This window comes from Abramis brama (genome assembly GCF_963993115.1).
Source record: "Abramis brama genome assembly, chromosome: 3".
Classification (NCBI taxonomy): domain Eukaryota; kingdom Metazoa; phylum Chordata; class Actinopteri; order Cypriniformes; family Leuciscidae; genus Abramis; species Abramis brama.
This window is the reverse complement of record NC_139965.1, coordinates 50,324,328-50,461,409: the sequence shown is the minus strand read 5'-3', so window position 1 is coordinate 50,461,409 and position 137,082 is coordinate 50,324,328. Positions and strand designations below refer to the sequence as shown.

Genomic DNA, 137,082 nt, shown 5'->3' with positions numbered 1-137,082 from the left:
TGGGAGAGCCTAGGGAGTCAGATAAAATGTTTCCAATGAAAACTGATTTACCTGCATAAGGTAATCACATTACAGGATGTCGAGGAAGACCAGGCTGGATGAAGATGAATGGGAAGTGTACAGTATATATGGTTAAAGGAATTAGGAGGCTTTATAATAATCTGTTCATTTGTTTATTCAATAAATTCCGAAAGTCTTATAATATGCATAACAAGAAGAGTATAAACTGTGTATCTGACCAATTAACTTTGAAGGAACACTATGTGTGTCTCATACTTTATATGTGGGCTCATATGAAAAAGAACCTGAAGTAATAGAATAGAGCAAAGTTTGTGGGAAAAGATTAACCAATCAATTCATCTTCATTTATAGAGCGCTTTTAACAATGTAGATTGTTTCAAAGCGGCTTTACAGTAACAAACGGATAATTTAAGGTAACAGAGATTGTTTTGGCTTTATAAAATGTTTTTTTCTTATGTAAGTGTATGCTCAAAGTGTACCCCTATACTATTATTATACACACAATTATTGTGCTTTATTCTTATATTGAAAGAAACCTGACACCTGAAGCCCTCATTCACTTTTATTGGAAAAGAGCATCCATGATATTATTCAACATTTCTCCTTTTGTGTTGCAGAGAGGAACAAAGTCATACTGCTTTGGAACAACACAATTATTACGACTGTGAGTTAAACTGAATGTGTTGCTTAACCTTTTTCCCAGTCCATGATGTTAAAAAGCAGAAAGTGAAAGTGAAACCAAGTGAGCATGTTGCCATGAACAAGAAAGCTTGTGGTGAAATGAAACTAATATGCAGAATGTGAAACTGAGTGAGAAATAAAAAAAAAGTGAACTGACATTAAAACTTAATTTAATTAAAATGTTATTTAGGAAATTTAATCTAAATAAATGTGAAATTTCTGTGAAGGAAGGTTATGATGAGTAGTTCTCAATCTGAGAATGTATCCTGTTATTAGAAAAACGACTCCAATTATGAGCCCTGGTCTTAGATGTAAAAGGAAATTTAGAAATAAATCCAAAGGGTCTAAGATATCTGAAGATAATTCACTTTGGTTGGCGCTGAGCCAGAGACGGACGCTCTCAGTGCTTGTCATATATTACAACTATTCAGTGTTTTCAACCACATAAGGTTTATTTCAGGTTTCAGACATTTAAATACGCGTAAGTACTAGCAAAACAATACATTTGTAGTTTGTAAAATACACAGTGATGTCAGAAGCAGCAATAATAATCCTTGTATTAAAATTTGACGTACCTGTAGTGTTTTATTCATATCAGATACACATTGTAAAGGTAACGTCTCGGGTTACGACTGTAACTCAGGAAACTCGACAGGGGACAGGGAACTCGCACTGTGTCCTGAGACACTTTGGGGAACACCTCAGCGTGACTGATTCTCAGGGAAAAAGGATTACAGTCATAACCCGAGACGTTCCCTTTCCAAAGGGAACTCGCACTGCGTCCTGAGACACTTTGGGGAACGAAATACCCACACTGCCATGCTAAGGGGATGCCTGTCGATAACTGGCTGTGACAAGCAGAAAAATATTTAACTCCATGGTTACTGAAATACCAGAGTTAAGGCGAGACACAACAGGTGAATAGGTACAATTTTTAACTAGCAGATATCACCATAAAACTTTCCCAGTTGATTACCTACATTAAGATGAGAAAAAATATATATTCCAAGTTTTCTGTAATTTAATGTTTAAATATGCAAATTATGCATTATCTAATTAAATATGCACTAATTTCCATAGGCCTATATTTTAAAAAAACTAAATCTGAGTATTGGATAAAGCCAGATTCAAAATTATTTTTTCATTGTGTTCACATAGTAGATGGGGAAAAAAATACAGAGGGATACAGATGCAGATCCTCAGCATGTCGCTTTCCCTGATGGTGGTGACGGTAATGACAGTGCTTTCCAGCCAAAGCTTATCCATAATGGCAAGCATGGCAGAGGCCCCCTCATTAAAAGTTGAAATGGCCATACTTGCTGCTGCCTCAACACTATTCTTACCCACAAACACTGTTTTTGGACAGCGGGCCCATATGACTGAGTTGAGGCACTCATTCGCATTTTGAGTGCCACCATGCTGCATGTGCTGCAGCAGGCTGTCACTTGACATGCGGTGGTATACAGGTATCAGCTTCTGGCCCACCTCCCAAGACAAAAAGGTTCCTGCATGGAGCCTGTGGCTCTCTGGAGTTTCTCCATTTTCCTCTGCTCTCCTATACCAACACCAGGACAGGTTGCACCTGGTGTGCAAGGGGACTTCGTCACAGGACATGCTATGGAGGAGACCAGCCCAGATCTCATTTTTCATTTTGTCGAGGGAACCCTGTTTTTTTTAGAATTGCCCCCCTGTAATCATTTTGTAATGTTTTAAATTTTTTGGCCGTTAATTTTCCCAGTTAATTTTCGTAGTGCTGTGCCCATACACTTATGGGCATGGTTGATACATTCTAATTTCACTACGTCATGCCCAGGGTATGGGTTGAGGGATACCACCTTCCTGAATGCAGCACTGTCCACATCTGACAGCATCTGAATATATCTCAGCTGGTGGTGCCTTGCTTGAGCCCCTAAAAATTTGTGCACAGTCATGTGTTTCTCTCCAGCTGTCAATTTCCTCATCTGTAATCTTTCCTTCATGCCTGGCAGCTTCTTTAAGGGCACACGCATGGCAATAGGAGGATAGAACCTCAAAGTTGATCACCAGTCCCAGTCCCAAAAATATCGATGCACACCCCAATCCCATAATGTGATGTGAAGCCTCTTTTCTGCCAAGTGCCATCAAAAGACACACTTATATTTATGACCGCATCTGCATCCTCTCTCAGCAACTCAGCCACATCTGCATCAATATCCGCATAGGCCTGCCTGACCTGCTCCCTGGTCCTGTGAAGTGACTCCAGACCCCTCTCAATTTCTGCCACTAAAATGAAATGTGTATTGTATACTGTTCAAGTGTTCATTTGTTTTGTTTTTATAGATACAGTACACACAAATCTGTACTGTAAAAGTAAAACTGACCACCGCAACACAACATAATGAATGAGATGGCACTTTATTCTATTCTTATAAATCTTACAAATAAGTATATCATCCATACAAAACAAATATTGTTACAGTAATGTTATAATATGTTACAAGGTGGTAACAGCCACACGTATTGGGCTATTTCTGACATTAGAAATTCTACAGACTGCTTCAACTTTTCTGATACAACCCTGTTTCCATAGCCTACCTGTCACTCTCTTGCCGTGCCTCTGATAAGTTTTAAGGTGAAGGCCAGGGAGTACCTTAAACACCTTGCTGATTTTTCTGAGAGCTGCATATCCCAATCCTAACTTGTGTGCCAAGAGGACCATTCGCACATTCACATCAAATGCAACATCGTTCCTGGACTCATCTCGAAGTCGTGTAGACGTGTACACGCTCCTGCGGTACTTGTCATCTTTAGACAGAAAGCACTCGAGCAATAAACTGCTACAGAACCCATGATTCTGTGGATCTATATTAATTTTTAGCCCTGACATACCACAATTCGGACAAGTTAAATCACCAGTCAGCTCATTCAATCGTGCAACATGAACAAGCAGCCACTGTTGTGTAGCCTGCGCTTCACCTTTATTTATAGATTGGCTTATATCTAAAGCCAACTTTTGTTGAATTTATGAGAAATCTACAGATGCAAACAGACAAAGTGTAGTAAGATAAATACCTAAATGTGTCTTTCTGACTTTTTTTTCACCACAAGTCTGAAAGAAGACATGTTATTGAAGACAAATATCCCAAAATCTCAAAATTGACCAGTGAAAAAAAAAGAAAAAGTTTTTGCCTGCTGTGTCTCGCCTTAAATTCCCCTACGAGTACACACCAGGCTGTTAGTAGCACTACACCCTATGGTAACTGCCTGAGCTTCCATGTCTCAATGAGGAAGTACCTTCCTGATTCACAAGGAGGACTTGACCCAGAGCCAAGCTCAAAAGCTTGGGAACCAAAACCTCTCTTTGAGGGTGGTTCCTTTAAGGAAGTATGGACCAGGCCCTAGGGACCCTTGCCTGCTACTATCAAGGGGGACCAAAGTCAACCCTTATACCAGGGAGGCTAAGGATAAGCCAACAACCTGCTCTCATTCTAAAGTGCTTACTGTAAAGGAGGCCCAAAGAAGCCAACGACTTAAAGAGTGCATTCAGACTCTTAAAAAACATGCACAAAGCTATCAGCTTGGCAGAGCTATCTAGCCCCAGCCGACGTACTCAACATGACGACCCTTACACCAAGAGGAGTACTGAAGTCTGCATCTGGAGTAGCCCGACTAGCAAAGAGGCTCTAGCTGAGATCCAGTCACTTAACGATATCTAGCTTGCTATATGTATAGAGGCTAAAGAAACCAATGAGTGCCTTCTACACTTTAGGCCCAGGGCGAAAAGTGCTCTGCATATTGACCCTCTCACACGAGGGGAGTACTACTTAACCCTCTGGGGTCTGGGGTGTTTTCTGGGCCCTGGAGGTGTTCTGACATGCTCTGACATTTGTGCTTATTTCTGTTACTTGTAACATTTTCATGGCTAAAGTCTGATTACACTGTATTCAGCACAAACTCTGCTACAATAATATGTGAGCAGATGTTTATTCGTGGTTTGTGAAAAAACAAAAACAAAATTAGTCACTGAAATAAGGCCATAAAACCCATACTGACTATTTGTTCACAAGACTTTTGAAAATTGTATCACATAGTCCAGAGTTTTTGCTTCAAAATGATGTGAAAATCATCCTGCCCACTCATTCACATAAAACAATATATTGATTTAAAATTTGTAAGACATGTTTTGTGTAAGAAAGCTGTAAGCTCATATTCATTAAACAACACAATACTAATGTTTTAACTTAGGAAGAGTTCAGGAATCAATATTTGGTGAAATAGCCCTGATTTTCAATCACAGCTTTCATGCGTCTTGGCATGCTCTCCACCAGTCTTTCACATTGATGTTGGGTGAGTTTATGCCACTCCTGGTGCAAAAATTCAAGCAGCTCTGCTTTGTTTGATGGCTTGTGGACCATCCATCTTGATGGACCATCCATCTTCCTCATGATCACATTTCAGAGGTTTTCAGTGGGGTTCAGGTCTGGAGATTGGGCTGGCCATGACAGGGTCTTGATCTGGTGGTCCTCCATCCACACCGCATTTTATACTTGGTGATTTTAATACATGTAGTCTTAAGAAACCCCTCGGGCACTTTCATCAATATGTAAGCTGTCCTACTAGACATGACAAAATTCTAGATCTGTGCTACGGTACAGTTAAAGAGGCCTATAAATCTTACGCAATGTCACCCCTGGGGTCTTAGCTGTGTCTTTCTGGCCCCGATCTATCAATCAGCCCTTAAGAGAGGCAAAGTTGAGCGTAAAGATGTCTCTGTATGGACAGATAGCACTATTAAAGAATTGAATGGCTGCTTTCATAGTACCAATTGGGATGTCTTTAAGGACTCATGCACTGATTTAGATGAACTAACTTTCACTGTGTCAACCTACATCAGATTTTGTGAGCAAATGATTATTCCCACAAAGACGATTACATTATACCCCAATAATAAAACCAGGGTGAGCAGATCACTTAAGCGCGTTCTTAATAAGAAAAAAATAGTTTTCCAACAGAATGACATGCATCAAAAAAAAGAGACTCAAAAGTTGGTGAAGAATGAAAAAAAATTGGCCAAGAAAAGTGAAAGATCAGCTGAAGAATGGCAATGCTTACTGTGCTTGGAGAGGGATTAAGGCTATGGTGGGAATGAGTGATGAGGAAAAAAAGGGGTAACTACATCTGAAAAACCTGACTCTGCCTTGGTGGAGGAGTTGAATCAGTTTTATTTAAGATTTGACTCCCATGAATTTAATCATAAACTGACTGAATTCAGAATTGAGTCTGAGGGAAGTCAGATTCTGATTGATGAGACAGATGTCTGGAAGACTCTTGAGCAGACAAGTGTAGCGGGGCGCCGCTCAAGGGGAGGCACTTCTCGACTACCTCTACATATGCACGACTACGCCACCCTGTTTAACAGGGAAATACTCATGAATTTAATAACCCACAAAAAGGACACACAGGACCGTTGTTATCGAGGAAGGGCCAGAGACGTGGATACAAAGATACAAAAATTTTATTGTAGTCAGCAACAATCTTAAGACAACATTAAAAGACTGGGTAGTCATGCAACACTCAATACTCAAGATGTCAAGGAGGAAGCCGAGGCTTAACAATGGCAGGTACACTACTTTAGTGAGCACAAGGCTCCTATAATCACTCTTACCACCCTGTGCACAGGTATCACACGCACACTCCAATACGGTCAAGCATGAACGCACAGCACTCTGTGACAAAACCTCCACCACAGCACGTGAGGGCCTACTAGCGGCCTGCCTTGAAGCCTCGGCTCCTAGAATAAGAGCAGAAATTACTGCACTGGTTTCAACATACAACAAGGACGCCAACTACAAAAGAAAACACACAAATAAGACATTTAAAATCAACAAACCAGAACATAACACAAATGATATTTAAGATTTTGTACCAACACAGAGTGTATACATGTAGTACAAAACTATTCTTCTAACAATACTTTCAAAAGCAGAACCGACATAAACAAACCAAAACATGCATAAATAAATACACAGAAAAATATATACAAACATCAAATCACACAAATTGAAAGACTAGTTGGAGAAACAACCCAGCGATCACAAGAAGGAGCGCTAGAGAGCAGGCGTCACACAAGACGCACAAGTCGAGCGCACGTGTTGATGAGAAATGTTATTGCCGGGAAGAATCCGGACGTACAAACAGCAGGAATCCGGGTGTATAAAGCAGCAGCGTCAAGCAGCGTTGCCCCACAGGTGTCACTGACCAGTCTATTCCTCCTAAAATATAAACATAAAACATATACTTGCAATCTAAAAAGGGAGCGCCACGCAATAGTGAAGGTTTTACGTACCTTCATTTCATAACAGTCGCCCGTCCACGTCACGCGCACACAAGACAACACCATGAGGAACGCCAAAGGAGAGTAACAACTGCCAACAGCCCACAGCCGCGATTTATCCTCGAAGCTAAAACGGAACAATTGTTTACATGACATCACGCATCTGTTTAACTAGTCAGCCAAACACATACCTCCAAGCGAGAACGGATGAGGAACCAGGAGGGGCAGTGCCCGGGCAGTGCCGCACCACGCAGACGACAGCCACAGGTAAACAGTGACTCGAAACCCTTTTTATATGGTCCCGCATCGTTATGATTGAACTCACGCCCGAACGCATTAGGTTAATTAGACGCAGCAGTACGTCCCACTACACAAGCATAAGGAAGAGCCAGGGGCCTGACCGCATCAGCGGCCGATTGCTTAAAAATTGTGCTCTGTTCTTGAGCAGTATTTTTACATTTATTTTCCAACTCTCGCTTATCACAAAGGAAAGTCCCAGGGATATGGAAAGAATCAGTAGTGGTTCCAGTGGCAAAAGTTATATCTCCAAAAGTGCTGAATGACTATCGTCCCATGGCTCTGACCTCTCTGGTGATGAAGGGTTTTGAGCAGTGTTGTGCAAGTTACTTCCAAACTGTAATACATTATACATTACTTGTTACTGTTATTTAAAAGTAATTCTTTACCTTACAATATTACTGTCTCAGAATTGTAATGCGTTACATTACTCCTGTATTACTTTTGAGTTACTTTCACCAAAATAACTACAGAAGTAGAACTTAACATTCTAAAATGACTAGGGCTGTAAAGATATGTGATATGAAACCGCGACACTCAGATCCACGAATCTGTGTCACGGTGCGCGGTGTGAGAAGGCAGAACTTCCCCTTCCAATTCCCAGAGTCCAAAGCTACCACATCTTTAAATTACTATTAGTATTATTTGAAATTAACATTATAAAATACGGACCTACACCACAAAACTAGTTGAGAATAAATTCTTTAAAATTGAGCAATTCCAGCGTGGACCTGACATTTGCTGTAAAAACATGAAATATAAATTCTCAGAAAATGCATTTAATACCAATATATTGAAACGACTGTTTATATATCCATAGGCTACTCCCTTAATAAAGGAGACCAGATATTAGAAAAATATCAATCTACACACATGCATTTTATATTTAATATGAGGGAAATAGACATGCGTGCATGCGTGACACAAAAAATCTTTAACTTTTAGGTAGCAAAATATTTTTTAGTAATTCTGTGAATTACGCTAAGCAAACCAAAATTAATACTACCCACCGGATGAAGAAGGGTTGGCTCTCCACAGAACATAATATATTCATTTTATTTTATTTTATTTATGAGGAAAAAACAATGGTCGTGTCAGTTCTCAGTTACGGACGTGAGCGCTCTGAAAGCGGCACTAAAAGACTGCTTTAAAACTTTCACAGAGACCTCAAACAGAAAGCACAAAGCCTTTCTTTAAATGAATTTCGTTTTGTATTAATTGTATCTTAATTTTTAATCAATGTTTCATCAACCAATTGCTTGGATTTAATAAATAAGATAAATAAATATAGTAGACGAGATAATCAGGGCACGGAGGCGCCCGCGCGTGAATTGAAGCGCGTCTCATAAATGAACCGAAACTCAGAGTCTACTTGCCTCACAGTCAGACATGTCTACTTTTAAACAGAACAATTCAAAATGAAAGAAAACATACTGCTCTCTGGTTAGAAAGAAAACACAGAACAAACAGAGTAATGCGCATACGTCCATCCCGCGATACAGTCTTCTTCTACCATATTATCATTATTAGCCGCTTTTCCACTGGCCAGCACGATCACAGAGACTGAAATCATGCCTCGCGGCACTCCTGCTAAACCTGTCCTAAACACGCTTTTACTGGACTATGTCACACACAATACAAAGGTACACCAGCAAGAGGGAGATGAATGAAATAAATCGCCATACAAATATAGCAGAAGCTGTCATTTAGTCGTTATTTACAAACTTGGACACCACACGCGGCTATTGACTGACCACGAACATGTAATAACTTAGGCATTTTTCATTCGGTTATGTCTCGCGGTCTGGCTGTTTTTCCCCCCGGTGTTTTTTTTTTTTTTTTTTTTTTACACTTAAATTTTGGGCTAAAAGTGTGTTGTAACGCAAGCATTACTGAACATGTACCGAGTAAAATATTACTGAAAATTGATTAGTAACAACAAAAAGTAATAAGTTACTGTAATACATTACTTTTGTAACGCGTTACTCCCAACACTGGTTTTGAGCGTATTGTAAAGAGGAGTTTACTTTGTATGACTCAGGGCATGATTGATCCACTACAATTTGCATATCTACCAAGTAAGGGGGCTGAGGATGCCACAGAAACTCTGCTGGACTTTGTTACTGGACATTTAGAGGGCAAGAAGACACACGCACGCTTGTGTTTTGTTGATTTTTCATCAGCGTTCAATTATATGCAGCCCCACATTCTTGCTCACAGACTATTGCAATTTCCTGATATTGACTTTGGTACAATATGCTGGCTGGTTGATTTCCTAACTATGAGGTCACAGAGAACCCGGGTAAATAACACTTTATCAAAGGGTTTTAAGGGCAAGATGGCTGCTGAAGGGTTGGGTGGTTTGTCAGGCTCCACTCCAATCCTTTCTAACTAATTTTTTCTGCTATTAATTGGCAGAATAGCCCTTGCCTTCAATCAAATAGTTACTGGTTCAAGAACAAAACAAAGAAACCAGTCAAATAACAATCATAGAGATGAAGGAAATGTTTGCGCATTTCTGCTTTGCTGTTGGCTTCTGCTGTTACCACTTGGACAACACCTAAGCGCAAACAAACAGATGTCCCAGGTTGACAACGACCAGTCAGTAAATATGAATGGAATACCGAGATTGAACTTTTTCGGACATGGATACCTTGCCATCTACTCGATCACCAAACAATCTGATCACTCCTGTCGCGGCACGCTGTAAGGTTTAAGGGTGACCCAAACACAAATGAATCTTCCAGGTGATTTGTTCAAACATAATTCCACACAGAACTCAACACTCCAGACCCCAAATCACCAATCCAGAACCATAAAATCCAGGCTCCAGCCAGTCTACGCTAAGAACTTTATGGCCATCTAAAGGAAGAACGTTGTCAATGTTAGATGGTTTGGAAAAGACTGATTGGTTCAGAGATGGCAAAGCTCAGGGCCCGACCAAGATAATGGCAGAGGTTGCTTGATCCCACGACAGATACAGTATACAAAACAGACCTCCTTCTTCTTAAGGAACTGTGAATGACCCAAGGTTGAAATCTCTTAAAACCACAGAGACTGAGACTTTACCTATAAAAATACATAAAATCATCCCAAAACAATTCTCGATGGACTTATATTCAAACATCGTGCAACTACATAATTGTATATTGTGTCTACAACCTATATGTGTGTCTAATATGCTTAGATCCCATATAAGTCATGTAATTGTTATAACTATTAGATGTTTGAATGAAAGTATGTCTTGTTTCCTATCAGTACGATCGTATGTTCTTAATTCAAAAGATGGCTTGATTGAAATCTGTGTAAAATGTTTCATATTCTTATAATAGTAATGATGTCTAAACTGTGGCCTCTGTACTCTCTGCTAGAGCTGGAGAGTAAGGAGATCACAGATAACGCATGATTTACGATGAGAAGTGAAGAAAATGCCACCTCTCAAATAAAGACAGTGTCTAATTGGTCAGAACTCATCCAGGAGGCTGGACAAACATTTGAGTTTAAAATCTTAGGACCCGAACAAAGCTTTGGGGGGAGAAGAGAAGAGTAGATTCAAAAACGATCATGGAGAAGCCATGACGGAGTAACAAGGCAGACGAGTAACCATGTAAACGAGCAGACGAAAGAACCCAAATCAAGATCAGAAGAACATGGGTTAAACAGCTTCATTCAAGCCATCTAACAACTCTTGTCTCAATTTTCTTTCTTTTCTTAGTTTTCTTTTCTTTTCCGTTGTGAGTCTCGGTTCTAAGTTAAGTTTTGCGGTAAAGTTTCGGTCCACGATTCGACTGCAAAGCCTGCTTCCAGCTTCAAAGACTTTCCATCCATCCGCCAGCACACAACGTGATTGGCCGCCCCATCTATCCAGGCACGAGGAGACGCCAGCCAATGAACCCGGGAAACCCCTTTTACACCAACAAAGGGAATCCCCAAAGGAACGCAAAGACAAGCAAGTAGCCTCCAGACTCTTAAACTGAACTGGTGCATTGATATAGATTTAATAACCCGTTGTTAATAACCCAAGTGTTACTTGTGTTATGTGCTTACGAATTTAATGTCTTAAACTGCTGATCTAAGTTACCTTGCTAATAAATAGTGTTTCACTATAGTTTGGATATTTATATCCGCTGCAGAGCTGATAGTTACGGCCGGTTCAAATGAACCCTGGACAAGTCATTTGCTCGGTCGTAATAAGTGATTCTTTTGAATTCCCTATAAATTAATTAATAATTCCTTTTGAGCTAAATTGACCTGTCAGTATCACTACATTACGTTACAACGCCGAGCAAACAAAACAACATTGCCATCTTCTCGAATCCCAAACAATTTGAGTTCACCTGTCGCGGCACGCCGAGAAAGCAGGACAACCAGAGAAGACCTAATTGGCATGGTTTCAGTGTTCTCTTGACTCTGATCTTACTGTCTGGGCAATTAACTTGTTGTTTTAGATTTAAAGAATTTTTATTTCCTTTCTTTTCTTGTGCTTATTACTTGTAATACTCACTATCACAGAGCTTTCATCCAGTTCCCAAACTCTCTCAATTCAGATAATTTTACACATATACATTTTTTTTTGTCATTCACTCATAACTACTTGTTCTGCTTCTGACAAAAATAATATAGGAAATGAGAACAGCTTTATTGGTAATTTGGTAATTATATTATATTATATTATATTATATTATATTATATTTAGCAGATTTTAGGGAAGGCATTAGCTACTTTCCTTTGAAAACAGTTGGCAACACTGGCTGAGAGGAGTTTCATCAAAGATGACCAAAAGTGATCGAGGATGGATCATTTCAACGAACTTGATGAATCCGTCATATCTTCTTCGGGGTGTAAAAGGAAAATAAAAGCTGAAACTTTTTCACGGAACCTTGCTAAAGCAGCACGTTACAGTGATGAGAGAAAAGCTCCCTGTATTATGTGTAATCACAACAACGAAGTTGCAGGACTCAGCACTCTATTATGTATCATAGCAATTACTTGGTTTTGTTTAACTCTGAAACATGAAATATGGAGTTATCTGCTTTTGCCAAAAAAACGATTGTTGGAGTTATCTGCTTTTGCTAAAAAAACAAACTTTTAATTTATAAAAAAAACATACAGATTATCAGATTATGAAATAAATGTTTTTCTCAAAAACACGTTGGCCACAATTATTGGCACCCCTAGAATTTTTTTATTTTTTATGAGTAAAATATCTGAAGTATATTCCCATTAAAATGTACCTTTTTTCATGACTAGGAACATGAAATTGTCTAGCTATGACTTCTTGTTTCACAGTAGTTTAAATATGAGGAAACACAAATGCCAAATTCCCTTAATTATCCATCACAATGAGTAAAACCAAAGAATATAGTTCTGATGTGCATCAAAAGATTGTTGAGCATCACAAAATAGAAAGTGGATGTAAGAAAATAGCTAAAGAATTGAAAATCCCCATTTTGACCATCAGGACAATAACTGAGAAGTTCCAATCAACTAAAGATGTTACGAATCTACCAGGAAGTAGCCTAGAAATCTAGACGCACCCTAGCGGCAGCAAAATGTATGGGCAGTCTAGCAACTCTCCATTGACTTTCGAGCTGCAAAAACCTAAATTGGGTCAGGCCAATCACGTTGTGTATAGAGTAGGCGGGGGCGGGCTTAACATAATGACGACAGAGTTGCGACGGTTACCTGCCACTTGAAAACAAAGAATGGCGGCTGCTGGAGAACAGTCTTTCGAATCGGCTTTGGCCGCGACTCTGGAGGACTTGGAGTTAGGTTTTTCTTTGAGAAAAGAGCATAGAACAGCACTTAAGTCATTCTTAAAAAAGGAAGATGTGTTCGTCGTTTTGCCGGCCAGATATGGCAAAAGTTGAATCTATAGCTCCGCTGTTGGGAAAACGCTCTGGTTGGTTGAAGCGCTGTCCTATTGCGTGCAGAGGGAATTTGAAAGACAGCCGTTTATCCCGCCCCTCGGATTGAGCCGTGTCTATGGTGAGTTGCCAGACCAAACATCTTTATGTAGGCTAACCAGGAAGAGGACGTGTGTCTATATTGTCTTAATGCACGATGAGGAGGAAAGATTGAGTGGCCAAAGACTCTCCAAGGATCACAGATGGAGAATTTCAGAGATCACTTGAGCCTTGGGGGTCAGAAAGTCTAAAAAAATGATCAAACAACCCCTACATCACCACATGTTGTTTGGGAGGGTTTCAAGAAAAATCCTCCTCGCTCCTCCAAAAATAAACTCAAGCATATTAAGTTGTCAGACATGACTGGAGCTTCAAAAGGTCCGCATTCTTAGGTCAGATGAAACAAAAAAGGGCTTTTCGGCAGCAAAGCCACCAGATGTGTTTGGTGCAAACAGGGATAAAAAGTGCATTTCTATGGTTGCAGGAGGTCCTGGACATCTTGTTCAGATACATGGTATTATTCTAGCAAATACCAACAGATAAAAAATCAAAACCTGACTGCCTCTGATAGAAATCTTATAATGGGCCGTGGTTGGATCTTCCATCAGGACAACGGTCTAAAACAAACATCAAAATCAACACAAAAAATAGGTAACTGAGCACAAAATGAAGCTTCTGCCATGACCGTCCCAGTCCCCTAAACTGAGCCCTATAGAAAATGAGTGGGGTGAACTGAACAGAAGAAGCACCAACATGAACTTGTGAATCTGAAGGATCTGGAGAGATTCTGTAAGGAGGAATGGTCTCTGATTTCTTGTCAGTTATTCTCCAAACTCATCAGGCATTATAGGAGAAAACTCAGATCTGTTATCTTGGCAAAAGGAGGTTGCAAAAAGTATTTAATAAAAGAGAGTCAATAATTATGGCCAGCGTGTTTTGGAGAAAAGCATTTATTTCATAATGTGATTTACCCCCCAGTTTCAATTATTTTACTTCAATGAAAGGTTAGATTTTTGCGAATTTATTGAATGAAAGATCAAAAGGATTAACAATGCAGATTTATTTTTTACAGCCATTTTTGATCATATTTACCAGGGGTGCCATTAATTCTGACCACAACTGTTTTGTTGAAGTTTTTGTATTATTATTACTACAGTCAAACCAGAATACATTAAAATAATATTAAAATAACATTATTTTTTAATAAACAATGTAACACAAATGAACAGGAATGCTTTATCACAGCTTAATCCACCTGGATCTGATTTAATTTCAACCCCTTATTTCAGTCTTCTGATTCAGTTTTGCTGCATGGTTATAGCCATTCCAGTTCATTTGTGTGTTTATAATTGTGTCTGTGTGAGTAGGTGTGTCTGTTTTGCACTCTTGTTTTAGAGTGTAACCCCTACCTTGCTGTCCATCTTTTTTTACTGCATTGTGGTTAAATTATTGATTTTATTTTACATACTTGTTCTGTTACAGTCACACCAGTTCATAGGGGTGGGTGTGCGTGTGTGTGTGTGTGTGTGTGTGTGCGTGCGCGCGTGTGTGTGTGTGGATAAGTGTGTACATGTATGTGTGTGTGAATGGGTGTGTCTGTTTTGCACTCTTGATGTTCTAGAGTTTCACCCCCTTCATTGCTGTGCACTGCTTTTTAAATTTCAAAATGTAAAATGTTTTGGTCAAAAGTGACCAAAGATCACAAGAGGGTTAAATGGTAATTCCATGTTACAATTTACTGCTCTTTACCTTCGCTATTTTACAGTCTTTCACCGTTAAAACTATAGATTTTTTTTACAGTATGAATGTAATCTGGACATACTAAATTCACCATGTTGTCATTATCATGTGACCTACCAGTATCAGTTGCGTCATTTCACTCTCCTGTGGCCTCATGGGATAGTAAAGTGTCCATATGCACACTTCAGAATCTTGCCGGAATAGGACATCCAGGTACTTTTTTCTACTCTTTTATGAGTACTGTGAATTTGGACATACTTCATTTGTGACATGCTGTTTTTCACCCACTATATAGGGAAGTATGCAATTTTGGATGCAGACTTTGTCTGCTGCTGTCCTCAACCTTAATGGATGTTATGTGTGCATTTGTTTTAGTTCTATTTGTGTCTGGATTCTGTTTTCTGCCTGGATTTACTTTTGTTGGGTTTGTTTAAATAAATGTGTCTGCTGCACTTGGATTTCATTACTAAACCAGCCACATTACAATCAGAAAATGTAAAAATGTTTGTTGCTGTAAATAATAAATAATCATTATGTAAATAACTTATAGTGAAGAAATATAGCCTATACATACATTTTGAACAACAAATTATTTAATTTATTCAATATATGATTTCTTCTTTATTGGCAAAAAAAAAAAAGAAAGAAAAAAATAATAATAAAAAAATAAAGGGATTTATCATCCTCTTTAAATGTATTTATATTTTTGATGAGCTTTTTTATTTTTTAAGATTGACACAAAAGTCAAATAATAAAATTATGCTTTTTGTTTACATTTTACATGATATAAAATGTTATAAATATTATATTCATATTATAAAATGATGCCTTTTACAAATGATTTTCAATATTGATGCACCAAGATTATTATTTTTTTTTTAATGTAGTTTTTATATAGACGAAACCAAGAATAAAGTTTATTTAATAATCAATAAAATGTATTAAATTTATTTAATAATCAATGATAATAAAACTGAGTTGTAATCTATATATAAAAAATAATTGCACAAGGCAGGGTTTTATATGAACTTTTTAATAATCTATTAATTTGTTGGGTAACACTTTATAATAACTGCATGCTATGAGTCATTAGTTAAGCATTAGTAAATAGTTAATTCATCAGTTATAAAGCATTAATATACATTAATAAGCAGTTTACAAATGCAGCTATATAAATGCTTTATTCGAGAAGTTAAGCGAGAAGTTATAGCAATGTTTGAAATTCAGCAGATCAACAGCCTTGAGCAAACCATCAGTTTTTAGTTCTAACATCCTTCTTTAAAAGGGGTAGGGATACTTAATGTATCAAATAATGAGACTAAGTTTGATACTTGCATGTCTCGCCCCTTTGAATAAAACTGTCCTGATGCAATTTGTTGAGGCTCCAGTTGATCTTTGCTGATGCTGTCTTGATGAGAAAGAACCAGTTGAAGTCAGAGGATCTTTGGTGAATGGAAAGACAAAGCTGCAGCCTGGCAAAAACTTAGGGGTCCTTAGAAGATTTCTAGCACAGCATCATCTTCACGTCAGAATTTCTCAGAATTCGAGGAAAAACCTGGGTGACCTTGTGATCAGTGATATTTTAACACAGAAATTTTAAATTTACCCATGGCTGTTTTTCAAATGTAACAGATTTTCAATAAAATATCCAAATCTCCCAGTCATTTACTTTTACTAAAATTGTGTTATTTACAATCCCCTGTTGTTAAAAATTATTTAGATAAAACCAGATCAAAAATGGGGCATTTACACCTATAAGTGCCAGCAGGTCAAGTTTACCGCCTTTATTTCAGCCCCACTTATGTTTTAACGCTCTGTCACTAGGCGACGCCTTTTACCCACTGAGATAGTGGTAATCCATTTTAGTCACAATGGATAATATTACACCACCCAGATATGTATTTTTTCCCTTCTAATTCTCGCTGTCATTGCAGGTTTAGCCTATATTCACCGTTAAGAAAAGTGATAAGTGTAGCCTGCTTAAAATAGGCTTGAACATAAAACAACAGGACAAAAACATAGTTGATGACTAAAAATAATCATTTCATGACTCTAGACATTTCTTTGTGAAGACAGTGGCATAATACAGTGACATAAATACGTTTTTTTAACCATATCAAAACAGTAGTCATGTGCATGCGTAGATTCAACGCATTCTCATCCTTGGGCGTCATAATACTGACGCTTTTGACATTTCGTCTACATCGAACGCACATGGCACCCTTTAGCGTCAATATGAGACGCACAGAGCTTTGTTAGGTTATGGGTAGGTTTAGGTCTGGTGTAGGGTTAGGGTTAGACCGCTAGGAGGCGCCTTCTGGCCCATTTCTATCTGCGTCTCATATTGACGCTAAAGGGTGCCATGTGCGTTCGATGTAGACGAAATGTCAAAAGCGTCAATATATGACGCCCTGGTATACAATGACCCCCTGACGGTTCTAGTATTAAAGTGTCATACCCTCTGGAGTTGAGCGAGTCAATAAGTTGTTCCTTTGGAGGGAAACTTTGCGATCCTTTGTCCTTCTAGCGGGGCATTTGCATATGTAATTTGATTGTCACTGAGTTAGCATTCAATTAACAAATAGGGAACAAAAATTGGAGGTCATAGATCCCAAACATGCTACACGTGATTTTATTTAACCATAGTTTGCAATTCTGAAACATTAATCTAAAAGAGTTTGAATTAATATCTAGTCCAAACCCTATAAAAGGAAAATCGTGAGGTGGGAAAATTGGATACATGTTTATACATTTCTCAAGTGGTTATATATAGAAAATTTAGTATTAAAAGGGTTTATTTGTCCTTTTCAATGATAATTAAGTGAGAGTCACAACTCTCTGTAAATTCCTTCTGGTCATAAACAGTCTTATCAGTCTTTATGTGTCCTGTAACCAGACACCTGGTTCTGCCTGTGTGTTCGCTTCAATTGGGATAGTTGTAGTTTTCGAGGGATGGTTCCCACATATAGAATTCTTAACACAGTTTGTTAGGAGAGTGGGTTTGCCGGATTGTACATTAAATATAATGAAAAATGTGTGTGTGTCTGATTGATCCAGACGCTACATCATCATGTGTGTTGAATGTGTCCTGGTGAAGGATATGGCATCATATTGTGGGGATATACAGTATATATGAACATAAATATATGTACTGTATACAATATATTCACATATACATACACTTACACTGGAGATTTTAATAGGTCTGTGATAAACAAATGCATAAAAGTAATGATTTCATTTCTATATGTGTGTATAATATGTGTTTAACATACATTTCTTTCATATGTACATATTGAAGGAAAACGTGGAATGTGCCTGGGGAATATAGAATGCGCATGGGGACATAATACTATATTCTAATTCAAATAATGTCTATGGTAGATGCAAGAAGAACACGTAGTGTATGTAAACCCAAACATAAAAATCTTAGAATATTTTGTCCAATTAATTAATTATTTAAATTATTATTGATTTTAACATGCATGTTTTACATAATTATGAAAAATACAAGATTAACATACAGTTTATAAAGGTTTTACAGAGTTATTTATAGTACAATAATATGTACTGTATAGGCTTGGAAACAATATATAGGCCTATATATATATTTTTTTTATTCAAATGTTATGCTCTTAATGTTAATGTGTTAGATTCAGTTGTTTATATTGGAACTCAGCAGTTACAAATAATGCAGTGTTTCAATATGAGGACTTCAAATGCAAAAGCCTCTAAGTTCGTCTAAAGTTTTTGTTTAATATTAACATTTTTATCAGGCTCCTATGTATAGGTTTCTACCCAAGTACCGGCATTTCTGAATGGGCTGAGGCTGGGATTTAGTGAGTTTGAAGTGAAAGTGTTTGATTAACGTATACTATGTGCGGAGGGCATTCACTCAATATTATTATCTCATTTTTGACAGAGGTGGATTTTAGAGGCTTTTGCATCGGAGGTCTTCATATTTGCTTTCTATGGTGAGAAACCTGTATTTTATACCCCCCGACACTAACCCTACCCCTAAACCTGGACCATCACAGACAATGTTCTGCATTTTTAGATTTTTTTAAAACACTAAATTTAGTATGATTTATAAGCTGTTCTCCTCATGGGCACCAAAAAAAAAGAAGTCCCCATTAGGTCAAAGTTTACTATCCTTGTGGACACACACACACACACACACACACACACACATTGGGTTTTCATGGGGACATTCCATAGACATAATGATTTTTATACTGCACAAACTACATATTATATCCCAACCCCCCATTACAGAAAACTTTCTGCACTTTTCCATTTTCAAAAACATAATTTAGTATGATTCAGCTGTTTTCCTCATGGGGACCAACACATGTCCCTACAAGGTCAAGGATTTCAGACATAACTTTGTTTAGTTTTTTTCTGAAGAATGAGTATATTGGTGCAGAGTAGTTAAACAACATGACAAGACAAAATGTGTCTCAAGTCATCCAGACTGCAAGACAGAACAGCTCAGTTTGCGATGGCATGAATATGGAGAGACTGATGAGTTCTTAATGTCACAAAAATGCGCGCATGACAGTGAAGTGATGCCTGAGATAGAGGTAATAATTTATTCATCATCCTCATCCTCATCCTCATCATCATCCTTGTCATCATCATCATTATCCTCATCCTCATCTTCATCATCATCATCATCGTCATTTTCATCATCAGGGTTGATTTTGCCAGTCATCACGTCTTCGATCCAGGTGTCGAGCTCATCAGCGGTAGGCATGTCCTCTTCATCATCCATCTCCAGCCACACACTGTCAGCCTGAGAACCAGACAGACAAGATGAATCTGAGACAGTTACTGAGAAAGAGACAGACAGACCTTTTCCTTTCAAATCATAGTGCTTTAATGTCAAGTACGTCCCTCTTTGTAATGAAGGGAAACAATACATAATTATTAATGATATCACAGTGTTTTGTCGATTAGTGATGTTTCTCTTGTAGCAAGGCAAAAAACGGCACCAAAATTAATAAAATGCCCTCAGAATTGATTAGGTGGGGAAATGCCACTAGTATGAGTACTTTTTTTTATAGTTAAATAAATAGTTAAGATAAGTAATAGATAAGTAAATAGTAATAGCTAAGATATAGTTAAGTAATTCCAAATGTGTTTTATACAACAGTTCAATAAAAAAAGTTAATATTAAGTGACATTTTAGACATAATATTGTCAGTATTGTCTGTTTTTGCTCTATTTCTCCAACTAATATACTTCCAAACAAAGCAAAAAAGTTTGAACATCCTTTATTTTTAAGAGTCAGGATGTTTCCGTACAGGTGATTATTATTAGTGGAGAGTAGGCATGTGCCGGTATCAAATTTTCATGCTGCGATTAATTGATTGAGCTTTTATCACGGTAAACGGTATTATCACGATATTGTAATTGCACAAGAGAAACGGATGGATTGGGGGGGTAAAAAAAACAACTTGCATCACAATAGGTGTAATTGTGATTGTCAAAACATTTGGTAACTAAACAGAATTGTATTAAGTTTAGTGACAACATGTTACAATGTTTACATGGTACAGTGACTGGTAGGCTACTGTTTGTATTATTGCTTAACACAATTTTCACGATTTCAATTCAATTCTTGGATTTGATTTCAATGTTGATTCAATATTGACTCAACCTATTGACTATTTATGATTTGGATAAATATTAGGTAGGCTACAGCAGATAGCCTACATGTACATGCTTTTAGAAGGGGATAAATCGTCGGCAGCGTTCCTACTTCCGCCATGCTTCTTCTCCATGTGAGGATTGTTTACATTAGACTAGAGTGCGCACTGCGCCGCATGCACACAGTGCTTCATCATGTGGGGATTGTTTACATCAGAGAGCGCACGTGTACATATACGCAGTGTTTGTTTAAGCGGTTGATGGAAAATAAGCTAATGCGCATTCTAAAAATCTAAATTCGGATCTATTATTTTTCATGGTATTTTGAAGTGCCTGCGATAACAATACCGTGCATATTCATTACCGCGATTTATCGCATTACCGAATACCGGCACATGTCTAGTGGAGAGGTTGGAAAGAGGTAGTTGCCTCTTCGGCGGCGTGGTCGAGGACTCTGCCCAACAGTTCTCGGCCGCCCAGAAGCAGACTGAGGCGATCAAACATGTTCTGACTCCGCGGCCAGCTGCTGCCACCCAGCCGCCGGCTCAGACGCCTCAGTCCGCTCGCCGCCGGGGGCGCCCTTCTGTGACTTCCGCCCCTCCCGCCTGGCCCCAGCAGCAGCCTTCACCCGGGCCATGCCGTGGAGGTAGTTGCAGGAAGGCGCCACAGCCCGAACCAGCCCCGGAGCCTGCCGAACACCAGGCGATGTGGCATCCCGTTTTGGCCAGCTCAGAGACGGTTTTGTGGTCCTTTACAGGAAATGTGTGTGTTATTGATCGTTCAAGTGTAAAAGAGAACTGCCCAGCTAAACTGATTCTGGCGTGCTGTCTGTGCGCTCGATACTGGCGCGAGTCTTTCTGTGTGTTGTGTGTGTGTGAGTGTGTGCGTCAGGACATTCACAGACAGCACGATACCTGCTCATTATAACTTTCAGTGAGGTATTTTTAGTGTGTGCAAGCGACGTTCCTGGATGCGCTGCACGCATTGACACAGGCAGGCTCTCTGTGTCCTGCTCAGTCCTGCTCCTCCGTGATGATGATGGCATGCGGTTAAAAAATCATAACAAACTCATTTGAAAGTGGGGGGGACACAAACAGGATTTTGAAAAGTGGGGGGGACATGTCCTCCCTGTCCCCATAGGATATTACGCCCGTGGTTGTATGTAAGTGACTTCTCTCATGTCAATGTTTTGAAATGAATCGCGTTGATTCATGTGTTAATGTCAAACATTAAAATTCATAACGATCTTTTAATAATTGTTTCACTTGCTGTAGTGGTGTATGTTCGGGAGTGAAGAAATCACGCGCCGACATGCCTATGTGTTGTTCGGGACGGGAGTGAAGACCTATCTCGCGCCTAAATACAGACAGACTGGCTAGCCTAGCTAGCTTCTGCAGCAGTTCAAACACACACATTTGAGCATGTTTCCATCTGACAACCTTGTCTATGAGATAATAAACAACTGCTTGCATTAATGCAACCATTCTTGGCTTTGATTCACCAAGATACGGACAATATTTGCTTGATACAGAGAGCTTCAGGAGCTGCGTGAACTTTTAGCTAGATAGCTAGCTAGACTATGACTTCATTATAGATGAGAGAAACACTATGAACAACCAAATTAAGACAGTTCTGAAAACCTGTTTAGATGACGAGCTGCTCACAACATTTACCACAACGCATGATGATATACATGGAAGTCAAAACCATAGGCAGAGATTAAAGTTGACTCAGCCACTTGCTCATTTTTCGCTGACACACCAGTGCCTGCACCCGTACCGGTACGTACGTTTTGACAGCTAGTGAAGTGATATCAAAGAACCATAGCAAAGAACATAGTCTGAAGTACCAGAGAAATGGTACAGCCCAATGGGGAGTGAGGGTTTGAAAATCGTATTTCATTAGATTATTTCCTGAATTGTTGGTATGTGATGGTAGTACTGCATTTAAATACATACAAATACAATACAAATGTTGGATAGGCTAACATTATATTTTATAAAAAAAATTCAGTACCCCCCAAACTATTATTTTCATCCCTTTTGGGAGGGTCCAAGTCTCATCTAGGGGGGTCGGACCCCCCGTAATTCGAACTCTGCTCCTGGGGCATATGACGTCCGCAGCGGCAGCCCCGCTCGGACTGCATCATATGAGACCGCTTCAGCACTGGCTTCGCGATCGAGTCCCGAGATGGGCATGGCAACCAGGCATGCTCCGAGTACAAGTTACTCGTGCCTGCCATCAGACCTTCACCCCGTGGTCGAACCTCTCCTTTCTACGGGCCAGACTACCCTTAGAACGAGTTTCCAGGCATGTTGTTGTCTCAACAGATGCTGGGGTGCCATGTGCAAGTGACATACTGCCACGGGCTCCTGGACAGGACCCCAGCGCCTTTGGCATGTCAGTTGCCTCGAGTTGCTGGCAGTACACTTGGCTCTGCACCGACTCTGGGCATTGCTCAAGGACCAACACGTACTAGTCCGTTCAGACAACACGGCCACAGTTGCGTACACCAACCGATAATGTGGTCTACGTTCCCGCCATATGTCGCAACTCACCCGACATCTCCTCCTATGGAGTCAGAAGCATCTGAGGTCGCTTCGAGCCATTCACCTCCCGGGAAACCTGAACCGCGCAGCCGACGAGCTCTCACGGTTTCAGCCACTTCCGGGGGAATGGAGACTCCATCCCCAGTCGGTTCAGCTGATTTGGGAACAGTTCGGCGACGCAAAGGTAGATCTTTTTGCCTCCTACGACTCTTCTCATTGCCGCCTGTTTCAAAACAGTGTTTTGAACTCAATACGATGTTTAACTGGAAGCCAATGGAGAGAGAACAATACTGGCGAAATAGGTTCTCTTTTCCTTGTTCCTGTCAACAATCTAGCAGCAGCATTTTGGACTAGTTGAAGACGTGACAGTAGGGACTGTGAGACACCCAAGTATAGTACATTACAGTAGTCTAATCTTGATGAAATAAAAGCATGTATCACAGACTCCATGTCTCTGGGTGATAAAAATGCCTTAATTTTCGCAATATTCTTTAACTGATAAAAGCAACTTCTGACCACACCATTGATCTGTTTGTCAAAAGTCAGAGCAGAGTCAAAAGTAACACCCAGATTTCGAACATGTGTATGGAGATTGCCAGATAAAGGTCCCAATTTACTGGCAACAACCTCTGTGAACGTAGATGAGCCAAAGATTAAGACTTCCGTCTTGGAATCATTTAACTGAAGGAAGTTGGCAGACATCCACTGTTTAACGTCTCTCAAACAATCAAATAAACACTGCAAACTAGAATCACTTGCTAAAAATAGTATACAGCGGAAGCATGTATAAGGAAAATAAAACAGGACCCAAGATCGAGCCCTGCGGAACCCCATATAAAACTGGTGCACGAGGTGATAAGTAATTGCCCATCTCTACTGAGAAGGTTTGACTTTACTTCCTGCTTTGCTACTGGTCGGACGCTTTTGCCTACTGCTCCGCACTTTGCTCTATCGCTTTCGTTATTATTACATTTTATCACCTAATTTTAACTTCAGTGAATCAGCACAGTGCTCAGAACGCTTGGATTACTATAAAAAAGCAGAATTAGTTTCATTCCTTCAGAATTCACTGAAGCTTACATTCCGAGGAAGAGAAAACTGAACTGCTTACATTCCGGCGGAAGAGAAAACATTCACAAGGATAAGAGAAAATGCGTCCTTTTGATTCTACTTGCTGTACTAACTGCCAAAAACTTTTACAAAGGATTACAGTTCTTGAAACAAAGCTAATGGTAGGATCAAACCAGACGGAACCCACAACAGAGTTTCATCATGGACAAATACAGCGCACAGCCGGTGAGTGTCATGAATTTAATGCTCCTCAACAGAACATACCTAGTGCAGAGAAACAAGCCGATCGACCTACAAACCGTTGGTACAAAGAGGGGGCAAAACCCAAAAATAGAGGCATTAGACTCTCTCAGGCAAAAATAGTTTCATCTACACCATACACAGCTACAAGGATTACAAACACTGGTCGTCTTCCACAACCTATTCATCTTAAGAACAGATTTGAAGTATTATTGAATGAGGAATGCTCAAATTTGTTAAATGTGGATGAACACAGACAGCCAGGAGCTCACTCTGATACTAACAGGCGCTCAAGGTCAAGCAGACAGCGGCACTCAGCTCAGAGCGCAGCCGAGGTCAAAACATTGATAGTTGGGGACTCTACGATCAGAGATATCAGCTCGAAAGATACAACTACATGCTGCCTTCCACAAGCAACAACCTCTGACGTAAACAGAGAAATTCAAAACATTTTGATGAAACATAAGACAGCAAATCGACTCATCATTCATGTGGGGAAGAATGATATCCATAAAGAGCAGTCAGAACAGCTTAAGAAGGATTTCAATGAACTTTTTGAAACACTCAAAAGACTGAAAGTACAAACGTTCATCAGTGGACCACTTCCAGCTAGAGGAAGTAACAGGTTCTCACGGTTGCTTGGGCTTAATTCATGGCTGCAAAAAACCTGTAATATAAAAGGAGTGAACTTCATAGACAACTTTAATCTTTTCTGGAATCAGAGGCCACTGTTTCAACAAAATGGCCATCTTCCAAACAAACTGGGTTCAAGAGTGCTAAAGGACAATATCCTTTTCTCCCTTCATCATCCTTCTGCCAATCCAATCAACCAGAATGGCACACACTCACCTGGACACAGTTTGAATGACCACAGGACTTCACTTCAGGACTTGAATGGACATGCGGCTGACACATCTCACAAAGACAATGATAACACCATGCAGCCAAAACATCTTCTGCTCACGGACACAACTTCAGCTGAGCCCTGCCCACTGAGCTCACCAGAGTCAGACTGTGACATATTAGAAATGTCACAAGATTCAGCTCCCAAGGACAGCATATTACAGCCTCGAATAACAACAGATTCAGCACCCAAGAATGACCAGGGAAGCCAGGACAGCATATTACAGCCTCCAAAAACAACAGATTCAGCACCCAAGAATGACCAGGGAAGCCAGGACAGTACATTACAGCCACCAGTAACAACAGATTCAGCACCCAAACACGACCAGGAAAGCCAAGACAGCATATTACAGCCTCCATTAACACCACAGCCACTCTCACCGCTATCACTATCTCCTACATCCCCATTGATGTGTTTCTCAGAGAAAATGGAAAAACTAGTGTATGCTGGAACCCAATTCGCTGGAAGCCCCCAGATATCAACCAGAAAAACATCACTACCACCAAAGTCTATGGGCGCAGCTCGCCCTCTCCCCCCTCCCCCTCTTCCTCCTCCTCGAGCATTAAGGCCCCTTCCACAACGCCAGGGCCCACAACTTCCACCGTCTGCTCGAGGTGTTACAAAATCAACCAATACCAGCTCCAAGTGATTTGTGCCGGGTCCCCGCTGTGATAACAGTAACTTTCTCAAATGTTTACAGAACAAGCGGGAACCCAGTGTTCCTGTATCATCTGTTCATTCACATGTTAGAAAGTCTAAGGCCTTTAAAAGCCGTACAGCAAACCCATCTAATCTGGTGCCTATCACACGACAAACTAAGATTGTGGACACAAAAAGCAAGACTGTTAAGTTAGCACTTTTAAACATCCGCTCACTTAAAAATAAATCACTTCTAGTCAATGACTTTATAAGCACATACAACCTGGACTTTATATTTCTAAATGAAACTTGGCTAGAAGACAGCTGCAGTGCAACAATCCTCAATGAAACATCTCCTCCGAACTTTACCTTTATGAGTGTCTCCAGAGCTGGAAGGAGAGGTGGGGGTGTAGCTGCTCTTTTTAAAGATGTCTATCAATGTAAGCAAATATCATTTGGTAATTACCCGTCTTTCGAACATCTGGGTATTGTGTTAAAAGGTGCTCCACGGATTTTACTTATCACTATTTACAGGCCTCCAAAATACTCTTCAGCCTTTGCTGAAGACTTTACAGAACTGTTATCAATAATTTCCTCAGAGTTTGACAGTTTCACTATTGCTGGAGATTTTAACATTCACATAGATAATGCAGAAAATAATATGACAAAAGAAATCAATACTGTTTTAAAAACTTTTGATCTGATTCAACATGTACATGGGCCCACACACAATCGTGGACACACTCTAGATTTACTTATCAGTAAGGGTCTAAACATTTCATTGAATGATATTAAGGATGTCGCACTCTCTGATCATTACTGTATTTTCTTTGATTTATTGATCTCTCCTGCCATTGAAGTTAGATCTGTGTCTGTCAAGAAGAGATGCCTAAATGAGAACACTAGTGTACTATTTATGAAGGCCATATCCCTAAGACCGAGCATATCTGCTGACTCAGTTGATTCTCTCCTTGATTCTTTTAACTCAAAGGTTAAAAATGTAATTGATGATATTGCTCCTGTGAAAGTCAGGAAGAATGGTAAACAAAAAGCACCTTGGAGAAACTCAACAGCAGTGCAAATTATGAAAAGACAATGCAGAAAATCAGAGCGCATGTGGCGAAAGACAAAACTTATAATCCACTATAACATCTATAGAGACACCATTCGTGCTTTCAATATGGAACTAGGCAAAGCTAGACAGACTTTCTTCTCCAATATCATAAACAGAAACCTAAATAATACTCGAAATCTCTTCGCTACTGTCGACAGACTAACAAATCCCCCAAGCGAGATTCCCAGTGAAATGCTCTCCGACAGCAAGTGTAGTGAGTTTGCTACCTTTTTCTCTGAGAAAATCAATAATATTAGAAAGGTGATCAGCACATCCTTGAGTTGCGCTGGGGTCAGTCAGATCAGACTTCAACCTGAGAAAGTAGTTACTATGTCTGATTTTGAAGAAATTGATGGCAAAATTCTGAAAGAAACCGTTCAGCACCTTAAAACATCAACCTGCGCCCTTGACACACTTCCCACATCTTTTTTTAAAAGTGTGTTAGACTGTTTAGAAGCAGATCTCATAGAAGTGGTAAATGCCTCACTTTTCTATGGAAGTTTTCCAAACTCCCTTAAAACTGCTGTTGTCAAACCCCTCCTGAAAAAGAGCAATCTGGATAAGACTATATTAAGCAACTATAGACCGATCTCAAATCTTCCTTTCACAGGCAAAATCATTGAAAAAGTTGTCTTCAACCAGCTGAACAAATTCTTAAACTCAAATGGATACTTTGATAATTTTCAATCTGGCTTCCGATCGCATCACAGCACAGAGACAGCGCTCATTAAGATAATAAACGATATTCGCTTAAATACAGATTCAGGCAAATTATCAGTGCTGGTTCTACTCGACCTCAGTGCTGCATTTGACACTGTCGATCACAAAATACTTCTGGACAGGCTGGAAAACTGGGTGGGGTTTTCTGGGACAGTTCTAAAATGGTTCAGGTCATACTTAGATGGGAGAGGTTATTATGTGAGTATAGGTGACCATAAGTCTGAGTGGACGCCCATGACATGCGGAGTCCCTCAAGGCTCAATTCTTGCGCCACTCCTGTTCAACCTGTACATGCTCCCAATGAGCCAAATAATGAGAAAGAACCAAATCTCTTACCACAGCTATGCAGACGACACACAGATCTACTTAGCCCTATCGCCTAATGATTACAGCCCCATTGACTCTCTGCTTCAATGCATTGATGAAGTCAACAGCTGGATGTGCCAAAACTTTCTACAGTTAAACAAAGACAAAACTGAAATCATTGTGTTTGGAAACAAAGATGAAGTTCTCAAGGTGAACGCATACCTTCACTCTAAAGGTCAAACAACTAAAAATCAGGTCAAGAATCTTGGTGTGTCTTTAGAGTCAGACCTTAGTTTCAATAGTCATGTCAAAGCAATAACTAAATCAGCATACTATCATCTGAAAAATATTGCAAGAATTAGATGCTTTGTTTCCAATCAAGACTTAGAAAAACTAGTGCATGCTTTCATCACCAGCAGGGTGGATTATTGTAATGGACTCCTCACTGGCCTTCCCAAAAAGACCATAAGACATTTGCAGCTCATACAGAACGCTGCAGCCAGGATTCTTAGCAGAACCAGAAAATATGATCATATCACACCAGTCCTCAGGTCATTACACTGGCTGCCAGTTACTTATAGGATTGATTTTAAAGTATTATTACTAGTATATAAATCATTCAATGGCCTAGGACCTCAATACATTGCAGATATGCTCACGGAATACAAACCCAACAGATTACTCAGATCATTAGGATCACATCAGCTAGAAGTTCCAAGAGTTCACTCTAAGCAAGGAGAGTCTGCTTTTAGCTATTATGCCAGCCGCAGCTGGAACCAGCTTCCAGAGGAGATCAGATGTGCTCCTACATTAGTCACATTCAAATCCAGACTCAAAACACATCTGTTTAACTTTGCATTTAATGAATGAGCACTGTGTCACTGTTTGTCCGACTGTTTATACTGTGTCTTATTTTAGTCTTTATTCTAAACTGTTTTAATTATTTTTAGTTCTTTCTCGTTTCTTTATTTTAAACTGTTCTTTATTCTAAACTGTTTTAATTATTTTTAGTTCTTTCTTGTTTCTTTATTTTAAACTGTTTTGTATATTCTTATTTCTTCTGATTATTTTTAATAGTATGTAAAGCACTTTGAATTACCATTGTGTATGAAATGTGCTATATAAATAAACTTGCCTTGCCTTGCCTTGCCTTGCCTTGCCTTTAAATGTGAAGCAAACCAATTCAAAACACAACCTTGGATACCAATTTGCTGTAAACGCTTTAAAAGAATGCCATGATCGAGAGTGTCGAATGCTAAGATCCAGCAGAATTAAATTAGAACAGCACATTTACCAGAGTCGACAATCAGAAATAAGTCATTTAGTACTTTAAGCAGTGCAGACTCTGTACTGTGCTGTGATCTGAAACCAGACTGATATTTATCCAAAATACCATTTTCCTGTAAGAAGGAAGAAAGCTGATTAAACACAACCTTCTCCAAAACTTTTGATAAAAATGGCAATTTAGAGATGGGGCGATAGTTATTCAAAACTGTTGGATCAAAGTTTGTTTTTTTGAGCTGCGGCTGAACAATGGCATGTTTAAAATGAGATGGAACTATCCCACTAACTAAGCTACTATTGATTATTGACAATAAGCTAGGAGTAATAGAATCAAGTATATCTGATAAAAGGCGAGGATAAACAACATCCAGTGAGCAAAAGGTGAACTTCATTTGTCGAAAAATTTGTTGCAGATGACTATGGGACACTAGAGAAAACTCAGATAAATTTGTTAAAATCTGTGACGATGTTTACTGAAGTAGGTCCAAAGAGGAGTCCACAAAACATGATCTTATAGCATCAATTTTGTCGCAAAAAAACTTTAGGAAGTTTTCACAGGCCATAGGAGAGGGATCAGGATATAAATTAGAAATCGGATTCAGCACATTATTTCTAGTATTAAATAGTATTTTTGGGCTGTGTGCATTTTTAGCGATGAGCTCTGAAAAATATTTTGCTTTTGCGAACTTAACAACTTTTTGATATTGGATCATACAATCTCTAACACATTCATAAGATATTTGTAATTTGTCCCTCTTCCACTTCCTTTCTGCTTTTCTCCATTTGTGTCTAATAGCGCTAGTATCATCATTAAACCAAGGGTGTGCACAGCTTCTAGTTCTCTTCACTTTAAACGGGGCAACGACATCCAGTATGTTTGAACATAACATATTGAACATATTCACTAGCTCATCTGGGTTTGCTCCAATACAGTTTGACTCAATTTCGTGAGTTTTTGGGGAACTAATATAAGCATCCAGGAATTTATCAGATGTAGATGAGTTAAACGTGCCCTAGAATGTGTTGAAATAATATTTTAATTTTGTCTCTGATATCTACATAGAGGGTATGGCTTACTTAAGGGCATTTAAAATGTCCAGATATGGTTTTACAGGTCCATTTTCAACCCTAGAAATTGGCCCTAGAATGAAATGGTCTGTTTTTACCTTATTTGGAAGGGTCATGAATAGTAATGAGGAGTTCTGCTCTGATTGGCTGTTTCACTGCGGGCTCATAACAGTAGCTCAGAGTGACAGCAAAAAGGTCCCTGATGTCCAGCATGACAATGGAGAGATTAGGCGTTCAACCGTACATCAGAGTCCTGCACGGGTCCGATTTTGTAAATCCGCACCCGCCCGTGCCCGCAGTGCTTCAAACCGCATCCGACCCGTTTTCCGACAGCAGCACTAATTAAAATCTGCACCCAACCCGCTTAAAATAGAACCGACACCCGACCCGCACCCGAAATAAAATAAGTTTAGCCAATCACATTATAGACACAATTACAAAAATGTTTATTGCCAGGTCATACAGAAGTTATTACACGACAATTAACACAAGGACAACTTCAGCCAAAGCTGTAAAAAGGCCGGTACATGAAGAACATGGCTAACGTTACCACAAAACTGAGTAGCCTTATAACATTTTACTAATCGAACAGACGCGGCTACAACACTATATCTGCCACGTAGCCTACATCTGACAATGTTGGGTTCAAACACGCCCTGAACACCCCTATGTGCACACCACACATACTTAACAGTGTTACATTTTAAAAATACTGTTCGATAGAACTGCTTGGTTTGTTACCACAGTTATCTGCGTGCTTCCTCGGCGATGAAGTTCCACTTTTGTGGCTATCCAACACGAAAATGCATGCAGCAAATAAGCCTTTCACAATATTTTCTTCAGATAACTCCAAATTTCTCACACACACATGCATCCATCTCGACGACTGCAAGCAGATTGCGCGCGGTTATGATGAATTTTTAAAAGTGAAAGTAACCTAGGTAACGTTAGATCCTGGGAGGGCGCAGTTCCGCCTGGTATTGAACATGGGCTGGCATATGCAAATTTTTGGAGGCATACATATTACTGATCCCCACAGTCGGTGTTATGTGGAGATTCACCTATTTTTCAGGGGTGTTTTTCAAAAACGAGATTTAAATAAGAAGGAGAAAACAATGGTGTTTGAGACTCACTGTATGTCATGTCCATGTACTGAACTCTTGTTATTTAACTATGCCAAGATAAATTCAATTTCAAATTCTAGGGCACCTTTAAAAGAACGAGCATACCGGGCTACTGGCACATAGAGTGGTTCAGGGCTAGGAACATCTATATTAAAAGAAATTATCTTATGATCAGACAGAAAAAATTATTTGATAACTACGTTGCTAACTGAAAAGCCATATGATAAGATCAAATCAAGTGTGTGCCCTTGTTTATGAGTAGAAGCAAGAACAGACTGTGTAAGATTAAAAGTTAATAGTTTGTAGAAATTATTTAACCATAGGTTTAGAAGGACAACAAACATGTATATTAAAATTGCCCAATATCAAAATCCTATCTGCATTTGGCACAACAGAGGATAAAAAAATCAGAAAATTCACTTATAAAATCCTTATTATACTTCGGAGGTCTGTAAACTAATATACATAAAATTGAATTACAGCCATCCTTCTTAGATAGCTGTGCTTCAAAACTGGAAAACAATTCTGTGGCAGATAGACGGCATTTGAATTTATCTCTATAAATAGTAGCTAAGCCCCCACCATGACCAACTGACCGTGTCGTGTTAAAAAATGTATAGTCTATAGGACAAACTTCAGTGAGTGGACCAAGTTCACCGGCATTTAGCCACGTCTCAGTCATAAACAAAAAGTCAAGCCCAAGAGATAGAATATGTTCATTAATTGTGAATGTCTTGTTTGAGATCGATCTTACATTTAATAGCGCCATCTTCACTTCAGTGTAGTCTGTTTCCAGATATGTGGGTAGATGGTAGCGTACTTTAAGATTGTGTTGATGCTGCAATGGCAAGGAATAATCCAGTGAACGAAGGTTGCAGAGATTTGCTCCTCTTCTGCAAGCCCGTAGTCTAGACAACCTCCTTGACGATGGCACTGATCGTGGTTGTTCCGGGTAGACGAAGTCGGGACAGTGTTTAAAAGAGTACAAAATCCAGCCATGGTCACAGCTGGAAACCAGACCTAAACCTGCCTCCTCACGCGTACCAACACACCGCCACGTGTTCCCCGTCTTCTATACCGTTTCTTCCTCTGATGGTAATCGCAGGCCGGTAATCAACATATTTTAGATGGCAGGAAGGTCGAAAAAGGAGGATCAGGAATCTTGTACCCCCCGTAATTCGGATCAGAGAAAATTTCAACAGTCCTCCGTATATTGAGGAGAAACGAGCGATCATAAACAAGCGCTGTGGTAATTTTTTGTGCAGACAAACACACAAACAAGACGAATAAACTCAACAAAGAGGACATAGACAACAAACGACGGCTTGCCAAACACCACACTGGCGCCATCTTGCCCTACAAGATGAATCCTGCACTACAAGATGAATCCTGCACGGATGCACGGGGCCTCTGCAAGTATGTGTTTCCCCCAGTGAGCCTTCTTTGCACAGACACTGTGCAAGATCAGGGAGGACGAGAAGCAGGTCATTTTGGTTGGGCCTCTCTGGCCCACCCGGACCTGGTTCTCCGAACTTGTACTCCTCGTGACAGCCCCTTCCTGGCCAGTTCTTCTGAGGAAGGACCTCCTTTCTCAGAGACGGGGCACCCTCTGGCACCCTCGTACCGATCTATGGAACCTACATATGTGGCTTCTGGACGGGATGAGGCAGGTTTGAGTACCCTACCACCTCAGGTGGTGGCTACTATCACTTCCGCTAGGGCCTTGTCAACTCGACACGCTTATGTGTTGAAGTGGAACCTCTTCGTCAGCTGGTGCTCTTCTCGCTGAGAAGACCCAAGAAAATGCCAGATCCGGTCTGTACTCTCCTTCCTACAAGAAGGGTTGGAACGAAGGCTGTCTCCTTCCACCCACAAGGTTTACGTGGCTGATATCTCAGCTCACCACGACCTCCTGGAGTCGAAAACAGTAGGTCAGCATGACCTGGTCATCAGGTTCCTGAGGGGAGCCAGGAGATTAACTCCTCCTTGCACTCCCCTTGTACCCTCTTGGGACCTCGCAGTGGTCTTATCTGCCCTGCAGAGAGCTCTCTTTGAGCCTTTGCAATCAGTTGAGCTTAAGTTCCTGTCTATGAAGACAGCGCTCCTGGTTGCATTGGCTTCCATCAAGAGGGTAGGGGACCTGCAGGCATTTTCGGTTGACGAAGCGTGCCTAGAATTCGGGCAGGCTAATTCTCACGTGATACTGAGACGAGGATACTTGCCCAAGGTTCCCACCACTCCCTTTCGAGATCAGGTGGTGAACCTGCAAGCGCTGCCCTTGGAGGAGGCAGACCCAGCCTTGGCACTGCTCTGTCCAGTACGCGCCCTCCCTGCTTACGTAGACAGAACGCAGTGTTTCAGGACCTTAGACCAGATATTTTTCTTTTATGGTGGGAAGCTGAAGGGTAAGGCTCTCTCCAATCAAAGGTTGTCTCACTGGATAGTGGACGCCATTGCTTTGGCATACCAGCAGCAAGGTCGACCATGTCCCCTTGGGGTTCGGGCACACTCCACTCGGAGTGTGGCCTCCTCTTTGGCTCTAGCACATGGCGCCTCGCTAACAGACATATGCAGAGCTGCAGGCTGGGCGACACCTAACATATTCGCAAGATTCTACAATCTCCGAGTGGAACTAGTGTCCTCTCGTGTACTCGCTTCAAATTGCCGGTAACTAGGATCTGCTCAGGTGTCTTCGCTTGCTTGCCATTCCACTCCTCGGACTGGATACGTGCAATATTCTCCTCAGGTGAGTTCCTCCAGCACTGTTGACATCAACACCAGAGTTATGTCTGCGGCAGCTTTCGCGTTGGCTAGGTGCCTCCATGTGCATGGTTCTCCCCCTTGGGCGACCCCCACATGTGTATTTCCACTGTAAGCCTCTCTGAGCATGTGTCTATCCCTTGGCAAGCCACCTTGCCACCCCTGGGGTTGAAAGATTCTACCCTGCAGGCTGGATACCCGAGTGTTCTCCATATGCAGCCCACTCGCAGGTCAAATGTGTATTCTGTAAGTCCTCCCTTCGGGCAGGCATTGTGTTGCATATTTCCACTGATGCTTCCTAGTGTACCTTGGTATTCCTGTGTTAAGTAGGAGTCCTTCGTCTGTGCTAGTCTCACGACAGGGAGCTCAGACTTACACAAGTGCACTGGAAGACAGCCGAGGTGGCGTGATTAGACTGGGAACCCCATTCGTCAGTCACTGATGTAACTCGGAGTGACTGAACGAAAGGGAGCGTCTCAGTTACGTATGTAACCCTCATTCCCTGAGGAGGGAACAGAGACATTACATCTCCCTGCCACTTCTGCTGTACCGGCGCTGGAACCACCTGAGTTCAGTCTCGGCTCCTCAGCAGGAAAACATAATGCGAGATTGCCAGCGTTCCTCTTTATACCCATATTTCCTTGTCATTGGCTCGTTTTGTAAGAACTCGAAGGTGATAGGCTTTCTAAGCGAAACCCCATTTGTCAGTCACTGACGTAATGTCTCCGTTCCCTCCTAAGTAAATGAGGGTTACATACGTAACCGAGACGTTCTTCTATGACACTGCTGCAAAAACCCTCTTTTAGAAACTTTATTTCCAAAAACGTATAATCTAAATTGCACTTGAATGATCACCGGCATTAGAGACATTAAAGAAAATTATGTTCTCACATCCTCAACGTCCACCACACCGATTTGAGGGGACGAGAGGTCAATGCCGAAGGTCTTCTCCCAGTACGGCACCATCTGCAGGGAAAGAGAGGAGTCAAATGTCAAACCTCAGTTCATAAGATACAGTACAGTACTGGTACAATAGTTCATTGTGAAATGTCATATTTGTAAATGAGAGTTCACTCTTACTAAACTTTAAAAGGTGGTGACAAAAAAAGATTCACCACCTTTTAAATTGTAATTGTGAGTACGCCATTTTTTCATAAGGGGGAATGGAGGTTTTTTTTATGTTGAAATTACACTGCTCCATAAAAATTCCACAAAGATGAATACAACTTATTTGACTGGCTCTAAAAAAGGTTTTTAGAGCGGATGTGTGCTACATACAGTAGCTTACTCATTAAACTCATTCAGTGGTCACTTTTATCCTATAGAGGGCAGCAGAGTCAAACAAAGATCGGCAGAGTCATTTATAAGAGTTCATTATATTAGCATGGAATTTTAACAGCTGAACATATTATGTGTTGTATATTTTATATACGTGGCATGTATTGTGTATGCCATTACATTTATTTTAGGAATTATGAAAGTATGTATCCACTAAATCAACAATAGCACAGATGACAAATGTAAAAAATATAGCTCTGTTCAGATCCTACAGGAAAAAAAGAAAGAAAAAAAAATCAGCATTTTATCCAAGGTATCTTATGGATGTACTGTAAAAGGTACATCATTCAAAAACATGTTCTTGGAGTTATCAAAGGTATATTTAATGTTTCTGGATACAGCATTATAGTGATTTGTTATACCAGTGGAAAGTCGTCAGGATCAATCCAGATGATGCTCAAATCTGGGTTCTCTGTGTTTTCTTGAGCCACTTCCTTCAGGATCTCCAGGAACTCATAACCGTCTAGGAAAAGTCAACATTCAATTATTTAGAGTCATGAAAAGTCAGTATATGAAATCCTTCAAAAGGCTTATTATACTCAAATCAGTGTTTACCAGGGTCAGACTCCTCAGCAAAAGCAACAATGTGCTGTCCGTTAATATCATCTTCCTAAGGCCAACAGAAAACAGTAACGTTCATGATAATGATAATTACAGGTGTTACAGAAAATAAATAAGACATCAACATTTTCTGAGCAATCACTGGATGCTGCCATAATGACTCTCCACTACCCTTTTCTAATTAAAAACCATTATAAAAAACAGAAACATTACAAACCAGAAACATTTAGATGTAAGTTTTCAAACTGGGGTGCATTTTGTGACAAAAAAAAAAAAAAAAGATTTTAGGACAGTCAAAGATAACATGTACACTTAAGATATTAAATTAAAAAAAATAGTGTAACATAATAACTGTTACATTCACATTAATCAAATAAAAAATATTGTTATTTAAAGGTCCCATGACATGCTACTTTTTGTAGGCTTTAATATAGGCCTTAGTGGTCCTTAGTACTGTATCTGAAATCTCTTTCCAAAAATTCAGCCTCTGTGCAGAATTATAGCCACTACAAGCCAGTCTCAGAATGAGCTTCCTTCAGACGGGCCGTTTCGGTGTCTGTAGCTTTAAATACTAATGAGGACGAGAAAGGCGGAGCAAGGTGGAGGGTGGGTGTGGCCTTGACCATCTTGCGCAACGGTACCATGCACGTTTGTTTATGTTGGATATAGCCTTTTGCAATGGCACGAAGACACACAGTCGTTCAAGCATTTCAGTTTGACCCAGAATCTGATCCAGATGGAGAAGCAACGGATGAAGAAGTTGCAACTCCAGCAGGACGTTTCCGAATGGTTAGTTTAAAATATTATGTCTGGATACGGTACTTTATTCGGATGGTTTACAGTTATTATCATGTAGCTAACGCGAACCTACTGTTGCCTTTACATGAGAGATCTGTAACGTCTGTAATTTATCTTATCAAGCTCTGCGATCTTGAAATGCGGATATAACCAACAGGAGAATATAACAAAGAAACAGTGTGTGTAACTTGATGCTGTCTACCTTTAAATTAGCGCAAGTAACTGCATAGCTGCATAGCTAATGTGACAGCCACATTCTACGTGTAAGAAGCTAGGTAACCATAAACAGTAAAGCAACACACTTATATATCATTTGTTGACTTACTTGTCCGAGGTGTGTAGCTGTGTGTACCCTTCGGTGTTCATTTGTACATCCAATTATTGAGCAATTATTATGCTTCGCTCTCTCAAAAGCCACAATATCTCTCGTGGACAAACTAAAATCGCGCGCGCGTGTTCCTACTTCCTAGCTCATTTTCTCATGGGCGAGAAATATTATCTGGGCGGGCAAAGCAGAAAAAGGGGAGGTAACGTTTCTCCTTATAACGTCATAAGGAGGAGATTCAAGATCAGCCCGGTTGAGCTTCCATTTTCTCAAAGGCAGAGAAAAATAGCAAAAGCTCGATTTACACCGATGAAAATTTCTAGAAACTTTGGGACCATATATAGGCTAGGGGAACTCATATTAATGTTAAAAAACCTCAGAAAGTGGAAATTTCATGTCATGGGACCTTTAATAATATCAGTTCAGTTTCAGTTCAGTTTTAGTTTATTTAGCCTTTAGGAAATTAGTTTTGCATTATAAAAAATATTATAAAATTAATAATATTACTGTTTTGGTCTTCTTCCTAAAGACTGATCAGAAACCATGAGCCTAACTGACATTATTTTACTCTATAGACATAACTCGTTTATAATGGTGAGAAAAAAATGCATATAGTTTTGTACACACACACAAAAATATTAATCTAGAAAAATGTAATTCTGCATAGTATCCCACTTATTTTTTTCTCTCACATTAAATGGGTTTTACTGCTGCATGATTGTTGTTAGGACCGTGAGGTCAAAACCTTTTACAATGTCACTCCCTAAATATGATGTCAGTAAGATCAAAACATAATTTATGAGAAAGACTCATATTGCACATAAATGGCAAATAAGATCAAATAAACTATTTTGAATTCCCATATAGACTCTGTTGAAGTTAGTTTTGGATAATGGATTGACTTTGTCTTACCCAGATCTCATACATGCTGTGGGCCTCCAATTTTCTCAGAGTTGGTCTAAAATAAATACAAAAATAAGTAACAACAAGTAAGAAAAAAATATTTTATTCAAGCATCCTTCTGAGAGGACTTTTGAGGAAAAGTGTGATTTTATTTTGTTTTTCTCAGAGTTCACCTGTCGTGTTCCTCAATGTAGCTAATGATGTCCTGCTCCATGTAGGGTTTGCCAGGGATGGTGACAGGTTTGCTCATGAAGGGCTCATAGAAATCCACTTCATTAATCTGCAGTTTTAATTTCTTAGCAATCTGGATACATTCAGAGATTACACACACCAGACACAATTAATGAATAAAGGGCTCATTAAAGTAACCCTATTATGCTTTTGGGGTGTTACCTTTGTTTGTGAATGTAAAAGGTTTCAAAGATCAAAGTGCAGATAAATGGAGATATTGTCTCCCAAAAGAAAGAACCAATTCTGAATTGCCTGAAATGAGTCGTCAGTAATTCCAATCATAAGCCCTGTCCCAAATGGCACACTTTATGCACTTTCTTGTGGACTTACAAAGTGCAGACTCATGTAAGACCTCATGTAAGACCTCATGTTTAGGGTGCCATTTGGGACAGCGCCTTACTTCCTGCTTGAACCTTTATAACAAATTTGCATAAAGCCAGCCAATGGTCTTTACTAGCTGCCTGTGAACAGCGTCTTTGACCGGCGACCTACTTTGATCGAGTTTGGTTCATGTTGTCGACATGTCGAGAAGATGCTTTCTGCGCTGCCAAAGCAAATCTACTTTGATGCACTTCCAAAGGATGAGAACTTGGGCTGGAATTGATAATATAAATTTCACTCTGTATTTGAGCTGCATGATTAGTAGTTAAAAGATCGCGATTTCGATTCAAACACCCACGCGCTAAACACTGATGTCTATGGTAACAATCTAAAAAGAGTAAATCACCTTTTGAAACTAACTTGATGCTTCACCGTGCAGCTCTACTCTGCATAAAAGTGCTGATGAAGATCCGGAGCTGAAATTCAGATATGGGCATTTGGTTTCTGACTCAAGCTGTAAGCGGTAGGAACTTTTAAAATAGCAAAACAGGGACACTTTAAAGGTTTCTAGTCTGCTTTCAAGGGTTTATAGTTTCAAATTTTATGTTTTCCTACTTAATCCTAATAATAATTTGAATGTGTGTTGTGTTGAAGCCGACAGTCTTGTGGGAAGCTCTGTGAAACAGCAGCATTTATTTAAAATTTAAATCTTTTGTAACATTATACATTTCTTTACTGTCACTTTTGATCAATTTAAATTAATTAATTCGATTTTTACTTGCTCTTTAAGCATACTTTAATTACTTGTCATTTAATAAATGGGGTGTGCAGATACAGGCATCAAAGTCACATGTCAGTTTCCCTTTGTAAATGAATGAATGAATGAATAAATTAAATGAATGAATGTGTGAAAGCACCTACTTTTGGCTCAAAGGTGGCAAAGAACTTGATGAAGGGATGAAATTCCTCAGCAGCGTCATCATACTCAATGAAGTCTGAGAAATAACAAATTTGGCATTAAGGAAATTGCTTGTTAAAAATGAATTTAGAAAAAAGTATAACCTAAGCTGGGATCATATCTTGAAATTATCTGGAACTTTTATCAGTGTTTGTACATGGCAAACACTCAATGGCATACTAACGTGAAGATTTCTCGCTCTTGAAGTAGCCCATGAGTTTAATGTCCTCCTCGATGTTATGAAAGCCTTTGAGCTCTCTGTCATTACTGATGATCTCCACTGGCTCCTCAATCACCTGATAGAAGAACTACTGAATTACCAGTGACATTTAGGTGTGTGATCTATAATCATGATGTATAAAGCACTCACATCATAGAGGAATTCAAGCAGCGTGTCGGCTGCCAACTCTCCATCGTACTCTATGATCTCGTCATCAGCGAAGATGTAGATGCTGTCCACCTCCAGCATGCCTGCAGAAAACAAGTGTCTGATAAATGTTTAAGAGGCGATAGATGGATTGGCTCATTCAACAGATAATAGATGGTCTGGATACTATATAAACATTTGTGCAAAATGATTTGCCCAAGATGGTCTTTATTTATCAAACAATGATAGCCCTAATTTTACTTTTAAAATCAGAAGACAATGTTTTAATGCTTTAATGTTTAGGATAAGAGTGTTGTTCTAGAAACAAAAATGAATATTGATCAAGGAACATGTTCTACTTGTGCAAATTGCATTAAAGAAACAGATCCTTCAACTAACGTGACCGGGATGGGATGTGTTCAGCTCAATTCCTAGTTTTGTCATGGCCACAACATATTAACTCATGCAGAACATGATAATATGTTGTGGCCACAAGATATTAATTTGTGGAAATGTCATATTAACTCGTGGGAACATGATAATATGTTGTGGCCATGAGATATTATTTTGTGGGAATGTCATATTAACTTGTGGGAACGTAATAATAAGTCGTGGCCATGGGATAATTTTGCCGAGGTAACGACATCCTTATGTCGTGGCCACGCGATGTAAAGTCATAAAGGGAACGATAGATTTTTCTCGTGGCCACGACTTCTTTATGCTGAGGGAACGACATATATTTATCATGGCCACGAGTTAAATGCATAACCTGTGTGATCAACAGCTCTGGGGTGCGTTTCCCGTACAACTATATAGCTCGCTGCTTAACTACCATAGTACGATGCATCGTTGGAGAAATCAACTACTAGCTAGTCACGACTGTTTCCCGAAACCGTATGTCGCAAAGTATCGTTCAACCACGTTGGTTTATGACGTCTCGCACATGGTGGACTAATAACTTGTTTTAATTAATCTGTTTGAGATCGAATTAACGCTAGATTTTGGCATATAAGTTACAGACATGGCATCTGAAGACCATTTCTAATTTTTCTCAGTTATTTTGCTTTATTACCAGACTCAATATTTGGCTCGTTCTTACATAGTAGAGCACGTTCGCACATGTGCAGTCTTCAAAAACGGTGCTTTAAATCTCTTGACAAACTAAAAGACGTAAATTACATTTGTATGTATTCTAAATAAATAACACGGGTTGTACTGAATGTCAGCTTGCTTATTTTGCTCAAGATAAGGATTTATTCAGTCTACATCTCATGTAAACTAGAAACTATGCTTCTAACCACAGCTCGAGAGCTGTCGTTCCAACCACACAAGTTTGCGATGCTGTTTGCGAATGTTCGTTGGAACGATGGTTTCGGGAAACACCAAATCGTTGAACTATGCTGATAACGACGGAACTTGCGACCATAGTTGGCTAACCATGCTTTCGGGAAACGCACCCCTGGATAGGCCTATAATCAATTATCAATAAATTATGAAAGTATATGTAAGAATAAAATAATATAGGCCTACAAGAAATCATTTTTATTTATCTGATCTCACAGCCTTTTAAATCCATTCACTGATCGTTTTTTTTATTTAAGTGAACTTCCTGTAAAATTTCTGTGCACCTATAAAAAAGTCATAAGCCTATAATCAAAGCTTTACTTGCATGACGTCGGGCATTTATAGTATTTACAAAACACTGGCTATAATGGTACTGTATAAAATTGGTTAGTTCCAGTTCTATTATGTTAGTTCCAGTGACACTACAATCATTAAAGAACTAGGCGGTGGATTGTGTAGTAAGCTACAAATATCTTGGAACAGTCATAGGTTCTAAATTGACTTATGAAAAGAATTGTGAGACTCTATGTAGAAAGAGACATCAGCATGTTTTGCCTCAGAAAGCTGTCCAGATTTCACATTGTTAAATCTATGATGACCCTTTTCTATCGGGCTTATATTGAACCAGTCTTGTCATTCTCCCTTGTGTCGTGGTTTGATAATTTGTCTTTGAAGAACAAAAATTATTAAGTGGGCTAGTAAGACAACCACAACTTAACCTAGCAGGTCTTTACTCCAACCAGCTACAGCTTAAGGCAAGTTTTATTATAAGAGATTGTTCCCACCCTTTACATGCTAAGTTTCAACTCCTCCGCTGGTTTGTGGCCCCAAGGTGGAGAACTAGACAATATAGGAATAATTTTGTACCTGCAGCTATAGAATTAATAAATAAAAATAGCAGGAGATGAGACTCTTTGCTATGCATGGCACTTTATGTATTTTAGTTTTTTATACTTTTGGATACTTTTGTATATTTTATATGTTTACATTTTGTATGGCTTGTTTTAAGTATGGATTACTGAATCTCCTGTCTGCACAAAAAATGTACCCTTTGGTAGTAATAAAGACACCTTGACCTTGACCTTGAGTTCTTGATTCTGATTGACGATTTATTCACGATAAAGCACGGTTATGACCACTTCACCCAATGGTGTAGCCCACAGTTTCCTAAATGTGGAGGGAATATTACTGTATTTAATAGTTTTCTGTTTCATTCATGATACTATATGTCCATCAGTCCAGAGTTATATGGACTATATAATAAGGTCCCATTATTTAACATTAGTTTTCTGTGATACAGAGCATTTATTTGCATTTGTTGTTCACTAACAGCGTATACTTCAACAGACTGATGGCTACTGGAAGCCAAGAATTGTATTACAGGCTGTAAATGGAAGATTATGTATTTCAGATGCATTCATAGGATGGGATCAGAGATTACCTAGCTTCTTAGCAACAGCTCTGTCTTTCTTTGAATCCACCAGGCCGAATCCAATGTCCTCATCCTCAAGATCATCAAGCACCTGGGCGGCAAGCTGCAGGAACAGCAAAGAGTTTATTGTAACATATACGAATCTACATCAGAAACATAGACTACACACAGAGCGTTCAGTCCTTTACTAATTGCAAAAACCTTTAAGAGTAGGCCATTCAGCACTACAGCCATAAAACACAACCACAACCTCTCTCACACTCAATATACTCAAAGCCTAAATGAGACACAAGGCCATCAATGCAAACGCCAAGAGTGCTGCCTTTGCACCTTCTAAATCTGTATGAAATAGGACCTAGAGAAAGACAAGAGGATCTGACCAATGCAGAGTCTGATCAGGCATGTCAAAGATTGGACACATAGACACAGGTGCAAATGTATGTATGTTGTTGCTCAGGTCAACCACATACATAAACATCAAGAGACAGACCAGTGCACACTATGATTCTCAACACAACATAAGCATGTGACCATTTTATAATTTCAGCTTGTATACACACATGCTTGAAATAAGTGCATAAGTAAACATAATAGTAACATCCATTAGTTACATTAAACTAATAAAAATATCATAAATAACTATTTACCTTGAGGCGGATAACTACAATCTCAGTCGCACTGAAATGTCATTCACTAAACACTGAACTAATACATTTGTACTGAACAGCTGATTATTATATCTAATTCCTCCTCCTGTCAGCTTGATCAAATACCTACATACTTACTCAAACACTTTTTGTACCTATCCATCACACATTTTAAGTCCAATGCAGATGGAAATGGGCGAGGTAGTTCAAAATAGCATCATGGTTTGCTAAATAAAGTAAAATAGATATCCAAAAGGGTGCAAACAAAATGAAACTGCATGCATGGCAAAAACAACCGGAAAATTAACTGAATGAACTAAGAAACTTAGTAATACACAAGGATAATGAACTCGAGGATAATGAATACGAGCAGGTGTGCTAATTAATAAAAAATCTTAAGTTACTTTCAGACTGTCAGTTCAAATACTATTTTTGTGCATATCCGATTGAAATCTGATCAGATTTAGCAAGTGTGAATGACAAAAAAATCTTGAAATGCAAAAATCTTGAAATGCAAAATCTTATTCAAACTGCATTTCTGGAAGTCTGTTTCAGTCTGACTGCTCTCATTGGATGTCTCGTAGTTTGTGTGACTTTCTCATGAGGGAGCCTGGTGGAGCCAGAAGAACAGTGGACACAGGTGAAGTCGAGGGGGCGAGCAGCCAAGGCGGACCCGACTGGTCGATGAGCCAAGGTGAAGCTGAGGGCTCCACCTTGAGATGAGGCAGAGCCAGGGAATCGCCACAACACTGAACAGATTCTGGGTGAGGAAACAGGCTTGGTGCTGGACTGAACCAGTGGCGACAAAGACAACTCTATGCTGGACAGGAATAGTGGCGACAAAGACAACTCTGTGTTGAATGGGACTAGTGGTGACGAAGATAACTCAGAGCAGGACGGTCCCACCACAGGCAGAAGAGGTTCGTGAGTGGGAATCGATCAGTCATTCCCACTGGCACAGATGTTAAGGCCGGTCCATGGAAACTCCCCATTGGGGCAACGTCAATAGAAGTGATATCCATATGTTTTGGGTTTGGTATTTTGCCATGCTGTAGTGGATGTAGTAATCGCATGATGCAGAAGAATCCAAACAAACATTACTTTATTTATCCACACAGGAACATAGAGGAGATCGCTGGAGCAAACTAACACAACCACATAACGATAAATGATACCAGACAATGAAATAAAGAAAACTGAGGGCTAAATACACAGGGGAGTAAACAAGGTAAAACAGAAAAGGTGCAGGGACTAATTAATTACTAGGGAGACTAATAATGATCAGGAACACAGGCAAATTGAGAACATGGAAAGATGGGCAGGGACTAGCGAGGACCCCTTGGAGTCTCAAGGGGTGCTTCTCGATACTCAGATTAATGCTTCCTCATTCCCTCGTTCTTCTTTCCTCCAGAAAAAAAAAAAACAGAAACCGATCGAACTCAGCCATCTTTGAAGGGCATCTCAATTCTCCATTTGCACCCCAATGAGGTGATGAACGAGGAGTGAGAAAGCTTCCTGAGGAGTCATGAGCGAGGATACACTTCCCTCGCATCCTAAGGGGGTAGAGCTAGGAAGCGAGGAAAGGAAACGAGCAAGCACAAATTAGAAATGAGAAGTACCCAAAATATCCTCTTCCATTTCTTCCAAAAATTCAGAGGCCAGCTGCAGCTCACTCTCAGCGACAAGAGTGTGGGTAGGGCTTTCCTCCATGCACTTGTACTCCACAAGCAGTCCAACAGCAATGTATCTGGCAATGTATCTCACACTCCATGTGAGCCATGGGAGACGGCTGGCTGGGCTCTGGGTCTGGAGTGGGGCTGGTGACATCCTCCTTGGGGCAGATGTTGAAAGCTGATTCATTGTTCACCAGCACCCACTCCACAAATGCAAATCTCTTTGGGGACTAAAACCAGGCAGGTGTTCCTTGGATTGCTCGCTAAGGCTAGTATAATAAAACACACAAAGCGAGTGAGCGAGTGATCAGGAGAGTGCGCGAGGCACATCAGATCTAAATAGTCCTTGGTGTGGTTCTCTAATTATTGCTCATTCTGCTCTAGGCTGAGTTGGACGGCGGGTAAGTCCATAGTAAGGGGAGGGGAAAAGGAAAAGAACGCAGCAAAAAATCCTTTCTGTTATAGGTCAAGTTTTCTGTCATGTTTTAAGTCCAGTGAAGATGAAGATATAGTTCAAAATAACAGCGTGGTTTATTAAATAAAGCAAAACAGATATCTAAAGGGGTGCAAACACAACTAAATAGTTAGAACAAGCTACAAAAACCTCACTCCAGACCTGGATTGACAGAACTCAAAACTCATTAATTTAGAATAAGTTTTTGTCACGTGTCAGTGTATGTTTGGACTGTCAGCTGTGTTTTGATTTGTTCCTGTTTTCCTTTGTTCTTTTCCCACAACTCCTTCGTTTCCATGGTTACCGTCATTATCAGTTCAGTTGTATCACCTGTTTTGTCATCATCGTCATCTGTATCACCTGTGTTCTGTTAATCAGTAATCTGTGTTTGTATTTAAGTTTCTGTTCTGTCAGTCTTTGTCTGATCTCTGTTACATTTAGTGTGTGTTGCTACCTGTTCTGCTGTCCTGTGTTTAATTACATTAAACCTTTTTGGAAAATATATCCTCGCCTTCGTCTGCCTTCCTGCAACCACCCGTGACAGAAGATCGGACCAGCCCATATGGACAACAGGGCTATATTTGTTGCCATTGCTCAAGAGAGCACAGAATTTTTCACCTTTGTGGTGAACTTTGTTCGTCGAGCCATCATTAGCCCCCTCGACGATGAAACCCTCAAGCTGCTCTTCTGGACTGGGGCCAATTTCCACCAGGCCATTGACCTCCGATGGACTGAACTGGAGGAAAGCCATCAGCAGGTGTTTGGTGAGAGTCGCGTCCCGATCCAGAGAACAACCACCATCACCAGCAGCCACCGAGATCACCCTTCCAGAGTCTCGTCCTGCCGCGACCGCCCTTCCAGAGTCTCGTCCCGCCGCGACCGCCCTTCCAGAGTCTCGTCCCGCCGCGACCGCCCTTCCAGAGTCTCGTCCCGCCGAGGCCGCCCTTCCAGAGTCTCGTCCCGTTGAGACCACCCTTATAGAGCTTCTTCACGTCATGCCTATCGAGCCCTCTGCAAAGATGGCCGCCGCGTCACAGCCTGAGCCCTCGGCAAAGATGGCCGCCACCTGAGTCCTCAGCCACGATGGCCACCGATGCCACACCGCCTGAGCCTTCAGCCACGATGGCCGCCGCCACTTCAGAGCCTGTTCCTGTCCCTAGACCTGTTCCTGCCCCAATAACTGTTCATGTTCCTAGACCTGTTCCTGCCCCAAGAACTGTTCCTGTTCCCAGACCTGAGTCTGTCCCCAAGCAAGTATCTGTTCCTGAGCCTGTATCTGTTCCCGAGCCTGTTCCCGAGCCTGAGATGGTTCCTGAGCCTGTTCTTGAACTCCCACCCAGCCTCCCTCTCTCACCTCCTCCCATCATAATCTCCTCATCCATGCCTCCACTGCTTCCTGTCAGCCCCTCAGCTCACCCTTATTCCACCATCAGGGATGTGGGGTTGCCGCGGGTCTGCCAGTCTCCAGCTCCATCATGGTCCGTAGATCCCCGATCTCCGCGACCAGGACTCCACCTCGGCCCATCGGTCCATTAGCTCTACCTTGGCTCTCACCTCCCTCACTGTGGTCCATCAGTCCACCTGCTCCGCCGGGCTCCCTCGTCCCTCCGGCTCCGCCTTGGTTGTTCGTCGGCCTGCCCTCACCTCTGGCTCCGTTGGGCTCCTCACTCCCTCCAGCTCCACCTTGGTCCTCTGTCCCTCCGGCTCCACCGCGCCCTTCTGGATCCCCGCCTTGGGTTCCTCAGCATCGCCTTGGTCTGTCGGCTCTCCGGCTTCATCCGGATATCCTCTTCCACCTGCTCCGCCTCTGTCAGTCGGCCCCCTGGAGTCGCCTGCCCTGCCTCCACCATGACTCCTCCCTCCGCCTGCTCCACCCTGGCCCGCCTGCACAGCCTGCTCCGCCCTGGCTGCCTGCACCGTCTGCTCCGCCCTGGTCCCTCCTGCCTTCTGTCTGCCCTTCGTCCTCCTCCTGAGCCCCCTCCCTCCGCAGTTGGTCTATATACGGCACGAGGACGTGCCTACTGGGAGTACTGTCACGTGGCAGTGTATGTTTGGACTGTCAGTTTGTGTTTTGATTTGTTCCTGTTTTCCTTTGTTCTTTTCCCGCCACTCCTTCATTTCCATGGTTACCATCATTATCAGTTCAGTTGTATCACCTGTTTAGTCATCATCGTCATCTGTATCACCTGTGTTCTGTTAATCAGTGTAATCTGTGTTTGTATTTAAGGTCTGTTCTGTTTGTCTTCGTCCGATCTCCGTTACATTTAGTGTGTGTTGCTACCTGTTCTGCTGTCCTGTTTAATTACATTAAACCTTCGTTTTGGAAAATATATCCTGCAACCACCTGTGACAGTTTTATTAACTTATTGTTTAATTTCATTTTCAGATCCTTACTTGTCTTGGCTATTGTATGTTAAATGATCATCTGACTGTCTTTTGTTTCCTAATTGTACATCTGTATTATCTGTATTATGTGTGTTATTTGTCAAAATTATGTAAAGTGTTCTTGAAATATTGACCAGTGCTATATAAATAAAACTTATTATTATTACTTATTTTAATGTGTTGAATTACATATTAAAGCACATTTAAAATATGTGATTATAATTTAAACTTTAGTGTGTTATTCATTATTACATTTAAAGTTGATATATTTTAAAAGGTTAGTTCACTCAAAACGTCTCAGGTTACACATGTAACCATGGTTCCCTGAGAAGGGGAATGAGGCGCTGCGTCCCCATGGAGGGAGCTATGGGGAATGCCTCCGGCGTGACCGGTGTCTGAAGCATGAGTCTAAACACGTCCCTAAGGTGCATACCAGCAACGAGATCATAGACTGGAGCTTCTCAAGAAGTGAGGCCTCAAAAGTGTGACTCTAAAGAGAGGAACCCTAACTACGTTCATATTCAGGCCAGCTTCCAAGGAGGCTCACAGAGAGCCTAACGCTCTGAAGATCTGTTCAAGACAGCCCTGAAGAGTGAAGGCCTCAAACAAGAGGCCTAGCAAACTCTCCAACCCAAGGGCAGTACTGAGAAAGCTCAGAAAAAGCTAAAACTCGTTTAAACTATAAAAGACACTCTAAATCGAGAGGAGACTTAACAATGCCCCACGCTAAGGACATCTTTCAAGGAGGCTCACAGAGAGCCTACAACCTGCAATTGCTATCCTAGCGGAGGTCTCAATAAGATAACTCTCTAGCGAGAGGAGGTCTAGCAATACTCGCAGCAGACAAGGAGGATCACAAAAAGCCTAACAACTTAGCAAACATTAGCCGAGCACTAGGGGAGGAGGCCTCAGCATGACAACTCTCTAAATTGAGAGGAGACCTAATGACACCCCATGATTAGCATATCTCTACAACTCGCAATTGCTAATCCTAGCAGAGCACTGGGGAGCAGAGGCCTCAATAAAGATAACTCTCTCTAGCGAGAGGAGGCCTTAGAATGCCTGCGGTAGCCAAGGAGGCTCACAGAGAGCCTAACAACTTAGCAAACTGCTCTAGGAGCCGAAGCCTCAACATGGCGACTCTCTAAATCGGGAGGAGACCAAACCATGCCCCACAGAGAGCCTAACAACTTAGCCCTAGGCTGAGCTCAGAAGATGGAGGCCTTATAATAATGACTCTCTCTCTCTCTCTCTCAATGCTGCCCCAGACGGAACTCTAAGGAGCAATTTCTATAAAAGTAGAAGCCAAGGAGGCTCAAAGGGAGCCAAACAACTTGACAATACTGCCTACTAAAAAGCAGGAGCCTCAAAAGATGATTATCATAACGAGAAGAAGCCTAACAATGCCCCAGAGCTAAGAGACAGATAAGTAGGCTCAGAGAGCCCAAAACCGCTTCCTGAGGAGGCTCTGTGGAGCCTAATCAATTCGATCCGGATGCAGGTGAAGCTCAAAGAGTGGAGGCTAAAATAACTTTCTATAGCAAGTGGAAGCCCATGGTCCTAAAGACACTGACCAAGAAGGCTCAAAAGCCTGACAACTCAGCATTACTGCATGGTGGAGCTCTGCGGATGGAGGCCCCCACATGACAACTCTCTAAAGTGAGAGGAGGCCTAGCAACATCCTACACTCAGAACAGCTTACCAAGGATTACTTGATGACGCTTTCTGAGCAGAGCTCTAGGAAGCGGATGCCCAAAAATACTTCCATAAAATAAACAGTCAGGCAGTAAGGCAGATGTTGGAATAAAAACATACTGCCAAAAACATCATAGGTCCAGCTTCAGGGTCAGATGTAAAAGTGTGTCAGAGTCCCACCTGACCTCAGTCAGGAGACGGGCCAGCCCCCTTTGTGGCTTGAGGTGTAGATCTGGACCGGCTTGGTATAAAGGTCTTAAAAGTCGTGGAGTGCGCCGCCGCCTCCCAAAACGTCCTGACCACTGAATCTCGGAAGGCGAATCTGGTGCATTGAGGATAATTTTTTTTTTTTTTAGGTTTTAGCCAGGTAGCCATCTCAGGTTTACCCAGAGATGTCTCTCCATAGCTACCATGGATCGACCGATTGCGGCAGCAGTCTAATTTGTGCACTGATAGCCAAATCTTCAGGGGGGAGCCCCTGGCCCTGGTCCAGGTCCTTAAGCAGTTCATCCTGGTAGGCTTGTAGCACAGCCATTGTGTGCAAAGCCACCCCAGCCTGACCTGCTGCAACATATACTCTACCATTCAGACGTGATGTAACACGCAGTGGCTTAGTTGGCAGAAATGTCGTCTTCAATGTGGATGCCTCACCTACCCAGAGATAGCTGGCCAGCGACACAAAACCATATTCCTGCATCCTCTCCACATCAGCATAGTTTGCCTGTGCACGATGGATGCAAGCAGAATATGGCTTTCCCAAGATCTCCGCCCCTCAGTGTAAAGATCTGGGAGATAGAGAAGACTTGTTTGAGCTTGGTGGTTAAATCCCAACAGGAAGCGTTCATCAAGGCAGCTGCGAGGGAGCTCACACTTCTCACGCTTCTCTGGCAGATCTAATCTTTCTGTGGTGCGAGACATAACGTCCAACAGCTCATCATATGTGGGGCAGGGGGGCTGTGAGTACTCCTCGGTCTCAACAGCCTCATCCTGCTCATCTCGTTCTTGCCGGCGAGCTCCACTTGCGAGCCCCACAATTTCAGTCTTTTACTCACCTCAGCTGCAGCGGGTCCTAAACCACGAGGTAGAGATGGCTGTCCTGATTTCCTCGAGAAAAGGGACAAACGAGAGTGAAGCTTCCTCATGGAAGAGGGCTCACAATGCACGCATACAGCCTCCACAAGGATGCCCCTCGCCCAGGCACAAAACGCACATATCATGTGTGTCATCAGATGTCAGGAAACACTGACACTGATGAACACACTTCCTGAAATTCATAGTTCTATTGCTGGCTATAGTTTGCCTATTTAGACACGCTCAAACAGACAGTCTCCTGAAGACAAGAAAAAGGATGACATATTTCACAGGTGCCCTTTTCTACTCAAGGTTGCACCAATGGTGACTTCGTAGGCTGCCACCTGTCAATGTCACGTTCATTGTCATGTTTAGACTCATGCTCGTAGTGCCCTCTAGGGGATGCAGCGAGAGTTCCCTTTTGAAACGGAAATTAAAATTGTGTTGTTAATTACTCACCCTCTTGTCATTCCACACCCATAAGACCTTTGTTCATCTTCGGAACACAAATGAAGATATTTTTTATTAAATCAGAGAGCTTTCTGTCCCTCCATTGGGAGCAACGCAACATACACAAAACAAACAAAGCACTTGCGTCGCTTCATTAAATTGAGGTTTAAACCACTGGAGTCATATGGATTACTTTAATGATGTCTTTCCTATCGTTCTGGACCTTGAATGTTTAAGTTGCGTTGCTCCCAATGGAGGGACTGAAAACTCTCAGATTTCATAAAAAATATCTTAATTTGTCTTTCGAAGATGAAAACAATAAATCAGCACACAAATGTCAAAGTTACAGCACTCACAACAAGACACTTGAGCTTCATTCCGCCACATTTTTGCTACATCAGAGTTTGTCCCCATCTTTCTGAATGAAATCAACAAGGCTGTGTTTAACACAGCTCATGATGTAGAGGTTGGGACGTGGTGACAAGCTAGAGGGTGAGCAGCACATTCAAAAATAAATAAATAAGTGGACGGATGCATTAATGGCAGCAGCAGGTCACTTGTCTCTGCCTCACAGGAAGTGCTATCCTGTAAAAACTCACTGCGACATCTCACCGGCCACATCCAACACGTCTGAAGGAGCATCATTTGTTCTTTCCATGGTTCTTACAAACCGCTCATTTGTCATAAAACACCTTTAGAGTGGTTCTAGTGAGGGGGGAAGGATGCTATTCAGATATTTTGGATGGAGCTTTAGTGATAAGCCAGACTTGAGAAACACAGAGAAAGAGAGAACAGAACAAAACACAATCATTTGAGGGCTTGAACATACCTGGTAGGTCAAGGCGGCAGGGCTTGTTAGCAACTGCAGAGAAAGGTCAGGTGACTTTAGATTTGAGCATAAAATAACTAACAGAGCATAAAATAAACTATTCTTGCTCTTAGTCAGAGTTAAAGATTTAAAAACTAATTTATTTTAGAAATGAGGGAAATTGCTTTGTACAAGCCTCTCTGGACTCCTGCACTTCTGTTCTGTTATTTTGTCTCAGCATGTCAACAGATGTTCAGAAACTAATTCAAACAAACTCCAGGCTCATTGGAAATGCGTGACTGCTAAAACGTATAGGCCTACCTATACACACATTTCACTGCAGTTTACAGCTGAAATAAACACAAGTGGGCAGTAAAAAAAAACAACCAATTGTATTTATTTTCAAAATTATGATTACAGGTACAGATTATCGATAAATAAATTTTAGCAAGGTTCCTTGCGCAATCAAAATACTTAATAATAGTGCATGATTTGTAAACAGGTTTTTTTTAATGTTTGCACCACACAATCAACTCCATATGTGCACTTTACTTACACAGTGAGTACACACAGTACTCATTAAAGAGTAGGCAAAAAGAACCCAGATGACCTACTACTTCCGGTGAGATTCTGAAGTGCGCATCCGATGGACACTTTACTATCCCATGAGGCTGCAGGAGAGGATTTGTGAATGGCAGTGAAGCACACAACTGACGCTGGTAGGACACATGACAGTGACAACATGGCAAATGTAGTACATTCATATTCATACTATATATGACGTCACCATTGGTGCGACCGTACTACATACTTTTTTAGGGGCTCGCAAAGTAAGCACTTATTAAGAATAAGCGTTTCACTTTTTTTTCCCTTAACACATTCTATTGACTATAAGGGACGTTGCACCAACATCTACTAACTCACATTAGAGTGTTAGTCGAGTATTAGTAGACTGGTAGGGTTAGAGTTAGAATAAGTTGACATATACTTGCAAAGTTCCCTATCGTCCGGTCACTATGTCGTACGTCGTGGTGACCGACGAATAGGAATCTTGCTAGAGAGGCCAATCTACTTCGAGTGAAACTAAAACAAGCCAATACACATTGGCGTGCAATCATTTGCATCAGCTGTGCAGCCTCGCAGCGCGGGTATAATAAGCAGCTGGTAATGATTGCACTTCAGCTTTTTGCTTCGGAGCCAAGCACTTCGATGCTCTCTACTAGAGTGACTTCAAAAAAGACAAGCCTTTCTGGACCTCTCCATCTTCGGTGCGGGCGTGACAGCACAGCAGTGTGAGCGGTCTTTTCTCTCTCCCTCTCTCTCTCTCTCCCTCCCTCTCTCTCTCTCTTTCTTTTTTGTTTTTGTCAATTGATCAAAAAACAAAAAGCTGTTATCACAGCTGGTAAGGTGTGCCTGAGAGCGCTCAACGGCCGTTTTCACGGCTGGTAAGACCAGCAGCAGAGAGACAGCGCACAGACAGGTGCACATTCCTGTCTGTGTTCGTGGTGGCCATTCCCCTGCGTGCTTCAGCACCAGTGAGAGCAGTCCCTAAAAGAGCTTACACAGATAGAACGCGTCTTTTTAATGATGACATTCTATCTGTGTGTTTCTGGATGTGGTCGTTACCTGGGATCACGGGATGGTCACAATCGCTGCCTCGTGTGTCTGGGCATTGAACACGCTGAGGCAGCTTTTGTGGGTGAGTCATGTACCCATTGTGGGAAGATGATCATGGCGGAGCTACGGTCGAGACTCTTGTTCCTGCAAAGGGGAGGAGTCCCCGTGCCTCTACCTCAATCCAATCCCCCTCAGAGGGTTGCTTTGGGCAGTGACATGGGAGACCTGAGGATTACTGTGAGTGCGTCTCCTTCGGGGGAACCAACCCCCTAGGAGCCCTCACACCTCTCACGCTCCGCAGCCAGTTGAGCCGCCATTGGAGAAAGCTGGACCATCCTCGAGGTGTGTACGGTTGTCTCCTTTGGTGCTCCCCGCGAAGACCAGATGTCGATCGCTGTATCGGAGGGTGGGTCAGACTTCTCCACGGATGACGACTCGGCACCGCTACCTCCTTCGGGTGTGTCAGCGGTGCCCGAGACGTACCCAGAGATGATGGCCATGCTTTCCCGGGCCGCCAAACCCTCGAGGTTGGACGATTGGTATCTCGGGGTGGCACGCGCTGGTTCTCAGCAACCCACCCCAGTGCCTTTCTTCCCGGAAGTGCATGAGGAGCTTACGGGGATGTGGACGGCACCTTTTACTGCCAGAAACCGTTCCGGTGGCTCCTCCTCCCTCACCACCCTTGATGGCGGGGCGAGCGGCTAAGGGATACACGCGTATCCCACCAGTGGAACGGGCCATTGCTATGCAGCTGTGCCCTAACTCCACTTGGCGCGGAGAACCGTATCTTCCTTCCCGGGCCTGTAAGTACTCGTCCATTTAACCAGCAAGGCTTACAAGGCCTGCGGGGAAGCTGCCTCTGCCGTGCACGCCATGGCGTTGCTGCAGGTCCATCAGGCCAAGGCACTGAAGGTCCTACACGAGGGTGGTCATGATCCCCAAGTTCTCCAGGAACTTCGTATCGCGACGGACCTCGCGCTTCGTGCGACGAAGGTGACCACGCGGTCGGTGGGTCATGCGATGTCCACTTTGGTGGTCCAGGAATGCCCTCTCTGTCTGTGTCTGGCCGACATGAGGGAGACCGACAAGCTCTGGTTCCTTAACTCCCCCATGTCCCAGACCGGCCTCTTTGGCGACACGGTCGAGAACTTCGCCCAGCAGTTCTCGCTGTACAAAAGCAGACTGAGGCCATCAAACACATCCTGCCGCAGCGGTCAGCTGTTGCCTCCACCCCACCGCCTGCGGCTCCTCAGTCTGCTCGTCACCGAGGGCAGCCTCCTGCGTCTGCCCCTGCTCCCACGCCACAGCAGCAGCCTCCATCTAAACGGCGCCATGGAGCCAGTCGCAGGCAGGCTGCCCCGCCCGTCAAGGCCCCCGCCAAGAAGGGCGGCAAAGCCAGAAGCAAGCGTCCCTAGGACGGGCGACCCAGAGATGGAAGGGACTGCTCTCCAGGAGACGATTACCGCATTGTTCCATCCCCCGGAAGAGGGCCGGGTGGAAAATCCTCATTTTCCTTTTGTTTTTGTTCCGCCGCTGGCCTCAAAACCAGCGGTACCCAAATTTTCAATAAAAGAGCAGGTTCTTCCATCTCTGGGTCCGAAGAGGGCCCAGAGAGCAGTGGGGGGAGAGAATCCTCACCACTCTCATCTGCCTCTTCTATCGTCAGCAGGCAGCAGTGTGCAGTTCGAGAACGCAACCAAGCCGCCTCCTGCACCTCCTGCCTCGTGGAACCAGGAAAGTGTTGCACAGCATACTCAGACTCCGCTACGGGCCGCCTCCCAGAGAGAGCCTCCAGAGCCGAGTCCCTATGTTCTACCTCGCTGCCCCACTCCGGGTACGCTTGCACGGTCTCTGCGAGCCTGGTTAGCGCACCCCAGTCCGTCTCGCTGGCTCATTCGGACCATCAGGCTCGGCTATGCGATTCAGTTCGCCCGGCATACCCCCAAGTTTCAGGCCATCGACTCCTACTGGCAAAGGACACGATAGAGCTGGTCCCTCCAGCCGATATCAGGGCGTCAGGGCAATGCATTTTCGAATGCATCCGTCCCCAAGACTGGTTTGCAGCGATCGACCTGAAGGACGCGTACTTTCATGTCTCGATTCTTCCTCGACACAGGCCGTTTCTGCGCTTTGCGTCCGAGGGTCAAGCATATCAGTGCAAGGTCCTGCCCTTCGGGCTGTCCCTGTCTCCCTGTGTCTTCACGAAAGTCACGGAGGGGGCCCTTGTTCCCATGAGAGAACAGGGCATTCGCATTCTCAACTATCTCGACGACTGGCTCATACTAGCACACTCTCGAGATCAGTTATGTGAACACAGGGGTCTCGTGCTCAGGCACCTCAGCCAGCTGGGCCTTCAGGTCAACTGGGAAAAGAGCAAACTCGCCCCCCGTGCAGAGGATCTCTTTTCTCGGTATGGAGTTGGATTCAGTCGCACAGACAGTGCGCCTCACAGAGCAACGCGCTCAGTCTGTGCTGAACTGCTTGAACACGTTCAAAGGCAGGATGGCGGTCCCACTGAAATTCTTTCAGAGGCTCCTGGGGCATATGGCAGTGGCAGCAGCGGTAACTCCGCTCGGGCTGCTCCATATGAGACCGCTTCAGCACTGGCTTCACGGCCGAGTCCCGAGATGGGCGTGGCATCACGGCACTCACTGGGTGACAATCAGGCAGGAGTCCCCTTGGAACAGGTGTCCAGGCATGCTGTGGTATTCACAGATGCCTCTGCCACCGGCTGGGGTGCCACGTACAATGGGCATGCAGTGTCAGGGGTGTGGACGGCCCCCCAACTGCATTGACACATCAACTGCCTCGAGTTGCTAGCAGCACGTCTCGCTCTGAGCTGCTTAAAGAGACCGCTACAGGGCAGAGACGTGCTGGTCCCTACGGACAACACTACGACCGCTGCGTACATCAACCGTCAAGGTGGTCTACGCTCCCGTCGCATGTCGCAACTCGCCCGCCATCTCCTCCTCTGGAGTCAGAAGCATCTGAGGTCGCTTCGAGCCATGTATGTCCCCGATGTGCTCAACCGTGTGGCCGACGAGCTGTCATGAGCTGTGCTCCCAGGAGAATGGTGACTCCACCCCCAGGCGGTTCAGCTGATCTGGAGAGAGTTCGGGGAGGCTCAGGTAGACCTGTTTGCCTCCTCAGAGACCTCCCACTGCCAGTTGTTTTACTCCCTGACCGAGGGAACACTCGGCACAAACGCACTGGCACACAGCTGGCCCTGGGGCGTCCACAAATATGCATTTCCCCCAGTGAGCCTACTTGCACAGACCCTGTGCATAGTCAGGGAGGACGAGGAGCAGGTCCTTCTGGTGGCTCCCTATTGGCCCACCCGGACTTGGTTCCCAGAACTCATGCTCCTCGTGACAGTCCCTCCCTGGCCCATTCCTCTGAGGAAGGATCTTCTGACTCAGAGACGGGGCACCCTATGGCACCCACGTCCGGACCTCTGGAAACTCCATGTCTGGTCCCTGGACGGGACGCAGAGGTTCTAGGTGACTTACCCCCCAGAGGTACTTAACACCATCACTTCTGCACGAGCTCCATCTTCGAGACGTACGTACGCCTTGAAGTGGAACCTGTTCGTCGAATGGTGTTCCTCTCGCAGAGAGGACCCCCAAAGATGTTCGATAGGGTCAGTGCTTTCCTTCTTGCAGCAAGGGTTGGAGCGAAGGCTGTCTCCCTCCACCCTCAAAGTACATGTTGCCGCTATTTCAGCATATCATGACCACATAGATGGCAAAACAGTTGGAAAGCACGACCTGGTCGTCAGGTTCCTTAGGGGGGCGAGACGTTTAAATCCTCATCGTCCCCCCTCCATACCCTCTTGGGACCTTTCCTTGGTGCTTCGAGCACTTCAGGATGCTCCCTTTGAGCCTTTGCAGTCAGCAGACTTAAAGCTTCTCTCCTTGAAGACTTTGCTGCTGATTGCACTGGCCTCGATCAAGAGGGTAGGGAACCTGCAAGCATTTTCAGTCGACGAATCGTGCCTAGAGTTCGGGCCGGGTGACAACCATGTTGTACTGAGACCCCGGCCTGGCTATGTGCCCAAGGTTCCTTCCACTCCCTTTAGAGATCAGATAGTGAACCTGCAAGTGCTGCCCCTGGAGGAGGCAGACCCAGCCCTAACTCAAAGCGTCAGGACCTCAGACCAGCTCTTTGTCTGTTACGGAGGCCAGCAGAAAGAAAGGCTGTCTCCAAGCAGAGGATGGCCCACTGGATAGTGGATGCCATCGCCTTGGCTTACCAAGCTCAAGGTGTGCCCTGGTTGCATGGTTGCGACAGGTTGCGTCAGGTTGCATGCACACTCCACAAGAGGCGTTGCATCCTCCTGGGCGCTGGCACGTGGCTCCTCGCTAACAGATATCTGTAGAGCTTCGGGCTGGGCGACACGTAAAACGTTTGCTAGATACTATAGCCTATGTGTAGAGCCCGTGTCCTCCCGTGTTCTCACCCTAAATGGGTAGAAGCACTGTGAGTACCGGCTCTGTTGGCTTGCTGCACCCTACTGTGCATCCTTATTGCTCCAGAGTCAAACCTGTTGAGTCCTCCAACACCCTCGTCCCGGACATGGCGGAGTGTCCGGTGCCAGGCCTTTATCCGCTGAATCCTTGAGAACCGGGTCTAGGCTGGGTCCCATATGGTTGACCCTACGGGGATCCCATGTGTGTATATTCTCCACGGCTGCTCCTAAACGGAAGCTTGTGTCTTTCCCTTGGGCTAAGTCACCCACTATTCATATGAAGTACAACCCTCAGGTTAGTCCATATGTGTATTCCCACATAACTCTCCTTAAGAATGTGGCTCCCGCAGCGTTCCCCTTCCTCAGATCGGGCACGCTTTCCCAGTGTTATCCAATAATCTCACTGTATGGGTTATCATGGAACAACAGTGACAGATACACTCAGTGTAAGCCCTCTCCTATCGTCCTTCCAGGCAAGAAGGTGTGGAGGCTTACACAGGGCGCTGGATGGGGTGCAGCAGCTGTGGCGCTTTGGTAGGGATTTCTATTCGTCGGTCACCACGACGTACGTCATAGTGACCAGACAATAAGAAACGTCTCGGTTACATATGGTAACCCTCGTTCCTTGAGGGAGGGAACGGAGACGTACGTCCCGTCGCCACATCTGCTGCTGCCTGCCGGGGCGACCAGCTTTTCAGGCTTGGCTCCTCAGCAAAAAACTGAAGTGTAGTCATCACCAGCTGCTTATTATACCCACGCTGCGAGGCTGCACAGATGATGCAAATGATTTCACGCCAATGTGTATTGGCTTGTTTTAGTTTCACTCGAAGTAGATTGGCCTCTCTAGCGAGATTCCTATTCGTCGGTCACCACGACGTACGTCTCCATTCCCTCCCTCAGGAAACGAGGGTTACCATATGTAACCGAGACATTACTTATAGTCAGTAGAATGTCTGTTGGAGGACCATCACAATAAAGAGTTAGCAAATATTAAGCAGACAGTCTACTAATACTAATAGGAGTTAGTTGACTCCTGTAGTTGCAAAGTTACTAATAGTCAACAGAATGTGCAAAAGGGACCATCAAAATAAAGTGTTCCCAGAATAAAGTACCTACTCAAGAGAGTGTATGATTTCAGATGCAGCCAAGGTGGACAAGCTCGCATCTGCAATGGAGAGAAAAATTGTATCGCTTATAGCCTTTCTTGTGTATGTGTCACATGAAAAGTGCAGTGAAATATGTACCCAGAAAGCAACAAATTGTTCAATGTTCACAAATAGAGAATACATTTTTTTTTTTTTATCTTTTAAAGGTATTAAAGGAAAAATAAAATAGTAAAACCATTAAAAACAATTCTGTTGGATTCTGATAACTATCTTGCTTCATAAAATAAATGTTTTGCTGTACTTCTAGCAACAGATTGTTGATGTGAAGTATGCTTATTTGTGAGAATATGACAGCTGAAATGACTCAACTATGATTCATATCTGACAGCATGTGCTCAGACAGAGAAAGAATCTTATAAAACAAGAAAAAAAGAAAAAGAAAAAAAAAGAAACACATTTCTTTTAACCTTAGGTTGTGTTTGGATCATTTTTACCCGGAGAGGATTTTCCTGTACCCGAAAATGCTAGTTCATGTTATGTTCATGTTAGACTTTACTCACCCAGAGTCTAACAACTTCCCAAAAATGTTTTTATACTTTTTGTAATTCTTTGTGTGGTTTCTTCCACATTGTAACAAAAATTACCGGCCTAAAAAAAAATTGCTTTTAAATCTCTCATTATGCTACATCATCACCAAATATTGTAACATAATCCACTGGAAGCGAGCTTGAAGAACCCAAGTACATTTTTATTTAAATCCAATGTAAACAAATAATAAATAAAACTTGACTCGGCAGGGCTTGAGTAAACTTGACCAGGCTCAGAAACAAAACTCACCGAACAATGAGTTACACAAACATTACTAGACAAAGTAACAATTAAGGCAAACATAAGGTATTAAATACACAAGGACGGATGACTTAACAAGACCTGTAGACAATCAAGATAATGAACCAATGACAACATAACACAAACACATGAGACTTGGAAGCACATGCCATGATCACATGACGACAAGTGAATCACACTTGCATGTCAAAGGGGAGCATGTCAAAACAAAAGGCTTGTTTGAGATGAGCAAAATCTGCGCAGAACCGATCACCGGTGATCAGCGCGAGATGCATGCCGGTTAGAAATGTGTCCGAGTGCGGTCCGCCTTGCTCTGATGTCATGTTGACGTATGTCAAAAAATTCTCGCGAGTGCAAGGCAGACATGTCGTCGGATTTTGCAGTCGAGCGCAGTTGCTCTCCAACGACTGCGCTGATCAAAAGCACAATAGGCTTGTTTGAGATGCGCCTAGCCTCGCCTGAAATGTGTGCGAGAGTAGGCGGCTGCAGTGAGGGGAGGAGTGAAAAAAGCGCAGGCAAGACGGACAGTTCTCTCTTCTCGCAATGGATCTGACACCTGTGAGATCAAAGATGGATATCGCGGGATTCACGATATTCACGCTCGTGCACGGTGTTGCTAATAAACTGGATGTAATTTAAGTTCTGTTGCTTTTATATTAAAATAAATAAAATGAACAAGACACCCAAAGTACTTGTTATTTAATTCCATTCCAAATACATGTTTATCAATATTTTTTTCTTTAATACAGACATATGTGTTTTTATTTATTTTATTTTTTTATAAAAATTAAATTGCATAACCCAAAGAGATCGCACTGTCAGATAGTTTGGGAATATTCACACATAAAATATACACATAAAACATGATATTAGAGTTTTAAAATCAAACATTTTAAAAGAGAACAATACATCACAGTTGTTTAAACCAATGAGCATTAAGCTGTGTCGTCAGCAAGTCGTTTCCCATCATGCTTTTGATCAGCGCAGTCAGTGGAGAGCAACTGCGCTTGCCTGCAGAATCCGACACATCTGCCTTGCGATCGCGAGAGATTTTTGACATACGTCAGCATGACATCAGAGCAAGGCGGACCGCACTCGGACACATTTCTAACCGGCATGCATCTCGCGCTGATCACCGGTGATCGATTCTGCACAGATTTTGCTCATCTCAAACAAGCCTAATGTGAAACGACTTTCTGACGACACAGCTTAATGCTGATTGGTTTAAACAACCGTGATGTATTGTTCTCTTTAAAAAGAAATAAATAATGATTTTAAAACTCTGATATCATGTTTTATGTGTACGTTATGTGTGAATATTCCCAAACAGTGCGATGTCTATGGATTTATGCAATGTAATATATATATATATATATATATATATATATATATATAAACATTTATTGATAAACACGTATTTGGAATAGAATTAAATAACAAGTAGGCTACTTTGGGTGTCTTGTTCATTATATTTATTTTCATATAAAAGCAACAGAACTTAAATTACATCCAGTTTATTAGCAACACTGCACAAGCATGAATCAAGCGATATCCATATTTGATCTCGCAGGTGTCAGATCCACTGCGAGAAGAGAACTGTAGGCTTGCCTGCGCTTTTTTCACGCCTCCCCTCAGTGCAGCCGCCTACTCTCGCATTTCAGGCGAGGCAAGGCACATCTCAAAGAAGCCTAAAAACCACAAATGGTTTATCTTACTTTTCTTTCAATTAGGACAGGTTTTATTTCTTTTGGAATTGATCGATCACAGGCCTTATTTATCTGAGCTTATGTGGGCTACTTCAGTTTTTGAGTGAAAAAAAGTGTTTTGGATAATTTTGTCAATTTTACATAAAATATGTTTTTTTTTTTTTGTTTTGTTTTTTACTGTTAATCACACTAGTGTTATTTTAATGTTTAATCAGGAAATTTGTTTTGAAATACTTTTATTTTGTAGAAAATGGCACAAAGTCATACTTGTGGTGTTCAGGGTAAAAAATGACCAGCCTACAAAAAAATTGCTTATAAATCTCTTTTTATTCTATTTTTGTCACCAAATATTGGATTCAATCTTTTTGTCAAGTTGTTTTCTTTAAATTAGGACAGGTTTTGTATTTATTTTTGAAACTGATTGATTGTAGGCCTCATTGATCTGAGCTTATATTGGTAAAAAAATTATCACCCATTGAAAATGAATGGGGGAGTCGAAAATCAGATAAACAATTAGTATTCAGGAGTGTGCTCATCATGTTCATTTACATGTACATGTGGGCTTGTAAAAATAAAGGCCTCAGACCTGTACATGTGTAGATACATGCATACTTGTGCACCTGCGCGCGCACACACAGACACACACACACACACACACACACACGTTCATGTACACAAATAAACTATTTTGAGTATTACAGGCTTTCTTTTTCACAGAGATGAACTTTATCTTCAAATCAGTGTGGCTCAGATCGATGACAACTAACTGAAAGAAAACAAGTTGACAAAAAGATTGAATCCAATATTTGGTGATAAAATAGCATAATATATTTATAAGCTATATTTTGTAGGCCGGTCATTTTGGACCGGAAACACCACAAGTGTGACTTTGTGCCATTTTGTACAAAATAAAACCATTTCAAAACAAATTTCTTGGTTAAACATTAAAGCACAATAGTGTGATAAACAGTGCAATTTTTTTCCTATTTTATGTCAAATTGACAAAAATATCCAAAAATAATGTTTTGTTTTTTTTTTCACTCAAAAACAAAGGTACATAAGCTCAGATAAATAAGGTCTACGATTGACCAGTTCCAAAAATAAATACAAAACATGTCCTAATGGAAAGAAAACAAGCTGACACAAAGATTGAATCCAATATCTGGTGATAAGGTAGAGATTTATAAGCATTTTTTTTTTTTTTTGCAGGCCATTTTTGACTATGAACATCACAAGTGTTATAGGGTTTTCAACACAGCACAAGGGTTAAGCTGATTTAATACCAGAATCACTTGTGACACAACCATGGATGTGTGAAAGAATTGTAAGGTCGAAATTACTGTGTTTTTTTATGCTGAAGATAAACTGAATTGCCCATGCTAATTTTATCACCGGAACGTTTTATTCCTCTTGTTTGTAATGTTTAACATGTTTAGAGAGGTCTGACCTTCACTTCAGAACTCAATGAGTTCAGGAAATCAACAATGAGGAAAATAGTTCATTTAAATATCTAAACCTGCAGCAGAAAAAGCAAATTACATATTTGACCTTTGGCTTCAGAGGTGAGTTCATAATAGCTACTTTAACAAATAACAAAAAAGTAGCATGGTGTTTTTTGGAGTTATTTTTTTCCCTTTAGTACATGGCAAAATTGAGCAGTAGTCCTTAACTGGCTTTGCTTACAAGTGACCATTAAAAACAGTACTAAATTAGTTTTTTTATTGTTCAATCTATTGTTCTTTTTGTCTGTAAGGCCTATAAACCTTCAAACTTCAAGGCATTTTAAATGTTTTATCAAAACTTTCAAACAAGACTTTGTCAAGTCACATATATTTCTATAGCGCTTTTTACAATACAGATTGTTTCAAACCAGCTTTATAGTGATAAAAGGAATGCAAAGTTTGTTTTGGCTGTTCAGCAGCTCTAGAAGAAAATAGTGTCATTGTCCAGCTTAAGTAAGTTCAGTGTTGATTAATTTCTGTTGTAATAAGTTAGTAATTTAGTATATTTATGATACAGCATCTCTGGAGAAAACAGTGATGTCATCATCCAGCTCAAATCAGTTCTCATACAATGGTGTCAATGCAGGCAGATCGGTCCGTGTACTTTTTGATCATTTCATTTCCTGTTTGTAAAGGAATAACGAGAAATGAAAACGCCTCGGTTACGACTGTAACCTCGGTTCCCTGAAGAGGGAACGAGCGTTGCGTCGAGAATGACGCTATGGGGAACGCTTTGCGTGATGACGTCTTGAAGCACATGTAAAATCAGTCCAATGGTGTGGCGGAACGTCAGAGGCGGGTGACGTCACGTACCAGGAAACTATAAAAGCCGGCCCGAAACAGAAAACGAAAGCTTCGTAAAAGTCTGAAGTCGAGCTGACAGGCATGAAGGAGATATGGCAAGGCGACGCAACGCTCGTTCCCTCTTCAGGGAACCGAGGTTACAGTCGTAACCGAGGCGTTCCCTTTCAAGGGAACTCCCGTTGCGTCGAGAATGACGCTATGGGGAACGTCTATACCAACGCCTCCATAGCTACGAATGTCTGTCCTGTGTGTAATCTAGAGAGCAGCACTAGGAAGACAAAACATGAGACCCTGGAGCAGAGTCTAGATCCAGAGAGTAAAACCTGACGAAAGTGTGCGGTGAGGACCAGCCTGCCGCATCACAGACGTCCTGTAAAGAAACTCCTGAAATAAGGGCCTTAGAGGCCGCCATACTCCTCGTCGAGTGCGACCGGAGAGCCAAAGGAGAAGGCTGCCCAGCCGCCTCATAAGCAAGTGAGATAGCCTCGACCACCCACTTGCTCATCCTTTGCTTAGACACTGGACCTCCTTTGTTAGGGGACCCAAAGCACACAAATAATTGATCACTTTTACGCCACAGGCTCTGTGGACATACGCGTCTAACGCCCGCACAGGGCAAAGCAAATTATTAGCCTCCTGGTCAGCATTTTGAAAGGGAGGAGGACAGAAGGCCTGCAGGACAATAGGTCTGACCACATTAGTGGGGACCTTGGGGATATAACCCGGTCTCGGATGTAGAAAAGCTTTCACCATACCCGGAGCAAACTCTAAGCATGACGGAGCAACCGACAATGCTTGAAGATCCCCAATTCTCTTGAGAGAAGAGATAGCCAGAAGAAAAAGAGCTTTCAAAGTTAGAAACTTCTCAGGAACCTCCTCAATGGGCTCAAAGGGGGCCAGGGACAGGCCTTGAAGTGCAATGGACAAGTCCCATGGTGGCACCCTAGAGCGAACTGCAGGCCTCAGCCTCCAAGTGCCACGAAGGAAACGAGATACCAAGGGGTCTTTCCCCACAGACATTCCACCCAAAGGAATGTGGTAAGCACCTACGGCCGCCACATAAACCTTTAAGGTGGACGGGGTCAGACCTGCAGTGAACCGGTCCTGCAGGAACTCCAGAACTGTACCAATTGGGCAGTTGACTGGATCCAACCGACGGTCACTACACCAAGAAGTGAAGACTCTCCACTTCAGGGCATAAAGTTTCCTCGTGGAGGGAGCTCTGGACTGTAGAATGGTCTCCACAACCTCAGTTGAGAGACCTGACTCTATGAGCTGGGCCCCCTCAGAGGCCAAGCCCACAGGTTCCACAGTTCTGGGCGGGGGTGAAATATCGAGCCCTCCGCCTGGGACAGAAGGTCCCTCCTGACGGGTAGCTCCAGAGGAGGCCCGTCGAGGAGCGACACAAGATCGGGAAACCATACTCTGCCCGGCCAGCGCGGGGCTATAAGAAGCAGGCAAACCCGGTCCCTGCGAACTCTCTCCAGAACTCCCGGGAGCAGAGCAACTGGGGGAAAAGCGTACAGACGTAGCCTCGGCCACGTCTGCACCATAGCATCCAGTCCCAGAGGAGCTGGATGCGTGAGGGAGAACCAAAGTGGACAGTGAGACGTCTCTCGAGACGCAAACAGATCCACTTGTGCTTGGCCGAACTCCCTCCATATCAGCTCCACCACCTCGGGGTGGAGCCTCCATTCCCCGGGCCTCGGCCCCTGCCTCGACAGAGTGTCTGCTCCTATATTCTGGACCCCGGGGATGTAAGCTGCCCTGAGTGACAGTAACTTCCCCTGGGACCACAAGAGGATATGGCGTGCCAAGTTGGATAACGGGCGCGAGCGCAAACCCCCTTGGTGGTTGATATAGGCGACTACCGACGTGTTGTCCGTGTGTACTAACACATGGTGTCCCCTGAGATCTGTGATAAAGCTCCTCAGAGCCCGGAAGACAGCTAACATCTCTAGGCGATTGATATGCCAGGAACGATGATGGTCTTCCCACAGACCTTGAGATGAGCGACCCTCCAGGATCGCTCCCCAACCCGTGAGGGAAGCATCCGTCGTTAGCAGTTTGCGACGACAAGGAGCTCCCAACACTGGGCCCTGGGACAGGAACCAAGGTTTCTTCCACATAACCAGGGCACGTAAGCATCGCCGCGTGACCCTGATTGTGCGAAATGGGTTGCCCCTCGGGGAAAACCCCCTGGTCCTGAGCCACCACTGCAGGGGCCTCATGTGCAGCAGTCCAAAAGGTATCACGTTGGAAGCTGCTGCCATGAGACCCAACAGTCTCTGGAACTGTTTGACAGTGAGTAGCTGGCCTAGCTTTACACTTTTCACAGCTGCAAGGATGGACTCTATACGTGGCGGTGACAGGCGCGCCTGCATCGACACTGAGTCCCAAACCACGCCTAAAAAAGTGGTCCTCTGGAGAGGAGAAAGCACACTCTTCTTGGCGTTCAGCCGTAACCCCAGCTCTTTCATGTGGGCGAGAACAACATCTCGATGTTGAACCGCCAACTGATGCGACTGAGCTAAAATCAACCAATCGTCGATGTAGTTCATGATGCGAATACCCTGGAGGCGCAGCGGCGCCAGAGCTGCATCCATGCATTTGGTGAAAGTGCGGGGTGATAAAGCTAGGCCGAATGGAAGAACACGATATTGGTATGCTTTGCCCCCGAAAGCAAACCTCAGGAACTTCCAATGACACGGACGGATGGAAATATGGAAATATGCGTCCTTGAGGTCTATCGTGACAAACCAGTCCTCGGACCTGATCTGTGGCACGATCTGTCTCAATGTTAACATTTTGAACTTGAGCTGCATGACTGACTCGTTCAGAACTCGAAGATCTAAAATGGGACGCAATCCCCCGTCCTTCTTTGGAACTATGAAGTACCGGCTGTAAAACCCGGTTTCCCTGTCGGAGGGAGGTACATATTCTATGGCCCCTTTCTCTAACAGAGTGTTCACTTCCTGTTCCATGACCAGAACCTGCTCGGGGCCCACCACTGTGGGCAGGACCCCCATAAACCGAGGTGGGCGTTTTTTGAATTGTATCTGATACCCTTTTTCCACGGTCTGCAGGACCCAACGAGAAACATTTGACAGTAGCTTCCACGCTGTCAAAGATTCTACTAGAGGTACCAGCCTCTCGAGACTGGTTTCTGGATTTTGTTGTTGTTGAGCAGTCAATTCGTCGCCCTGTAACGGCGCACCGGCAGGGAACGATCGAACAGACTGCTCTAACACCCTCCTCGGAGGGGGCGGGCATCCCGAGGCCACTACGTTTCCGGGTGGTCCTTGAGATATGTGCTCGCCGGAGACCGCTGCGCCCTGTAACACCGGAGGCGGCAGGGTTAGCAGAACGGTCCCCTGAGGGTACCGAAGAGAGACGGGCACCGTAAAAAGAGGTGTTAACCGCTCTGCTTCGGGGGGGACTACCCTCATTTGTCCTGAGCCCTCGGACGTCAGGATTTCTTCCCAGCAGCCTTCTTGGCAGTAATAACGGTCCGCAGATCCGCTCTACCCCTCGAAGACTGCTGGGTTTGAGCGCGCCCTCCGTGTCCCCGAGATTTTTGTGGGGGAGCACGGGAGGACACACTCTGCTTTTGAGTGGCACGATGATCAGCGCTCTTTTTAGAGGAGTGAGGCTGCTCCCGCTCAGCAGCCTCAATGAATGAGCGGCGGGGGAGAAGTTTCTGGAGTGCAGCAGCCTGTTTTGAAGCTTCTTGCGATTTAGCTACCGCACTGTTCACTGCATCTCCAAATAGCCCGACAGTAGAAACCGGAGCATCTAAAAGAACATGTTTTTCTCTATCTTTGATGTCACTCAGATTGAGCCACAGATGCCTCTCAGTGGCCACCAGGGCTGCCATAGACCGCCCGATTGATTTAGCGGTCTCCTTGGTGGCCCTGAGAGACAAATCTGTGGCTCTACGCAGTTCGGCTACTGTGTCGGGACCAATACCCCCGCCCTCCTCTAAATCACCCAGTAATTCTGCCTGATATGCTTGCATAAGGGACATCGTATGCAGACACGCTGCAGCTTGACCAGCGGCTGCATACGATTTATGAATCAGGGAGGAAGTGAATTTAACTGGTTTGGTGGGAAGTGTAGGAGCCTTCAGGGAAGATGCGGTTGCTGGAGAGAGATAGCTCGCAAGCGTCTCTTCCACCTTCGGCATCTCCCCATAACCATACTCTTTATATTTGTAGATGGAAGAGTAATGTGATGTTTGAGGTGTATATACTCTGTATGACATAGGTTTTCCCCACGATCTCGACACCTCGGTGTGGAGATCGGGGAAAAACGGAAGACTCCTACGCTGAGGCTGTGTACGAGATGGCAGGAAGCGTTCGTCGAGCTTGCTTTTCGAACGAACGTCCTGCCTATCCTCTGGCCACTCAAGAGAAAGTCTGTCAACTGCTCTTGTAACTACATCGAGCAGTTCTTCGAATGCATGAGACTGAGGTGGCGAATCCTCAGACTCAGCTTCAATACTCACAACATCCAACTCCTCAGAGCTGGATAGTTGCAGTATTGGTGCCTCTATCGGGGGGGAAGAAACCGCAGCGCGTGCTTCCACACCCTGATGAGAGGCACTGGATCTGTCAGTAAGAGGCTGAGATAAGGCAGAGCCCGTCTCAACATCCACTGACAGATCCATTTGCGAACCCCAGGTCTGAGATCGCCGCCGAGCCTCAGCCGCGGCGGGACCCGAGCCCTGGGGAACGTGGTCGGGATTGAACCGAGCCAACCGGGATCGGAGCGTCCGCAATGGAAGCGCACAGCAATGCACACAGTCACCACCCTCGAGTGCTGACTGGGCATGCTCCTCTCCCAAACAAACAACACAAAGAGTGTGTGTGTCACCTCCCGTTAAATAACGCGGGCAGGGATGGACACACACTCGATACTGCTGTTTGCTCGCCATATCTGAATAAATATATATATATATATATAGACAGACAACACCAAATAACAAGGACAGATTTCAACACAGAGCGCGACTGAAGACTCAGAAAGCTTTCGTTTTCTGTTTCGGGCCGGCTTTTATAGTTTCCTGGTACGTGACGTCACCCGCCTCTGACGTTCCGCCACACCATTGGACTGATTTTACATGTGCTTCAAGACGTCATCACGCAAAGCGTTCCCCATAGCGTCATTCTCGACGCAACGGGAGTTCCCTTGAAAGGGAACCAGTTTGTTTATTCGTTTTTTAAAACTAAACGAGCTGGTTTTCATTTCTCGTTTCATTTCTCCCTGCATTGACACCATTGTATGAGAACAGAGTTGAGTGGACGATGACATCACTGTTTTGAGATTTGAGAAATGAGATTTGAAATGAGAAATGAGATTTTGGCTCGATTTTTTATTTTTCGTTTGTGGTTTACAAATCGGCTTATGGGTTCGATATTTAATTTGCACACGTGGGCGGCGCTGAAACACCCCTTTCATCTGATTGGTCAAAACGCTCCGTCTTCAGTAGGCTACAAGCTTTTCTTTCTGTCAGGCAGAATAAGAGTCAGTACGAGTGTGGCACTGACAAATGCACTTTAATAAAATAATGTCTGAAACCACCACTCACTGTTAACTACGCACAATATTTGAAGCAGAAATATGTTGCTGGTCAAGTAATTCATGCTGCTGCAACTTGCAAGCGACCCCATTAATGTGAACCACAGTATATGCCAGATTATTTTAGCATGATGTATTTCCCATTGATAAATACAGTGCAAATAGTTCCGTCACTTTGGATAAAAGGGAAGTGGAAATAAAAATCAATAATAGGCTGAACTGTACCATGATAATTTCCTTACCATGAATTTCATTCATAAATAGGCCATATCTTTGTATCCACTCTCTAGTTTATTTTAAGATATTGTTAGTCACACTGGTTTTTGCATTTAATGTTTGTCCATCTGGAACTTTTATTTGTCATGAGCTCTATATTTTAAGATAGCCTACTAGAAAAAAATATGATTCAACAACACAAACTCTGTTTTTACGCGGCAAATTTGTTTTCCTTTCAAGTAGGCTATAGCCTACAAGTTATCCTGCTTTTTGCCATGGCTTGTCATACTGCCCAGAACAAACAATATTTTCTCCACACGAGATGTTTAAAAACTCTGCATGTAGTTTTTGTGAAGACAAGCGCATATCTTACAAAGGTTCCAGTTCTGTTTAGGCTATTGTAGTTTGTAATGCTTGTTATATTCCTAAATTTATATAGGCCTAACACATTTAAAGGTCCCCTATTATGGATTTTTGAAAATTACCTTTCATGTAGTGTGTAACATAGCTCTAAGTGAATGAAAACATCCTGCAAAGTTTTAAATCTGAAAGTGCACCGTATATAAAGTTATTGTCTTTCAAAAGTAAGAGTGGACTCTGAGTCAATTAAATGAATTGTTTTTCAAACGAGTCATGTTTCGTTGTGACGTCAAGACAAAACATTAGCATATTGCCCGCCCACTTATTGTGCACGCAGACACCAGGGAAAACTTGAACCTCAAACCTGCAGCTGATTCCTGTGGATACTGGATAGCATCATGTCAAGAAGACGCTGTGCTCTACAATGTGAAGGTAAAGCCAGTTTTTTTTTTCACTGCCCAAGAACGAGCATGTGAAGAATCAGTGATTAAAATGTATCTTTACCATGATATCACAGCAGTATAATGCTAAACTTTTGCTGTGTTCCCTTTATTTCACTGACGACGACTTCTCAAATCTCGGAGTTCAATGCAGGATTCGCAAACTGCTCGCTCTTCAAAATACTTAGTTTTGAATTTTATAATTGTGTAGGTCTCCTGCTAACTGGCTAACACACATTATTACTGTCTTACTTAAATACTTCTGCTAATCAGTTTGGGCCACTATTACCTATAACTGTGTCTATTAATGCAGATTGTCTGTCATTCTCACAACTTTGAGGAAAGGTTAAGTATGGAGCAAGATTTTTTTTACCAATGTTTGTGTTATCCGTCATTCACATCAGTAATTCACGCTAGAGCTCAGTTAATGTATACATTAAAAACATGCACTGTTATTGATACAGTTTCCACGTGTTCACCGCAATATATTACAAAAATACTCAGTAAATAAATTAGTACAAGTAAAATAATCGTTTTGTTGATGGACATGCACTTGTTAATGCTGACGTGAGGAATTACAGTTGCAACATCTCATAATGTAGGCCTACCTCAAACTGAGTAGTGTATCACTGAGAAACGTCCTGGTCGAGTCGTCCTTACGATGGAGGTTCGGGTTGAATAACTAGCTCTTCCATAATAACCAGTGTTTCATCATCGGACTCGCGCTCGCATTGATATGGTAAAATCGACGTCATTTTTCGTTACTGTCTTTAGTTTACGGTGTACAGTAGGAAGCCTCGGGACAGCATTTTTGTTTTTGACGAACACGCTGCACGCAGTAAACCAATCACAACAGACTGAGCTGTCTGGCCAATCAGAGCAGAGTAGCTCGGGGAAAGGAGGGATTTAGAGAGATTGATTCATTTGACGAGTCGTTTGAGAATCATTGAAAATGTGGTGATGTGCAAATGTATATTATGAGGAAATTAAACAGTTTTTTTTACCTTTGATGCATGTAAACCTGTTGTAGGAGACTCCAATACAACAATTAGGAAACTTTAAAATAGCATAATAGGGGCACTTTAAACTTCTATCTATCTATCTATCTATCTATCTATCTATCTATCTATCTATCTATCTATCTATCTATCTATCTATCTATCTATCTATCTATCTATCCAATACAACAATTAGGAAACTTTAAAATAGCATAATAGGGGCACTTTAAACTTCTATCTATCTATCTATCTATCTATCTATCTATCTATCTATCTATCTATCTATCCAATACAACAATTAGGAAACTTTAAAATAGCATAATAGGGGCACTTTAAACTTCTATCTATCTATCTATCTATCTATCTATCTATCTATCTATCTATCTATCTATCTATCTATCTATCTATCTATCTATCTGTCTGTCTCTCTGTCTGTCTCTCTGTCTGTCTCCAGAGGTGTCAAAAGTATTCACATTCATTACTCAGGTAGAAGTATAGATACTAGGGTTTAAAAAGACTTGTGTAGAAATTAAAGTATCAACTCAAGCTTTTTACTCAAGTAAAAGTGTAAAAGTACTGGTTTCAAAACTACTTAAAGTTTAAAAGTAAAAGTAATGTAAGGAAAAAAATGACATTAAGGACAAAAGCTTAGGCTGCGCCACAGGGGCCTATAGAGCACTACCCCACCCCACCTCCTTTCTAAAGGCCATAATGACTATAATGTTATATTAAAATGTTAATGTTGAAAAATCTGGGATGCACTAGATTACCCGTTTCAGCCGCATATATGCCCATTGAAAATATGAATGCATTTTAGTACTATGCAAATACATTAAAGAACCACATATATGTACTACTTAGCATTAACGTGTTTCATGGAGCGGAAGATATGATGGCTAGTTGCCTATAAGTATTGTAATGGTGCAAAAAATCAAACTTCAGAGGCATATTATCAATAACCTTTATTGGAATGTTAATGTACATCCAAGCTTAGCTGCAGGAATCTGTGAAGGCAACGGACAAGAAAATTGGTGTACCCAGGGCAGGCTTAGTAACAATTATCCTTGTATGGTTGTCTTTATACAATAAACATTAGTGCTGTCAAAATGAATGATTAATCCAAGTGATTCATCAAAAAAAAAAAAAAAACTCATAATCCTGATTGATACCTTCCTGATTGATACCTTCCTGGTTTGTACTATGCTCAATTCTATAGCATAGCATTCTACAACCCCAACACTGGCTATGTCCTTGCTGGAGTGTGATGTGATTTGTGTCCTGTGCAGAGGTGCGATGGATTGCATACAAACCAATAGGGTGTCGGAATGGTATATGTTTATACTTCTCATCCAACCACAATCAAATATCTGGATGGCGCGATTTATCTGGATAGGTTTTTTTTTTTTTTTTTTTTTTTTTTATGATGACAATTTGGAATGAAAACAAGCTGAAATGAAATAGGAGTAATGGGGCTATTTTTCAAATGTAAGGAGTAGAAAGTACAGATAATTGTGTGAAAATATAAGGAGTATAAGTAAAAAGTCGGCTGAAAAATAATTACTCCAGTAAAGTATAGATACCCAAAATTTCTACTTAAGTAAGGTAACAAAGTATTTGTACTTCATTACTTGACACCTTTGTCTGTCTCTCTGTCTGTCTGTCTGACTGAGCTTACTTTGTGAAAAATAGCAGATCACCTTTTTTAAACTGTTATTTTAGGTGGTCTGCTCTATTTCACAAAGGAAAGGTCATTGGCATTATACGAGAAGGACATTCTGAATATGAGCCTAGCCTACTGTAAAATTAGCTGGTTTAAAAATGCGGATTGATCATTTCAGAGTTATTTCAGACGCCTCCCGGTGCTATTCGTATTGGAATTGTGTAATCACAGATTTTGAACAGATGTTTTACACAACAAGGATATATTCCCATTGGGTTGTTGGGTTTTCATGTTTTATGGGAACTTTAGACATAATGATTTTTATACTGTACAAACTGTGTTATCCCCTAACTCTAATGTAACAGTTATTGGTAGGTCATCTATGGACATCTAATGTTACGGACATATTGTCATGGTACAGTTCAGCCTATTATTGATTTTTATTTCCATTTCCCTTTTATCCAAATAGACGGAACTATTTGCACTGTATTTATCAATGGGAAATACATCATGCTAAAATAATCTGTCATATACTGTGGTTCACATTAATGGGGTCGCTTGCACGTCGCAGCAGCATGAATTACGTGACCAGCAACATATTTCTGCTTCAAATATTGTGCGTAGTTAACAGTGAGTGGTGGTTTCAGACATTATTTTATTAAAGTGCATTTTTTAGTACCGCACTCGTACTGACTCTTACAGTTTTTCTCAGTCGCTTTGGTGCATTTCTCAGATCAGAAATGAAATTCTCAAAACTACTTGTTCAACCTCCACATCATTAAAGGGATAGTTCACCCAAAAATGAAAATTCTGTGATCATTTACTCTCCCTCAAGTTGTTCCAAACCTGTATGGCTTTCTTTCTTCTGCTGAACACAAAAGAAGATATTTTGAAGAAAGTCGGTAACCAAATGTCTGATGGACCCCATTGTCTTCCATAGTAGGAAAAAAAAATTCTATGGAAGTCAATGGGGACCAGCAACTGTTTAATTACCAACCTTCTTTAAAATATCTTCTTTTGTGTTCAGCAGAAGAAAGAAAGTCATACAGGTTTGGAACAACTTGAGGGAGAGTAAATGATCACAGAATTTTCATTTTTGGGTGAACTATCCCTTTAAGTCACTTGTGCACATCATAAAAGCAGTTTCTCATTCTTTTGAACAAGTTGCAATTGCTTTGTTGCATTCATGCAATTGATTATGTACAATTGTCTGTGGTTTCCTACATTATCAGTTGCTAATGCCATGTTGCTCAAAATGTATTAAATAGTTCTCTGTGCAATAGTCTTAGCCCTCAAAACATCTAGTCATTAGTTCATTGTATAAGTCAGTAAATGCAAAATGGTTGATCTAGTTGTCATAGGCTGTCAAGCATATTTTCTACACATTTCTATTGGACTTTTTGTAAATGTGCCATGAATTGATGAATTATGCAGGCGAATCTTGACTTTCACCAATGAAGAGAATGTAGATCAACCAATGAGAAACCAGTTCTCTGAAATAGCTCAAAGTTGCATCTCATGAACCTTCAATTGGCAAGCATATATACAGTGCTGCATGCAAAAGCAAAGTTCTGCCTAAGGGGTCTTTCCTGTGTTTGCCTTTCTAATGTTGTATTTTCGCCTATTTCTTTTTCTTTTCTATATCACAATAATATTGTAAATGTTTTTTTTTTTGTCAGACCACTAGTAAAGTTGTAACTGTGAATCCTATCCAGTCTCTTTCAATCAATAACTCACGTACAGTAGTGTGTAAATTTGTACTTTTGAAATGGATATATGGCATACAGAAGAAGCGCAGCTTTGTACATTTCGATACAGTAACTGTAATCCAAACTGCTGCCATAGTTTACATCAGGTAATAGAAACAGAGTGCAGTGTTTTAAATGGCTGCTGAGAGCTAAAATGTGCAGCTACTGTTTGTAATTTCTTCTGTTGCGATGCACAATACATTTTCTTGGTATTTTTATGAGTGTCTTGGTTTGGGCTGGTGGCTCAGCGAGTGGCACATTCACCACTGACTCATCACCACTGAGCTTGCAGATGCTTTCATCACACTAAACAACAGCGCCTGTTTTTGTCCCCTATAATCCAGCATCTTCCACCCTCCAAAACCTGCACAAACCACAATGGGACTTTCTGACTGCAGCTTGCTGTTTATGTGGACAGCAAAAGGCCAATAGAAAAGAATGATGCTTTTCATTTGATAAACCCAAAATTTAGTATCAACATTTTAGTGAAGCCTAATTTTCTATCTTGCCATTTGAAATCATAAGGGAAATATGAAACAGCTATGATTACAGAGCAAGACTATTAAAATCATAACTACAATCCTAAAGGCACCGATACAATATCTAATGAAACCTAATGAAACCAGTGATATTGAAGCACCAAATTTAGTACACAATATAGGCCTACCTTATTAATAAAACATATTTTATAGAGGCAAACAGATTGCATCAGATTATGAACAACATCCATAGAAAACCATTATAAAACGCTTAACGTGCAATAGCGCGTTGTATGTTCAATAAGGTGTATTGGCTACTGAGTTCAAATATCACCGTCTTACTGCATTGACGTTAAGCTTTTTCTTTATAATATGCTCTATGGGAGGAAAACTATATAGCCTACAGACAAGAGCCTACATGAACGCGACGCGCGGCGTTTCACGTTAAAGGTATTGTAGGTAGGATTTTTATAAAAAAACTTATTTTCCAAATTTGTTTAAACTTTATTTATATATCAAAACATAATTAAAATGTAAGTACTCTGAAAAAGAAAGTATAAAAATCGAGTGTCTGTAGACCTCTCACGACTGTTTTAAAGACAGCTCATTATTTCCATTCACTCCACCCCCTCCCTTCTGGGCTCCTTCCAAAGCCACGCCCCCAAAACACATGAACGCGCGACGCCGACCGCTGAGCTGAAGACGCATTATTTACCTGAGACGAGCAGAGAGGAAGGAGCGCAGTGCATGTAGTGACATCATGTCAGAATCACATGTAATAAAAAAAAATCTAACTTTATCATTATGAAGATAAACAAATACGATGCATTTTAGTACTCACTATCAAGCTAGCATATTGATATTGGTAAAGTTTAAAATATATATTTTTTGATTCGCTAACGAGCTAGTTATCTATAAGGCAAAGCTAAAAACAGGTTGCATGATACACGTTTTTCCATTACCATCATTTACACTGTGATGAAGATGAATTTCGTGTAAGATTCATAACATATATGGTGTTCTGCATGTAAGAGTTTCCATGATGAAAGCATTGTTGACTCTGATGAGGACTACACTCCAGAGACAAGTACCGCATCGTCAGCTCGAGGACAGGTCCGGGTCGAGGGCGAAGCAGAGGAGGTCGTGCAAGAGGCCGTGCAACTAGGGTCCGAGGATATTGACACGTGTTTTATTCAAAGACTTTTTGTTCATTACCTTTTCTAGTACTGTCTTCCTTTTTTGCCTTGTTTGCCTTCGCTAACTGCATATGCCGGTAATGTGAATTTTTGATTGCTCTTTCTCTGCCATTGTTTTGCTATTCCTAGGTTCCGTGCCTCTTGAATTCCTCAAATCAAACGGGTGCGCGCGCATATGGGCAGATCCTGTGTGGCAAAAGGGTGGTTGCCATGGTTGCGAGAGAGTGACAGTCACCTAAGCCAATCCTTTGTTTCGTCCCGAATGGAAATAATGAGCTGTGTTTAATACAGATTAAACGGTCTAGAGTCACTCGATTTTTATACTCTTTTTATCAGAGTACTTACATTTTAATTATGCATTGATATATATAAAAAGTTTAAACAAATTTGGAAAAAAGTTTTTTATAACAATCCTACCTACACTACCTTTAATGCCATTTTTCTTCCTGTTAAAAAAACGTGAAATTTCGCAGTTGCGTTCATATTATATGCTTATTTTTATCTGACTACACATTGTATACATAGTATACAAGCTTTGGAATTTGAAAATGTCTGTTTTTAAATGTTAAAGACGATTTTCGCAGTACATTTGTTTTCCCTTGACCCTTAAGCCACTGCTATATGCTATAGTATTAGTATAGCACGATGAGTTTTAACAATATTCAACCATTGTATATCGACATGAAATATTAATTGAAAATCAACTGGCCCTACTTGTGTAGGCGCTGCATATTTATATATGAGAATGCTTTGACGCGCTAACCACGGCTCATGATGCACAAGGGAACGTCTGCCAATTCCACTAACTGCGTTAAAACGTATAATTTGTTTTAATTCAAATTACTTTTAATATTTAAAAACAGACATTTTCAAATTCCAAAGCTCGTAGAAGGTTCCTGTAAGACTGACTTACAAGTAAAATTTGGACAATACTTCCCTTCATGTAGCCTATTTACAGTAAACAATTATTATTTTATACAAAAATTACTGTAATTAACCAAACAGGTTTTTGGTGACTTACTACAGGTGAATAATGCAAAATTTCACCTGACTTATCACTAGGAACGTACTACAACCTTTGGAACATGAATAGAAAAACAATTTACAGTAATTTAAAAAACTGTACTGTTCAATCGAGATATTGGCTGGACATACAGTAACAGTAGGCTAAGTCAGTCTGCCCACTAGGCATTTACTATAACCTTGGAAGTATGTTCCTTTGAATGAATGACTGGACGTTTATATTTTTTTGACTGTGAGTGGAATTTGCAGATGGTCCCTTTATAAAATGCGGCGAATATCAAACCTAAAACTTACTTCACTGCGCTCTCGGACCAGATGCTCTCCCATACACATGCAAAGTTAAACGCAACTGCAGAATTTCATGTTAAGCTTTTTCTTTTTAACAGGCTCAGGAAGGAAAATGCCATTAACGTGAAACGCCGCGCGTCGCGTTCATGTAGGCTCTTGTCTGTAGGCTATATAGTTTTCCTCCCATAGAGCATATTATAAAGAAAAAGCTTAACGTCAATGCAGTAAGACGGTGATATTTAAACTCAGTAGCCTATACACCTTATTGAACATTCAACGCGCGATTGCACGTTAAGCGTTTTATAATGGTTTTCTATGGGTGTTGTTCATAATCTGATGTAATCTGTTTGCCTCTATAAAGTATGCTTTATTAATAAGGTAGGCCTATATTGTGTACTAAATTTGTTGCTTCAATATCACTCTCATTATGCGTCTTAAATGGGGAAGAACGCTTGATTATGCTGCCGTTGTCTGTTTTAGCAGAATACTGCCATCTAGTGGTAGCAGTTTTTCTCAGACATCTGTGTGTGGATCTACAAGGCGAAACCCGCGAAATGAAAGTCTCAAAATCCAAATGAATCAAATAGGATCGACTCAGAAACGAGTCAATGAATGCACGTGTGTCACCTGATCCACAAATGCACATCTTACTTGTTGCATGCACAAATTCTGGCCTACATTAATACAAAATCGAGGTTTTGTATTAACAACTATGTCTCTATTTGTACAAAATGCTGCACATTCATGTGATTTTGGATTTTGCACACACAAGTTGTCCTCAATCCTCAATCCCCCAAATCCTCAATCCTCAAATGCCCAATCCTAAATCCCCAAATCCCCAAGTTGTATATGGAGGGATTATTGGGTCAGATTTAAAACTAAAAGTCTAAAACTAAAAGTCTTAAACGAAAACTAAAAGTCTAAATTTGAAACTAAAAGTCTAATTCGAAAACTAAAAGTCTAAGTCGAAAATGAATTTGGTATTTAGGATTGGGCATTTGGTATTTAGGATTGGGCATTTGGTATTTAGGATTGGGCATTTGGTATTTAGAATAGGGCATTTTGTATTTAGGATTGGGCATTTGGTCATTTAGGATTTAGGATTGGGCATTTAGGGATTTAGGATTGGGAATTTGGTATTTAGGATTGGGCATTTAATCATTTAGCCATTTAGGATTTAGGATTGGGAATTTGGGGATTTAGGATTGGGCATTTGAGGATTGAGGAGTGTATGCAAATAAGGAGGCGTGGCCCAAATACTGGAGGCTGGGTTTGAAATGGCTGGTGCGCAGAGGCACTTTATGGACAGCAGAGGGAGCTCCCAGTGCTAAGGAGCACTGTAATGAAACCAAACAGAGCAAGTGAGCAGGGCTGGAGCGAGGACTGTACTTTACAATGTGATAACTTCAACTTAATGACAGCGTTGTAACATTTATGTGGCCTTACACACAAAGTCACCAGTGAAAGGAGTGCTATCGGTCTGACGACGAGAATAACTATTATTATTATTATTATTAATAGTGAGTGCGCGCGCGCGGCCGGGGCTCTCTCTCTCTGCTCGTTCTTATATATGCCCTGTCAAGCGCGCCCTTGTTAAACTGACATGCAAATGATAAACTTTCACTCTATGATGGTTAAAAATCAGGGTATCTTCCGTCCATTTCATTTCCTATTTGAGATTTCGGCTTGATTTTTCGTTTTTTAGTTCACAGGCAAAAAACGAATAAATTACTTCAAAATTCGTTTTGCACATGTGGGCGGTCATGAGGCGCCCCTGTCAGCCGATTGGTCAAGATAATCTGAGCATGTGACGTCATCGGTAGTTCCCTAGGTTTATTCAACAAAATAATAGTCCTATGGCTCTGCGTACCACACATTAAACTGTTCAGGGCAGGTCCTGGGCTTACTTATGTGCAACTTAACGCGTTTCAGAGAAATATTTATATATCAGAAATATTAAATATTAATCTGCTGCACCCAGACGGTTTTATTAGCTGTGCGGAGTTAAATCTGTCTGGTGCTGCGCTAGGCAAGCAATGTTCAGTCAAGTGTAGCATACGCAGCTGTCATAACTCTTCTTTTAGACAATACGCTCAGTTTTGGACAAGGGGTGGTTATTATTGCAAATACTGTAATGAAAAACTGCTGATGGTGGTGGGTACCGCGATGATGGTAAATAAAATTGTACTGTAACTGTAGCCGCGAGAGTGAGACAGCGAGATGATTGACAGGACGATAGCGGAGGAAAAAGCACAAGATTTTGTTAGTAAAGAAATATTTATTTGTTTAATATAAAAGTGAGTTTGTCTTTGAAAACAACAACAAAATGGTGAAATAACAGTGTGATCACAAAACTGAGCGTTCGTTTTAAAGGGAAATTTCCAAATATATTTTATTTATTTGTTAGCCTAATGCTGTTGTTTTATGCTACAAGTTTAATACTATGCGGATGCGGGAGTTAAAACTGTGCTGGGCTATGTTGGTGACCCAGTGTAATTGTAGCCTACAGCGTAAAATACAACCACAAACACACGTAATATGTATGCATAGCCAAAACACAACACGAGTTTGTTTAAACTTGATTTTTACCATCCATATTTTCTTTTCTTCCGGACTCCACGCCAGAGGTCCCCCTCAGCACCCCTAACCCTTGTGTTATGTTGCGGGTCAATTTGAACCGTTTAGGGTGCTTTCACATCTGTAGTTCCATTCATTCCGGACCAAGGGAGAAAAATTATACTTTGTAGCATTTTTCAGGCGTTTTGGTTCCTTTTCACACCACACATTTGTGATGTTCCCGCCCGGGTCAATTTGTCCCTCAGCTATTCAAAAGCAACTGTATGGACACATGTGTTTGTATGACAGGGCACTTCAACTCCAGTTCTAAAGTGCAAGTGTCTAAAAGTGATCTAACCCTATCCAAACACACTTGAAAAAGCTAAATCACGTTGTTCAGAATTAATTGCAAATTACAGATGAAAATCTTTGTCAGACAAATAAGCTCTCATTTCTATATTCAAGATATCTGAAATACCTAGCTTTTAACCTTTTATGATTTTCAAAGGCAGCTTTACAGAGCCAATAAATAAATAAAAAACATTTATTTGATGTATGTTTTTGTTATGTTTTGTTTCTCACTCCCATGTGAGTGAATAATGAGCTTTCCCACAATTTTGCTTAGTGTGGCACAAGACTTTGGCATAGACAGCAGGAAAAATAAGCTCCCAAAGATTGACATTTATTATACAGCTACATTTAATTGTTTAGTTATGATGTTATAAGCATAAAATGTATAAGAAACAATGAAAGCGTAAAAAAAAATTATGCAAAAAAAGTCAGTAGGCCTATACTGTTTATAAAAAGAAAACGGTTTTAAAAATGGTTAAAAAACAATTTGACCAATTTGTCAATTTGACCCACTCCGTAAGTAGCCTAAGGAAATCGAACAGTGAACGAGGGTACGTTCAGCATATAGCGCTTATTTTAGATTTTTTTAATGTTTGACAACATCTTCCTCCACTCTTTGAACAATTTTAATTAACATTAGCCTATTCGTTAACAAAGCGAATAAGACGGATGAGATAACACAACTTATCTCATGGCTGCGGGCCGCCAGTTGTCGTTCCCTGACCTATGGATTAACCTTTCAAACGAATGCGGTTCATTGTTATTTTTTAATGAAAACACAACAACAATAAAATAGTAGGCTACAATAAAAAAAACTCCTGCATAGTATTAAAATTGAATTAACAAAACGATTAAGACGGAATAACAACAGCATAGGCTAACAAATAAATAACAAATAAATAAAATATATTTGGAAATTTTCCCTTTAAAACGAACGCTCAGTTTTGTGATCACACTGTTATTTCACTGTTTTGTTGTTGTTTTCAAAGACAAACTCACTTATATTAAACAAATAAATATTTTTTTACTAACAAAATCTTGCGCTTTTTCCTCCGCTATCGTCCTGTCAATAATCTCGCTGTCTCACTCTCGCGGCTATGATTAGCTACAGTTACAGTACAATTTTATGTATAGGCTACCATCATCGCGGTACCAACCACCATCAGCAGTTTTGCATTAGACCTACAGTAGGCTATTTGCAATAACCACCCCTTGTCCAAAACTGAGCGTATTGTCTAAAAGAAGAGTTATGACAGCTGCGTATGCTACACTTGACTGAACATTGCTTGCCTAGCACCAGACAGATTTAACTCCGCACAGCTAATAAAACCGTCTGGGTGCAGCAGATTAATATTTAATATATAAATATTTCTCTGAAACGCGTTAAGTTGCACATAAGTAAGCCCAGGACCTGCCCTGAACAGTTTAATATGCGGTACGCAGAGCCATAGGACTATTATTTTGTTGAATAAACCTGGGGAACTACCGATGACGTCACATGCTCAGATTTTCTTGACCAATCGGCTGACAGGGGCGCCTCATGACCGCCCACATGTGCAAAACGAATTTTGAAGTAATTTATTCGTTTTTTGCCTGTGAACTAAAAAACGAAAAATCAAGCCGAAATCTCGTTTTTCGTTTTTTGGAAAAAACGAAAAAAACGGATAAAGGCGCCATTTCTCGTTTCTGCTTATTTCATGCTTATTTCATTTCAAATAGGAAATGAAATGGACGGAAGATACCCTGATTGTTAAACTGTGCAATTAATCCGATAATGATAGGAACCACCTGTTTAAGCATACGTTGTAATAGACAGCACACAGCACAGGTATAGTAATAAAGAAGCTTGTCTCTTGCCACGGCTTTCACAATATCACTGTGTACTGTTACAATAGATCTGCGCGCGCGCACTCACTATCAACAACTGTTGTCATTGTCAACAAGCGTCAACAAGCTTCCCCGTACTTTTTGACAAGCGTCCTTGACAGGGCGGCCAGAGCTTCTTTGCAGCTCAATTCGGCTCAATTCGGCGGCATTGTGAACGTACAGTTACTGTTTCCTAACCTTGTTTTTTCTGATGCGTTGCATTAAAATATATATATATTTTTTTACTTGGCTTGGTTGAATTCCAATGTAGAATAACAGACCGCTGCGAATTATAACACACCGTTGCCATGAAAAACAGAGCGTTGCTATGGACGCGGAACGGACTATTTTCTTTAGCGGAAGCAATACAATCGTTTTTAAATCAATAAACTCCTTTTTAAATCAATATTTTGTGTCAAATTATTTATGTATTTTGTAGGTAGCCATGTAATAAGTGGAATAATGTATAGCGTGGCGGTTGTTATAGTGAATAACAACCCCGACGACAGGCTGATTCAAGTTCAGCTATACATTATCCCTTACATGAAGTACAGTCCTCGCTCCAGCCCTGCTCACTCGCTCTGTTTGGTTTCATTACAGTGCTCCTTAGCACTGGGAGCTCCCTCTGCTGTCCATAAGGTGCCTCTGCGCACCAGCCATTTCAAACCCAGCCTTCAGTATTTGGGCCACACCTCCTTATTTGCATACACTCCTCAATCCTCAATCCTCAAATGCCCAATCCTAAATCCCCAAATTCCCAATCCTAAATCCTAAATGGCTAAATGATTAAATGCCCAATCCTAAATACCAAATTCCCAATCCTAAATCCCTAAATGCCCAATCCTAAATCCTAAATGACCAAATGCCCAATCCTAAATACAAAATGCCCTATCCTAAATACCAAATGCCCAATCCTAAATACCAAATGCCCAATCCTAAATACCAAATTCATTTTCTACTTAGACTTTTAGTTTTCGACTTAGACTTTTAGTTTCAAATTTAGACTTTTAGTTTTCGTTTAAGACTTTTAGTTTTAGACTTTTAGTTTTAAATCTGACCCAATAATCCCTCCATAGTTGTATTGTATTAGTTTAAATGTAGTGACGCACATTTGTGAATTTGTCAAATAGATGGGTAGTTGTGCAAACATTAATAATTAGCACCAGGCCTATTCATTTGTAGTTGTTTGGGTGGGGGTTGTGAAATGCTTAAAAACCGCGAAAAGAAAGTCTCAAAATCCAAATGAATCAAATGAGATAGACTCAGAAAAGACCCTTACAGAAAAAACACATGAATTTCACATGTTATCACATGTTTTCCACATGTGATTACATGTGACCTCATGTGATCACATGTGTTCTCATGTGAACAACATGTCACCACATGTGAACAACGTTTCACCACATGTGAACAACATGTCACCACATGTGAACAACGTTTCACCACATGTGAACAACATGTCACCGCATGTGAACAACGTTTCACCACATGTGAACAACATGTCACCACATGTGAACAACGTTTCACCACATGTGAACAACATGTCACCACATGTGAACAACGTTTCACCACATGTGAACAACATGTCACCACATGTGAACAACGTTTCACCACATGTGAACAACATGTCACCACATGTGAACAACGTTTCACCACATGTGAACAACATGTCACCGCATGTGAACAACGTTTCACCGCATGTGAACAACGTGTCACCGCATGTGAACAACGTGTCACCACATGTGAACATAATGGAGCATGTGGCACATGTGGAAAACACATGTTAATTTTTAACATGTGAATCATCCCAGCTAACAATGACCTGGCGGTCCACCAGCGTTTTTTGGGCGGCACAAAGTCAGCAGTTTGACACGGTCGGACCTCCGGCGGCACACCATCGGCAACCCGAGCAATCTGAAAATCCCGTCGGTCTGCCAGCGTTTTTTGGGTGGCACGCCACCAGCGGTTTTCCGCGGCTGGGCCACCGTCGGCACACCAGTGGCAAGCCGATAGTCGGTCCACGTGTTTCTGAGCGCTTACAGGACATCTTTAATTTATAAATGTATATTTGTTTTAATTTATTTTTTACAGTTAAAAAGAATCTGAAAGCACAGAATTAAAAAAAAAATGGTGAAACTGACCTAATAGCTGTAGCAATAGGCTATCAAAAGCAAAGTGTTGGTGGTATAAAAAAATACTGCCTATGAGCATTTTTAGCACGCGTTCAAATGAAATATGGGGCTTGAGTGTTCGTAAAAACAACAATAAAAAAATTTGAAATTATAAAAAAGCCACAATTGTCCCACTAATACTATCACGTGCAGTAGTGGTAATTTGCACCTATGAATGGGTCATAGAACTTCAAAATGAGTTTTAAATTCATGATTTAATAATCCGCGACAAAGCACGTACGCGACAAATGACGTCAGAAAAGTGTCAGTACATTATAATCGGTTATGGTCTATTACTATACCGATACCGAATCGTCCTCGTTTGCATCGCGATGCATCGTTGAAACGATTAATTTCGACACCCCTAATGTCACGTTGTCACTTCACTGTACATTCGCTCCTTAGTGGTCAGCTGCTGCAGTGTGCCAAAATCGAAATCGTTGGCACTTTAAATCGTTGACGCTTTAAATGCCGTTTCAGTATTTTATATTTTGTTCCTGGAGTTCATAAAGTGTTTTGCGCTAAAAATGTCCAATGTTTGTAAATGTGATCATTTTCTAATCTCACCTCTTAAATGTGTAAATATCAAGAATATTTTGATTATCCATTTCATGACTCCTTTAGCACACAAAAATGTTCTTTTTCACGTCTCCAATTTAAAGAGAGGTCATACTCAAATGAAAATAATACTTTTGCACTTTTTGATGAATCATTGACATCTTTTTTACACAGTATGGATTATTGGATTATTTAGGCCCTCTTTGGCATTCCAAACTTGTTTTCAAATTTTAATGTTATCAATCTCATTTCTTACAGACCATGTCAAAAAGACACATCGGAGGCACTGAGATCAAGGTCTGCATGGCACAAAAGTTAAAAGATCTGAGGAGACGAGCAGAAAGGTAATCTTCAGATGATCCAACATCAGTCTATTCCTCAGTCTATTTTGTGATCTATTCACAAATTGTCAATAGTGCTTTTTATAAAAAAGATGCATCACTCTTATACAGTTGTTTAAGCCAAGATGAAAACGACATTGCTGTTCGCCAACATTTTTTGTTTCCATAGCATATTCACAAAACATTTAATGACTGACTAATAACAATACAATTACAAATTATTAATAATAATAATAATAATATCACTAAAAATATATAGGCTTAATAGCTAACGGTCTTTAGATCCGAACACAGCAAATAAGTCATCTGTGAAAATCAAAAGCAGCTTCAAACACTGCCTTAAAAGAAAATGTATATCATGAAATCAAAATGGACCCTATTTACTTTGTTAGCGCACATTACTTTGTCTTGAGGTGAACAATTAATCCGTTTAAGTTAATACACAGAAAACAAATTGTTTGTTGTGGTAATCATTAATCAAAATCTGAAAATTTGCTTTCGCCCTGGAATGGCGTCCCTTCTCTGATGACGTCTGTTCGACGAGTTGGGTTTGAACATCCTTAACCCTCCCTTCCAACCGTTAGTCTGCTATGAGCAGAGATGGAGAGGAGGAGCGCTAAAGTAAAACCCTGCCCTCTGTTCAATATTCCGTTTCACTTGGAAATGCTTCACAACACTGAAATAAAGTCGGTTGCAACTTCCGATTCACGCGGACTTTAATGAAGAGACAGATGCCAAAAGTTAGGACCATTTTGCTTTCACTTTTAGGGAATAAGAGCACGTTTACATCCATGTTCTTAATGCGATTATGAACTCATTATGAACTTATTGAACCAACTCATTAAGATCTTCAGAAATGCTTGATAATTGGGCACAGGATTGGGTATTGCTAAGATACCGATGACACTAAATCCATTTTAAGGTTTTTATCCAAAGGAAATTTTTAAGACCTTATATACGTTGTTGTTGTTTTTTATTGCTCTTTTATAGCATTTCAACTTACATGCCAAGGAACCTTGGCTGGCATGCCGTTAAAACACCAACCAACCTACAAAGATACTAATAAATGTGTAATCCTTAGAACCTTCTAGAGGGCATGCTGTAGGATCTGCTTGTTTATATATTTGGCTACAGCCAATATACAAAGACCAGTCATCACTTGACATTAACAGATACAATCCTGAAATCCAGAAAGAAAAGAAAGAAAATTTTAGTTTATCAGGATAGACTGATAGTGTTTGCACTGCCCTAATCTTTGATTGTTTTTCTATCCCAAAACAGGATGCCTGCTGAAGGAGACAGAGGACTGAGACAACACACGTTCACAAACACACAATACACACACACACACGCCCTTATACATCATCGTTTTAGAGGCTTTTTTTAATGTATAATTTTAATTTGGTTTTGCTTTGTTTTAAACATTCAATTTGTACTGCATATTTTGAAATGAAATAAAAGCTTAATTTGAATTATTTGTTTTAATGTTGGGAAACATGGCTATAGGCCCTACAAAAGAACATGGTAGGCCTACCGTTTTCTGTGGAATAGTGCTTAATGATTTTTACATGGGTTTCACATGAAGTTGCAGGTTTACATGGGGTGTAGGTTTAACATAGATTGTTGATGGGTTTCAAATGTTATTCCATGGGTCTCGCATGGGAATTTTACGTTTCACATGTGATTATAGGTTTCACATGTGATCTCATAGGTTTCACATGTGATTATAGGTTTCACATGTGATCTCATAGGTTTCACATGTGATCTCATGGGTTTCACATGTGATTATAGGTTTCACATGTGATCTCATAGGTTTCACATGTGATCTCATGGGTTTCACATGTGATTATAGGTTTCACATGTGATCTCATGGGGTTCACATGTGATTATAGGTTTCACATGTGATCTCATGGGTTTCACATGGGAATTTTACATGTTTCACATGTGATCACATGGGTTTCACATGTGATCACATGGGTTTCACGTGTGTTTCACATGTAATCACATGTGTAAATGTTCCAAAAGCACACATTTCCCATGTGCAAAACACATGTTTCACATGTGATCCACATATTTCACATGTGCAAATCACATGTTTTTACATGTTAAATTTCACATGTGCAAAATCACATGTGCAAAACACATGTGATCCACATATTTCACATGTGCAAATCACATGTTTTTACATGTTAAATTTCACATGTGCAAAATCACACGTGCATGTGGTCACATGTGACCACATGAGTTTTTGCACATGTGAAGTTCATGTGTTTTTTCTGTAAGGGGAGTCAATGAATGCACGCGTGTCACCTGATCCACACATGCACATCTTCTTTGTTGCATGCAAATTATGATACACTAATACAAAGGAAAATATTTGCTTCACATTCATTCAATTTTGCATTTTGCCCACGCAAGTTGAAAGGCATGGATAAAACATTTCTGCAACATGTATCAAGTTCATTGATAAGTGTGCTTGCACGTGTTAATCATTTTGATACTATATTCATCCCATAATGTTCTCATTAAATTATGAAAACGTTATTTCTGAACATTTTTCTGAACGTTCAAAGCATCCAGTTTTAAATGTTTTAAAAACTTTTTTTTTTTCTTGGTTATGTGATCATTGAGGGAATATTTCATTTTATTTTGTTGCAAACATTATGGGAATGTTACTTTTGAATGTTTTCTGAATGTTCTGAAACAAGTAGCAACATTTAAAAATGTTACACAAAAGTCCAACTAAAACGTTTAAAGGTACACTGTGTAGTGAAGTATTTTATTAGCTAAAATCAATGTGTTTATTCATAAATATGTCCTCATTGGTGTAAAATTACCTACGCCAATTATCTGACTTGGACTGTAACAGTGTTAATTTTGGCAGCCATTTTTGATTTAGTCTTAGTTTTCATCTTGAGACGAAAATACTTATTGGTCTTAGTCACATTTTAGTCATTTTGTCTTTCATAGTTTTAGTCTAGTTTTAGTTGACGAAAAGTCATTGCATTTTTTGTCAACTTTTAGTCAAACTGCAGTTACCGACATTAATTTTGGTAGCTATTTATATGTATTCTTTAGACAAAAATGTCCTATTTTTTTTTTATCTCTAGGCCAATTCAGTTAAGCTTATGAGAAATTTAAATTAAGGTAACAGGCTGTATTGACATTGCGCTCTTTAGCAGTAGCACTTGTGCAATTCTACATACCCCTTTTCCTTAGTTCAGTGGTTTTTAGAGTGCCCTACCCCCTGGCACCCCCTCTCTTCCACTTAGACTGCAGTCACATTTTTTCCATTAAGGGACAATATTTTTTAAATATTTTTTTTTACCGGTACTTTTAAAATATTAAATTAAAGCCAGTAGTAAGTCACTGTCTTTATGAGTGAGTCATGGAGTCATTCATTCATTCAGTAAGGAAGCAAGCTGCTATTTTTATGAACGGGTCATTGAATCTCACGATTCTTTCAAAGCAACAGATTCGTTCACGAATCACCGCTGTGTGCTGCAGTTCTGCTGTGGCTTTCGTTGCAAAATAGAGCAATAAGCCTAAATGTAGGCTAGTACATTATTTAATGTTACCCTTCTGTTTGTTGAACTGTTGTATAAAATGAATGCCACATTTGAAATCGTGTGGATATTCAGGAAACATTGCATTCTTGCTCGTATAATATGATAAACATTAAAACACTGCTGGATATCAGCCTATATTTTGATCGCAGATTTAGTAGCACAGGTAGCGCAAACGGCTCGTGGCAGAACACAGACCGACTGAAAGACACTTTAATTTAAGTAGAAAATCTCAAATGAAGATAGCTAAACTCCAGTTTACTCGTCTGTGTTTTCAGATCATCCGCGGTTCTTCAGCAGTGTCGAGAGCGCGCGCGCATGGTTGCCAGATACTATTGAAAAGACCGGGTAGAAAACGTGTTATATTAACAGAAAAGCTCTGACTGGGGTTTAATTATTGAAATCTGGCAACCGTAAGCATGAACGCTCGTAAAAAACAGTCAATGTGTTGTCGTCTCCTTTATTTGACACAAACTACAAGTGGTTTTGGTTAAGTTTAAAAAATGTTTAAAGTTTAAACACATTTCAGTCTCGTCTTTTTTCGTCAACGATATTGCATGTGTTCAGTCACAGTTATCGTTTAATGACGTGGGTGTCGTCTCTCATCGTCTTGTCTTAGTCAGGGAAAAAAAGGTCGTCAACGAACATTTTTCGTCATAGTTTTCGTTAACGAAATTAACACTGGACTGTAAGTCCAAGGAGGCTTCCATGTCGTTCCGCCATTTTGAAAAACTATAATAGCAGAGAGGGACAAAAACACTAGCCTACCTCAACGCGTTTCCACAACGTGTTTTCGTTCAGAGCCAGCGTCACGTGACTGAAACCAGTTGAAACGGACAAGGAGATCAGTGAGAGGCGCTTGTCACTGCCCCGGCAAATTTGAAAGGCTGCACTGCACGGTACTTCATAATGCAGGATCATACTTATGCCGAGCCACAGGAGAAGGAATCCTCGTGGCCAAAAAAGCAAAAAAAATAATTTAAAAAGAAATGTGACCAGCGAATTAAAAAAACTAGGGTAAATATCGGGATAGCTTTTCCCAGGTGGAAAGAGCTAATGAAGGAGAAAGACTTTGAAAGGGACACTGAAGTTGCCTGCTTTCTTCTCAACAGGTAAGTCAATGTTACGGTCTAAATTACAAGCTTTTTTCATTGCTTGGTTGTGTAATTCATTATATAGGCAGCATAACAGTACACTGTTAGCAATTGATGTAATTTTTACAATAAAATTTACAACAACATATTGTATTCATGTTTTTATTGTAAATACAAATGCATGACGGGAAATTTATGGACAGTCCTGTAATTTTGTTGTAACTACACTGTAGAAGCATTATTTTACAGCCACCGCATAGCATTGTGGGATTGCTGCGATTTGAATTTTGAAATTGCGCGGTACCGCGGCGGCCAACGGCACCAGAATCAAACACTTTTGGAAGAAGCAGCTTTTGGAAGGAACACATCTCAGGTATGAAACGTTAACATGAAATCTATTTTTATAAGTCTATGGATATATTAATACCGGTCATATGAGTGGTGATTGTTTCGTTTGGTATATTTCAGTGACATTAGCTTCTGTGACGTTCGCCCCGACTCGACTCGCTCACTCCCGGTAAAACAACACCATGAACTGACCGCGGTGAAGTGGCGTCTTCTTACTCAACCCATACGGAAAAAAGTTACCACATGCAGCTACAAGGTACGAGATATTCACAATTTTTCGCTTGGTATATTTCAGTAACATTAGCTAGAGTAATGTTAGATATAACGTTAGCTCAACTCGCCCCGCTCACTCCCGGGTAACGACGTTATAAACCTGAACTGACCGCGGTGAAGCGGCGTCGTCTTCTTTAAGTTACTCAATCCATAAAGAAAATGGTAACGTTACCACATGCAGATACACGGCACTATTTTCAATGGAAAAACAAACATGGTGAGTAGAATCGAGTAGAGCTGAGCTTGTAACGTAGCCTAACGTTAATGGAAAACAACCACCACAATCAATGACGATAGCTCAAATAACGTTAGCCCAGACTGTTAAAAATAAGCATTAACGTTAGCCCGATCAGTTAGCTCAGGTTATTATTGCATTGATTACACATGCTCAGGGATTAAAGTTCTCCGTCGCTACGACGGATTTCCGTTAATTGCAGTAAGTCTATGACGGATTTCCGTCAATAGGGTTCCAGTCTGTCCTTAATGTCTTAAATTCACTTTTCATAATTTTAAGGCCGTAAATAGGCTTTCATTTCTCAAATAGTGTAATAAATGTCTTAATTTTAGTTTGAATAGGTCTTAAATTAAGGAAAGACGAGGTGTATTCACCCTGCTGAGGGGGATGTGATCAAAGCCTGGAGTGGAGCAAAAGCACGTTCCTCTCTCCACTCTAAGCATTCTGTAATCACTTCGCTCATGGTCCACTCCGGGTTTTCAATTACCGCTCACGGAAAGTGCATGTCAGGCTACAGTTGAGCGCTGAGGTAGAACTATATTTCAGTTACCATGGACACACTTAATGCAGGTAGGGCTGGGCGATACATCGATATAAAAAATATATCGATATATTTTTGAAATGCGATATGGAATTAGACCATATCGCATATCGATATAGTTCAAATTTGCGCTGTGATCCTTGCTCCCCCGCTCCTCCTTTTCCACTCTGCGTGCTTGTTTAAAGCACGTTATGTTATGAGAGGCGAAACATGACTACTGCTACTTCAGAAAACCCAGCACAATAGGAACTACCAGGCAGTGACATAAGTGTACGCTGAAATAAAGTTTTTCACCTCAGAAAAACTGACTTTCTTGTCCTGTCAGCCGTTATACTGTTCTCGTAGCACACACTCAATTGCACGCGCAAATGTAGCGGCGCGCGCTGTATCGCCTCACTGATCAAGTGCAAAAGAAACTACGAGCATGCAACGCCGTTACGTTGTAAATTACCCGAAATAAAAGTAATGCAGGGATGATTTTCATTCTATTCACCAGGAGCAGTTTCCATATTTCATTAACAGTTATTGTTAATATTGGGTATTCGGGTTGCCCACTAGTATTCACCATGGTAACTGTCGTTTACATATTAACCCCAAAATGCCACTATTTTTCTTTGTGTTATTTTTAATATTTTTAAATGACTGTAGTGGATCATAACAACATTGTATTAACACAAATTAGTTTGGGACTACTATTTAATAGCTTTAGCATAGACCTAATGTTTATTTATTAGTACTAGCTTTACTATTAGTCATATTCTTACAATTTATGTTAAGTAAAGGGGAAAAGTACTTGTGTGTGTTAACAAATTTTGTGTAAACGTGTTATAATTTGCCTAAATATAATATTTTCCCCTTTACTTAACGAAAGTTTAAGTAAAGGGGAAGGCTTAGTGAAATGGGGGGAGAATGGCAAGCCTTTTAGTTCGTGGACTAAAAAAAATCAAACAGCCAGGTACGTGTCTTTGCACAGTATGTCACAGGAGACTTCAATATGGCAATAATGGTAAACAAGTGCTAGGTCGCCATCAATCATAAGCTAGTCACAATGCTGCCGTTCGTGCTCTACAGTAGCCTAAATGCTCTCTGCCTGGTTTTCATAGAGTAAAATAGCTTTTAAAATACGCCTACTGGCAATATTAAAGCGGTTTAAAACGTCTCCCCTTAAAACGCTATTGGTCTCGACTATGTAAAAAGTTAAAGGAAAATGACTTGGCCTAAAAAAATATTTCAGTCAGAAGAATTTTTTTCACTTTAATCCATGCATGCTACTGGACAGGCTGTCGTAACATTATTAGGACTTCTGCTTTGCTGTCTTGTAATCGGGGGTCTTGAAGCCGTGGTTTGCACACTAGCATAAACGAAGTTTGTAGATTTTACGGTCACTGAATAAACACAAGCAAATTTTACTTGAAATATGGGCTTTAATTAAACGACAATGCTGGTATCTTTAATTATGCGAGTCAGCTATAACTGTGAGATAAGCTGAATATAGCATCTGGTATGCTCATATGTTATAACATTACTTTGTGCTTGGCAAACCAGGTTGGAAGAGCAGTCATGTAACTGTCTGTATCTAAAATAAACTGCGCGTGCGCAACTAAATCCAACCAGCATCGTCATAAAATAATTTTTTTTTCCGGAGCCTGGGTTCTGTTGAAAAGCTTTCAATGCTCTCTTTGTCTTCAGAAAAGGCAGCAAATTATCAGTAGTATTAAAATTAAGTTAACCATTGTGTTTGTCTCAAATTACATGTGGCTGCCTGGCAGACTATATGGACTAAAATAATAATCGATTTTTAATTTGGTATTTGTGTAATTGGTAATACATTTGGTAATGTTTGTTTTTTATTCCCTAGCCTAGCCCTCTGCCACAGCTGCTGATATCCAGAGAGAGAGAGACCTATCCAGCACACCTTGCTTAATTGTGCAAGGTATATTCTTCCCTTATTTTATAGAGTAGTTCACTTTTAAATGAAAATTACCCCATGATTTACTCACCTTTTATTATCATATTGTGTTAATGCATTTCAGGAGAGACAATAATCGCAACAAGTGTTCATAGAAGGAACAGTTGTGATGGGGCCCAAAACAGTCTTTTGAATGGAGTGGCTGAAACCTTCGCTGCTTACTGTGTTCAACATGCAGTATCCTAAAGACGCCTCAGGGACGTTATACAAAGGTATGTTTAAACTGTTTACACACTAATAAAGAAAATGAGGTAACACTTTACAGTATGGATACATTAATTATCATGAATTCATGTATAAATTCATGCATGAATTACGCATTCATTCATGCATTAATATCTCATGAATCATCAGGAAATAGCAGAAGTTCAACGTTTTTCATGCATGACTTCATGAGTGAACAACACTAAGTTAACTGAAAATTAACTAAGATGAGTACATCATCATGAATTATGATTTATTACGCATGATCGTGATGCTTTTCTTTGTTCACAGTTATGTGACCATTAGCACATTGTTCATCAGTGTTTCTAAGGACCAGTCACCACTTTAGTTGAGGGGCCACACACATGAAGTCATTGATAGATGATGCTTAGTTAATGATGACTACTGTATTTGAATGTCAACAGAATTTGTGTGCTCTGAGCTGTGATTGGTCTATTTTGGGGTCTGTCCAACTACCTGCAGGCTTTGAAGAAGACATGAACTGTTGACATTCAAATACAGTAGTCATCATTAACTAAGCATTATCTATCAATGACTTCATGTGTGTGGCCCCTCAACTAAAGTGGTGACTGGTCCTTAGAAACACTGATGAACAGTGGCATAACTGTGAACAAAGAAAACATCATGATCATGCGTAATAAATCATAATTCATGATGATTTACCCATCTTAGTTAATGTTTTAATTAAGGTGTTGTTCACTCATGAAGTCATGAATGAAAAACGTTGAACTCGTGTTAGTTCCTGATGATATGAGATATGAATGCATAATTCATGCATGAATTTATACATGAATTCATGATAATTCATGTCCCCTTACTGTAAAGTGAATCCATCATTCTCATATGTAACGTCCCATGAATTATTACCTTATTACCAGTATTGTTAGGTTCTATGATATATTCTATGCAATGATGTCAATAGATAGGTTTCCATCCAATCAAAACATAACTTTTAAGCGCATTCGTAAAAATTTGGCAAAAAAAAACTCTAATTGGAGAGCATTTCAATCAACTCTGTTATGCGAATTCTAAATGGTCACGCACCTAGGAGTCGTGAACAGCTGTGGGATCAAAACGTAAGGTTGACAGGGCAACTTGAAACACCTGATATAATTGCAAAAAATGCAAATTTGTCAATCCACATAGAAGTTTTTGTTCACATTAGAATATTTTATGTGAATTTTAACCGTTTCCAGTCAGGATTTCTTTTTCAAATGGTTAAAATGTGCATTAAAAAGTTGGATGGAGACCCAGCTATTGCTGTTAAGTGTCTGTTCTATAGTAGAGTTGGTTTTCCCCTGCAGGACATAATTTGTGTAAACAGAAGAGACTGACGGACAACAGTTTAACATTACAACTTTCATTAATTCATTAAATTAAATTGTATGGTTAAAGTTGTTAATGTTAAATAAATACATCAAAGTCATTTTATTTTATGAGCAAGTAGGTTACTTATGTTTTTTTATACAGTATTTGTCATTATTTAACAGATATGAAAACTTTAACTTTTTTCCTCTCTCTCGGTTTTCAGAGCTTTTTGTGGAATCCACTCCCAGACGGGCAGTAAAGCCAAGAAGAGACACAGGCTCAACGCACCTGTTTGCACCCTCCTAAGAAAACTGGACTTTGAGTTGATGGGATAGTAACATGAACGACTTCCCCTATGCAGTTCAAGTCTGGCTGGACACCTTTGTTCCATATCATCGTGTTCCCCCTGATGATAGGCTGCCTGGACGTCTGGAAGTGAGCTTCTTCATTAAAGGGATACTCCACTTTTTTTGGAAATAGGCTCATTTTACAACTCCACCAAAGTTAAACAGTTGAGTTTTACCGTTTTCGAATTCATTCAGCCGATCTCCGGGTCTTTAGAAGAATGTCAGTAACCAGACAGTTTTTGGTCCCATTGACTTCCATAGTAGGAAAAAATATATACTATGGAAGTCAATGGGACCAAAAACTCTGACATTCTTCTAAAGACCCGGAGATCGGCTGAATGGATTCGAAAACGGTAAAACTCAACTGTTTAACTCTGGTGGAGTTGTAAAATGAGCTTATTTCCAAAAAAAGTGGAGTATCCCTTTAAAAGTAAAATTTTGTTTATGTGTGATAAAGTGGATACTTTTGTAATATGTATTTTTGCACAGTTTGTTAATAAAAAAAAAAGAAAATATACCATTGTTGTGTTTTTAATTGGCCAATACGGAAAATGACAGCTTTTTACTTGTAATGTTTTACAGTATATTGATTTGTCCTGTGAAATTACAGGAAATTCCTGGCTACTGAGTTGCCGTAAATATAACATTTTGCTGTAATATTTACAGTGAAATTACAGGAAATTCCTGGCAAATACCAGTAAATTTACATGATTATTGTAATTAATTACAGTAGGGATGTTGTATTAAGTATTACAATAACAGTCCTGTATACTGTTTACAGTAAATTTACGGCAACTATTAGCCAGGAATTTCCTGTAAAATTACAAGAAATGTCTAACAGTGTAGAACATGTATAGTTAAACTCGATGAAGTGCTATTGGAAGACGTTGTCATAGCTTTTTGGTACATAACGGCTACCGTAGTTGCAACACGCGTTTGAAAAAGTGAGGCGCTAGAGAGCACTATTCGTTTGAATGCAAAATACAATTTCACCACTAGATGGGAGAAATTCCTACACATTGTACCTTTAAAAAAAAATCCATGAACGATGAATAAATTATTTTTTTTGTTCTAACATTTTTGACAACATTCATTTATTACAGATAACTTTGAACTAACACTCTATTAACGTTACTGGAAAAAGCTTGTCACAGAATAGAAGAATTCAATGTGAGTACTGAATTGAATGGTCTATGCTGAGATGCTCAACAGTTCGTATCTGTTGTAGATGGAGATTATTGCTGAATGGAGGACTGAATGACCACAGATAACAGAAGAAGACTGAAGAGTTTGGGAAGAGGATTGCACAGGTAAGTGTCTCAGAGATAGGTAGTCGGATAAGTGGTTCAGACTTGAACCACGAGACCAGACAAAGGTGAACTGATATGTTACTGCTTATATACAGTAGTGCATGGGTGATTAGTGAATGCAGGTTCTGCTAGTCAGAACACTGGTGATTGGGAATGAGTGGGTGGAGTGTAGAGATCTGGTGCTAAAGGTATGGCTGATTCTGTGACAGAGGGAACCTTGCCAGATCGTTAGCTAATGTTCTGAGAGCGTTCCCTATTAGCTGGGATATCTCACACATTTTAATTTGACAGAGATTGACTCTTTACTTTAAGGCCCCTTCCAGATTGTAACGACACACCACTACAGGAAACGTAGATGAACACAGGTGTGGTAGTTTATTCAACAAAACAGTTGAGTAGCTGGAGATGAGTATAGGCTACAGGTAATTGATAGCTTGTACCTCATGAAACTGATTTTGGACAGACTTCTGAGGCAGCATAACTGTTATAATCTTCAGAAAAATAGAGTGGGCTTTGCTGATAACTAAGCAAATATTTAATTACTACAATAGTAATTTCTTGTTAGAAATGAGATTGGTCAAAAACGTACATTTATACAAAAACTGAGCACCCACCACAACTTTCAGATGCCATCTTTTTTTTTTAGCTCAACTGTCACAGAATGGAAAGCACAGGATTGTGGGATATCAAAGGCAGCAAAGGATATGTATGCTGACACTTTGCAATATAGATGTTGTCTTATTTACAACGTGAAAATCTGAAGCCGATGTGCTGGATTACTGCGTCTTATGAGGCAGCAGCAGAAATTTAGGAGGCTGGTAGGCTATGCGTGGCTTTATTCCGAGCCGTCTTCTCCGCCAGTTTCAAAACATGTCTCTGTTATATTGTCATTTTCTGCTCATCTGGTACTTTGCATCAACTTTTTGCAGTGACTTTCAGTGTTTCCTACAACGTCTGACGTTTACATTTTACGTGGTGTGAGAAAGTCACATAAACCATGTGAAATCCAATCAGGGGTGCGTTTCCCAAAGCATCGTTAGTCAACTATGGTCGCAAGTTCCGTCGTTATAGGCATAGTTTAACGACTCAGTGTTTCCCGAAACCATCGTTCCAACGAACATTCGCAAACAGCATCGCAATGTTGTGTGGTTGGAACAACAGCTTTTGACCTGTGGTTAGAAACATAGTTTCTTGTTTGGATGACATGTGGACTTAATAAATCCTTGTATTAAGCAAAATAAGCAAGCTGACATTCATTACAATCTGTATCTTTTATTTAGATTACCTACAAATGTCATTTACGTCTTTTAGTTTGTCAAGAGATTTAAAGCACCGTTTTTGAAGAGTGCGCATGTGTGAACGAGCTCTACTATGAAAGAACGAGCCTATGATTGAATCTGGAAATAAAGCAAAATAACTGAGAAAAATTAGAAATAGTCCTCAGATGCCATGTTCGTCATTTATAGCAAAACATCTAGCATTAATTCGATCTCAGATCGAACAGATTCATTAAAAGAAGTTATTACCCCACCACCTGCATGACATCATTAACACACTTGGTTGAACGACCAATTTGCGACAATACGGTTTCGGGAAACAGTCGTGACTGGCTAGTTGATTTCTTCAACGATGCATCATATATGGTAGTGAACTAGCAAGTAACGTCGTTGTACGGGAAACGCACCCCAGATCAGTCAGAGACTTCGTTCACACTGTCCAAATTCTAATACTGTATGTGTGTATTCGATTGGAATCTCATCTAAAATTATTGACTGTCCACATTGTGTGTCGCAACTGTTCAGATCCGATTTGTGTGTCCATGCCGCTCTTTCGTTTTCCGGAATATCTGCATTGGTTTCTATGGGACTGGCTTTGCGTTGGTAGGTATATGCCAAAAACAACAACAACAGAAAATTCAACATGGAGGAGTTTGCAATACAGATGTTGTTTTATTTACAACATGACAATGTGAAGCTTCTGCACTGGACTACTGCATCTTATGAGGCAACAGCAGAAACGTAGGAGGCTGGTATGCGTGGTTTTCTTCTGTGCTACAAATGTTGCACGTATATGTAACAAGTATTTATCATAATGTACTTTAAGTAACAAGTAATGTCAGAAAGACATCAGTTCTGCTGTTGTTCATAAACACCAGTTGTGATGTTGTACAATGAGGACATGGCCATTTTGCTGGAAATATAATAATCAGTGTCCTTTATGGTTTTTACCAGTGCCCGAACAGGATATACTGATTCATGAACTTGGGAGCCAGGGAGCTGATTGAAACCTAGGTTTGAGAAATGCAAGTGCTTTTATGAGTGTGATTCAGCTTTAATATGAACACTGAAGTCTCAGGCTTCTCATTTCACTGTGCAAATCTCACTCTCCAGCAGCAATGATGAGAAACATAGAGAGAAAGTTAATGAAGCAAGTGAAGCTGTGCTTCATAAGTGATTACTCATTCATAAAGCCTCTATGGAGTCCAGATGCATCCAATTCATCTGGTTTGTAGCTATAATTTAGATGAATATGAAGACTCACATACAGATGCGAACAGGAAAAATACTAGCGGGTAAGAGCATTCGGTTAAAAGAAAATATATGACTTAATTGACAGGGGAATTATGTAATAGTCCTGATTGCAGCTAATTTGTCACAATGAAAAACGCTTTGTTAAGAAAAGGTGTCATTACACTATATACTGTCCATTTAAAAACAATTGTTAAAAACTGGGATTACAGGGATTTTTTTTGCATAATCAAACATATATTGCACTGTGTAACACACTGCTACAGAAAGCAGACACAGGACAGGAAGATGGCAGGTGAACAGTGAGGTTTATTTATAAAAGTGGGGTAGTGAAGAAGTGAGCAGATAAATGGAGTCCAAAGGATGATCTTGACGGATACTCAGAGGAAAGTAAGACGCTGGAGACGGGGAATTGTCCACTTTGTGAAAATGAGATCGGACCCTGAGTTGTGAAGTGTGTGCTTTAGTGGTAGTGATGAGGGTGATGATGAGGTGCAGGTGTGAGTGATTGGGAACGATGTGCAGGTGGGAACCGAGGAGAGTGATGGGAAATGAAGTAGAGTACCCAGCCAGGGTAGAGACGGCAGCTCAGGAGACCAGGGCAGAGCCAGCAGTTCAGGTATATATTTGGACGAGGCTCTGGAATGGTGGTGGCCATCTTGGGACGAGACTCTGCGACGGCGACGACCATCTTGAGACGAGGCTTTGGAATGGTGGCGGCCATCTTGGGATGACGGTCTGGAACGGCGGCGGCCATCTTGGGACGAGGCTCTGGAATGGCAGTGAGTTCACCATCGCTGGGATGGTCGATGGTGAACGGGGACTCACCGCTGGTCAACACCCACTTCACAAAAGTCTCGAAGTTCTCTAGAGGCCCCACACCAGGCAGGTGTGCCTTTGTCTCAGCATTGAGGCTTGTACTGTATAGTAAAATACACTCAATGATTGGTCTGGGTAGGAGATAAGGCACGCCAGATGTGGGCCTGTGGGATGTGGGCCACGCCATGGTGTGGGCCTCGAGAGAAAGCTGGTCCTGGTCAATGCAGAGGAAAAGCACAGCAGGATCCATCTTTAACGGTATAGGTCCAATCTTGTGTTACGGAAAGCAGACACAGGAGAGGAAGATGACAGGTGAACAGTGAGGTTTATTTACAACAATGGGGTAGTGAAGAAGTGAGCAGGTAAATGGGGTCCAAAGGATGATCTTGACAGAGACACAGAGCAAAGGAAGACGCTGGAGATCGCTGGAGACAGAGGGAATAGTCCACTTTGTGAAAACAAGAACAGACCCTGAGTTGTGGTGAAGTGTGTGCTTAAGTAGTGGTAGTGATGAGGGTGATGATGAGGTGCAGGTGTGAGTGATTGGGAACAATGCGCAGGTGGGAACTGAGGAGAGTGATGGGAAATGAAGTGCAGAGGATGGTGACTAGGTTGATATGTGACACACAATGATAAAACACTTGTTTTGCAGCAAAAAAGAAAGTATTCAGACTTCAAAAGCCACGCCTTCGAAGGCCCTGAAGGTCGGACTGAGCGTTGTTAAATGGGACGGTCTTGCCTACGGAGGACTGTTCTTGTCACCTAGCAACTGTGACAGCTGCTGTTGACGAGTGACAGTAACGATTGTACTAGACTTTTTCGAAAGTTATATTAAACTGTCTGAAAACAAAACAGGGTTCTCTTACGAGAGTACTCTCGTGTTGCGTAAGCTAGCTTACGCTACGGTAAAATCCCTTTTCTCGAGAATACTGAAGCCAAAAATTATCCTTAATTTTGTATTAATTTAAAACGCATTTGCTGCAGAGAGCAGACCTAGGCGAGGCAGCTCGCGCGCCTATTGGTCGCTCTGCGGCAACTGCTGCAACCTATCGAGAGGCTGCTCGTGACGTAGCACCAATGAGGGCGCGCACGCTCCTGCTGCGCCATCCGGTGCCTATATCCTTTTCACTTGCTTCCGTGTGTGTTCGCCGCCGCGACACACGTTTATCCGCTAAAAGAGCCGAGGTGTTGATTCAAATGCCTCGTTCTATGTGCGGCTCGTGCAGAGCCCAGCTCAGCGACAGGGACCGCCACATCCTGTGCGCTTCCTGCCTGGGACGAAACCATGTGGAACACGCGCTTTCCCAGGGCGGCTGCCCGGACAGCGACACCATGACTACGTCGACCCTGCAGGCTCGACTACCCATTTTCAACGTGGACCCTGCGCCTCCGCCTCTCTCGTCCGGGCCGTGCCGGAAAAAGCGGCGCCCGCAGAGACCACCGGAATGCGATCCTGTTCGCAAATGCACGCCGGTGGAATGCACGCCGGTGGAATCCCCGCGCGCATCTCTTCCTGAGTCTCACACTTCGCTCACGGATGGTCAGCGCCCGGCTTCTGCCACCGCTCCCACCGTGCTCGACGAGTTCGACGGGGACAACGCAGAAGAGGCCGGACCAACCTCCATTTCTCTCCTGGCTCTGGCAGCAGATATAAATTATACTGCGCTCTCCTCTGAGCTCGCAGTACTTTTCACAGGTGGCTGGAAACGCTTCGCTCTCGCAGTTCCCACAGCAGAGGTGACTCGAGGAGTGTATTTTGCAACCAACGAGCCCGTTATACAACCCACTCGCCTGTACCCAAACGCCGTTTTCACGGCAACCCAGATAAATCTCATTATGTCTGTTGGTCCGGCTCACGCCGATAGTGTTATAAATGTAGGGATTGTGCCCAGTGCTCACCCCTACACATAAGCACGGCCCGTTCAGTGACACTCACTCATTCAGGGCCTACATCAATAAAAATCGGCTCAGGTTGGTGACTAGGTTGATATGTGTGTCTCAAATGTAGGAAATGTGCCCGCTGTTCAGTGTTCACCCCTACTCATAAATACTGCCCGTTCAGTGACACACACTCACTTAGGGCTCCCATCAACAAACACCAATTGTGTTTTAAGTGTAAGAAGTGTGCCCGCTTCTCAGCACTCACGCTTACTAGTAAACACTGCACGCCCTGCGTCACATACACGTATAGGGCTCCCTTCAATAAAACACTTCCCGGTCCCCGTGGCAAGAGTGTTATGTGTGAATCGACCGGCCGCTATTCTCAGCGCGCTGCCCCATATAAGCGCTGTAAGCACAGTGTCAATGTATCAACCCGATCGTGTCTCTGGGTCCCTGACACACAGCGACCAGAGCCCAGATACCATTCTACCCCTAGCCATACGTGCAGAAGCATGGTAAATGATCCCGGGTGTGTCAGAATGGGTGTTGAACATTATAAAGCGAGGCTATTCGCTGCAGTTCGCTCGCAGACCTCCGCGCTTTCGAGTCAGGGTCAAAACTACGGTGAAAGGCGAAGTAGCCCATCTACTTCGCGCCGAGATAGCGAAACTGCTGAAAAAAAAAGGGGGCCATAGAAACCGTCCCTCTGACACAGAGCGAGTCGGGCTTCTACAGCCAGTACTTCCTAGTACCCAAAAAGGATGGCGGTCTCAGACCCATCCTGGATCTCAGGCATTTGAACAAAGCCCTTATGAAGAGATCGTTCAGAATGCTCACGACCAGACAAATCCTCGTGCAAATTCGCCCGAGAGACTGGTTTATTTCAGTGGATCTGAAGGATGCTTATTTTCAGATACAAATAGCGCCCCGTCAGGCCTTTCTTGAGATTCGCCTTCGAGGGCCAGGCCTATCAGTACACCGTCCTTCCGTTCGGCCTGTCTTAGCACCCCGTACATTTACAAAGTGCATGGACACGGCGCTCGCTCCCCTGAGACAACGGGGTATGCGAGTACTGAACTATTTGGACGACTGGCTAATTCTAGCGCAGTCAGAGGCGGAACTGATAACGCACAAGGCCTTACTACTCAGCCATCTAGAAGGCTTGGGTCTCAAAGTCAATTGGACCAAGAGTTCGCTGTCTCCCAGCCAGAAAATCTCTTTTCTGGGAACTCAGACTCAGTGTCAATGACAGCGTGGCTTACGTCACAGCGCGCTCTGTGAATACAACGCCTGGCAACGTCATTCAAGGTTGGCAATGTCACTCCTCTCAAAAGTTTTGAGAGGATGCTAGGCCTTATGGCCTCAGCCTCAGCAGTGCTTCGGCTGGGCTTGCTTCACATGCGCCCCCTTCAGCGCTGGCTGAAGACGTGCGTCCTGCATCGGGCATGGGCCTCCGGTCATACACGCCTCAAGGTAACCCAGAACTGTGTTACAGCTCTGGAGCCCTGGAAGCGGTCTGGGAGCGGTCTCGAAACTGAAAGTAGTCTCAACAGATGCTTCCAACTCAGGTTGGGGCGCCCTCTACGAGGGCAGGCCGACTTTTGGCCGGTGGTCAGGCCAAGAGAAGTGCCTACACATAAACTGTCTGGAGATGAAAGCGGTCGAGAACGTTTTGGGGTACTTTCTTCCACTCTTAAAGGGCCACCACATCTTAGTCCGCACGGACAACTTGTCGGTGGTATCCTACATAAACCGCCAGGGTGGTCTCAGATCACGAAACCTTCACACACTGGCAGAACACCTCCTTGTGTGGTCCCAGCACAACCTGCGCTCGCTGAGAGCGGCGCATGTGCCAGGCTGTCTGAACGTGGGTCCAGACATGCTGTCCAGGGACAACGTTCCCCCATGGGAATGGTCCCTTCACCCTCAGGTAGTCCAGTACACCTTCGGCAGAGCGGAAGTCGACCTCTTCGCGTCGCTAAACAACGCTCATCGCCCGATATTTTTTACGAAGTGCAGGGAAGCGCTGGCCCACAACTGGCCCAGCCGCCCGCTCTATGCGTTTCCCCCAATTGCGTTGTTACCACAGGTAATCAAACGAATCAGGGAGAACAAATGCTCTGTGCTCCTCGTAGCGCCGCTTTGGAGGAACCAATTTTGGTTCCCGGAGCTGATGCAGTTAATGAGCACGGCCCCGTGGCCGATTCCGGTGAGGAAGGATCTCCTCTCTCAGGCCAAGGGCGCGATTTGGCATCCACGCCCCGAGCTTTGGGCCCTGCTTGTATAGGCTATCAACGGATACCCGTTGACCTCCCAGTGGGAGTGTTAAACATGATCACGCAGGCTAGAGCTCCCTCTACTAGACGGCTCTATGCTTCCAAATGGTCAGTGTTCTCCGGCTGGTGCTCGGCCCGAAATTTAGATCCACAATGCTGTGGAGTGACGGAGATTCTCTCATTCCTACAAGAGCTTTTGGACGAGGGCAGATCCCCCTCCACGCTCAAAGTGTACGTTTCATCCATAGCTGCGTTTATAAAAACAACGCATGGCCAGTCACTGGGTAGGAACGACCTTATCACCCGCTTCCTTAAAGGGGCAAGGAGGCTGAACCCTCCTCGACCTCCTTTGGTTCCTGTATGGGACCTTTCCACGGTCCTCGAGGCCATGAAAGGTAACCCCTTCGAACCACTACAGTCTGTGGATATACGGTATCTCTCGCTTAAAACCGTTTTCCTGATGGCTCCCGCCTCGGTCAAGCGGGTGGGTGACTTGCATGCGCTCTCTGTGAGCGCCACGTGCCTTGAGTTTGGGCCTAATGACTCCAAAGTCATCCTCAAACCGAGACATGGCTATGTCCCCAAGGTGTTTTCCACCCCTTTCAGAGTACAAGTTATTTCCCTGTCAGCTCTCCCTGGGTCTGACAGCGAGAATGACGTGAATCTCCTTTGCCCGGTCAGGGCGCTGAGAATTTACGTTGAACGGTCTGCTGCCTTCAGACAGTCAGAACAGCTCTTTGTTTCTTTCGGTGGCCGCGCCAAAGGGCTAGCGGCCTCGAAACAGAGCCTTTCCAGGTGGATAGTTGATGCTATCGCGTTGGCTTATACGTCCAAAGGCCTTCATTGCCCTTTGGGCGTTAGAGCCCATTCCACCAGAGGCATGGCCTCTTCGTGGGCCTGGTCCAGTGGGGTATCACTTCATGATATTTGTATGGCGGCAGGCTGGGCCTCTCCGTCTACATTTGTGAGGTTTTACAACCCAGAAGTTCCTGCCCTACAGGCTAGGCTGTTATCAGTCTAAACGAAATATCTGCAGCTATGCCCGGCTCAGCCTTGACCAGACTTAGCATTCTTGTACAGAGCGGACTGTGCTCAGTCCAGCTGTCATTCTACAGCACAGGCTGACTAAGGTCTATCCTGTCTGTTATTCTGTGCTAAGCACCTATTTTATTCTACAGTTCAGGCTGACTGAGGTCCATCCTGACTGTTACACTGTGTTAAACACCTATTTTATTCTACAGTTCAGGCTGACTGTCGTCTATCCTGACTGTTATACTGTGTTAAGTACCATTTTATTCTACAGTTCAGGCTGACTGAGGTCTATCCTAACTGTTATACTGGGTTAAGCACCTATTATTCTACAGCTCAGGCTGACTGAGGTCTATCCTGACTGTTATACTGTGTTAAGCACCCAATTTATTCTACAGTTCAGGCTGACTGAGGTCCATCCTGACTGTTATACTGTGTCAAGCACCTATTTGTTCATAAAGCAACTATATTGCCTTCTGTTATTCTCATTAGGCCCACTCCTCGTCAGCCTTGATATTACCCACCTATCATGTGTGCCCCGGGCACATGCCCTTGGGACAATGTTGTGGATGATTCTAAGCACACACGGCGTTTTACATTGGGTTCCCGTAGCATAAGCTAGCTTACGCAACACGAGAGTACTCCCGTAAGAGAACGTCTCGGTTACTAATGTAACCTCGGTTCTCTCTAGATGAGGGAACGAGTGTTGCGTAACCCTGCCGTGCTTGTGCTACGATCTGGTTTCGCTTCAGTTATGAAAAACCAAAGAGCATCCTATCGGGACCTGGCTTATGGCGCGCCCTCATTGGTGCTACGTCACGAGCAGCCTCTCGATAGGTTGCAGCAGTTGCCGAGACGTTCACAGACTGTCTAAATATGTCCATGATGGTCCATTTCTGTATATATAAAAAGTATTTACTATACAATTGCATCTTAGTAAGATATAAGTCAACATTTGAACCTATTTAAAGTTTATTTCACTTTTACATTTGTATCAGATATTTGAGTGAGTTGAAACCCAATACGTACTTTTAAAAGTGTAATTTGGCAGTTTCTCAAAAAAAATCCTGTCGTCACTGGCGTGCAATGAATTATGGTAGGAAGGATCCATCCGTTGTATCCTTAATTTAACGAATGACGCATTTGGAGGCCGCATTTGAAGGAGCCTTCGATTTGGGACAGCCTTAGTCGCACTGCAGCGACGCAATTGGCCTTCGATCAGCCAAACAAATATTTTTCTATAGAAACAGTAATTAGCATATGTGCACATGTCTGACAGATTGGGCCACCCACATGAGTTTACTTACAAGATACAGAAAAATAAGATGAAGATCATCTTTTCCTCTGAAGTGTTATTGTGTGTCCTTACCATAGAGCTTAGTAATTCTGCATTTTAAAAATCCATTTATATTACTGTTGAATACATGTATATTAGTTGCTAAAAGTCAAAACTAATGTATCAGACCTTGCTAGCTGCCAGTTATCTGCAATATTAGTAAAATGTAATTTACACAACATGTCTTTACCACAGTTGTCACGGTTAAGACCTTGTGTTGTGGTAAAATTCATGGTTTATGTAGATTACACATCGGCCACAACATTAAAACCACTGACAGATGAAGTGCATATAATTTTTATATCATTACAATGGCACCTGTCAAGGTATGGAATATATTAGGCAGCAAGTGAACAGTCAGTTCTTGAATTTCTTGTGTTGGAACTGAACCGGCATCAGGGTCATAGACACCTAAGGCTCACTGATGCACATAGGGAGAGAAGGCTAGCCTATCTGGTCCAATCACACAGAAGAGCTACTGTACCTTTAAAAAATCTGCAGATGTAATGCAAAATGTAATGCTGCCCATGATAGAATTAGAAAAAATATCAGACCACACAGTGCACAGCAGTTTGCTGCATAGCCGCAGACCGTACAGAGTGCCCATGATGACCCCTGTCCGCTGCCGAAAGTGCCTTCAATGGGCACGTAAGTGTCAGAACTCAACCACTCGACCAAGAGATGGCAGCATGATGCACTGTGGGAAGAAGGCAGGCCAGTGGATGCAGTGTAATGCTCAGGGCAATGTTCTGCTGGGAAACCTTTGGTCCTGGCATTCATGTGGATGTTACTTTGACACGTACCGCCTACCAGAAGATTGCTGCAGACCATGGCAATGGTGTTCCCTGATGGCAGTGGCCTGTTAAAGCAGGCTAATGCACCCTGCCACAATGCAATTGTTCTGGAATGGTTAGCGGAGCATGACAAAGACTTCAAGGCATTGCCTCAGCCTCCAAATTTCCCATATCTCAATCCGAATGAGCATCTATGGGATGTGCTTGATGAAAAAAAATCTGATCCATGGAGGCCCCACCTCGCAACCTGATACCACAGGACACATTCAGAGGTCTTGTGGAGTCCTTGCCTTGACATTTCAGAGCTGTTTTAGCAACATGAGGGGGACATGCATGATATTAAACAGGTGGTTTTAATGCTGTGGCTGATCAAGTGTATATTGCAAATATTAAGTCTATTGTAAAAAAAAAAAAAAAAAAAAAAAAGTGTATCCCTTCTGAAAAATCTGAAAAGATGTGAGTGGAAGATAAACAAAAGAAATCGGAGGACAAAACAAAATACTAAGTACAAAAACAATAGAAATTCATAAATGTGTTCATTTTTGAAACATGAAAATGAGTTTGACCCAGTCTTTACTGCAATACCTCTACTATATTTTACACAATACCTTCTGTTTTTGTCTGTTACTATATTTCTCTACAGTAGCCTATTGTTAAGGTTACATTAACATGTGCCATTAACATTGTGTCATTAACAAAATGTCATTACCGCAGCAATGTTTTATTTGAATTATTATTCAGATTTTTATTTGCAAAAATTATTTTAACACTTAATATTTACACAGTAAAATTACAATAGCTGTCATGAAAAGCAAAATACTTCATCTTTTGCGTGTATGAAAACAATTGATATCCAAGTTTACTGTCTAAATTTTCCATGGCATAAAGAAAATCATAAAATCCCCTAATTTAAAAATATTTTTAATATCAGTATTTACAAAAATGCAAACATTTTGAAAACTATTTAAATGTCTTAGATTTGTATAAAAATTGAAAAAGAAAAGTGTATAAAATGTATGTTATTGTAATGTTGCTCTAAGGACATTTTGTAAGAAGAGATGAAAACCATGAAAAATAAACATGCTCCAGATTAAAATCTTAACGACTACATGCAATTGTGTATACATTTTATACTGTGTAATCAGTAATCAGTCTGTGATGGTTACAATTCACAGGGGTTGATTTTTTAATTTGGGAGAGTCAGAAGTGACAGTAGTTGCAGAAACACCCATATATAGAAAATTATTGCTGTTTATTAAAATATACTGATATATTAGTGTATATAATGAAAATATATAATTTTGATTGTGTTCATTTACCTTAGTTATTTACAATTATTGTATTTTACTTCTTTAAAACCAATAGGTTACATATGATACATCTGATTGAAAAATATTAAGAAACAATAATATTGTTTATCGCTCATCTCTCCCCATGAATCCTCTTATGCCAAATCCACAACAAATGAGAAATAAAACAGCCATGATTGTCTGAAATGAGGTATAAAGCTCTGTTGGTGTCTTGGAAAACAACCTATGGTGTGAGCCTGTACTTTCCGCATTAATAAGTCAGATGTGCCATGAAGCACACAAAGATTATTATGCAAGACTCCACTGGGCGGCCATAAAAAATTCACAGGGCTAGTCTATATATGCCAACTACAAGAGAACAACACACTCTCAGAAGAAAAGATACAAAAGCTGTCACGGGGTGGTGCCTTTTCAAAAGGTACACTTTTGTACCTTATTTACCCTTAAAGGTATGTAGTAGTAACTAAATGGCACATAATAGTACCTTTTGAATGGGTACAGACTACTTTTCCGTAGTCTTTCTTTACAAAGTGACATCGACAACTACTAACCTGGCATGTGCGGATCCACATGAATGGGGATCATTTTATCAAGTTGTCATCTGTACAAAGAAAAAACTTTTCCATTTTTAGTACATTGTTGTCATGTAAACGTACCCATAGACTGCATAAAAATAGCCCTCAGTTTCAGTTGATCTTTGTCCCTTATCAGAATTGATTCTCATCTGTACGGGAATGTGGTGGATTACCCTCTAGAGCCGGCTAACATTCAATCATGGGAAAAATGCATAGATTAAAGGTGGCGGTTAACTCCCACCTTAGGGATCCGCTGATTTTGGGAATGGATAGGCCTGCTTTTAAACAATTATTGGGAATTCTTTGTGTAGATGCCTCTTGGGCAAGAGGGCTGTCTGTTGCACAGACTGGGGAGGCTGTTGCTAGTGACGGTAGTTTCGGTAGAGGATGATCTCGGACCAGACGCGACTGTCCCAATCAATCCGCTCTCTCTGGTCCCAGGGGGAGATCACCTCTCGCCAGTGCAGCTTCACTGATGTGACAGGTCACGCAGACCTTGTACAGCACCATATCGAAACGGTCCCATGGGTGGGGGTGCGCAGCCAACCCTATCGTTTATGTTTACCTGAACGCAAGAAAAAAGTGGTACAGGAAGAATTAAAGGCCATGCTGGGGTTGGGTGTAATAGAAACGATTGGGCGAGCCCGATAGTTTTGGTTCCCAAATGTTTCTGTGTCGATTACAGAAAGGTGAATGCAGTATCGAAGTGCGATGCTCATCCAATGCTTCGGGTTGACAAACTGCTTGATCGTTAGGTTTGGCTTGATTTTATTCAACACTGGATTTGACAAAAGGGTATTGGCAGATCCTCTTATCGCCATTATCTAAAAACAGCTTTCACAACGCCATTTGGATTACACCAATTTGTTATTTTCTGTTCAGTTTGTTTGGGGCTCCTGCTACCTTCTAGCGTCTCATGTACAAATTCCTCTGGCCACATACTGCGTATGCCGCTGCCTACCTGGATGATATCAATATCAATAGTTATGATTGGCAGCGGCATCTGGAACATCTGCGCACTGTCCAGAGACCGCTGAGGGAGGACTCACAGCGAACCCGAGGAAGTGTGCTGTTGGAAGGCCAACCAGTTGGAGTGGAAAAGGGAAATGACGTGCTGTACAAAAAGTTGATACAAAATCCAAAAATGGTGTTTATTGGAAGGTGATAAATATTTACAGTGCAGGAGAAAACAAAAATAAATAAAAACTGTACAAAAGGAAAAGAAAATAGCAACAATGTGCTAATTTTGGCTAAACCAAATGGCCCAAGTTCGCAACGCTGCTCAATCTTAGAGTCCACAATCAGAACTCAAATCCTTCTTCTTCTTCTTCTTCTTCTATAATTTTTAATGGCAGTTTGCAGTCAAAGTGCATTACCGCCATCTACTGGGCTGAGGTGTGATCACATAGGGATGTCAAAAAAAAAAAAAAAAAAAAGTAACTAAATAAACAATAAATAAAGCTTCAGCTGGCGCTGCGTGTTCAGCTCCTCCAGCTTCCACTCTTATAGCTCCTCAACTTGTAATAATATTATTAATTAAATAAATAAATAAATAACTAAATTCTTCTTGCTAGTTGGCTTTCTTTAAGATAATTAATAACTGCCCTAACTGTGGACTGTGTGCTGGTTACACTCAATAAATTTAACTCAAATCCTTTCAGCCAGCAAGCCTATTTATAGGCTGAAGCCCCTCCTATAGAGCATACCAATCACATGTACAAACATTTTAGTTTGTAGTGATCAAATTAAATAATATAAACACCCAAAACAACACTTAAACCTTCCAAACAGGTTAAACAACAACCATTAACAGAGAAAGAGTTTAACAACAAATTAAATGGCAAAAGCAACTGTTTCTAAATCCCCTCCCCCTCTGACATCACACCAAAATGGTATCTTCCACAGGAAGTGATGTGGCTGTTTCTATAAAAAACAGATTAACCTGGATTATGGGTTTGGTTGTACAGAGTGTGAACCGGGAAGTTTAACTGCAATAAGGTTTGTGGAAATTATGTGGAAAAATAAAGGTAATTATTATATGAATTACTATGTGTTCTGGCATTCTGTTATTTTTAGAAAAATAACATCTTTAAAGGAAATTTATCAAGAGTTGAAAATTATAACAAAACACAGCAGCACCAAACTTTAGACTAAACAAAACAAAAACTCCATAACACTTTCCTGATGTGTACACAGATGTAACTATTGCCGGCAATGCACAGTATTAGTGAAATGGGTGTGTTTGTAAGTCCAAGTTTATAGAGTCACCAGGTTAACCTGTGACATACGGTATCTGTGCTTCCACTTGGAGCGTCCCCAAATTGACAAGACCGCCGCAATTGCAGCCTGCCCACGTCCTACGACTAAAAAAGGAGGTGAGACAGTTTCTGGTGATGGCGGGATATTATAGGAGGTTTGTACCTAATTATTCGGAGCTCACCAGCCTGCTGACTGATCTCACTAAAAAGGAAGCTCCAGATACAGTCCAGTGGTCGGAACTGTGCCAACAGGCTCTAACCAAAGTGAAGGCTGCTCTGTGTTGTCGGGCTGGTCTTGCATTCTCCTAAATTTGATCTCCCCTTTTTATTGCAGACAGATGCGTCAGACAGGGGTCTGGGGGCCGTCCTGCCCCAGGTGGTCGGAGAAGAGGTAGGGCCAGCCCAGTGCTGTATCTAAGCCGTAAGCTCTCTAATAGAGAGGCTAGATACAGCACCATTGAGGCTGTTCTCACCCTCCGTTATTACCTCCTTGTACAGGAGTTCACTCTCTGTTCGGACTACGCCCCCCTCAAATCTCCCCACCGTATAAAGGATACCAATGCGCGGATCACCCATTAGTATCTGCCTTATAAATTCAAGGAGTATGAACTGGGGGGCGCAAATGGTTGTGGCCGACTTCCTCTCTTGAAATTGGAGGGAGGGGGAGTGGCTGCAGGCCAGAGAGCTCCCCGGCCTGAGACGGGCAGTGGGGGTATGTGCCGAAGAAGGCGTGGTAAAGCTGTGTGTGTGGAGACGAGCGGTGAGCGGGTCAAGTGAATGATGATTAACACCTGTGTCTAATTACAGTAACTGGCGGAGAGATGGGATGAAAGTGGCCCACAGACCTGGGAATGGGAGAGAAACCCTGAGGACACAGTTTATGTCGTTTTAAGAAACCTTTTTTATTGTGAATGCGCAAGAGTGCTATTTTGGTTTATTTTCTGTTTGAGAGAGACAATAAAAGACACTGAAAACTCGCTGACCTTTTTATTTTTTAACCTTGTTACACTATAGTAAATTGTAGTAAATTGTAGTATACTTTATCATATCATAGTATTTACTACACTTTGTTAATTTATTCTACAGCATGCTTATTAACTATAGTGAAATGATAAACTGTACTAAATACTGCAGTATACTTTAGTATTTACTATATTGCATATATTATAGAATATTATAGTATTTACTACACTTTGTTAATATATACTACATCATAGTATAATATTAACTAAAGTAAATAAAATGTTCAAGCAAAAGGATAAAAAAATATATTGATCAAAAATGAAATAAACCATGTTTCACGTAATCATAGTATACTACAGAAATAGCCTACTACAGACATTTAATAAAGTAAATGTAAACATTTTAACTGCATAATCTAAACTGCATTAAATATAAATGATTATTAAAGTTACTCAGTGTTATGTTTGGTAAGGATCACACCGACACAGAGAGTAGCATCAAGTTATCATATCTTTTTACTTCATCTCACTGTCCTTCAGACCCAAGTAAACAAACGCATTCATTCGTCAGGCATAACATAATGCTTCCAGCACAATCAAACTCTATGCATCACTGAACACTAACTCAATGCATTATTAAACCCCAATTGAGAGAACACAACACTCAAGTCAAGAGCAGTGAATTTCTCTTTATCTTTGGTTGTTTGATTATCATGAAGGACACCGAATGCAGCAGGTTTATTAGGCTGTGTCACTTAAAGATCTGATGCACGGATCCCATATACTGACACATCCGACTTTCCCCCAACTGTTTATGTTGACTTAAAGGAGTAGTTCACTTTAAAATAAAAATGTCCTGATAATTAACTTATCCCCATGTCATCCAAGATGTCCATGTCTTTCTTTCTTCGGTCGAAAAGAAATTAAGGTTTTTGAGGAAAACATTCCAGGATTTTTCTCCATATAATGGACTTCAATGGCAACCAACGGTTGTCATTTGTCCATCAAATGTCAGTCTCAATGCAGCTTCAAAGACTCGACACGATCCCAGCCGAGAAATAAGGGTCTTATCTAGCGAAATAATCGGTAATTTATAATAAAAAAATTATATACTTATTAACCACAAATGCCCGTCTTGTACTACCTCTGAGATGTGCCACGCATTACGTCATCACGTTGGAAAACTTCACCCCTACTAAGCAAAACTACTTGCTTTCACCCCTGCCGTCGTCTTCAGGCAGGATATGCAGATTCTATTACCCTCGGATTGCGAGCTACGGATGGGGCCTACGCCAAAGAACTTTATAACTCAATATTTGCTTGCTGGGCTGTTAATAAATGTATGCTTTGCTACGTCCTCCCGAGTCTTTTAGTGTAAGTGTATACATATGTGTTTATTGCTATAAATTATAGATTATACCATGGGGTCTGAGATACAGTACTCAAATTTTAATTTATAACATGATAAATACTGAAATTAATGATTTTATTGACACTGTTTTATTATTTTGCACAAAAAAATACCAAAAAAGAAACCTTCTTAAACATTGATGTCAGTTGTCTCTAGGTTTACTTTTGGTAGAGAAACACCTGTTGATTACAATAAGAAATTGCAAACAGACCTTAATATCAATCCGCACGAGCGACAATCAGGTCATTGTCAACAGCTTGTATGCTTGGCCTTTACATTTCGGTAGAATTGCCTCTTATAGAGGATTACTTTCTGGAGGATGATGGTGATGACTAGAACTCTGAATATAATCGTTTTTCCGATTCATCACGATGCATGTTGATGTAAACGATTCTGCAACGGAGCTCCAAAAAAACAAAAAGAATAGGCCTATCATACATATTAATATACTGTTTTTTTTGTAGGCTAAATAAAGAATGCGTATTATATATTAATTAAAAAAAAAGTTGCGTATGTCCTTTTTCCATCTGATGTTTTGGTTTCGGTTTGTATGAAAAGAACAAGTATGAATGAGAAGGGCATTTTTTCCCTGTGTAGTCCCAGATTTACTACAAATGTTACACAATAGCCCAGAAAGAGATTAATGAGATTTTCTATGTTAAAAAAATACTATGGAAGTCATTAGAGTATATCAACTGTTTGGCTACCAACATTCTTCAAAATATATTACTTTGTGTTCAGCAGAAGAAATAAATTTATTCAGGTTTGAAACAACTTGAGAGTGAGTAAATGATGACAGAATTTTCATTTTTAAGTAAACTATTCCTTTAAGCGCAATAAGCAGCGAAAAAGAACTCAAAAAGAACAGAAGAACTTTAGTATGATGTGGATTTATGTGCATGCACTTTGGATGTGAGCAAAAAATCTGCAGGTAAAATTATGCACAATACGCACAGTCCCATACAGATATTCAAGCCCTATAACACCAACAATATTCATCCAGAGCAAATGAAATGAGTCGGGAATGGGGGTGGCGAGTTAATGTGTCAACTCGCTGTCAGAGAGATGAGAGCGCGAGAAAGCGCAGCTGGTGATGTGTATCTATTTTGTGGAAAATGAGTATTGGAAGTGTTTCAGATATTTCCGTATAGATATGCATCAAAAAACACTATTTTTGACAACACAACATTGCACTTATTTTATTATTTCAGATGCCTTTTTTAAAAGACTAAAATTGAAAAATTGACTATGTTACACGCCACTGCTAAAATCCACCCACATTTGGCAGGTTGGCAGGTGTTGTGAAGCCCTAGTTATCACCACAACACTTCTTATGGTTCGTGACCAACATATATGACAGTTGCATGAAATGTATAATCATATGCATGTAGTTCAAAGCATCAGGTTTGTTATGCAGTAGCTTGAGTCATATGTTTCTGGAGCCACAGCACCGGATAGGCCTTTCATTACCATGGCATCTGTGAGGCAGGGACTTTAAAGTTACTGTACATAACCATGGGGCAGTTACTCAGGGTCAAAATAGACCATGAATCACTTTGAGACTCCCTATAAGAAACCTAGTGTTTCCTGATTTAGAACAGGACAGAAAATACAGGCACTTTCCTACCCAATCTGAGTTGTTTAAATTCACCTGCACAATCATATTTGGAAAACACTTGCCTCACTTCCACTGCTATAGTTTTACTGCCAGCCCATAAGAAACATCCAAATCACGACACTAATGCCTTTTCAGTGATGGAGTATTAGCAGGTAGTGTCTCAGATGGTAACCATGACAGATCTGCATGTGATAATTTAAGAGATTAAACATGCAATGTTTTCAGATGTCACATCCTGATGAAGAGGCAAATCAGGAATAACACAATGAAGCACTGCAAGCGGCAAGAGAATTGGGGCTCAATGGGAATAAGGGGGCTGTAAAATAAGTACTATTTCCTTATTTATGAAGGCTGTGCCTTTTAAATTAACATCACAAGGGTTATCAAAAGATTTAAGGTAAGAAACAAGTCCAAAATCTGAGGGTAAATTCTCAAAAAATGTTCTCAATCTCAGTGGCAACTGTGACCCTGGACCACCTAACTAGTCACATGGGTAAATTTTTTGAAATTGAGATGTATGCATCATCTGGATGCTGAATGAATATGCTTTCCATTGATGTATGGTTTGTTAGGATATGACAATATTTGGCCGAGATACAACGATTTGAAAATCTGGAATCTGAGGGTGAAAAAAATCGAAACATTGAGAAAATCGCCTTTAAAGTTGTCCATTTATGTTCGTGATTGTGCTGTGTTCACTCACAAAAATAAATGTTTTATATATTTACGGTAGGAAATTTACAAAATATCTTCATGGAACATGATCTTTACTTAATATCCTAATGATTTATGGCATAAAAGAAAAATCAATAATTCTGACCCTTTCAATGTATTGTTGGCTATTGCCACAAATATACCCGTGCGACTTGTAACCGGTTTTGTGATCCAGGGTCACAGATATTAACTAGACCTTACTAATAGATCTTAGTCAGGGTATACAACCTAAAGTTTTTGCTATCTTAAATGACAATGCAATTGATGGAAGTACAGCCCATTAAAATTTTGTACCATTTTGATGCCAATATTTTGCAAGAGGGATGGGAAACCTTGGAGTTACAAGCACTGAAAAATAAAAAATAAATGACAGAGAGAGTCATAAAAGCACTCAACCCTTGATAGATTTTTCTTTTTGGTGGGTGCACTACAGTTACTCACTGAGGGACTAACAATAGCTCAGCTGAACTGTAAGAGGACACTTACAGCAGTGATCTAAAAACGCAACACCGACAACAGCTGAGAAGAGCTAGCTGATCTTCAGTTAGCATTATCACGTCTATCAAAAAATCACAGCAGGAAACACGTTTGTAAGTATATTAATAATAAATCATAGACCACATCAGAGAGATATCAGGTATAAATGCAGAGCTTTCATCATTCCAGGACAGGACAGAGTCCAGAGCCTCATTCATAAAACACATACAATTAAATGCCATGTATATTATCCTACATCAAAAAGGAGGAACATAATGGGATTTATAAAGGCAGAAACTGACATGAAAACGTTCTTATGTGTACATAAGAGTGTACATGTGAGTGTACATGCGAACTAAAGAGCATGATTTTTTTTTTATTTTTGTTTAAAAACTTTTTACATTACTTGTTAAAATGTAAAAATCTTATTTGACACTGATAGAATGTTCATACTAATCTTTTGGTGCTTTTATACCGTTAATTCAATTAATTCAACATTTTTTATGAAAATATAGATAAATGTAAAGATAAATAGGTGATCACAATATGCATTCATATAATTATATGCACAAATGAGCAATATATATATATATATATATAGTGAGTGCCGTACTTCTGAACCCAAAAAGATAATTTTGGCATCTGTAGCTGGTGCACTTGTACAGATTGGGCTTGAATTTAAGATGAACTTTGTTATATAAAAAGAGATTAATTCAGAAACATTTCATAGACGTTATCACAACTTAAAATTTAGAGTTAAAATAACTTTCCTGGATTTAACTTAAGATAACTAAAATAGCTGTAATACAACGTAATTTTAATACAACAACATTTTCAGGCAGCACAAACACTTACTTTTTTATTTGTTTATTTGTTTATTTGTTTGTTTGTTTATTTATTTGTTTATTTGTTTGTTATTTATTGTCATTTAACATTTCGAAAACTGTCATACATTCATATTTAGGATCATTGTTTGCACATCTTTATAAATGAGGCCCCAGAACCCTACTCGCCTCTCTGTGATTCAACCCCATCACCCAATGGTTCACTGAAGGTCACTTCATTCCTTGAATCTTTCCCAATTTTATTCCTTTCTCATAATTCTCCACGCACCTCCAAAGCAAGTTCTTCCACTTCAAACTGCTTTCTGGACATGCGGTCCTCGCCAACAGGTTTGTGGAAGTAGATCACCATGACATCATATTTCTTCATCACAGACTTGTAATTCTTGCTGGTCAGTTGATGGACACGGTCCTTCCCGTCATATTCAGGGAACTCCAGGCCCTTTTCGCTCCAACACAGATAAGCAAAAGATAGTAGAACCCCTAAAAGCACCCAACCCCACTTCATGTCACTGTTATGTCTCACTTGAAAAGGTTAAAAATTAGTTGCTTGTTTTTACTTTGTTCCTAACTAAAGTCAAAATATTAGGAACAAGGTCCAATCCATGTGCTCACCACCCAGAGAAGAGCAGGTCTCAGTCCCTACACTCCCTTTTAAAAAGGCACATGCACAAGCTGACTAGCTTATGGGGAGGGTGGGGATGTCACTCAGAACACGGGTAAGATATGGGTTGGAGCAACTAGTGTGAAACTCAAATTACATCCAGACCAGCCAAGCAATCCGCTTGTTAAGTCATGACGTAAGGACTGCTGTTTCCGGTTCCAAGCCTCTACTCATTTCACTTGAGAAAACTATCTCAACAGCGATTTATGAGCACTCACTCCTGCTTAATTTGTACTTTTTCAACACGTACATCCCTTAACAATAAAATACCATTATGACTAAAAGTTTTCAAAGAAGTATTTCCTTCGAAAGCATATCCCAAATATAAAAACTCAAAATATGACACTCCCATACTTAAAATATATTTCTTACAGTCATTGTTATGCAAATTGAAAACCACTATATTGTAATGATCATAAACAACTCAAATTAAGGCTCTCGGTGGCCCTCCTTAACAAAACTTAACATCTAGCACAGTTTATCTTTGGTAGAATATAAAATATTTCAATGCAAGTATTTCAGTCAAATATGATTTATGCAATATGCCAAACCTTTTAACCTGCAGGGAAGAAAATCAACCCTCAGCAACAGTTTAAAATTAGCCAAATTCCACTGGAAAACAATGAACTTGGCAACCCTGCAAGGAGGTTTTTGACTCTGGTAAGCATATCTATAGCAGACTGGTGGGACTGGCTTTGGACGGCAACATGCCCAGTGCATTATTGGCGTTGAAGTTTTCCTATCTATTCGGCAAAAGGGAAAAAACAGGCTTTATAATATATAGGCAATATAACTCTGTAACTCCTCCTTTCTACTGTATAAGCAGCCAAGTTTTATTGAAAGCCCATTTTGCCAGTGGTGAAGTACCCCTTTAAAGGACAACTCCGGTGAAAAATGAACCTAGGGGTAATTAACACATGGTTACCGAGTCGATCTTTCCCTGGGATGCGTTTTCATGAAAATCGAATGTAAAGAGTTTTATCTCTAAAAACAGTTTGGCTTATAACGCTAGTATATGGGGCACAGAGTAAGTAAAAGTAAATCGCTAGTTAACCCTCTGGGGTCTGGGGTGTTTTTGGGGTCCTTGAGATGTTCTGACATGCCCTGACATTTGTGCTTTTTTCAGTTGCTTATAAACATATTAATGGCAAAGGTGTAAATTCACTCTATATAGCACAAACAGGACTTCCATAATATGTGAGTCACATGTATGTACATGTTTTCATTTTTGAGAGAATAATGTTTATGCAAGGTTATTGAAAAAACTAAAAATCAAGTTTTTTAAAAAAAGTCACGAACGCCGTGCTAAGTGAGCTTGTTGATAGGAATTACGTTTGTGAAATCTAACGTAGCACGGCGTTCGTGACTCGATTAGTTGAGACTGTTTTCCAAGATGGATCCTGTCTGTAAACGCGTAATGTACTGTCTTTATAAACTATCTTCTTATTAAACTGTCTGTACACTAACAAAGTTCTCAATGCTTCGGTTTGCATGTAGGGACCTTCATTATGCTACCGTGTTAGTGTGAGGCTATTTTCAGCCTTGTTAGTGGTATTAACTAGCGATTTACTTTTACTTACTCTGTGCCCCATATATTAGTGTTATGAGCTAATCTGTTTTTAAAGATAAAACTCTTTACATTCGATTTTCATGAAAACGCATCCCAAGGAACGATCGACTCAGTAACCATGTGTTAATTACCCCTAGGTTAATTTTTCACTGGAGTTGTCCTTTAAGCTAAGGATTGAAAAAAATGATGGTATACACTACAATCTCCGTTTTCATGGCGTCTCCGATACAAATATTTTAATGATTTATAAAAGATAAATCATTGTCTGGCCATCTGGGATTTTAGTATGAGACAAAGTTTAGGTTCATGATTTTTTCAGTATTACATTATAGTGTGAGTGTATACAGAGTGTGAGGTGACACATGATATCAGACTTACTGATCGGATTGAAATGTTCATCAAATTTGATAGTTTTTACCTGCTGCTAAACTTAGGGTGCTTTCGTTGAAAGATGACAGGTATTAAAGTGGGCAACAGGATTCCATTGCCATATTAAGTTTTGCAGGGCTTTGACCCTTTCTAAAAATAAGATGATGTTTGGACACTGAGAACAAGATGGCGTTGAGCCATTGCATGGTCAAGCTGGCACAACTGAAATGAAGTGTCTAGTTTCACTCTGATTTTGTTGGCCAAGGCAAACACTCTCAAAGCTTGGGTTCTTCATGGTGACATGAATCTATAAAGGAATATGGGAGGAACTGTCTGAAAATACAAACAAATTGGCTATTTATGACTTATAGAACAATGTATTATAATTTTAGCATAACCTACATACAAATAACATTTACTTTAATGCATTGTAAGTGTCTGCCAAGTCCATTAATATAAAAGTAATGACAATTTCATGAACATAAATCATATAATTTTTTTTGCATATTGTAAAGATACATATTATTTTGATTTCTTTTTAATTTTGATTTATTTTGCATATTTTACGTTAATTTGCCTAGAATGAAATTCATAAAAAGCAGCAGATGGATAGAAAAAGAGATGTAGCATTGAAACAGTCCCTCAAATATTCATTTACAAAGTAAAATCATTCAGTTGGGATATTACTTAAGTTTGACACTTGACCTCAGTTCTTATATTTCATGTGTTTTTATTTCATTTATTTCATTTTTGGGCAAGTGAAGTGTAGCGGACTGTAAAGATTTATTTTTTCTTTATTTTTTCTTTTACAAAAAAAAAAAATAAATTATAATAATTATCAGCTGCCAATTATTTGAATTGCAGTGCTTTTTCTTTCAAGTAGACCACAGTATCAAAATCATATTTTGATCTTTGATTTTGTTTTGTAGATGACATTGTGTGCTGTGTATTTTTGTTTTGTATTAAAAGCTTTTTACATTATTTAACATAAAAGTTTGAAAATCTCATTTAACTGATAGAATGGCTACGTTCATATTTTCAGTTTTTGGGATTGACAACCAAATTTACTTACAGGTGTGAGTCTCGAAATGTTCTGTTCAAACAGCAACTTACAGTATAGGCCCTCAAATACTGTCAATTTTTTGCCACCGCATGCTTCTTAGCTTCCTGAAGCCTCTCAACGATGTCAACGACATAAGAAAGTATTTTTCCTTCTCCTTAATCAATGACAGATTTAGCCAAAGATGTCTCTCTGTGGCCACCAATGCTGCAATTAACCGACCTATAGCTCTGGCTGTCTCTTTGGTGGCCCTACGCAGTTCTTTAATAGCGTCAAGCCCCACCACCTCGCCTTCATTATCGATGAGTAGACTTGGGGACTGAACACAGGCAGAGAAAGGCTGGAAGGCCCCAATGTGAAGATTGCACTTTACTTGATAGAAAATGCTTATCAAGTTTCTTATTACTACAAGCTTTTCTTTTTTTATGTTGGCCTGTCAATATTTAGATTGGTCACAGCATGAGTGACAACCAACACCAACTCCTCATAAGCAGGGGAGGGAGGTGGTGAGCCCTCAATCTCCCCAGCCTCGATATTAGACCACATCTACCTACTCAAATCTGGATAGCATCAGCACCTGGCACTCACTTGGTATGGAGGAAACGGCAGAGCATGCTTCCAATTCCCTAGTGAAGGTGCTGGAACTAGGACAAAGCCCATATCTCAAGCTCCTCCACTAGATCAATTTGCGAACCCCATGATCTGAGCCACTGTTCTGCACGCAAGCCTGACCGGTCTCCTCGAAAACTGCCAGTTGGGAGCGGAGTGTCCACAGCGGCAAACATTCACAATGAACACAGCCAGCCCCCTTGAGAGCTGACTGTGCATGCTTCTCTCCCAAACAAAAACGCAAAGATCATGAGTATCTTAGTGCGGGCAGAGAGACACACACAATCTGAACTGCTGTTTACTCGTCATAATCAATCAATATAGTTCCAACGGGACCAAATATGTTTGGTCCGGGGATCCTTTATAGCTTCCTGTTTACAACGTAACATGGTACGCAATGATGTTCCACCAATGAGTGATTACACATTTGCTTCGGGCGCTATGACGCAGAGACATTGCCATAGCGTGATCTCTGATGCTGTGTAGAAGTTCCCTCAAAAGGGAACTGATGGAAGCAGTGGAGAACCGTGACTGTATCTAAAACCTTCAGATGACACACACCTCATATCGCCATCGCTGTAAGTTTCCAAAAGCAAAATCACACACGAAAACCCACAACACAAGGTAGACATGTGTTTGTGCATCGCAGAGCACTCCCTCACACTGTATGCGTGTCAGACAACTAGTTGTCCGGTCTGGTTCCGTTCATACAACGCAGGTTTTCCGAGAATGTGGTGGTGAATTCTGAAATGTAAGGGTGTGAGTTTGAATGTTATAGAATGCGTATGTCACTCCAGTAAGTAACTGAACTGTGTGTGAACGTAACCATTAAGGACTCAAATACAGGCCTGACAACCGTATTCTGCTGCTGTGTGAACATGGCCAATATAGCAATTCAAAATCAGTCCAGATCTCATAATGACTCTATAGTTTAATTGTAAAGCAAGAGAAAGAAATATAGGACATCATATATCCAAACTTTATGACAGTGCCCTCTTGTGGCATGGTCATTAATAAGCATTTACATTTGTACATCAATTTATATTTATGCATCTGACAAACATTTTGATCCAAAGCCACTTGCATTGGATCACTGGAAACCAAGGGCGTAGATTTGGTTTGAACATTGGGGGGGTTGAAGTTAGGGTATGCCTCCTGATGCCTCCTTTTCATGTGATCATGGTATAAATATTGGGGGGGTTGTAATGCATAGATTTAAATATTGGGGGGGGGTATCTCCCCCCCAACCCCCCCCACAAATTACGCCCCTGCTGGAAACACATCTTAATACCAAGTTGACCTAGGCCATTTTTTTATTTGACTAGATCTTCATTTTCATTTTCAATTTTCAATTTTTTTTTGTGTGTGATTTGATTTTGTTAATGTGAAATAATAATCCAGTTATTATTATATCATTATTATATCATGAAAACCTGTAGGCAGAGTGACAGAGGAAGATATTATTGCACATGTAAACATAACAAAACATGACAGCTATTCACTTACAAATCTGACTTACAAGATCCAGGCTTCCGTCTGCCATGGAACAGTCACGTTTTGCAATCAAGTACAGTAATGTCAGTCAAATGTACATTAAGCTACAAAAGACCTGCAATGCTTTTATACTCTCAAAAATCCTTTTATGGTGAATTTTGTTGCTTGGCAACTACAAACCTGACAGACTGGTGGTTATTGGTTTGAATCTCTTTCAGGATTCAAATTGATTCATTGTTTGAGGTGAGGGTCATCCAAACGTTTTCACATTTCAGTAGAGTGCATATGATTGAGTATTCAACTGACCATTGAAAAGACCAGACCCTTTTGACCTCTATTTAGAAAAATGTAGGAAGCAAAGTGTTGCTGCAATCAAGTCCAACATCCTAATGCCCTCCCTGTGACTGCTTCTCCTCTGCCAGTCTTTCAGTGCACTGTTGCTGAGTCATGCTTGCCCTTACCTACTTCTCCTGGAGATAATGATATTGCTCCAGTTCCTGTTGATGATGTTGATAAAGAAAGTGGCTGTGGATATTGTCAGGCCATTTGACACTGCTGCATCAGACTGCTGGTTTGCTATAACATTAACTGATTATTACAGCAAATGGACTGAGGTCTCCTTTTCTCTCACTGTCACTACTGATTCTGTGGTTATGTCTGTCATCAGTCTTCAGCCACCATGGAAATCCATTGAGTATTTTAACTGATAATGGTGTTCAGTTTACGTTATCTCATGTGCTTTATTGATGTTTACTAACTCCTGCCTGTGATAGAGACCTGAGTGGTCACCAGGAGAAACTCACCAAGATGTAAAAAACGGTGCAATGTTGGCATCCATAACAATGTTTATTCACAGGGATGTGAAAAATGTGAAAAAAAAATAAATATATATATATATATATATATATATATATATATGGTTAAGAGAAATTAAACAGGTTATCAATAAAAACAGTCTAAAAAATAGATCTGTTATGTACTAAAACAGTAAACTCTGCTCATCGACTATTGAGGCCAGCGTTACTGTAATGATTCCTGTCTGGTGTTTCCCTTGTCTTGTGTGGACTTTAGTTATTTCCTGTTCTGTGTCATGTTTTGTAGTCCTTTGTAGTTTTTCTAGTTTATTAGTATCCCCAGGTGTTTCTGATTAACCACGCCCTCTTGTTATCTTGTTTAGCTTGTTAGTCTCTGTATTTAAACCATGTGTCTTGTTACAGTGTTTGTGGGTTCATGATGTTGTTAGATGTTGGGTGTGCTGTTCTGTTTCCTATGCCTGAGATTTTGAGTCTGTCTAGTCTTTAGTTTATTTAATAAAAGTACTACTACTGCTGCATTTGGATCCTGCTTCCTTCTATGTTCCAGCCTGCCACGTTACAGATGAACCCACCACTAACATGGATCCAGCAGCAATGACCTCCAGGAATCCAGTAGCACGGATTATGTGTCTCCGTCAGGGAGACCGGCCCATTGAGGAGTATGTACAGGATTTTATTGATCTGGCAAATGTTACTCCTATTGACCCCCTGTGCCTCATGATATTTTTTAGAGGGGGATTATCAGAGCCACTTTGGTCAACCATGCCACTGCACCCTCCCCATGGCACTTTAGGATTTTATATTGGCTTGGCCCTGCAACTGAGTGATTCGGGATATGCTGTGGGGATCACGGAAGAGAAACGTGGTACTCCTACATTAGCCCTCATTCCGCAGACTTGTCACGTCATGTCTGCCGATCCAGAGACTGTTCACGTCACTTCTGCTGATCCAGAGACTTTTCACGTCACGTCTGCCGATCCAGAGACTGTTCACGTCACTTCTACCGATCCAGAGACTGTTCACGTCACTTCTACCGATCCAGAGACTGTTCACGTCACGTCTGCCGATCCAGAGACTGTTCACGTCACGTCTGCCGATCCAGAGACTGTTCACGTCACGTCTGCCGATCCAGAGACTGTTCACGTCACGTCTGCCGATCCAGAGACTGTTCAGGTCACGCACGCCGAGCCAGTGTCTCCGAACAAGATGGCCGCAGTCGAGCCAGTGTCTCCGGACAAGATGGCCGCCGCCGCCGAACCAGTGTCTCAGGACAAGATGGTCTCCGCCAAGCCAGTGTCTCCGGATAAGACGGCCACCGCCGAGCCTGTGTCTTCGGACAAGATGGCCGCCGCCCAGCCAGTGTCTCCGGACAAGATGGCTGTTCCTGAGCCGGAGTCTGTTCCTGAGCCGGAGTCTGTTCCTGAGCCGGAGTCTGTTCCTGAGCCGGAGTCTGTTCCTGAGCCGGAGTCTGTTCCTGAGCCGGAGTCTGTTCCTGAGCCGGAGTCTGTTCCTGAGCCGGAGTCTGTTCCTGAGCCGGAGTCTGTTCCTGAGCCGATTTCTGTTCCTGCCCATGATCCCATGGACGCCCCCAAGGAAATTTTGGGGGGGGGGCAATAAGGCCCTGCCATGGTCGGCCGAAGGGTCGCCTCCGCCCTGGCCGCCTGAAGGGTCGTCTGCTCCGCCCTGGCCGCCTGAAGGGTCGTCTCCACCCTGGCCGCCTGCCTGTCGCAGTCGCCGCCGCCTGTCGCAGTCTCCAGTCCCTCTTCCGTTCCACGGGCCTGGCCCTCCATCCCACCCCCAGATCCGCCTCCAACCCACCACCCTCCTGGACTATTGTTTTCTGAGGAGCGTCTGGAATCCGCTCCTTAAGTGGGGGGCTATGTAATGATTCCTGTCTGGTGTTTCCCTTGTCTTGTGTGGACTTTAGTTATTTCCTGTTCTGTGTCATGTTTTGTAGTCCTTTGTAGTTTTTCTAGTTTATTAGTATCCCCAGGTGTTTCTGATTAACCACGCCCTCTTGTTATCTTGTTTAGCTTGTTAGTCTCTGTATTTAAACCATGTGTCTTGTTACAGTGTTTGTGGGTTCATGATGTTGTTGGTTGTGCTGTTCTGTTTCCTATGCCTGAGATTTTGAGTCTGTATAGTCTTTAGTTTATTTAATAAAAGTACTACTGCTGCATTTGGATCCTGCTTCCTTCTATGTTCCAGCCTGCCACGTTACAGTTACAGTGTGCTTATGCAGCGCTTCAAAAAGCTTATGCAGCGCTTCAAAAAGCTTGTTCACTATCTCAAAAACCATGATCCGTCCCCCAAACCTCTTGTGATGGGTGCTTTATATACACACACAGTTTCTTGCTTGATAATTGGAACATACCATTTTATTCAAATTAACTCTTGCCTCACGATATGATTAATAAATAGATACACAAGATGATTAAGACAAAAGTTAAAACAAATAAATAAATAAATACAATAAATAGGATGGATAAAACCAACACATACATTTGCACAAACATTTCCATAAATAGCTAAAATGAGCACTCCCCTAAAGTTCACGCTTTGAATAAGGCCATGCCCTCTCCGCTAAAACAAACAAGAAATAAAACAGCAAACCCCATGTAAATATTATGCACAGGAACAGTAAGAACACAGTAAAAACAGTCATGGAAGACAAATTACAAGTCTCTCCATCACACTGCCACATACCAAACATATGTGGCTTACAGTGTCAGGATTATGTTCCTATTTAGTTGTCACATTGTTCCTGGGTTCCATTTCAGTTTGTTCACATTCAACGTGAGACGGATGTACCGTACTGATTGGGATCACGCTTAGGGAGCCTGTCATTTTCGAGTATTGATAAAACGAGCCAATGCACATTGGTGTGCGAGATCTGCATCTCGCGCTCCGCCCCGCAGTGTGGGTATAAAAAAGGAAGCAGATGCACAAACCATTTGTCTTTGGCTTCGGAGCCGATTGGTGTCGATGTCTCTGAAGAGTGTTGGTGTTTTCAACGAGCAAGTGTGTCGGTGCTCCTTCTCGAAGTTTCCTCTGGTACGGGTGTTGCTACAGCGTGAGTGCAGCGGTGGTCGCAAGCTTCTAAGCTCTCAACTGCTGTTTTAACAGCGTTTATTTGTGTGTTTGTTTGACGGTTGGTTAGAGGGCGAAGAAGTGAGTGTTTCACTGTAACAGGCTACACCATCTCCTGTCAGTGTTGCCGCGGCCATTCCCCTGTGTGCACCGGCACGAGAGAGAGCTATTTCCTGGAAGAGCAACACAGGTGTGTCTACATCTTTTTCAAGATTTCATTCCACCGGTGCATTTCTGGATGTGGTCGTTCCCTGTCCCCAGCTGACGGTCATAATCGCTGCATCACTTGCTTGGGCATTCAGCACACTGAAGCAGCTTTTGTGGACTGTTCATGTTCTCATTGCGGGAACATGACTATCTTGGCGTTGAGATCGAGACTCGCATACATCCGTGAGGGTGAAGTCCCCATTCCTATGCCCCGCTCTAGTGCCCCTTCTGGCCAACCCCAAAAGAGAGCTACTGCTCCATGTGGTATGGGTGATCTGAGGATTACAGTGAGGGCTTCCCCACCCCGTGGGCCTCTCACTCCTCTGTCATGCCGCAGGCGGTGGAGATTCCGACCGAACGTGCTGGTCCCTCTGTAGTGGACCGACCAGTCATTTTGTTCGGGGCTACTCCTGAGGACAGGATGTCGATCGCATTTCCTCCCTCTGGGAGGGTAGCGTTGCCTGAGCCGGATCCAGAAATGTCAGCTATGCTGAAACGGGCTGCCAAAACGGTCACCGTGTCCTGAACCGTCTCGGTTGGATGATTGGTATCTCGGGGCGGGCCGTGCTGGTCCTCAGCGCACCGCAGCAGTGCCCTTCTTTCCCGAAGTGCATGAGGAGGTTATGAGGTCGTGGACGGCGCCTTTTTCTGCCCGAAACCCGCTTAGTACCTCCTCCCCCCTCACTACCCTTGATGGAGGAACGGCTAAGGGGTATGTGGCTATCCCTCCAGTGGAGCAGTCTGTCATGATGTAGTTGTATCCAGCGGCCGCTACCTCTAGGAAAGGTGATCCGCGTCTCACCTCCAAGGCCTGTAAGTTCTCATCTGTACTCACGGGCAAGGCTTACAAAGCCTGTGGGCAAGCCGCTTCCTCTCTGCATGCCATGCCGTTGCTGCAGGTCCACTAGGCCAAGGCACTCATGGACATGCAAGAGAGTAGTCCAGACCGTGAGCTCATGAGTGAGCTCCACACTGCAACTGACCTCGCCCTCCGGGGCACGAAGGTTGCAGCTCGTGCAGTCGGTCTGGCGGTGTACGACCCTGCAAAGCCTTGCCACCCTGAGCCCCCTCTTGTATCGCCAGCCAGCAGCCAGGTGCAGTTCGATGACCCAACTACGCCTTCTCACGCACCCCCTGCCGAGCTATGGAGACAGATAAGTGCTGCACCGCACCCTCAGACCCCATTTTGGGCCGCCCCCAGGCCTTCCAAGTCGGGTCCCTGTCATCCACTTCGCTGCCCCATCCCGGGTACGTCTGTGGTGCCCCTGGTCCCCCTCGCTCAGTTTGTGATAGCCTGGAAAGCACTTCCCAATCTGTCCAGCGGGCTCCTCCGTACCATCAGACTCATCTATACGATTCAGTTCCTTCGGCACCCGCCTAGGTACAGGGGTGTTCACTTCACTTCAGTGTTGAGCGAACATGCCCCTGTCATGCTTCGCAGTCCTACTGGCGAAGGACGCGATAGAGCCAGTCCCTCCAGCCAATATGAAGCAGCCAATATGAAGTACTTCTACAGCCTGTACTTCATTGTACCCAAGAAAGAGGGTGGGTTATGGCCAATCTTGGACCGGCGTGTCTTGAATCGGGCCCTTTACAAGCTTCTGTTCAAGATGCTAATGCAGAAACACATTTTCGAATGCATCCGTTGCTGAGATTGATTTGCAGCGATCAACCTGAAAGACGCGTACTTTCATGTCTCCATCCTCCCGCGACACAGGCCATTCCTGCACTTTGCGTTTGAGGATTGAGTGTATCAGTTCAAAGTCCTACCCTTCAGGCTGTCACCTGTTGCGGAGGCGGCCATTGCTCCCATGAGAGAGCGTGGTGTTCGTATACTCAACTATCTCGACGACTGGCTGATACTAGCTCAGTCTTGGGAGCAGTTGTGCGAGCACAGGGACCTGGTGCTTCGGCATCTCAGTTGCTCAGTCGCCAGTTGGGTCTTCGGATCAACTGAGAAAAGAGCAAACTCGCCCCCGTGCAGAGGATCTCTTTTCTCTGTACAGAGCTGGACTCGGTCCAGCAGACGGCACGCCTCACAGAGGAACGTGCCCGGTCAGTGCTGAACTGCTTGAATACTGTCAAGAGAAGAACAGTGGTACCACTGAAACTTTTTCAGAGGCTCCTGGGGCATATGACATTCCCAGCCACAGTAACGCCGCTGGGTTTGCTTCATATGAGACCGCTTCAGCACTGGCGTGAAGTGCCCCTAGAACAAGGCGTGAAGTGCCCCTAGAACAAGTGGCCAGGTATGCTGTGGTCTCCACAGATGCCTACAGCACCGACTGCAGGGCCACGTACAATGGGCATGCAGTAGCGGGGATCTAGACGGGCCCCCAACTGCATTGGAACGCCGCTGCTCGGCAAGCATGGTCCGTACGGACAACACTGCGACCATTGCATATATCAACCAGCAAGGTGGTCTACGCTCCCCTCGCATGTCGCAACTCGCCCGCCATCTCCTCCTATGGAGTCAGAAGCATCTGAGGTCACTTTGTGTCACTTATATCCCCGGCCTGCTCAATCGTGCCGCCGACAAGCTCTCACGACAGCCTGTGGCCCAGGGAGAGTGGAGACTCCATCCCCAGGCGGTCCAGTGGATCTGGGACAACTTCGGGGCTGCACAGATAGATCTGTTTGCCTCTCCGGACTCGTCCCATTGCCAGTTGTTCTTTTCCCTGACCGAGGGCACTCTCGGCACGGATGCACTGGCACACAGCTGGCCCCAGGGCCTACGCAAGTATGTGTTTCCCCCACTGAGCCTTCTCGCACAGACACTGTGCAAAGTCAGGGAGGAAGAGAACCAGGTCTTGCTAGTTGCCCCTATTGGCCCAACCGGACCTGGTTCCCCGAACTGATGCTCCTCTCGACTGCCCCTCCCTGGTCCATTCCTCTCAGGGAGGACCTCCTCTCTCAGAGACGGGGCACCGTATGGCACCCGCGTCCAGACCTCTGGAAACTCCATGTCTGGTCCCTGGACGGTGATATACCACAAGCTGTTGTAGACACCATCACTTCTGCGAGAGCACCTTCTACGAGGCATGCTTACGCTGTGAAGTGGAACCTGTTCATTGAGTGGTGTTCTTCTCACTGAGAAGACCCCCGAAGATGGGATCCTGTATGCATTATCTTCATTGTTTTGTTTATTAAAACAAACATATAAATAAAAATTTGTTTACCAAACTGTTAAGTACAAATGAATTCAAAATAATGGTAATGCTTTACAATAAGGTCCCATTAGTTAACATTAGTTAACCAATATTAACTAACAATGAGCAATTCATTTGTAACAGTATTTATTAATCTTCGGTTCAGGTTAGCTCAGGTCCATTAAATAATATTAAGATATAAAAATGTTGTATATTAATATTGTGTTAGTAAATGTTAAAATAAACATGAACTAAGATTAATTAAAGCTTTAGAAGTATTGTTAATTCGCAGTTTATGTTATCTAATGTAGTTAACTAATGTAAACCTTATGTAAAGTGTTACCAAAACAACATACACTCACTGGCCACTTCACTAGGTAAACCTTGCTAGTACCGAGTTGGATCCCCTTTTGCCTTCAGAACTGCCTTAATTTATTTGTGGCATAGATTCAACAAGGTGCTAGAATCATTCCTCAGAGGTTTTGATCCATATTGCTGCAGATTTGTCAGCTGCACATCTATGATGTGAATCTCCAATTTCACCACATCCCAAAGGTGTTCTATTGGATTGAAATCTGGTGACTGTGGAGGCTTTTTGAGTATTGTGAACTCATTGTCATGCTCAATAAACCAGTTTCAGATTATTTGAACTTTGTGACATTATCCTGATATTGTGAGTTATCCTGCTGGAAGTAGCCATCAGAAGATGGGTACACTGTGGTCATAAAGGGATGGACTTGGTAAGCAGCAATACTCAGGTATGCTGTGGCATTTAAACGATATTCAATTGGTACTAAGGAGCCCAAAGCGTGCCTAGAAAATATCCCCCACACCATTACATCACCACCAGCCTGAACTGTTCATAAGGCAGAATGGAGTCATGTTTTCATGTTGTTTACGCCAAATGTTGACCCTACCATCTGAATGTCACAGAAGAAACTGAGACTCATCAGACCATACAATGTTTTTCCAATCTTCTATTTTCCAATTTTGGTGAGCCACTGAGCCTGTACGAATTCTAGTCTCAATTTCCTGTAGTTGAAAGGATTGACACCCAGTGTGGTCTTCTGCTGCTGTAGGCCTTCTTCTTCAAGGTTTGATGTGTGTTCAGAGATGTTCTTCTGCACACCTCGGTTGTAACAAGTGTTTAAGTTACTGTTGCTTTTCTATCAGCTCGGACAGTCTGGCCATTCTCAACTTACCTCTGGAATCAACAAGGCATTTTTGCCCACAGAACTGCCGCACACTGGATATTTTCTCCTTTTCGGAACATTCATGGTAAACCCTAGAGATGGTTCCGTACGAAAATCACTCAGACCAGCCCGTCTGGCTGGCAACAACCATGTCACGTTCAAAGTCATTTAAATCAAATTTTTTCCTCATTCTGATGCTCAATATAAACTTCAGCAGATCGTCTTGACCATGTCTACATGCCTCAATGCATGGAGTTGCTGTCATGTAAATGGCTGATTAGATATTTGCATTAAGGAATATTTGAACAGGTGTACCTATAAAGTTGCCATTGTGTATAAAACCTTTTGGTTCAAATCTATCATCATCATATACAGACCCTTTCCAAAAAATTAGAATATCATGGAAAAGTTTATTTATTTCCATAATTCCATTCAAAACGTTAAACTTCCATAGATTATAGATTCAGGGCCCACAACTTAAACGATTTCAAGTATTTAGTTGTTTATTTGTACATAATTTGGGCTTCCAGCTCATAAAACCCATGAAAACAGGATTTCAAAAAAATTTAATATTACTGTACATGAAATCACACAGTAATTACACAGTGATACCATGGTCATTGAACCAGGTTTTGGTTATTTTGGCAGTGTGGGCAGGTGCAAATCCTGCTGGAAAATGAAGGAAGCATGAAGTGCTCTGAAAATGTCCTGGTAGATGGCTGCGTTGACTCTGAATTTAATATAGCACAGTGGACCAAAGTCCTCTTTTCTGATGAGAGCAAATTTTGCATCTCATTTGGAAACCAAGGTCCCAGAGTCTGGAGGAAGAATGGAGAGGCACACAATCCAAGATGCTTGAAGTCCAGTGTGAAGTTTCCACAGTCTGTGTTGGTTTGGGGAGCCATGTCATCGGCTGGTGTTGGTCCACTGTGCTGTCCACTCAACGCAGCCGTCTACCAGGACATTTTCAGAGCACTTCATGCTTCCTTCAGCAGACAAGCTTTATGGAGATGCTGACTTCATTTTCAATCAGGATTTGCACCTGCCCACACTGACAAAATAACCAAAGCCAGGTTCAATGACCATGGTATCACTGTGTAATTACTGTGTGATTTAATTTAATATTCTAATTTTTTGAAATCCTGTTTTCGTGGGTTTTACGAGCTGGAAGCCCGAATCATGTACAAATAAACAACTAAATACTTGAAATCGTTTAAGTTGTGGGCCCTGAATCTATAATCTATGGAAGTTTAACGTTTTGAATGGAATTATGGAAATAAATAAACTTTTCCATGATATTCTAATTTTTTGGAAAGGGTCTGTAGTTGACTCTTGTCTGCCTTCACTTTTTTTAACCAACAGCTATTTAAAAAAAAAAAAAAAAAATGTATGAATGATATCGTAATAACAGTTTGAATGCTCAAAAATGAGAGATTTAAAACCAATGTTAGACCTAAACCTCCCCCATTTTACAAGTGAATGGATGACATCTGCCCTCACATTAGCAGTATTTTTTCCTGTTGATTTCCCTTTGTGTCTGATGAGGCACAGTTAAACTGTGGCTCGGCTCTGGGCCTAATTGGGTGGGTAATTATGGTTTGACACAAACGGACAGCCTAAGAGTTAATTAACCACAGTCTGGCAAATGACATTGAGAAGCATACTAGGAATAACGTTGCCTTCAAGTCATGTTGGAATTATGATATTTACGAGATGAGAAGCCATGAATGTAATTTCAAGTGGGAAACTCTGGATTTCCAACTTCCTGTGTTTGGGGCGTGTCAGTTAAAGACTCATGTCAGAAGCTAATTGGTATTGACCATAATAATTAATGTTGTCATTATGAATGTTGACAGTATAACTATTTTTGTGCACTGTTGATGAAGAATAGTGATAGAGTTTGCAGGCCATTTTTTTTTTTTCTTTTTTTTTTAGAGAAACATACTTCTGCATGTTGGCCTAAAGTAAAATATTTATTTGTAGGACAGCTGTGATTACCATACTTAGTTTGAGTTGCGGTAGTTTTATTGAAAATCTTTTACAGGGAAGCAAGAGAGTGAGAGAGAAACAGAGAGCGAGAGAGGTAAAATGACTCTGCATTTTCTTTGTTTCTTTGTTGACTCACACATACACTCACTCACTCACTCACACACACACACACACACACACACACACACACACACACACACACACACACACACACACACACACACACACACACACACACACACAAAAACAACAACCAGTTCCTTTCAGCGACATCACAGCATGAGTCCAGTGGAACAGAGCTTTCCAGAACCATCAGATGACACACAGGCATGTGCTCTCTGTCTGTGAATAGTGCTTTCCATAAATAGGGCACAAAACAGGGTCTCTTAAAAAGTGTATTCATTCGGGACTGTTTCTTAACACACTTCAGTACACTACTGGTTCTGTTTTCACAAGTAAGGTGTACATTTTAAAAACTTTTATTACAAAAATCCAAACTGATCACACTTGTTACACAGCTAGTCATTCTTTCAAGACCTGATCTCATGTCATTCAGTTATACACATTTTCAGTCCACATAATCATTGTTTCAAACACAATATTATTGTAATATGTAATGAGAACATTTGGTTTAATCTACGAAACACAGCAGTATGATCTTATTTCAATTTAGTACTTTTAACAATTAATTCATTTAATAGCAAACACTGCAAGATACAAATTTCAAATCCTTGTTGCTAAAATAATTACAGTAATACAGGCCACAGATACCACATTAGAAAATACACTTACATTATCTAATTTATGTAATTGAATCCATATTGTTTGTAATAGTATATATCCAGTGTGTTATCAAAAGGTGTGATGAAGTATGACACAGCAATGAGGTTTTAGGTAGAACAGAGTTTGCTGCCAATACAGCAAATGTTCTCACTGTACCATATGACTGAATCTATACTGTAGTCATAAGAGTGATATCCAGTAATATGGAAGTCTCTACCATGGTAATCTGTTTACAATATCACATGTGGCATACTGTAATATTTGATGCCATTTGTCTCCCTTCTTCTGATGCATCTCTCTCTCTTTCTCTCTCTCTCTCTCTCTCTCTCTCTCTCTCTCTCACTCTGTCTCTCTCCCTCTCTCTCTCTCTCACCCACACACACACACACACACACACACACACACACACACACACACACTTTTAATATAGTGGTAATAATCTAAGATAAATTGCTTTTAATGTAAAAAGAATTCATTACATTTTGGTTATCCATATCGGAAAACTATGTCTATAATCAATATCACTAGAAATCTATAGGGGTACAAAATGATTCATTGATTAACTTTATGAAAGACATGTTACTGAGAATGAAACGTTTATATAGATGAAACATATTTTGTTGTGAAAAGGTTACTTTGTGATTGTGTGTTTTTTTACTAAAGCACACTTTTGATAGCCTGGATGCCAGCCGAACTTAGCCCCGCCCGCAACATTTGAGGTCAGGAAGAATATGAGTATCTAGAATCTGAGTATGACGATGTCAGGCAACACTTTTGATGATCTGTTGTGATATTACTTTGAGTTTTGAAAATGTTAATGTCATTTTAATTGTCGAGAAGATCAAGACCTCAGCGGAGATGTAACAGCCTAAAATTCTCATTATAAGGGGAAATGTAGATTTCCATGTGAAATTAAATGACCTACTTTTCATGATGGGTTAGATTTATGTTACATAATAATAAGCACATCTAAAAAAAGTTTAGACCCAATTTTGGAAAGTGCCTAACAAATTGACAAGATCGAAAAACTTGTTTTTCTTCTCCAGTTTCCCTCCCTCCCTCTCTGCTTTCTCTTTGTCTCTGTGTTTCCTCAGGATGTTTTTAGAAGTTCTTCTATGAGTCTCTTTCTTCTCGGTTTCGTGAACGAGTCGGTCTTGTGACAGCGAGAAAGAACTTCCCCATGAGAGCGTTTCCCAGGGTACAAATACGCTGCTTTGATATGTCAGGTTTATGGATGTCAGGGTCTTGCTCTCATTTGCATGAACGTGTTTTTCTGTCTATGCACTTGAATTTTTGCATGTTCAGGACAAACTGAGCATGCACTCATGCATATATGCCTGAGGCTATAATAAATAATGAATATTATTACGTGGTCAACATATGACAAAGCAACTATTGTGCATATGAGGATCAGACCGACAGAAATATCCTCTGTGCATCAGATGCAGAGCAGAATCTGGTTTGCTTTTCTCTCCACGCAGCCGCACGTGTGTGATGTAAGTCAAAGCAAACTGGGTCATGGCAGCATGGCGGAATGCCACCGTCAGCACAGCGACTAAATCCTATTCTTCTGCACTTACAAATCCCTTTCAAAAAGCAAATTAAAAGCTAACATTGTGTTAACACTACACTGATACCAATGAACTTCATTCTCAACAGCAGGTATTTGCATTTTAATATGTTAGCTGCGAATAAAATTTCCATAAAACTGCCTCCTGCTGAAATATGCAAATATTAGGACTGATGCAATGCACTGTGATTAATTGGCTGAGGTCTCTTTCTCAGTTAAATTCATATATTTGTATTGGCTTGACAAAAATACATTCTGTATATTGCCAAAGCATTATAACAAAATAGAAAATAGCTTATAACAACTGAAATAGGATTAAAAAATGTAATAATAATAATAAAGAAATGCAATCATGTTCTTTATTAAACTTCAGTGCTTTACTCTATTCTCTTTAGATTTGCAGTGTATTATTTTTTTATGAATGTAAAGTCGATATTTGGA

General features: G+C 41.4%; 1 protein-coding gene and 1 long non-coding RNA gene across 3 annotated transcripts; one reads left to right on the top strand and one right to left on the bottom strand.

The window, feature by feature from the left end:
• Positions 1-17,542: 17,542 nt before the first annotated feature.
• casq1b (calsequestrin 1b) lies at positions 17,543-118,767 on the bottom strand. Of its 2 annotated transcripts, XM_084107887.1 has the most exons (12): positions 118,351-118,767; positions 52,172-52,204; positions 42,977-43,070; positions 40,195-40,295; positions 40,009-40,120; positions 39,788-39,861; positions 38,488-38,618; positions 38,324-38,369; positions 36,283-36,337; positions 36,090-36,190; positions 35,281-35,355; positions 17,547-19,753 (listed from the first exon to the last, which is right to left on the bottom strand). In XM_084107887.1, exons 1-12 carry the CDS (start codon positions 118,585-118,587, stop codon positions 19,550-19,552), a joined length of 1,263 nt encoding a protein of 420 aa, XP_083964013.1. In that variant the 5' UTR covers positions 118,588-118,767; the 3' UTR covers positions 17,547-19,549. The 2 variants fall into 2 exon arrangements, with proteins under 2 accessions (XP_083964014.1, XP_083964013.1); XM_084107888.1 differs by lacking the exon at positions 52,172-52,204 and having other exon boundaries at positions 17,543-19,753; positions 118,351-118,765.
• Positions 90,847-96,067, top strand: LOC311078847. Its single transcript, XR_014605299.1, has 5 exons — positions 90,847-91,066; positions 91,162-91,297; positions 93,949-94,023; positions 94,124-94,271; positions 95,816-96,067. It is a non-coding gene; the product is annotated as an uncharacterized lncRNA (long non-coding RNA).
• Positions 118,768-137,082: the final 18,315 nt, after the last annotated feature.

Bases quoted from the DNA above. Each gene is read 5' to 3' on its own strand.
- casq1b (XM_084107887.1), bottom strand. From the start codon at position 118,587: ATGAAGTGGGGTTGGGTGCTTTTAGGGGTTCTACTATCTTTTGCTTAT. The intron at 38,370-38,487 runs GTGAACTCTGAG...TATTTATTTTAG, and splicing joins TACATTGAGGAACACGACAG to ACCAACTCTGAGAAAATTGG. The intron at 19,754-35,280 runs GTGAGAACATAA...TCTGGTTCTCAG, and splicing joins GTGTGGTGGACGTTGAGGAT to GCTGACAGTGTGTGGCTGGA.